Below are 144179 nucleotides of genomic sequence, written 5' to 3'. Positions count from 1 at the left end.
AAAGGAGTCCTGGGATCAAAAAGCTTATGAACACTGTCCTAGTCCCCTACTTCTGCTACCGCTGCATGTGCTCTGATCCCCAGAGAAGAGCCAGAGATGTCCCTGCAGATTCTGGAAGTAATCCCTATTTGTCGCAAACTTTTTTTTTTTTTTTTAATTTTTTTTTAACATTTATTCATTTTTGAAAGGCACAGAGAGACAGAGCGTGGATGGGGGAGGGGCAGAGAGAGAGAGAGACACAGAAACAGAAGCAGGCTGCAGGCTCTGAGCTGTCAGCATAGAGCCCGACACGGGTCTCGAACTCACGGACCGTGAGATCGTGACCTGAGCTGAAGTCGGATGCTTAACCAACTGAGCCACCTAGGTGCCCCTATTTGTCGCAGACTTTGACTGTTAACTATTAGGGTGAGTTCCACGTCAAAATATGCATGTTCCCAGGGTAATCTTGCCCCTGCAAAGTTACCCAGAAACATGGGCACGTGGGATTATTTTCCATTTTGCCCTGTGGATTCTGAACAAGCTTTGGTACAATTTTGCTGACTTGCCTTGAGCTGACAGTCTGCAATTGTTAATTTATCCTGTAACTAAACTGATTTTGCTTCACTGTTACCCTGTCATGTCCTTAGATTTCCAGTGCAACTGCTGATGAAGTCAAGCAGGTCAAATTTTGTGGGACAATCAGATAGGGGACTGGCACTCTGTTGTGCCTGTTAAAATTAAACTTGGAAACACTTTAAAAAGAAACCCACAAAAGTGTTCTCAAAACAGCCATTCTGGTTGTCAAATGAAATAGGGGAGCAATTAGGCCTCTGTCCTATGATAGATTCAAAATTTTCTGCTGACTGGCAGTGTCCTGTTTCTACCTCCGAACTATTCCGCAGGTACTTGGCTGTACTCCGACGGGATAAGAAGATTCTGCGGTTGAAAAATTTTAACTACAGTCCTTGCTGACAAAAGACTAAAACCTTTTTAGCCATTAGAAAAATTACTCTGGCTACAGTTTCATATATGCCCGGAATTATTGAAATAAACTCTTTTTTTTTTTTTTTTGGAAAACTGACAATAACTTTAACCATTATAATGAACCACAATGACATCAAAATATTTCTGCAAAATAATTGATACAAATGCTTTTAAAGGTTTTAGCGCTGGGATTTATATAAGCCAAAGCGTAAAATTACATGAAGAACCTTCGTCAGATACCAGTTTCATGTTGCTAATTTGCACTCAGCTTTCATATTGTATAGATGCAATCCCAGTGCCATCTATTCAAACTACTTTTTAGATATCTGTGGTGCTTCAAGCTAGGTTTCGGTGGTCTTTGAAAGCTGGTTTATGTGCGTGAAATTGGACAAGATTGAATTGAAATCATTTGCTAGAATTCTACTTAATTTTAGTTGATCTGAGAGAAGATACTTGAAACTGGGGAGAGGTAGTGGTCTGGTGACTTTCACACGGTGAATTTCAGAAAACTGTAAGCTTCGTAAAGGTAAGGACTTTGTCACTCTAGGCCTATCACTTTGTATCCAGTGCTTAGCATACCGTATATAGTAAAGGCTCAAAAATATTTGGAAACCGAGATGGAAAATACGGAAGAAAAGGGAGCAGCAAGCTGACCCCACTGAATCAGTGTCAATAGGGGTAATTTTAATAACATGAACGGAGTTTGAAGAAAATGATCACTCACAGTAGCAGCATCTTTTGTAACAGGACGATTTGATATTTAGGATCCATTTGAGATTGACAATTAATCCAACTTAGTCTGCTGCCCAGCTGACGGGTTTCCTCAAGCAGTGCTCAGGGCATTCGTTCATTCAGTCATTCATGGAGCATACATTCATTGGGCACCTACTACATGGCAGAATGCTAGAGATACAGGGGAATAAAACAGACAAAAATCCCTATCCTCTCGAAGTTTACATTCTAGTGGTGGAAAGACAGTAAATAGTACACTATTTACACTATCGTGTTACAATGTGTATATTCTGACAGATGGAGACAAGTGCCATAGAGAAAAAAAAATCAAGCAGGAAAGAGGAAATGAGATATCACAGTTTCAAATAGAGTGATCAGGGGGGCGCCAGGGTGGCTCAGTCGGTTAAGCTTCTGACTTCGGCTCAGGTCATGATCTCGCACTCCGTGGGTCCGAGCCCCACATCGGGCTCTGTGCTGACAGCTCAGAGCCTGGAGCCTGCTGCAGATTCTGTGTCTCCCTCTCTCTCTGCCTCTCCCCCACTCACGTTCTGTCTGACTCTGTTTCTCAAAAATGAGTAAATGTTAAAAATAAAATAGAGTGATCAGGGACACCTGGGTGGCTCAGTAGGTTGAGCATCTGACTCTTGATTTCAGCTCAGATCATGATCCCAGGGTGAGTGTGGAGCCTGCTGAAGATTCTCTCTCCCTTCTTCTGGCCCACTTGCTCCCTCTCTGAAAGAAAGAAAGAAAGAAAGAAAGAAAGAAAGAAAGAAAGAAAGAAAGAAAGAAGAAAGGAAGGAAGAAAGAAGGAAAGAAAGAAGGAAGAAAGGAAAGAAAGAAAGAAATGTTATGTTATTGACATAAATTGACTTAGAATATTATATAGTTTCAGGTGGACAACGTAATGATTCGGTATTTGTACATGTTGTGAAACGAGCACCCCAATAAGTCTAGTTAGCATCCATCACCATGTGGTTAAAAAGATTTTGAAACACAGGACACCGAGCTGAGAAACTCCTACGATTGTATGTAGTACAAAGCACACCTTGCTGCACTTGACAGTTGACGGGACGCTGGGAGGGAAACAAGCCCGCAAATGCCAGAGCCTGACATTCGCTCACCCTCAGTAGTACGCGCTCCTTTCTCCGTTCTCATTCTCTGCACAAGCCAGAAATAAGACAACCGACAGAAATCATGGAGTCCTTCCTTTATAAAATTCTCTGTGGTGTGACCTATTTATTCATTAATCTTTTTTTTAATTTAAAAAATTTTTATTTTAAGAGGAAGAGAGCGAGCGAGCGAGAGAGAACATGAGCAGGGGAGGGGCAGAGAGAGAGGGAGACACAGAATCGGAAGCAGGCTGCAGGCTCCGAGCTGTCGGCACAGAGCCCGACGCCGGGCTCGAACCCACGAACCGTGAGATCATAATCTGAGCCCAAGTCAGATGCTCAACCGACGGAGCCACCCAGGCGCCCCTATTCATTAATCTTTACTAAGCATTTCATTATGTGCCTGCTTGATACCGGGGCCCATTCCTGAAGAGGGGAACAAAGCCCGTGTCTTTTGGGAAATTATGAATTTTCCAGGGAGACAATACTGAACTAGTCGTTGGGAGGTAATTTAAGAGTTATTTTTATATGTGCCACGAAGGACCAGCTGAGACTGTGAGAACATCAAGGGTACGATCCTCATCCGGGAGATCAGGAAAGACTTGCTGGGGTAGGTGACAGTATCGGCACATGTACTCAACACGTTTTGATTTGTGTTGATCTATATGATTATATCTGTACCCTTGAGACGTATACGTTTCACCATAGGATACAAAAGTGAGTAATCATTTTGGCTCAGTAGGGTATGGTCTAGGAAAAAGACTCACAAATCTCTGTGGCTACATAGATTTTTGAGAAGAATTATTAACTGAATTTTTCAGTTTAATAATGTTGTTCTAGCTTGTCAGTTGTTTTTTATTGTTTGTTGGTATGTTTAACAAGTCATAAAATGTATACACATTCCTGTCTCTTGTGTGTGTGTGTGGAGGTGTATTTGATCATGTTTAGAATAAAATACAGAACCACAAACTAGATTTTCCGGTTCAACAGCAAACACATTATACTTTCTGAGGCGCTTTCTACAAAAAGTAGGTACAAAATAAAATTTTGTTCGATTTTTAAATGAACGTGTAATGTACAAAAGTAACGATCTGAAATTCTACGTCCTACATACATTGGTGAGCTCCTTGCCTTTTCTTTTCTTTTTTTTTTAAGTTTTATAGATTTATGTATTAATATTTGACCTTGAAAACATACACAGAACTATAGCTTCTCAAGTCTTTTGAATTTGAGGTTGGATGGATTGGTTAGAGTGGTCTTTATAACTTTTATTTGGGGGTAGACTAAAGGTTTTACCTAATTCTCCCTATTGATATCCCCTAGGCCAGACCACACTTACTTACATGCTCTTTTGGCTGCAGGCGCTAGAATCCTTATTTATTTATTTATTTATTTATTTATTTACTTACTTACTTACTTATTTAAAAGGTTTATTTATTTTGAGAGAGGGAGAGGGAGAGAGAGTGCACTCACAAGTGGGGGAAAGGCAGAGAGAGAGAGAGAGAGAGCGCAAGAATCCCAAGCAGGCTCCACACTGTCAATGCAGAGCCTGATGTGGGGCTCAAACTCATGACCCATGAGATCATGACCTGAGCCAAAACCAAGAGCCAGATGCTTAACCCACTGAGACCCCCAGGTGCCCACAGAATCCCAATTCAAGTGAGGTTAGAAAAAAAAGTCAGGGTCCCAACAGTAAAGGATTGCTTGCTCTCCTTTTTCTGAGTATCAACCTCATTCTTCTCTCTCGTTGCAAGCATTCTTTCAACACATGAGAGAAACTTGACCTCTGATAGCTCCTGAGCTTTGCAGCTGACCAAGTTGGCCACCTGCAGAGAAACCACCTCAACTCTCTGGGCCCTAGGTCCAAGACCAGTGGGAAAACCCTCACTGGGCCACAAGATCTAGACACAGCAACTGTAACAGGCGGAGAGATGTGTGTGTGACGTTGTGTCATAACTGGAGATCCTGAGAGAACAATTTGGATAGGATGACGGGAAATTGTTCTCAGAAGAAGGAGGCAATTCTGAGAAAAGAATTACATGTGAGCCTACCATGGTATTATTGGAAAGAAGTATGAGAGAATGGGACTAAACGATGAATAAGGAACTAATGTTGGACATCTTATGTGAGGGAAAGGGAGAAAAGAAGGTCAGGAGATTTCCCTGAGAACGTAAGGAAACATGAGAAACTTTAGCCAAGACAAAGTGGGACATAACCAAAACGTTGACAAATGTTACACCCCGTTTACTTTCAAACACTTCAGTAAAAAACAAATAGATGAAACAGAAATGGCAAGATGTTAATATTAAAACTGGGCAATGAGTATATAGATGTTTTCTAAGAAGTGGCTCTCGGGGTGCCTGGGAGGCTCAGTCTAAGCATCCGACTTTGGCTCAGGTCATGATCTCACAGGTTCATGAGTTCGAGCCCCACATTGGGTTCTGTGCTGATGGCTCAGAGCCTGGAGCCTGCTTCCAAATCTGTGTCTCCCTCTCTCTCTGCCCCTCCCCCACTCTCATTCTGTCTCTCTCAAAAAACAAATATTAAAAAAAATAAAGTTTTGTCTGTTAAGTCTGATATTTGGGCTTCCTCAAGAACTATTAATTTTTTTCTTCCTATGAATGGTTCTTTCTTTCACATGTGACTTTGTAATCTTTCATTGAAAACTTAATATTTTGAATATTATCGTGTGTCAAACTTTGGAAATCACTTTTTCCCTCTCTCTCCATGACGTGTTGTTGCTGTTTGTTGTAGTTGTTGTTGCTTGTTTTTTAAATGGCTTTCCTGAACTAATTTTCAAAGTATATTCTTTGTCATGTGTGGTCACTTAGTTTCTGTTCCATTAGTTTACTATTCAGCTAGTGGTCAGGCAGAGAGTTCTTTTAATCCCTGGAGTTAAAAAAAAAAAAAAAAAAAAAAAAAAGGAAAAAAAAAAGCCCACTAAAAACTCTCTCCAGTCTTTTCAGATGGGCTCTGTGTCGTGGCACTCCTCGATACTTGGCCGGGCCATTTACTTCCTGCTTGCATGGAGCTTGAAGGTCAGCCAATGAGAAGATCTTTGAATCTTCTCAGGTCTTTTCTGAGCATGTATCCAGCCCAGGCATGCATGGAGTCTTCTAGTTCTCTGGATTAAATGGGAGCTGCTCAAAGCCCTTATTCCCTGAAATATGCCCTTCTCCAGCCTCTTTCTTCCCAGTGTTTTGGCTTTTCTATCGCTTGCCCTAATTGTTATCCTTTGCCACAGATGGCAGCCGCTTATACATTTGCAAATGTCACCCAGGAAACTGCCTTGGAGCTGAGGCGTGTGAAACAAAGGCAAGTCCTTGAGCAGATCCTCCGGGGAGCTTCCGGGAGCTACTAAGGTCAAAACGTGGATCCACAGTTCTTTGAGGTAAGATAAGATTGGTTCTGGTCCCTCCGGTACCGGTAACCTGCACCAGGAAAATGGACTTCTGTCTTCAAGTCTGTAGCTGCGTTGGGGATGGTAACAAGGTAAGTCAAAATGCTCTCTTACCAAAATTCAGCCGGCTTTTTTTTTTTTTTTTTCCAGTGAGCTTTATTCTGGTTGCTGAAAGTTTCTTTTATTAGATTCTAGGGTTCTGAAAAACTTCATCGTGACAATTCTTGCCAGCTTGTCCACTGCTTTTATGAAGGGATGAAGGTTTGGAGTTGTCTATTCTGCTGTTTTCAGAGACGTCTGTCCTGTGGAGAGAATGGGTGACACGGGTGTGGTATTCCTGATTCCAACAAAAGGACAGCATCCGGTCCAGATCCCTTCCGACTTATCTGGGAGTCTTGAGAGTTGGATGCCTGAGGAGATTCGTGGCCGAGCCCTGAAATCATCGACCTGCCCCTTCTGTGGGGTCTACTCTGAGGAACCCTATTCCATAACGTACGCACCTTCTGTCCAAGGTGCCTGGGCCCCTCGGTGATGCAGACTGACGAGGCTTTTCATCCACTCCGGGTGCTTTCAGTTCTCCCAGAATAAGTAAGGCCAGGAAAACCCGGTAGCAGGACGTTTGGCGGACCTTTTCAGAGAGTTGGACTCTGGAGTCGAGCCCTGAGCATGGGCCTTAGGTCGGCGGGTTTCTGTGTGACCGTGACAGAAGACCGGAAAAGACTCATCTCTTCCTTTTACCTGCACTGTTTTGAAGACCTCTGCTTGACATCTTGCCAACAACGTATGCTTCCCCTGCCTTAAGCATTTGGCGAGAAAGCACCAGACGGGCTATTCATTTCTCGCCAGCATCTGGACGTTCCTCAGATACGCAAGATCCGGATCAACACGGCCCTTGGGAGGGTGGCTGAGACGAAGATGCTCACGCCTGCGCTAAGCCCGTGCTGCCGTAGGCTCGGATTTTATGTGAATGTGAACTTGGGTTCACTAACCACCACCGACTGTCTCACATCCTCCGAGACATGTGAGGTGTCAGAAGGGTATGTCTGCTCGAGTCTGGTAGAGACTCCTGAGACATTCCTCTCCGCCGCTGGCGTCCTGGCTTCTCCACTTCACTTCTGGCCGCAACGATTAGAAGATGGAAATGGGAGGGAGGTAGAAATGGGATATAGGTGTTTGCTTGGCATCTGCCCATTGTCAAGGAACATTCCCTGTGTCTTCAGAGCTCAGATTTAGTGTTGGGAGCCTCACAGGAGGATGTGAAGTTGTGTTATCCGAACCCAGGACTGTTCTCCACATGCAAAGTTACAGAAGGTGAGCATCTTCCTGGCTTGACCTAAAAGTCAACTCATTTTTTGATGCCTCTGATAGTTTGCATCTCTTCACATTTAAAAAAATGTGTCTACCTCAGGGCCTTTGCATCAACCCTCTATTCTAGGATTCTAGGGGTAAGAATGTGAAGATCTGTCCCAAGGGAGCCACAGATATTCCACTTTGGCCACAGTCACCCCAAGAAGACATGTAAACTCTGTCCAAAGTAAAGAGCAAATGGAAGAAAACTGTTGACTCCTATAGGCCCAAGATCTTTTGTCATTACAGGTGTTTATAAAGTTGAGAATACTGGGGTTTTTTTTCTCCTGGTAAGGAAGGCTTGTGATAAAAATTGCTAAAAGAAGTCATTAACTTAATTTTTTAATGTTTATTTTTTTATAGAGAGAGAGAGCAGGGGAGGGGCAGAGAGAGAGACGGAGACAGAGAATCCGAAGCAGGCTCCAGGCTCTGAGCTGTCAGCACAGAGCCTGATGCGGGGCTTGAACCCACAAACTGTGAGATCATGACCTGAGGTGAAGTCGGATGCCCAACCGATTGAGCCACCCAGGCGCCCCAAGAAGTCACTAATTTAATGACTGGCTTACCTCCAACTGCTAGGTTTTGCTTAGGTTGAGCCACAACAAACCAAAGAGGTAGCATTACAAGTGTCCTTTTGCTTCCTCTTACATGTTTCTGAGAGGACGGAGCCGTGAATTGCTGCTTTAGAAGGAAACCAAGAGCTAGCCTGTGGACAGTATCCAGGAGGAATCTGTGTAAAATGCCAACGAAAATACTCCCAGTCAAAACATGAGGTGTGTGGGTGAGCTGCGAACAAAGAAGACGTCATCACATTGAAGGCTTAACGTGCCAAGCGAGAAAGATGACCGATAGGCAGATGAAGCACCCAACTGCACAAGCTAAAGGCGGACTCCGAAACAGAAGGCTTTCAAAGGGAAAGTATTTGCAAAGACAAGAAGGAAGTCAGATTTCAGAAAGATCTGCTCCCCCAGTGGAGAACCTGGTAAGCATTTGGTTCAAGAAACCATAAAGTCATCAAGGTTCCCAAGTTTATATCCGTGTGTTAATGCTGGCAACAGACAACTTCCTTACGTGACGTTATAGTCACAAAGACCAAGTCATAGTCTCAGATGCCAACATAACAAGATCAGGAGCGGAATTGCTTTTGTTTGGAAACCAGGTTTATGGGATGTTCAATATTTTAAGAGCTTGGAGACCCAAGCCAGTTAGGGTGGTCCTGTTATTTTTAATTTCGCTCAGAATGCAAAGTGCTTTACTTTTTTCCTTGTTGCTGTCTCTGAAGTGCTCAGTCGTGTTGGGAGTAGAGTCATGTATCAGTGTTGGCTTCCTGCTTCCCTGTTTTGGTCAAGTTCCTGCCATTAAGATGTGGATTTGATAGCAGGGTAGGCTTGTGGTGGTGGTGGTGATTGTTGTTTTTAAATTCAGCATCATTAATTGTTTTTGTGTGTGTTCTTTGACTTATTTATACGGGAGTAACTAGAGTTGTTTTCATAGAAGATCCTTTTAACGGTTATCAAAAATGCAGTCACATCCTATGGAGGTCTAAAACTATGCTTTTTGGGGGGATTTTGTTCAGCCCATAGCCTTATAATTGCCTTTTACGTTCAGAAGTATTTTACTTCCTTTATCAGATCTGTTGGGATCGAGAACTGAGAAATTAATCTACTCTACCAGGTCACCCTGAAGTAACTATGACTGTAAGGGTCCCCATGTTAGACTGTTCCTGGCCTGCAAGTGACAACCTCAAAATATGTATAAGGGGAGGATCTCATAAGCCATAGAGCAGACACCAGGCAACTTTTCCTTGGAGGAATTTACGGATACCTTTTCCACATGTGAATCAGCCCTGAAGAGTGGGTTTTTGATGGGATGTCTAGGTGGCTCAGTTGGTTAAGTGTCTGACTTTGGCTCAGGTCATGAACTAATGGTTTGTGAGTTTGAGCCCCACGTCAGGCTCTGTGCTGACAGCTCAGAGCCCGGAGCCTGCTTCGGATTCTGTGTCTCCCTCTCTCTCTCTCTGCTTCTCCTCCACTCATACTCTGTCTCTCTCTCTCTCAAAAATAAATAAACATTTTTAAAAAAAGGTGGCCTTTTGATACTTAATTCCAGAATAATTAAACATGTAAATGTGTAAAGGTAAGACCTTTACACATTTAGAAATAGAAGACTATCTTATCTTTGTGTAAGGAAAAAGTGCTTAAGACACAAAAAGCTCAAATCAGAAAGATTGATGTATCTGCCTATGTTATAAATTTTTAACGTTTGTTTATTTTTTCGGGAAAGAGAGACAGAATGTGAGCAGAGGAGAGGCAGACAGAGAGGGAGACACAGAATCTGAAGCAGTCTCCAGGCTCTGTGCTGCCAGCACAGAGCCTGATGCAGGGCTCAAACCCACAAAGGATGGGATCATGACCTGGGCTGAAGTTGGAGGCTTAACCGACTGAGCCACCCAGGTGCCCCTACATCTGCCTATATTATAGTTAAGAACTTCTGGTCATCAAGCGATGCCAACAAGGAAGGGCAAAAACAGCCTACAAACTGGGAGAAGATATCTGCAACACCTGTAGCTGGCAAAGAAGATAGTATTCAGATTAATACTCTGAAACAAACAGAAAAAGACAAACAACCAATGGAAAAACCATCCAAACATGTTTCACAGGAAGACGAAACACAAAAGGAGAATAAACATGAAAAATTGCTCAACTTCTTTAAGAGAGACAGGGAGGGGCAGAGAGAAAGGGAGAGAGAGAATCTCAAGCAGGTTCTACACTGGCAGCTCAGAGCCTGATGTGGGGCTTGATCCCTTGAACCGAGAGATCATGACCTGAGCCGAAATCAAGAGTGGGACGGTTAACTGACTGAGCCACCCAGGCGCCCTAGGTGTCTGACTATTGATTATGACTCAAGTCATGATCTCACAGGGTTTGGGGCTCCTGAGTTTGAGCCCCGCATTGGGCTCTGTGCTGACAGCATGGAGCCTGCTTGGGATTCTCTCTCTGCTCCTCCCTCACTCGTGCACACACACTCTCTCTCTCAAAATAAACAAACTTAAAAAAACACTATAACAAGATAACACAAAACCTACTAAAGTGGCTAAAATTAAGAAGTCATAATCACAAGTCTCAGAGATGAATAGAAGCTCTACCATACTGCTGGTGGGATGATAAATATACACGAGCACTTCCATAAATACTACACAATTTGGTAATATCTTGGTAGTTGAACATTCACATACCCTGAAACCCAGCAGTTTCGCCTGTGTGTATACCATCATGACTTTTGCACGTGTGCCTAGGGAGACATCCATAAGGACATTCCACAGCAAGAGTAAAACTTCACATTTCTACCTTGCTTTCTGAAAGCATTCGATAAATGCCGAGGTCTGCATCTCTGCCCCAGAGCTGAAGTCACCTAGAAAGCTCATTCTGCATAATTCCTTGAGGAAGTGCTTAAGATTGAACAAAGGAAATGTTCATAAAACTACTCATTCTTTTTTTATTCCAGATAATTTTAAATACCATCTGACTAGCATGTCACCTCCAATGAAATATCAACTGAAAATAGGTGTTTCTTCTTCCTTTCTAGACTATTTAATATTGTTCTCCTGTGCCATTGTCTAGTTCCAAAAGCAGCAGCTTAGTGTGAAATTTGTGGGAAGGATGCTATTCAGAGTTTAATTTCATTATGCAGTAACCCAGTGAAAATCCAGTAGAAAGAATGTAGATATTTCTAGAAGATGCTAAAAACTATTCGAAAAATGAGGAATGCATAGACGTAATTTCTCTAAAATAGAGCATTCAATCATTAGAGTTGGAAATTGAATAAATGAAAGGATGATTGAATGAATGGTTGATTCAAAATGCATCATTAGTAAATGGGAAGAATAGATTATGTCGCTTGGTCCTAAAAATATTCCTCTAAGGAATCATTAGGATTATATGGGAGACTTTAAAAAAATAATACCCAAGCCCCAGTTAAATTGAATCACAATCTCTAAAGTTCTTAGCCATTGGTATTTCTTAAAAGGACTTAGCCATTAGTATTTTGTAGAAGTTCCCAGGTAATTCTAAACGATAACAGCTTTGTGAACCACAGAGCCATCGCCTGTACTCCAAGTGGGGTCCAAAGACAACATCATTGGGATGTTGTTAGAATTTGGAATCTTGGCCCTGGCCCAGACATACTGAATCAGAGTCTACAGTTTGACCAAGTCCCCAGGTGATGGCTAACATAAAGTTTGAGAAGCTCTGGGTCATCAGAATTGCTTTCCTTTCTGCATGCCATTTTGCTACATCTTCGATCAAGAGGTTGGGGAAAGACTGGGGAAAGGTCTTTCTTTTTAAGATTCTTGTTCCCACTTTAATCTGGAGGCAACTCACATCATCATTTTGATAAATCTGATCATAAAGAAATAATCAGATAAACAAGTACATGAAAAGTGCTCAGCATCACTCGTCATCAGATAAATGCAATCAAACCCAAAATGAAATATCACCTTACACCAGTCGGAATAGCGAGTATCTAAAAGACAAGAAATAACAAGTATTGGCAAGAATGTGGAGAAAAGGTAACCCTCGTGCACTGTTGGTGGGAGTATAAATTGGTGCAGCCACTGTGGAAAACGGTATGGAGGTTCCTCAAAAAAAAAAAAAAAGAAAAGAAAAGAAAAAAGAAATACCATATGATGCATCAATTTCACTTCTGAGTATTTATTTGAAGGAAATGAAACCCTAACTCGAAAAATATGTGCACCCCATGTTCAATGTGTCATTATTTATAACAACCAAGACATAAAACAGCCTAAGTGTCCATCAATGGATGAATGGATAAAGAAAACATATTATATAGAATTCAGCAAAACACAGAAGAAAATCTGTCATCTGTGACAACATGGATGGATCTTGAGGGCATTATGCTAAGTGAAATAAGCCAGACATAGAAAGACAAATGGTATATGACCTCACTTACATGTAGAATCTAAAAAAACAAAAACAAACTCACAGTTAACAAAGAACGGATTGGTGGTTGCCAGAGGTAGGGGGTAGGGGGTGGGAGAAACGGGGGTAGGAGGTCAAAAGATACACACTTCCAATTATAAAGTAGATAAGTCCTGGGGATGTAATGCACAGTATGGTGACGACAGTCAACAATACTGTATTTGAAAGTTCCCAAGAGAGTAAATCTTAAATCATGTATTTGAAAGTTCTTAAGAGAGTAAATCTTAAAAGTTCCCATCACAAGAAAAAAAAATTGTAACTATGTGTGGTGATAGACATTAACTAGATTTCTTACGGCAAATCTCTATATTGTAAACCCGAGGCTAATGTAATGTCAACTATATCTCACTTTTAAAAAATAAACAAATAATCGACATTCCACCTCCCAGTGGGAAAAGTCAGAATCTCCAATCTTACCTTGAGCAAAAGTGTGAGGTAGCAATCATCCTGTCCATCTGTTCCAACATCCTCACCCCCATCCCAGGATGATTTTCCTTTGAACCCCACCTCAAGCCTCAATGCTTCATATTTTTACACTGACTCTTAAAGATAAAAAAATTTTATTATAGAAAACTTCAAACATACATAAAATAGTCCAGTATAGTGAACCATCATATACTATTGACCCAGCATCAATAATTACCAACTCATGGCTAATCTTGTTTCATCAATGTCAGCACCCACTTCCTACTCTTCTAGACTGTTGTGAAGAAAATCCAATCATTAGCTCATTTCATCTATAAATATTTCAATGTGCGTCTCTAAAGGACGTAACCCAAATACCATTAGGACACTTAAAAAAATTAACAACAATCCCTTAATACCGTCAGTATTCAGTTACTGATCACATTTCTCCAATTGTCTTATAGTTTTTTTTATATGTTGAAACCCTAGCCCTCAGTGTTTCTGTATTTAGAGAGATAGCCATAAGGAGGAAATAAGGTTACGTGAGGCCATAAGAGTGGGGCTCTAAACCAGCAGGGCTGTTCTCCTTATAAAAAGAGGAAGATTCTATGTCAATTATATCATAATAAAGCTGGGGAAAGGTTATACAGAAATACAGAAATAAACGAAGAAACAAATAAATGGAATGATGGAAAAACCAGAAGAGGAAGAGACATCAGAGAGCTCTTTCTACTTGCACGCGCTGAAGAAAAAACCATGTGAGGACATGAAAAAAGGCAGCCTTCTACAGGAAGAGAAGTCTCACCAGAAACCAACCCTGATGGCAACTTGATCTTGGACTTTTCAGCTTTCACAACTGTGAAAAAGTAAAATGTCTATTGTTTAAGCCCCCCAGTCTGGAATTTTATTACGGCAGCCTGAGATGACTAATACAATTATTGACAGACTCTTTTCACAGCAGATGCTGCGGTGGGCATTTACATGCGATATACCTATCTCTATGCTCCACGCACATTCCGAAAATCCATCCACAAACCTCTGCCCCAGCCATCTCACCAAACAGGCAATTTATTTTTTCCAACTCCCTGAACAATCTGGCCAACCTGTTAACCACGGCCCGGGAATCAGATGGGTCATTCCTCAGACTACCTTTCCTTCCGTACAGAGTAAACCAGGTGTAATACCTGAAGCTCTGCCCACTGGGAAGGTTGCTTTTCACTCTTTTCTATCAGGCCATCCCTGAATGGGACTAGAGTTGGGCAACTTATCACTTCTGTGTGGTTGCATCATACCATGTACATCCATTAATACATGTGGCCCCCACTTCTTCATCCTCTATAAGTGGCTACAGGGAACTCCCCATAAGGCCATTGATGTGTGTTGAGAGAGGGGCAGCGCAGCAGTAGGAAGAGGCACCACGGGAGCCTAAACCACCTGGTCCGGAAGTCTGTGGTTTCCAGATCTGCTTGGAGACTGGTCTCACATATATCATTTATACTTTACGATGAATCCTGCTGAGTGTGCCCGGGGCACGGTGGGCAGTTTAACTCACATAGTCATTTGTGACCCAGGGTCAGATATTCAGTCTCTATTGGGAACCTCAGGCAGTCCAGGACCGGCTTTTCAAGTGAAAATAGTTGTCAGCAGTTGACTTCACTTGGGTCTCAGTGGGTCTTGACAGGGGCTCCCTACAGCATCCCTGCTCACCACAGATTCTTCCATGCTATTGGATGTGCGGGTCAGACTGCTTGTAAGGAAGCCTGGACTTGTTGCAGAACCTCTTCATACCCTGTGCCCACTCACAACTGGTGGCGTTGTAAGCTACCCAATAATTAGGTCAGAGCAGCACATGAAACTCTGGTTTAAGTTGCCTCTAAAATCCAAAGAAAGCCAAGAAGCATTGTATCTCCTGTGTAGTATTTGGAACACGGTGCAACAATTGTGCCTCACTTGCGGAACAACGTGGTACCCCAGTGCTCCCCTACGAACCTCACTGATTCAGCAGCCCCTGGACTTCTGGGGGTTTATCTCCCAACTCCCTGGCATGCATGTGTTTTATCAATGTGCCTAAGGTGCTTATCGCCTCCCACTTCTTGGATCCAGTTAGTATAATGCCATCAGTGTAATGGACCAGTGTGATGTTTTGTAGAATATCAAGACAAACACATCCCTCTAGATTAAATTATGACAGCAGGATTTGATTTAGGCCCTGAAGCAAGACAGTTAAGATATAGTGCTGTCCCTGACATAGGAAGGCACACCACTTTTAATTATTTTTGCCGATAGAGAAGGGGAGTAGTGAAAGCATTTTCTAGGTCATTAGCTGCATACCAGGTGCCAGAAAGTGTTGCCTTTGGAGCAGCCAACTCACAGCAACGCTGCTGAGAGAGAGCCAGGATAATAAATATGCCAGCCACTCCCCAGTCTCCTGCTAGTGCCTCCGATTAGCCAAATCCAACTGAAATCCATCCCTATGGGTCAGCCTGGAGGACCCAAGGCAGAATGGAAAAGGTGGAGATGGGGTCTGGAATTGCACATGGCGACCATTCACCATACTGGTACATGATGTAGGGCACATTTGTATACGAAAGAATAAATGGACCCTGATCCAATGTTAAAGGAGGGTCCCTTGCTCAGACATAGAATTTAGGAGTCATGTCATTGGACAGGAAGCTCTCTGGATCACATTGATTGAAGTTACACTGCCAGGACACGATGTACTTTCTGACTATTTAATGTACAATGGAGACAGATCGTATGCACTCCTTAGTGCAGGATTTGAGGTTTTGAAAATTCTAGGGTCCTCTGCTGATCCATCATAGTTTCAACTGTATTGCTAATAATAATCGAGTTTTATCACAACCTAATCCTCCCCTTTTCAGCTCAGGCTGGGACACATTCTTCCTTTTAGAGCTTATCAGGAGGTACAGGGTATTAAAAAGATACTGGCATCTATGGATGAACCTTGAGAGTATTATGCTGAGTGAAATAAGCCAGTCACAAAAAGACAAATACTGCACAATTCCGGTGATATGAGGTACCTAGGGTCGTCAAACTCCTAGAGACGGAAGTTAGAACGGTGGGTGCCAGGGCTAGAAGGAGGGAGAGTGGGGAGTTGTTTACTGGATAGAGTTTCAGTTCTGCAAGACGAAGAGTACTGCACATGAATGGTGGTAGTAGCCGCACCAGAGTGTGAACGTCCTTACTGCCACTGAACTGTAAGATTAAAAATGGTGAAGATGGTGAATTTCACATTATGTGTCTTTTACAATTTTTAAAAGCTAGAAAAGAAATTGGCACCTAATGTAGAAAAGCATGTAGCTCTTAGAGATATCCCAACTGATTAAAATTCCAGCATCACCACTTACTGGCTGTGCGATTTGGGCAAGTTACTTAACCGCATCGTCAATTTCCTTACTTCTCAACTGGTATCGATAATGCCTCTCTCACTGGATTACTGAGAGAATTCGGGAGATAATGTGCAGAAGCATCTCCAGCAGAAGCCATGTATAGGTGCTGGTTCCCTTTGCCATAATACCTGCCCATTCTTCAGATCTCAGCCGGGACATCCTTTCCTTTCCAGGCCTTTTCTTACCCGTAAATCTGGTTAGGGAATCCCTCCTGCAAGACTTACTGTGTTAATGCCAGATTGGTCCGTTTGACTGTACTTGCTTGCTTACTACTACTCACTGCTCAAGAACATAAACTCCATGTGAGAAGGGACTGTGTCTGCCTTCTTCCCAGTTGTAATCCCAGAGCTGAGCAGATCCCACTGAAATGGGAAAGGAGACAGAAAACCAGTGGAATGACAGTGGGAGGCTTGCAAACAAGAAAGCCCCATCCACAGACAAGACATTTTGAACTTTAGAGACGATAGAAAGTAGATGGGGGGTGTCTGGGTGGCTCAGTTGGTTATGCATCCAACCTTGGCTCAGGTCGTGATCTCGTGCAGTTGGTGAGTTCCCGCCCCACATTGGGCTCTCTACTGTGAGTGCAGAGCGTACTTCCGGTCCTCTGTCCGCCCCCTCTCTCTGCCCCTCCCCTAGCTAGTTTAGGGGTGCGCATGTGCTCTCTTTCTCAAAAATAAAACGTTAAAAAAAAAAAAAAAAGGAAAGTAGATAGGATTATAGCAGAATAAAATGGTAACCCTAAGCCACCATGGAAGTGGTGGCTGTTTTGCCTGGCAGAACTCTGCAGAAATTCCAAGATACAGAGTCAGCAGGTTGGGAGAGGAGGGGTTATGGATTGAAGGACCATCTACAGGATGGCTCAATCAGCCCCTCCCCTCCATTAAATATCTGGAGTAGCACCATTTGCCCCAGGTGCACCCCTGTGCACCCCTCCGCCAACAGAGTAAAAGCTACCAGGGTGAGGGAAAATGGGGGGGGGGGTTGCTGTGGACTGAGGCAGACCAGGTGCTGAGAGACTCAGGGCCCCCACAGAAAGCCACAGGCAGGAGACTCCACTCTCGGGGGGAGATTCTTCCTTATTCTGGCAATTCTGAGAATCCTGTCTGTGGGGAGGACACACCCATTTACCCAGAGTCTTCCTGCTCTCCTCCTGGGCTGTTGGGGGTGGAGGGTGGCAGTGGGGTGAAGGAGAGGCCTTTGGGGTAAACAGGCCTTCCCATCTGCAAAGCAAACTCAGGTGTGTTGACCAGAGAAGCCAATATATCCCATCGTCTATCAGCCATGTCAATCAAAATCATGAGGCATTTGGAAGAAATTCATGCTGTGAAAGACCGATTTGCACAAACAGAACACGTCGTTTTAGAGAGTGGGAGACAGATAATGGCAAGAAATAGGACTTGAGAACACTTTCTAATCTAAGCTCCAAAAAGACATACTATCTATTGAGGAAAAAAATAGAAACAGATGGCCATGAAAAAAGAACACTCAGAAAGTGAAAAACTCTCGGAAATTAAAAGCAGGATCACTAAAATGAAAACTGAGAATAAAAGAACTGAATGAAGCAAACGATCGAACGTGGATCTGGAAGAGATGGGCAGAAAGGTGCTCCAAATTATGGAGTCCTAACAAGGGAAGGTCAAACGTGGAGCCGACATCTATCCGTGAGGAGCTCCGGGAAGAGATGGTGGATGAGGAACAAGCTTTTAAAGACAGAGCAGTTGGGGCACCCGAGCGGCTCAGTCAGCTGAGCGTCTGATTTCAGCTCAGGTCATGATCTCACGGCTCATGAGTTCGAGCCCCGCTCATGAGCCCCGCGTCTGGCTCTGTGCCGACAACCCAGAGCCTGGAGCCTGCTTCGGATTCTGTGTCTCCCTCTCTCTCTCTGCCCCTCCCCCACTCGCTCTGTCGCTCTTTCAAAAATAAATAACGTTAAAAAAAAAAGACATAGCAGATAATTCCCCTGAGGTGGTAGAAAAACTGCAGTGTTGGGATTGAGAGAAACTTCTTGCCCACCTCCCATTCTGGGGAGGGCAGAGGGCGGTCTGAGTCAACATTTAGATGTATTCAGGGGAACATTCAGAATGCCAGCTTTATTTTTTTCACTGTTTATTTTATTTTGAAAGAGACAGAGACAGAGACAGAGAGAATGAATCCCAAGCAGGCACCAGCACTGTCAGCCCGGAGCCTGACCCAGGGCTTGATCTCCTGAAACATGAGATCATGACCTGAGCCAAAATCAAGACTCTGAAGGTTAACAGACTGAAACTGCCCCCCCCGCCCCCCGCAGGCGCCCCTAGAATGCCAACTTAAAGAAAAATACTAAGATTCTGCAGAAAGGAAAGAAAATAAGTTTCGCAGGTGGAAATGAGTCCCACGCTGGCCCCAGACATATCTGAAGCAGTGTTGTCTGCTAGAAGGCAGTGAAGCAAAGACTCTGAATTGATAAGGAAAAATTATTTCAACCGAGAATTCCATATCCGGTCAAACAAGTAAGGCGAGGATAAAATAAAAACGGTAAACACCCACAAAGGTTATGTCTACACATACCCTTTCTGGAAAAAAAAAAAACAAAACTAATTAATTGAGGATGTATTCCTCCCAAGCTGAGAAGGAATCCAAGAAGAGGGAGACACAAATCCAGCTCAGGAAATCATTGAAAAGAAACCGCAGGGGGTCATTTGTGCCACTGGGCCTGCAAAGCTGTCATTTCAAATTAAAGGAGGGAGTAAACAGGCTCCGCAAAGAATAACTGTAAAAAACAAAATAGATGTCATTACACACACCGAGTATTGAGGAACCTGGAAGTTGTCAACAGTAAAATGAAGACATTTCGATAACTACTTACAAACACACACACACACACACACACACACACACACACACACACACGGAGATTTGTTTCCTTGAGGGAAACAAATGCTCTATAAGAAAATCGTGATCCGGGGGCACCTGCGTGGCTCAATCAGTTAAGTGCCAGACTTCGGCTCAGGTCATGATCTCGCAGTTCATGAGTTCGAGCCCCGCGTCAGGCTCTGTGCTGACAGCTCAGAGCCTGGAGCCTGCTTGGGATTCTGTGTCTCCCTCTCTCTCTGCCCCTCCCCTACTTGTGCTCTGTCTCTGTCTCTCTCAAAAAAAAAATAAACATTGCCTCCCCAAAAAAGAAAGCCATGATCCAAATAGGAAGCCAACTAAAACAGGACATGATTCTGACCCATATGTAGAATTTAGAAAACTTTCTATTCAATCATGACACGGGTGTAATGACATAGGCTACTTTTCATTTTCTGTGGGTCCAGTCCCATTACTTGCCTTCACAGCGAACTTGAATCAAGAGTGCAGAAGACTTGGTTAGGGTTCCAGCACAGAGTGAAAGTGTTAGAACAATGGCACACTCTGACAGAACAAGGGGGAGGGGACAGAGGTAGGAAGGCCCCCCCCCCATGCTGAGGGGCCTCATCTCCTGAGCAGCCACCAGGAGAGCTCAAAAGGGAAAGTAGTGACCCCTGGGGAGTGGGGGTTGGAGGGGGGAGAGGAGGAGGAAGGAGGTTTTGTGCCCCAGCCAGATTCTCAGCTCCCACTGCCTGTTTTGAGACCCAGGGCCCGGGTTCTGCCTCCCTCTGCTCTTCCTGTTCTTTTCTGTTTGTGCCCCCACCCCACCCCCTCCCCCCCTGCCGGAAGTGATCACCTTGTTTTTCAACCATGCGCCCCCTCCCCTTTCTTCTCTCCTTGTGTATTTTGTTTAGCATCGCTTAATGTTTGCCGTGGGTGAAATGCATCTTCTGGTACCGTCTTGACTGGACTGCCATCACATTCCTGGTATAACTAAAAAAAAAGGTATCTGAAAACAGAAAAGCCATTCCTTTCTCCTCCTAGGATTATTCTGCAGCACACTGACATCTGCACAGTTGTTACTCTTTTGCACCCATGCGAAACCAGAGCTTAACTTTCAAGTCAACGTAGCGTTTGTTTTCTGAACTCGAAACCGTAGTATGCCATGAGGGAAACTGAGGCACAGGAAACGAAGCCAACTGTAGCTGTTCAAGTCGCCCACCTGCCCCCTGCCTGTGCCCTGCCCCTCCAATCCCCAGTCCCTGCCCTCAAGAGGAGCACATCTCAGCCTTCAGAGAGTTCACTGTATAATCCCTGTCACCTGAAATCACTTCGGCCTCCCTTTTCCTTCCTCAGTCCTTGGTGGAGGTGAACAGCTGGCCTTCCTCCTTGTCCTCCCCCCCGCCCCTTCTCCTTTGCGTCAGAACCCTTTCTGTAGCAGAACATCATTATGTAGTCACCTTCTAGCCATTTCTTTCTCTGTCTGACTCATTGCTGTTCCTGAAAGTCCGTTCTAGGTCTTATTGTTTGGAGCTGTGAGTCATTCTGGTGGCTTTTCTTTGAAATCCTCCCAAGAGCTTTCCTTCTCTTTTAAGCCAAGGAGAGCAGAATGGGAAGGATACTCTTGTGAGCATTTCTAGGAGGGCTGAGAACATAATCCTTTTTTATGAGTTTTAGGACCGAAGCATAAAATGCAGTAAGACAAACCGTTGACAATTGTGCCCTAGCAGATAAGCGAGCAAATACATAAATCTTAGGGTTGCCTTTATTCTCTTGAATATCATCATTCTGTTTCTCTCTCAGAGTCGGTTTGTTACCTACCAGGCTGTGGTAAGGAACGCTGTTTTCCTCCCTAATGTCCATTCTTTCCTTTGTTGTACTAGAACCCCTAATTATTGGCTGGGCACAAGGCCACTCAGAGTAAAGACTACTTCCTAGCCTCCCTTTTTATTATTATTATTTTAACACGTGTTCAATTTTGAGAGTCAGAGACAGAGGGTGAGTAGGGGAGGGCAGAGAGAGAGAGGGAGACAGAATCCAAAGCAGGCTCCAGGCTCTGAGCTGTCAGCACAGAGCCCGGCCGACGCGACACTCGAGCCCACGAACTGCGAGATCATGACCTGAGCTGACGTTGGACGCTTAACCAACTGAGCCACCCAGGTGCCCTGTTCCTAGCCTTCCTTATAGCTGGATGTGATTCTGAGACCAAGTTCTGGCCAGTGGAGTGTTCGTGGAAGTGTTGGATGCAGCTGCTGGCAAATATTTCTAAAGGGTTAGGGCAGAACGGCCCCCCACCCCCCTTCTCCTTTCCACTGCTTGGACAAGGAGATTACGGCAGTCAAGCTACCTTCCAGAACCAAGAGGCGGCTCACTAAGGAGGTAGAAGCAGTGCAAGAAAAGGAACTTGGATCCAGCTAATGGTGAATCCATTAGACCAGCCCTGGGCTTTTCAGTAGAAAGTCCTACTTTCTGGCTTATTTTCTGCATGAGGGAAATTAATTTCTATTTTTCTAAACTGCTGGTTTGAATATCTATGCAGCAAATCCTAATCCTGACAGACTCAATAGCCCTGAGAATGCGTTTGTATATACTTTGTTTTGCTTTGTTTTACTCGCATAGGCTGATACAGATAGGAAATATCTAGTGGGTTATGCTTTTCCTTCCTCTGTGTGTGAATAGCTCAAGTATACCAAATGCTCCCTGTACACCAGTTATTTCTTATGCTTTGTCTCATTTAATCTTGACACAAAGCATATGATTCTTTTCATTTCCAATGAGAGTAAACTGCCACTCAGAAGTTAGGCAACCGTGTTCAAGGTCACACGGTGGGTAAATTACAGATCTGGAATCTGCATCTGGACAGTCTGGCCCCAGAGCCTACCCCCTCGGTACACCTTTTTAAGGTGGATTCTGTTCCCCAAGGACCTACCAAAAGGTGTTCATCATAGCGATCATCCACTTAGTGCCTGCTACGAGCAGGCACTGTGCTGGTGCAGAAAGCACATTCTAGAAAGGCTGAACTGTACCGAACACGGGGGAAGCAGAGTCAGCGAAGCAGCCAGGGTCCTTTGCGGGTCCAGAACACCTTGCAGCTGTGCTGTTTGGTGCCATTTTCTTCTCTTTCCTCTGATGTGTTTTGAAATGGTGATTGATGAATTCCTTTTGAAGTTCAGTAATCCAGGACTCCTTTTTGTACTTTTCTCTAAATTCTTCTTCTAAATTGCTTCATCTGAATTTTCCCTTTGTTTTATGCTGAGAATTTTGGTATCATAAACATCTTATTCATCACATGCTTATAATAATTCTGGAAGATAGTTACTCCGAGGTACATCTTGTCTTAGTGACTGACATCCAACTCATTATCAAACAAGAGAATACGAGGTAGGGTAAAAATACGGTAATTTGGCAGGTATTAACCTGGAGGGACTCTATATGAGTTAAGCCACAAATAAAGTAAAATAAAAGATTCTTCAGTGTCACTTTTACAAGCAGACTAACATTTAAATAATTACCCCTTTGTAGAGTAGCAACCTTTGGAAAATTCAATACTCCGTACGCTCAGAAGACTCTATTGATTGGTGGTACACGAAAATAACTTATTTGTTCTCCTTACTCTGTAGCTATTCTCGAATAGGAGGAAACACTTCCCCACTTCCATTTTGAATAGTTAGGTGAATTTCGATTCACATTAAAGTATTTTTCCCTGTGAAGTTCTATCATAAAACTTTATGCACCTATATAATTGTTTAAAGATTTTGGCTCTATTGCGTTGGTTCAGACAAGATAAAATGATACTCTTTAGCTACTATATGATTTTTGATATGAACCTCGCTATCCTTTTAATTGAGTCTTATAGATGAAAACATGACCCAGAACTGAGTATAAACCCTGCACATTATAACTTTGAGCCAATATTGCAAATTGGATTCTCTGAGCCATTTTTTCCCCTGTTGATGCACCCTAATGAAACAAATAACACCAATCGCAAGATACAAGAACTACTTTTCATAGCAAAATTGGTTGTTGAAATCACAGGGCTGTGTACTAGCCCACTAATTCTTTTTTTTTTTTTTAATTTTTTTAAATGTTTATTTATTATTGAGAGACAGAGAGAGACAGAACACGAGCATGGGAGGGGCAGAGAGAGGGGGAGACACAGAATCCGAAGCGGGCTCCAGGCTCCGAGCCGTCAGCACAGAGCCCGACGCGGGGCTTGAAACCATAAGCCGGGAGATCGTGACCTGAGCAGAAGTCGGACGGTTAACCGACTGAGCCACCCAGGCGCCCCACTAACCTACTAGTTCTTGAACATAGAAGCAAGGTAATTACTGTAGTACCATGCAGTACTATTTAAAAAAAAAAAAAAAAAAAAAAAGGTTACTCTCTGGGCTGGGACCTGGTTTGCAGCAACTTGGTAAAACACGCCAAGATGTTAGGAATCATCGGTAAATAGAAGATCCCCCTCACCCTGTTATGGTGCCTCCCTCGGGAAAATGGTGAAGAAAAGTGAAAGAAGCCAGCGTGCCAAATACACTTGCTCCTTCTGTGGCAAAACCAAGTTGAAGGGATGAGCTGTGGGGTTGTGGTTCCCTCATGAAAACAGCAGCCGGTGGTGCCTGGACCCTCAACACCACTTCTGCCGCCACTGTAAAGGCAGCCATCAAAAGACTGAAGGAATTGAGGGGCGCCTGGTTGGCTCAGTCAGTAGAGCATGCGACTCTTAATCTCAGGGTCATGAGTTCAAGCTCCATGTTGGACAACGGGGCCTACTGAAAATTTAAAAAAGTCGAAGACTGGGGCACCTGGGTGGCTCAGTCGGTTGAGTGTCTGACTCTTGATTTTGGCTCAAGTTATGACCTCAGGGTCACGGGATCGAGCTCCGTATCGGGCTCATGCTGAGCATGGAGACTGCTTACGCTTCTCTCCCTCTGCCCCTCTCGCACGCTATCTCTAAAATAAAACAATTTTCCAAAAGCAAAAGACTAAAGGAATTTCCAGACCAGTAGAATCTCCACCATTTGACACCCGGTTGGCCTATAGTAAATGTGTTCATTTATGTAACAACAACAACAAAAAGAAGAAATGGTTAAGTATAAATGCAATTTAAAATGAGATAGACTCAGTAGTTCTGCTCACAGAAAATAAAATAAAATGACATAAACTTCTCTAAAGCAAAAAATATGGCATTCAAACCAAAGCCAACAACAAGATGTGTAGAAATAAATATTCAAGACAAAAATACAGGCAGCCTACAGAAATAACTTAAAAAGCCCTAGGATACCAATGGGCAGAGACTACAGATACATAATTCACAAAAGAGAAAATGCAAATTGCTAATAAACAAGTTACTCTCACAAAGAAATGCAAATGTGAAAGTACAGTGGTTTTAAATATCTCCTATTAGTAAATATTAAAAATAATACACTGTTGAATAAAAGTGGTGGGAGTGGACATCCTTGCTTTGTTCCTGATCTTGGGGGAAAAGCATGTGGCCTGTCGTTGTTAAGTATGATGCTAGCTGTACATTTTTCATAGATGCTCTTGACTACACCGAGAGCTTTTTTCTATTCCCAAATTCCTTTTTGTTCTCTGTGTTAACAATAACACCCCGTGTTGGCAATAGTCAACAAGATAGACCCAGTACGCTCTGCTGTGGGAGGGTAAGTTTGCACGCTCTCTAGAAATCAAGTTAGCAGTATGTATCAGGTGTTTTTAGGCCATATTTTATGTCAATACATTTATTTCTATGTGTCTGACTTAAGGAAGTAATCTGATTGGGGAGGGCATTCGGTTAAGCAGGCGACTCTTGATCTCAGCTCAGGTCATGATCTCACAGTTTCTGAGTCTGAGACCTGGTTAACACATTGGGCCCTGCATCGATGGCGTGGAGCCTGCTTGGGATTCTTTCTCTCCCTCTCTCTGCCCTTCACCCACTTGTGTTCTCTCTCTCTCTCTCTCTCTCTCAAAATAAATAAACAAACTTAAAAAAATTAACAAAAAGAAAGTAATCTGATATATGGGTAAAGATTGTTTGCAAACATTCATTACGGAGTTATTCATAATTCATAATCGAAACTAACATCAGGTCAATATGAGGAGAATGTTTAAGATGAGAATAATATGCAACTATTCAACTTTAATTCACAAAGTCTCTTTAATGTCGTGGGGGAAATGCTGATAAATGAAAACAAGTTATAGTGAAGATCAGATGTGGCCCAGGAACTTGGTTTTGAGTCAAGGCAGTGAGGTGAATGGATACAAAGGGGGATAGGACTCTGAGATCCTGATCTGGGACATGATGTTGGGACCAGAGATGGGAGTAAAGACTCCAATTAGGGTCACAGATCAGAACTGTGGGTTTGGTGGGCAAAGGGGAGAACAAAAGGTGGGGAAAAAAGAGAGTCATCTGTGAGGAAAGGCAGAACAAAGGCCACCCTGCTTAATATGGAAAACAAAACGTTTTCCTTGGGTAAGCCCACCCATCCTCAGCACCAGTGTGAAATCTAGTACTCCGAAGCAACCTTTTTCTTTTTTTTTTTTAATTTTTAAAAAAATGTTTATGTATTTTTGAAGGAGAGAGACACAGAGCATGAGTGGAGAAGGGGCAGAGAGAGAGGGAGACACAGAATCCGAAACAGGCTCCAGGCTCCGAGCTGTCAGCACAGAGCCCCACGCGGGGCTCCACCCCACAAACCGTGAGATCATGACCTTAGCTGAAGTCGGACGCTTAACCGGCTGAGCCACCCAGGCGCCCCAAAAGCAACCTTTTTCTACTCGCAGCAAAAAAATGACTGGAAAGAAACACAGCAAAATGTTAAGAACGATTTTTTTTAATGTTTATTTATTTTTGAGAGAGAGAGAAACAGAGCACAAGTGGGGAGGGCCAGAGAGAGAGGGAGACACAGAATCCAAAGCAGGCTCCAGACCCCGAGCTGTCAGCACAGAGCCTGACGCAGGGCTCAAACTCACGGACTGTGAGACCATGACCTGAGCCAAAGTTGGGTGCTTAACCGATTGAGCCACCCAAGCTCCCCAAGAACGATTTTTGTCTGACTGGTGGATTATGGGGGATTCTAATTTTCTTCTTTATGTCTTTTTACATTTTCAAAAATTTAGAGAAGAATTTTTCAGGATTTCTGACTGCGGAAAATCAGCTTTTTAATTCTGTGCACCACGTTCAGAAACGTACCCTAATGGAATGAGATAACTAAAAGATGGAAAAGACTTTGAGGTGTATCCACTTCATCTCCAGGCCAATTCTCATATGCTTTTATACGTGGACTTTCCCCCGGAAGTGTCCTTTTTTTGTTTTTTTAAAAAAAATTTTTTTTTTATTTTAAGTTTATTTATTTTTGAGACAGAGACAGAGCATGAACGGGGGAGGGGCAGAGAGAGAGGGAGACACAGAATCGGAAGCAGGCTCCAGGCTCTGAGCCATCAGCCCAGAGCCCGACGCGGGGCTCGAACTCACGGACCGCGAGATCGTGACCTGAGCTGAAGTCGGACGCTTAACCGACTGAGCCACCCAGGTGCCCCTTTTTAAAATTTTTTTAATGTTTATTTATTATTGAGACACACACACACACACACACACACACACACACACACACACACAGAGCATGAGCAGGGGAGGGGCAGGGAGAGAGGGAGACACAGAATCCGAAGCAGGCTCCAGGCTCTGAGCCATCAGCACAGAGCCCGACGCAGGGCTCCAACTCACAAGCTGTGAGACCTGAGCCGAAGTCGGTAGGTAGCTCAACAAGCTGGGCCACCCAGGGGTCCCTGGAAGTGTCCTTAAAGCAGTGTAATCCCTTGTACCGAGTGAAGAATGTCTCAATAATACCTTTTCTTAAAACAGTTGGTTCAGGTTCAGCAGTCAGTGGGTGATTTTTTTTTTTTTTTTTTGTGCATGTGTTTCTTTGTTTTTTTCTTAGTGCCCCTGATATACCCTTTCTTTTCGCCAACATAATGTTAGGCCAGACCAATTGCTAAAGAAGGAAGGAGAGAGCTGTTCTCCCTGAGGACTGAACTCAGGGCCTTCACATGGTGAGTTTGACACACTGTCAGCTGAGCTGAGTGTGTGTGTGTGTGTGTGTGTGTGTGTGTGTGTGTGTGTGTTGTAACTGTTCTTAACATATTCATTTACTCATTCATTATGTTCCCATTAGATGTTGAAGGTCTTACAAAAATGAAGGACTTCTCTCTACATGTCTTTGGTTCAGATTCCTTATGTGGTATATACTCTAGGGGCAGCTTAAATGAAGTAAAGCAAGAGTTTAAGAGGAGCAAGAGTATTTCTGCCTGAAGTGATCAGGGCCGACTTCGCACAGAACGTGACATTTGGACCTCACCTTTAAGTAAATGCGATTTCAGTAAGTAGAGAGAGGAGATGCCATAATCCTCTGTGGGGGCGGGATTTGTACTTATCTTGTTGACTGCTGGCTTCTCTAGCTACTAACTGGTCCCTGATGCCTGGTAGGTGTTGAACAGAGATTTATTTAATGACCATTTGCGTGCAGGGTGAAGAGAAGAGACACATAATCAAATTCTAGAGTCGTGGAAGCCAGGGTTTTGTTTTTTTCATACAAAAATTAGCCTACTTTTGCTGAAGGCTAAGCTGCATGAAGAGGAAAATTGGAAACTGAAATTGGAAAGTTCTGTATTGAATCCAGGTTCTAGTAGCCTAAGGAGTACTCAGTAGATAATCGTGACAACAGCTTGGAAATACTCATCTGGGGTGTTTTTTTAAAATCAGTGGGATAGATCAAAGTAAAGAAACCAATTATAAATCTATTAAAAGAGAATTGAGGAGACGTGGACACAGGCTGGATATTTGATAATGTTAAGAAATTCTTGTTCATTTAAGTGTGATAGTAATATTTTGGTTATCTCTTAGAGAAACATAAGGAAATATTTACAGGTAAAATAATACGATGTCTGGGTTTGCTTCAAAATCATCCTGGGAGTTGTGGGGGGAGGGATACGGATAAACCAAGCATGTCATGTATTAATACCTGGTAAAATTGGGGGATGGCTAAGGAGCTTTCTGGGGTGATGGAAATGTTTTATATATTGATTGGGAGTGGCAGTGAAACAGGCACATACATTTGTCAAAACACATTGTGCACTTAAAGTTTATGCATTTTACTATATGTACATTTTATGTAGAAAAACTAGGTAATGGTTTAGGTGGGTTCATCTTACTATTCTGTCTACTTTCTAAAGTATGTTTGAACATTTCCTAATACAAAGTAGAAAGAAAGAAAGAAAGAAAGAAAGAAAGAAAGAAAGAAAGAAAAGAAAAGAAAAGAAAAAAGGAAAAAGAAAAGAAAAGAAAGAAAGGGGGGAAGAGAGGAAGAAACCTACTGCAATATTGGGAGCAGGAAAATTATTTAAATTGAAGTTGTGGTATGGCATAAAAGGGGATCAAGTGAGAGTGACACCTTTCAGGTTACAACAGATAACAGATCACTCGGATTGAGCGGGTTTTGCCTCATTGGAACACTGGTGCAGTATTGCAGAAAACGGCATGGGTGGCTTTGACCTAGGCGTTCAAAGGAAAAAGCACAGAAGGATTTTCATTCAGTATTTTCTGATTTAGTTTGCATGTTCTCCAACCGATTTCATTATCAGCGTCATCAACGCGTCTACTTGATAGTCTCATCCGTAAACTTGTTACTCCATCATCTCATAAGGAAAAAAACAATTTGAAGAAATTTTCTTTGATGTGCCTTTGGTAGGATTGAGACTTTCTCAGACCATAATTATGGACCTAGGAGGGAAGGTACTTAGGGCTCTCCAGGCTGGGGCCTAATCCTAAAGAGATCTCTCTTGGAGCTAGTGTCCCTGGGTGCCTTGCTTCTATCAGAACTATGTCCATGGAATAGATAATATTGTCATTTTCATGCCTGTAGATCTATTTTTACTTTAATATTTGCATGGTAACAGTTTCCGTGGGTATGTTTTTTTTCTACAGATTTGATATTATGATGACTAGAAACACCATTGATGCAAAAGTTGGAGCAGCAGTGGTCAAGGGAAGTTTTCATGACAAGGTTGACCGATCTTGACCGTGGACACAGATGAACAACAGGCTTTAAATGTCGTGTGTGCCAGGGGAGCCTTTCATCCAAGACTTCACAATAACATTCTGGATTATATTCAAATGGGATTAAACATACCGTCCCAGAGACACCCTGACAGGATTGAAGGGAGACATTACCGGAGGCAGCTGTGGCGTGGAAGTGAATCACTCTGCCAGTCCCGCCCCGCACGGACACTGTTTACCTGAATCTGTTCTTTGCTTCTTCCCTTCTGACTGAATCCTTGTATCGGCCAGGGGGGCCCCCATCCCTCAGACAGCCCGGTGCGTCGAGGGAAGCTGACTCCCGCCCCCAGCTCCAGGGGTGAGCCTGCCTAGTTACAGCCAACCCCGTACTTACGCTCTCACCAGTAGATTGTTCAGAAACCCACTTGGTCTGTTTCCTCCGACTAAGTGTAAACTCTGCGAGAATGTGGATGTTCATCTGTCTTGCCAAAGAACCTAGAACGGTGCCTGGCACGTAGTTCTTAATAAACATTTCACGAATTCCTTTTCGCATTCCTCTTCAGCAAACTGTAAATGAACACCTACTACCTGTCCGGGACTCTTCTGGATGCAAAAGTACACAAGACTCAAGAAGTCTAGCAAGGAAGACAGACATATAAACAAGTCTCTAGTACTATACCATGGCTAACGCTGTCATGAATTACACATACAAGGCTGGAGGGGCACGGAAGGAGCAGCCGACTTCCTCCGGGGAACTCACACGAGGCTTCCCAGCGCTTCTTCCGGCACTTGGAGCAGATCTTCGAAGATGAGCAGAGATTTTCCAGGTGAAGAATCAGACCGACTGCAGTGGGGCCGCGTCATCTGTTGACCAAACCGGGGCATTTGGAGAGTGAAAGGGAGGCTCCTAATAATTACACGGAATGACAGGTGTAAGCAGAGACCGTTCTGGGCAAACCAAGCCACGTGGTCAGTCCTGGAAGAAGGAGGAACGCGGGAGAAGGCGAGGATGGTGGAAACAGCCCGGGAAAGGCCAGCCCTCTGGCGCGTCGGAGTAAGGAGTGTGGTGCAGTCGGAGGACGGGCTGTGGCTGGAGCGAAGGGCGAGGGATACGGCGTGAGGGACCTGTTCTGGTGAGCCAAGAACTCCGACTGCATCCGGGACCTGGGGAGCTTTCTCAGCAGGAGAGCACCATGATCAGATGTGCATCTGGGGACGAGAGTTCTGCCGGGCATGTAGAGAGAGAACCGGAGGGACACAGACTAAAGAGCAGCCAGACGGGAGGCTGGTGCCGTGGCTCACCAAGGGAGGATGGGCCCCTGATCTCAGGCAGCATGGAAGGGTGGGTTCAGAAGGAAGGACATACTTGAGGGAACGCTGCCGTGGAAAGAACTTGCATGGAGGGCCAGGGGTGAGGAGCAGAAGAAACGGATGATGCTGAAGTTTCCAGACTGGGTGATGGCGGCTTTTGCTGTCCATTCCCATACAGGGTGACAAGCGGAAAATGACCTCAGCTGCTTGGCAGACGGAGAGTGGCCAGGGAGCAGATACAGGAAGCTGAATCGTGTAGGGGCCAAGTGCCAAGGCAAGAGGCCAATCCAAAAGCTGAGTCACTGTATCCAAGGGGTCAGCACCGGTGGAAAAGAAGGAGTCAACGTGCCTCCTGGGACCAGGGAGGTCCGTGAAGGAGAAGTATTGAAGCAGATGGGCAGGGAAGCAGGTACCCGAGGGCAGATCCGTGGAAGGACAGAGAAGACATGCCCCCCTACGGTTGGAGGAGTAGACCGGGCGGCAGAAGAGGTGAACCTGTAGGCAAGTCAACATGATAGGAGCGATCTGTGTGTTCGGTGCCCAGGGGAGGAAGGAACTCAGCATAGGTGAACAAATTGGCATGGTTTTGTCTACAAGCCCTGGGTGATTTAAAAAAATTTTTTATTAATGTTTTATTTATTTTTGACAGAGAAAGAGAGACAGAGCATGAGCGGGGGAGGGCAGAGAGAGAGGGAGACACAGAAGGCGAAGCAGCTCCAGGCTCTGAGCCGTCCGCACAGAGCCCGACGCGGGGCTGGAACCCACAAACCACAAGCTCCTGACCTGAGCTGAAGTCGGATGCTCAACCGACTGAGCCACCCGGGCGCCCGGAGAAGAAAACAATTTTAGGCTGTGCCTAGGAATTAAAAAAATATTGTCACATCAGGGCACCTGGGTGGCTCGGTCGGTTAAGTGTTCGACTTCGGTTCAGGTCATGATCTCCTGGTTCCTGAGTTCAAACCCCCCCCCCCCCCTTCGGGGGTCCTGCTGTCAGCACAGAGCCTTCTAGACCCTCTGGCTCCCTCTCTCTCTCCTTCTCGCTCTCGAGAGTAAATAAACATTTACATGTAAAAACATATATGTTGTCGCATCAATATATTGCTGAAGCTCTAAAAATCTTCAATCTATTTAATTTTTGGAATAGTTATACACTCGGTGATTCAATCCCCCAAAAGTATCCAAAAAATATATGCACAGGAAAAACTCCCGCTTCCATCTCGTCCCCCGACGCTCCTGCGTCCTCGACCCCGGGCCCGCGAACCGTCTCAGGTGCACCCGGCAGGAGTTCCTTTCTGCTAAATAGATTTCGGGAGCCTGGCGTCGGGGCCACGGGGCTCCGCTCGGCGAGCGTGGCAGGGTGGTCTTCAGAAAGAGGGAGCGGCGGTCGCGCCGCTCGCGCCCGGTTCTGTCAACCGACGGCGACGGCGGGCGGGAGCATCTCGGGAACCCCCCAGGCGGGGCGCCACGCGTCGCCAGGCGCCCCGGCCGACCGAGGCCGCGTGGCCAGGAGGCCCGGTGGGTGCTGAGGGGCAACGGCGACGGTCGAATCCCGGGGCGGGGCGGGGGGGGCGGGGCAAGCGGCCCCTGACGAGCTCCAGACGCGCGGGCGAACTCTGGCGAAGCGCGCGGAAAACGCCGCCCTGCAGAGTCGAGGGGGCGGACGCCTGACGCCCGGAGAAGCCGTCTCCGGGGGGGAGGGGGGGGAGGGGAGACCGGAAGCCACGAGAAAGGCCAGAGCGGCGACCGCGGCCGTGCGAGCCACTCTGCAGTCCCGCGGACGTGCCGTCTTCTTTCCGTCTTTCTTTCCGGCGGCTCTTCTCGCGGGAACTGGGGGGGGGGGGGGGGGGGGGGAGGGAGGCTGAGGTGCAAACGGGACGTGCCGGCCCGGAGCGGGTCGGCGAGGCGCCCGCAGAGCCCTCGAATCCGTCGCGTCGGCCGGGGAGGACGGAACCCCTCCGCGGGTCGCAATCCCTGTGTCTTCAGGGGCCCCGGGGCCGGAGGCGCCTCGGGCGTGGCGGGCGTCGGCTTCGGTTCCGAGGCCGCCGCGCGTCCGGTCGGCCTTCCCGCCTGCCCTGCGGCCTTGGGGGGCGGAGCTCGCCTCGCCGACGAGGCCCCGGTCGGTCGTCACGCGGCTCCCGCCGACGGGGGGGGGGGGGGGGGGGGGGGGCGGGGTCCGGGAAGGGCCGGGAGGCGACCGGCAGGGACGGAGGATGTTCCAGGGACGAGGGCCGTCCGCAGGCGCAGGCGGCACGGAGCTCGTCGCGGTGTGAGGCGCGACGGGGAGGCGTGTGTGAGAGGAGCACGGTGGCCGAGGGGGGAGGACCGGAGACGAAGCCGGGAAGGGGGAGGGAGGGGAGGGGGCGGAGGAGGAGGGGGGAATAAGGGAAAGATCGGCCCCTGAAGTGCCAGGCGTTGTTTTAAGTACCCTACAGGCGTTCACCGAGGTCGCAAAATGCCTCAGGAGGTAGGTCAGAGTGGATTCTATACGGCGTAATGTATGTAATACGCATATTAGTATCAGTGCCTCTCGGCCTCATTGTGCTAGAATTCGAAAGGAGGCTCTTTTCCATGAGCTGGGAGAGCGGAGCGGATACAAATGTGGCCTTCGCAGCCGGGTTCAAATCCTGGTTCCGTTGCTTACTAACTGTGCCATCTAGGGAAAGTTACCTCTGTGCCTCAGGTTCCCTGCCTCGAAAATGGGGATAATAAATAGCACTTACCTCACCGGGTTGTTAGGAGGATCTGGTAAGTTGGTGTATCGAAAAGTCCTCAGTAAGCATTACCTGTCACTATGGATGTCTTATGCCCCACCCTTCCCCCCTCCCCCCACTTCCTTCCCCCGTCCCCTCCACTTCTTTCCCCTCCCCCCACTTCCTTCCCCCTCCCCCCACTTCTTTCCCCTCCCCCCACTTCCTTCCCCCTCCCCCCACTTCCTTCCTCCCCTCCCCCCACTTCCTCCCCCTCCCCCATTCCTTCCCCCCCACTTCCCCCTCCCCCCACTTCCTTCCCCCTCCCCCCACTTCTTTCCCCTCCCCCCACTTCCTTCCTCCCCTCCCCCCACTTCCTCCCCCCCACTTCCTTCCGCCCACTTCCCCCTCCCCCCACTTCCTTCCCCCTCCCCCCACTTCCTTCCCCCCACTTCCTTCCCCTCCCCCCACTTCCTTCCCCACTCCCCCCCACTTCCTTCCCCCTCCCTCCCCACTTCCTCCCCCTCCCCCCACTTCCTTCCCCACTCCCCCCCACTTCCTTCCCCCTCCCCCCACTTCCTTCCTCCCCTCCCCCCACTTCCTCCCCCTCCCCCACTTCCTTCCGCCCACTTCCCCCTCCCCCCACTTCCTTCCCCCTCCCCCCACTTCCTTCCCCCCCACTTCCTTCCCCTCCCCCACTTCCTTCCCCCCTCCCCCACTTCCTTCCCCACTCCCCCCCACTTCCTTCCCCCTCCCCCCCACTTCCTTCCCCTCCCCCCCACTTCCTTCCCCACTCCCCCCCACTTCCTTCCCCCTCCCCCCCACTTCCTTCCCCTCCCCCCAAGCAAACTTCCATTTATTTATGTGAGCTGGTACAAATCCAGATGCCTTTAGGGAGAAGACAAACGGCCGGAAATACACAAGCACAACTCGTGTTGTTGCTCTTCACATTCGTTGTGCGTTTTACTGTGAAGGTTTGTGGCAGTCGTGGGTGGGGCCATTCATCCCACATCATTGGCTCACTTCATGGTCTCTGTGTCACATTTTGCTGGTTCTTGCGATTCATCAACGTTTTGCATTATTGTATCTGTTGTGGTGATCAGTGATCCCGCAATCACTTTGAAATTGTTTCCAGGTGCCACAAACGGCGCCCATATAAGACGATGAACTCAGTCAATAAATGTGTGTGTTCTGACTGCTCAGGTTGTTCCTCCTCTCTCTCTCTCTCTCTCTCTCTCTCTCTCTCTCTCTCTCTCTCTCTCTCTCTTTGGGTCTCCCTATTCCCTGGGACATGGCAATATTGAAATTAGGCCAATTAGTAACCCTGTAATGGCCTCTAAGTGCTCAAATGAAAGCACTTAAAACCAGGAGTGACGAGGGGCGCCTGGGTGGCTCTGTCGGCTGAGCGTCAGACCCTGGCTCAGGTCACGATCTCGCGGTTGGTGGGTTCGAGCCCCTGTCAGGCTCTGTGCTGACAGCCTGGCGCCTGTTTCCGCTTCTGTGTCTCCCTCTCTGTCTGCCCCTTCCCTGCTTCTGCTCTGTCTCTCGAACATGAATAAACGTTAAAAAAAAAAGTTTGCTTTAAAAAAAACTAGACGTGATTAAGCTTAGTGCGGAAGGCATGGTGAAAGCCAACATAGGCCGAAAGCTGGGCCTCTGCAGCAAAAACACTAGCCAAGCTGGGAAGGAAGAGGAAACAATCTTGAAGGAAGTTTAAAGTGCTGTGTTGCAAATGATACGCAAGTGAAACAGTGTTATCCCCGATATGGAGGCATCCTGAGCGTTCTGGAGAGACGATCACAACAGCCACAACATTCCCTTGAGCCAAAGCCTGATCCACAGCGAGGACCCAACTGTAATCCTTTCTGTGAAGGCCGAGAGAGGTGAGGAAGCGCCAGAAGAAACGTTCGAAGGCTCATGACCTTTAAGGAAAGAAGCCGTCCCTGTGCCATAAAATCGCAAATGCCGGTATGGAGCTGCGGCAACGTATCCGGGTCTAGGTACGATGGTAACGAGGGTGGTAGTACTGAACAACAGGTTTTCAGTGTAGACGAAATGGCCTCCTAGTGGAAGAAGATGCCACTGAGGACTTGCAGTGCCCGGCTTCAAAGCTTCTGTCTTGTCAGGGGCTGGTGCAGCTGGTGATGTGAAGTCAGTGCTCACTGACCGTTCCAAAAACCCCCGGGCCCTTCAGAATTATGCTGAATCGACTCTGCCTGTGCTTTATAGATGATACCCCGAAGCCCGAATGACAGCACGTCTGTTTACAGCACGGTTTACTGAATATTTGAAGCCCACTGTTGAGAACTGCCGCTAAGAAAAATGATTCCTTTCAAAATATTCCTCCTCACGGACCAATACACCTGGTCACCCGAGAGCCCTGCTGTGTACAAAACCCCTCAGGTCTTATATTTTAATAGGTAGATTTTGTAAGGTCATAGCTGCCATACATAGTGATTCCTCTGATAGATCTGGGCTAAGCAAATAAAACCTTCTGGAACGGATTCTAGATGCCATTAAGAACATTCTAGATTCTAGATGCCATTAAGAACATTCTAGATTCTAGATGCCATTAAGAACATTCAATATGCACGGGCAGAGGGCAAAATATCAACATCTGCTGGCGTTTGGCAGAAGTGGATTCCCACCCTTGGGGATGACTCTGGGGGCTCGGGGCGTCGGTGGAGGCAGTCACGGCGGACGTGGTGGAAACAGCGAGAGAACCGGGACTGGAAGCGGGGCCTGAAGGTGGACGGCGTTGCCGCGATCTCGTGACAGGACGCGATGGGGTGAGGACTGCTTCTCACCGCTGAGCAGAGAACGTGGTTTCTCCAGATGGACTCTGCTCCTGCTGAAGATGCTGTGAAGCTGGTTGACGTGACAACACGGGATTTAGAAGTTAAAGCAGGGCAGGGTTTAAGAGGATGGACTCCAGTTTTGACAGAGGTTCTACCGTGGGGGAAATTCGATCAAACAGCAAGAGACACTACAGGGAAATTGTTTGTGAAAGGAAGAGTCCATCAATGTGGCAAACTATTGTTGTTTTCTTTTACAAAATTGCCATATGCATATATATGTATATAATATATAACAATAGTAATAGACATATCTTTTAAGTTAAGGTACATTGTTTTTTAGACACAATGCTATCGCACACTTAAAAGACTGTAGTCGAGTGTAACCGGAACTTTTTATATGTCCCGGGAGACTCCCGAATTAATTTGACTTGCTTTATTGCAGTATTTGCTTTTTTGCGGTGGTCTGGAACCAAGCCCACGATATCTCCGTGCTATGCCTGTGTGAGGTGACGCGTGGTTAACTAGACACGAGATGAGTAACAGAAAATATGAAGTAGCTTGCGAGGTTCTGGTCTTTGCAGGATTGTGTAAAACTATTCAAATGAAAAACAAATTAAAAATTTAAAACCGAGTAGATTAAGTTGGCCCTGGGCTGTTTACTTGCTCGGTCCTTGAAGTTACCTGGGTAAATTTTGCAGTTTCCGCACTCAGGAAGGCCCCAAACAAGTCAGTTATACACATACTCATGCTTCTCTAGGTACAACGGTCTTTGTAAAAACTGTTCCAAACCCAGACGACTCCTTCTAAGCTCTGGGTACAATAGTGTGGTGTTTCAGTCAAATCTTATCTTAACTGTACCGCATGTGGTAAGAAATACCCCAGGGCAGTGCCTAGCACATAGAAGAATCTCTTTTTATATCCGTGCCTCTCCAGTCGACCTGAGGCTAAGGCATCGTGAAGTTCTGCTATTAGGATCTATGACATCCCTCATGAATTTAGACTTCTATCACATCACCTAGACCCAACTCTTGACAATTCTATCAGGAATCCATCTTTAAAAAGGCCAGTTCTCACGTAACATGATGTGTAAAGCTGGTGGCCTTTGTTCCTGTGACGTTTTAGGATTCATGGACGAAGAAGCATATTGGTGGGCTCAAATTCTGCCACATGAAACCTGTTTCCTGGAACAGAACAGGAATTGAGGAGGACAGGAGTTATATACAGGCATTTCTCCACAGAGACAAGGCGGGGTCTGGGAGCCTGGTGACACCGGTAGGCCCTGGGGGTCTAAGCAGAACAGAACACAAAGAATTCGGGTGGGTGATTCTTCCGAGTCTAGGCAGGGAGGCAGGGAGACAAGCACCGCAAACCTGAGTGTGCGGTGGGGTAAAGTAAGGTCCTCGCCACTGGCTTGGGTTTCAGGGCCAAGAGGGAGGGCCCCAGCTTCCGTGGAAGTAGGTGCCTGGAGAAGCAGGCCAGCTACTATGGGGACTTCGCTATATTCTATGCGCAATTTTTTCTCCCCAGGCAAGCTTATAAAGGAAATCACTATGGAAACAGCATTCATGTACCAGAAATCTGTTTTGCACCCAGATTTTGTTTGCTGTGTTTTGAATGCTTTGAACCATTAGATAAGGCATATCTGATTTTTGAGCTTCATCTGAATTCAGGCCCTCGGCCACACTGAAATGGGGGAACCCCGAAAAGCACCCCATCACGGCAGCTCACCCATCGGGAAATGTTGCAAGCTTTCTAACATAATAAAGTCACTCTACTAGCTTGAACTACTTTCTTAAGTAGGAGGAAATAAAGCTGAGCTGCCTGACACGAGGAACAGGATGCGCGGAGTATTTTCTCAAAGTACAAAACAGGAGCTGTACCCTTAGCTGCCACGGCTCAAGTAGCTCTCACACGACATTTTTCTCACTTGCGAGACTTGTCTATGGTAACGTCATCATCACGGCTGGGTTGAGATCTTCTCTGCTTTGGAACTCAACTTTCAGAACAAATATATTTAGGTACTGTATTTATAAACATACTCTAAATTTATGGCCAGCAGGGGAGGCGGGAAGGCAGCTTGGCTCCCTTTCCTCATTATTTATTTCTTAATTCACGGAGCGAAATATACAGTTTCATTTTTATCTTACTAATTTGTCTTTCGCGAAGTCACGGTGTTCTGACCCAACATATGTCAAAGAAACAGACCACCTTACATTTTGTTAAGTGCCTGGGACGTAGGGATGCTTATCGGGTTATTTTAAGCGTACAGAAGCAGGTTTCCTCCCACGCCACCCAGAATTATCCAGATCATCAGCTCCGTTTTCTGTTTGGGCAGTGGGGGCCGGCTGTCCCCTCGCTCTCGGCAGAGGCGGCGGGTCAGTCCCTTCCGGGACTTACTCAGGCCGCCGCCGCCCAAGCAGCGGCGGGCGGGCGCTCCCCGCGCGCCGCTCTCGCCGCCCGAGCTCCGCTGGCGCGCGGGCTCTAGGACCGCGCGGGACGCGGGCGGGAGGCGGGGTCCGGCCGTGCGCGGGGTGGGGCCGCGCCGGAGTTCCCCGGCTCGCGCGCTCCGGAGCCGAAGAGGCGTGCGCGGCGGGGTGGGCGGGGCCGCGCGGGGCGGTCGGAGCGCGCGGCGGGGTGGGCGGGGCCGCGCGGGGCGGTCGGAGCGCGCGGCGGGAGGGCGGGGCCGCGCGCGGCGGTCGGAGCGCGCGGCGGGAGGGCGGGGCCGCGCGCGGCGGTCGGAGCGCGCGGCGGGAGGGCGGGGCGCAGCGGGAGGGCGGGGCGCGCCGCTGGGCCGCGCAGCTGCCGGGCTGGCCGGGCATTAGGGCCGCGGCGGAGCAGGCTCCCCAGCGCGCAGGGCGGGGTGTACGGCGGGCGGCTTCGCGGGCAGGCGCGGGCCCCGAGGCAGCGGCTGCGCCCTGCGCCGGGGAGGAGCCGGGGGCGGGCGGGCGGGGACTGGGGCCCGAGGCGGGGAGTGTCGGAGCGCCGGCGGCGACGACGGCAGCGGCGGCAGAGCAGGCTCGGTGCGTGGGTCCTCGGCGGCTGGGGGTCCGCCCGCGGGCTGCGGTGGGAGCGGGCGGCCCGGCTCCTCTCCTCCCCCGCCCGCCGCCGCCGCTGTGATTGGGTGGAAGATGGCGTTGGGCGGATGGAAATCCTAATGACAGTCTCCAAATTCGCCTCCATCTGTACCATGGTAGGTGCGGCGGGAGGGCGGCGGGGGCGGCCCGGGACCCCGGCGGGCGGGCGGGCGGGCGGCCGCGGCCCTTGTCTCCCGCCGCTCGCCCGGGCGGCCCGCGGGGCCTAGCGCGGGGGCCGGGGGCCCGCGGCCCGGGCGGGGGCGGTTGGACGGCGGCGGGCGGGGAGCGCGGGGGCTCAGCTGCCCCCCGGGAAGCGGGGAGGCGCCCGGCGAGCCGGGGCGGCGCGAGGGTGGCCGGCGCGAGGGCGACCGTGCCGGACGTGGCGGGGCGCGGGCACCGGTCGTCAGCGCCCCCGGGCTCAACTGCTCAAGTCTTCCCGCGGCGCCGGGGCGGAGCGGCGAGGCGCACCCCGGGCTGTGGGCGCGCGGCCCCGGCCGGGGTCGGAGGTGGAAGGACGCCTCTCCGTTTCCGTCGGGCGGCGCGCGGAGCGGGGAGGTGGCCCCGGGCGGGGGTGGGGGGGGTCCGCGGGGCAGGAAGGCAGGGTCTCATTCCTGCCGGGAGAGGACGGAAGTCAAGTGCAGATTTCCTCCCCGCGCCTCTGGCGAGGCCGAGGCCCCCACCCGGTGCTTCAGGGGAAGGGGGTGTGTGTGAAGGTGGAAACTTTAAATAAGCGCTGTTGAAAATTTTCCTATTTTCTGCCCTTGCTGAGCAACGAGCTCTCCGTTTGCCAGCCATGTGTCCAGGTGGCAGTCTCGTCTTTGCGAATCCACGTTAATCTAGAAAACAGCTTAAGCTCTCCCGTCGATTGTTTACTTTAATAACACCAGACACATCTGTGTGTGGCTGGAAGCATTTCTGTACGGGCTCGTTGTTGGGGTTTCGTTGGGGGCTTTGAAATAGACTTTAAGGGACAAGTGCTAATGCCTGTTGCAAAGTCCCGAATGCATTAAAGCAAAACGTGGGGGCGTTTGAATCTTGTTTTTGTGATTGGCCAGAAGGGCCACAGTTTTCCACGCGATGGGGCAAATTCGTTCCATTAGCTGCACATGAGCCACCATCTAGGGATCATAATTGGGAGCCCTCACGGAAAGAAAGTTAACTCTTTGCAACGTGGGCCTAGTGATTGTGTTATTAAAGACTCCTGAAATCTTTCCTTCTGTTTTGTGTCTTGCGGGCCCTTTTTGTGCACCTGATCGCATACAGGAGCTCCCCAAGCAAGCTTCGGCTTAAGAGTAGTACATTGTATATGCCTTTCTTTAAGGAGCGGCGAATCAGATTGGAAAGAGGCTTCAGAAGCAGAATCTATACTGCGCGCTGGGAAACAGCACAAAAAATGGCTGAAGTCAGGTGGGATTAAAATCGCACAGCATTAAATCATTGAAGAGTGAACCGTTGAAGAATCCACTTCCCCGAATGGATGTTTGTTCTTTCTCATAAATACACAGTTTAGGAAAGCAGTGATGTTAAAGGGACTAGATTAAAACGATTCCCCAGGATCTTTTGGATTCATTATTGTTAGGTGTGCCAATTATCTTGTTTCAGAAGGAATGTGATAATTAAGTCTTTGAAAGTGATAATCTTGCCAGATTGCTGAGCTATACAGATTGTCTGGTCATAGTTCACTGTCAGAGGCTCTTGCTTCAGGAGCGATGTGTTTCCTTTTTACTGACCATTTGTTCACTCAAGTATATCAGATACATGCCTAGCGCCTGCTAAGTGCCAAGACTGGCTGAGTGCTGGGGGGGAACAGTCGTGATCAGGGCGGTCCCTGCTTTTCATAGTGTATATATTCTAGTTGAGGGACACAAACAATATTCAGGTTAACATAACAATAAATATATATGCTTTAATTAGATTAGGAGAATGAGGAAGAGGTTTGCCAAGTCAAACACTAAGTCATGCCATCTGACCCGAAGAATGTTAGACTCTTAAGCTCTTTCTAGGGCTTTCACTCAAGTGCATTTAAACATGTATTTGTGCGTCTTACTGGTGAGTAGGGAAATATCAGTGCCTGGTCAAATAAGATTGTTCCAAAAACTAGTGTTAGAATTGGATGTGTCTGTCTTCATATTTGAATAAATGCTGATGCACTCCCAAAATAACTCTAAATATCTCAAAGTAATCTGTAATCTTTAAAAAAATTTTTTTTTCTTAATGTTTATTTGTTTTTGAGAGAGAGAGAGAGAGAGAGAGAGAGAGAGACAGAGCATGAGCAGGGGAGGGGCAGACCGAGAGGGAGACACAGAATCCGAAGCAGGCTCCAGACTCCATGCTGTCAGCAGAGAGCCCGACGTGGGGCTTGAACTCATGAACTGTGAAACCGTGACCCGAGCCAAAGTCGGACGCTCAGATGACTGAGCCGCTCAAGCACCCCACAGTAATCTGTAATCTCTTGAGGGAAGACTGCAACCCATCTTCTGAGAGTTACAAAATTGACAGTCAAGAAAAGCAAAGATATTTACCTTTATGCCTTTATAGGTGCTGTTTTGCTAAGCTTCGAACACTCTCCTTTCACCTCTCGTCTGGTGAGGGCATACCTGTCTCTCAAGCTGGTAGCCTTATCCTAATCTAATCCTGCCCCTGTCCCTCCTCACCCTCTCTCCCCCTCGTATAATTTCACAGAATTTTTGTAATCTCAGTGGCATTAATCCTACTGTACTGAAAATTTTTCTGTTGTCTCTTTATTAGACTGTGAAGGCCTTGCGGGGAAGGACTCTCATTTATTTCTGCAGTTTGGTGTAGGGCTAACTTTTGCATACAATAGAACAGCTTCCCCGAGCCCTGCATTTCTCCTACCCATGTCTGGCGGAAGTGTGTTTGGTTGGCATGGATGCGGTTGGGGGTGTGTATGGAGTGTTAGACGGAAGACGAGTTGGACCGAAGGAGAATATGCTTACTACTCAGAGAATCAGCATCTTTGGCGATATTTATGATGAGTTGGAATTTTGTTCTAGAAAATAAAGTTTACCTAATTTTTTCATTTGTCGACGTAAGGTCTCTGGGCAAATTGGCAATACCTTCCTTGGATTAAGTAGCTGTTAAATCTTTTCGATATGTCTTACCCTGGATCACCATCGTTCTGCTAACATGTGAAAATCAGTATTTCTTAAGTTAGTGTTATAGCCTGGCTTAAATGAGTGATTACGTTTAGATTGCAGTGAATAATAAATTTGCAAACATATCTCTAGAAATACCTCATGCTATTATTTGTCCATGAAATAATATATTTTCAGGAGTGCCTGGCTGGCTCAGTTGGTGAAGCCTTTGGCTCTTGATTTCGGCTCAAGTCGTGATCTCACGGTGCATGGGTTCAAATCCCACTCTAGGTTCTGTGCCGACAGTGGGGAGCCTGCTTGGGTGGGATTCTCTCTCTCCCTCTCTCTTGCCTCTTCCCCCTTCCCCGTTTGCATGTGTGTGCTCTCTCTCTCTCTCTCTGTCTTTTTCTCAGACTTCAAAAAAAAATTAGTATACGTTTATTTTTTCGGCTTCAGATTTCACAGAGTAGCTACCTAATAGCATGTATGTGATAATTGTGAAATGATGGGAAAAGTGACTGGATACATGTAAAGGGTTGAAAATTGAGGTGGAAGTTGGTAGAGCAGTTTTGGGTGGCCTAGGACAGGACTAGGAAGTTACAGTATGGGTCCTGGCCGTTACACGGAGGCAGGTGCTCTTAGCACAGTAGTGGGGACTCTCTCATACATATTAGCGTCAGCTGACCATTATTGTTTCCTGTTTGGGTTGTAGAAGTCAAGGCTGGGAAGCGATTGTTGGGGAGGGGCACTGGATAAAGGAGAAGTTGTTGCCGGTAGATGGGGGTGGGGGGTGGGGGGGTGACGCCGGCCTGGCTGCTTGCTCACTCCCAGTCACGGGGCAGGGAGTAGGGAGAGCCCTTACAGTGTGGTGTCCATGAGGCCAAGGCCACAGGTTAGCTCTTGTTGGCTCTGACAGGTTTACTTCTTAAAAGCCAGTCCCTAGGACGGCACCCGACGCATGGTAACCTTTAAACTACTTCTTGAAAGAAAGTCACGGGCGAGGCTGGCTATTTGTCTTTTCTTATGGTTTGGAGTCTCATCGAGGTCACTCAGTAAGACTTAAGATGTAGGGACGGTCAGTGCAGTTTATCATCACTCCAGAAGGAAAGGAAAGGAAGGAAAACTTCTCACACCCTGTGACATGTTGATTGCCGCCCCTCGGGCCCCCCCCCCCCCCTTGTGTGTGTGTGTGTGTGTGTGTGTGTGTGTGTGTGTGTGTCAGAGAGAGAGAGAGAGTGTCTTCATGTACTCACAGTATTGTATTAAATAATAAAATTCTTTGTTTTTTCTCAGGAAATAGGGTGGATGTAAATCTTTTATTAAGATAATTTTTACTAATATTTTATTAGTATACAATAGTGTTTCTATGGAACACTCAAAGTGGGTTGCCGTTGTTTTACTAATTTTTGCTGTTTTTATTGTAACTTAATTTTGGAGAGAAAAATTTCAAAAATAAGGAGGTTTTTTTTTTTTTTATCACATAAATGGTTAAATACTGGTAAGGAATGCTTGAGCATGTGTTTGAGGAGGCTTAGTGGACAAAACGTTTAGAATAAGTATTATAAAAGTTTTATTTAAGCCTGCTAGTCTTCTGATTTTGGCTAAGATATATTTTTGTTATTAAAAATTATTCATTCTCCTTACAGAAGATTTGGAAAATATTCTGTAAAAAAGAGTTTGAAAACTCTTAAGCAAAAAGAAAATAACTTCCTTTACCTGCCAGAGCACATTTTGTCATTTTTAAAAGAACTTAATTGAGCTCACACCCTAGATAAAATTTTACATTTCAGTTTTCCCCATGACTGATTGTCTTGCCAGGTTTTACGTTTGTACAGTGGCAGGGGAAGCACGGAGAGTTTAATATTTAAAATGATAATATGGCGAGATTGTTAGTAAGGTATGGTGATAGGCCACTAGGTTGTTGACCGGTTATTTATTGATCATTAGAGGATAAAGTTATATAGTCAGTAGAAATAGAATTTTATAAGCGATGGTGGGTTTATTCTAATCTTGGGTACTTATTATCACAAGCAGAGGTAAGACCATTGGGATTTGGAACTTCTAAAATGCTTTAAAAGTATAGTTTTAAATACCGCATTCGAGTGTGTGGAATGTGTATAAAGACTGTCTTTTGTATCATGTAGTTTTGCTTACCTTCGTCCTCTGGCAAATCTTTTTATACTGGATCTCAGAGCAGGTTAATGATTTACCCTACCGTGACCCATGTGGTCAGTTTCAGCCAGACTGGATCACAGCATGGCTTCTTGTCTTACTCGCTTCCAGGCCTTTGACGGGGCGCCCAGAGATGAAGTGCACCTCCGTTGTGTTACGTGCACGTGTCTTTCTTCCTGGCTTTGAAGTCCTGTTTCTTCTAGCTCTCCTGAAACTTTTAGTCTCAGGAAAGATTATTTAAGATTATTATTTGTTTACTTAGTAGCATTAATTCCTTTCCAGAAACCTTCATTTTTCAGCTTTAGGTAGTCTAATCTACAGGCTAAATCAGATTTTCTTTTAGTAGCTTGATTCCAGAAATTTAATCTAGTATTTTGTTGTGTATCCTAAAGTATGGTGTATTAAAACAGTTGGACCAGAAGGTAAATTCTAGTCCACATTTTTTTTTTTTTTTTGAGAGAGACAGAACGTGAGCGGGGGAGGGGCAGAGAGAGAGGGAGACCCAGGATCCGAGGCAGGTTCCAGGCTCCGAGCTGTCCCAGCGGGGCTCAAACTCAGGAACTGTGAGATCACAACCTGAGCCAAAGTCGGGCGCTTAACTGACTGAGCCACCCAGGCGCCCCTCTCGTCCACATTTTGACATTTAGATCTGTATATATGGGAAAGTCTCTCTTAAAAGTTCCAGTTGAATTTTCTCATTTGTAAAATAAGGGGATTAGACTAGACACTTTAATAAATATTTCTCATGTTTCCTTTTTGATCTAAAACTCAATACTCTGATCTTTGAGAGTTTATAAATTATTGATGCTATCGTTTTGGAAGCTTTAATCGTATTTTATGTACTAATTTTTTCTTTTTACTTTTTGACTACCTTCCTCCCCCCACACCTTCCACTGCAACCTACCAGTCTGTTCTCTTTATGTCTGTGAGGTGTATGAGGTGGGGTTTTTTTTGTTTTTGTTTTTTTGTTTGTTTTTAAGATTCCACATATGAGAGTTCATACGGTATTTGTCTTTCTTTGTCTGACTTAACATAATGCCCTCGGATCGATCCATGGTGTAACATGTGGCAAGATTTCATTCTTTTTTATGGCCGAGTAATATTCCACCATATGCATATACCATAATTTCTTTTATTCATGCATCCGTCAGTGGATACTTAGGTTCCTTCTATGTCTTGGCCCTTGTAAATAGGGCTGCCTGTATCTTTTTGAGTCAGTGCTTTCCTTTTCTTCAGATAAATACCCAGAAGTGGAATTGCAGGGTCATGGGGTAGTTCTGTTTTTAATTTTTTTTGAGGAACTTCCATTCTGCTTGCCATAGCGGTCGTACCATTTTATGTTCCACATCGGCAGTGCACAGAGGTTTCCTTTTCTTCATGTTCTCACCAACACTTACTTCTTGTGTTTTCGATACATTCTAACAGGTATGAGGTTTTGTATCTCGTCATGGTTTTGATTTGCATTTCTTTGAGGATTAACGATGAGCATCTTCTCATAGACCTGTTGGCCATCTATATGTCTTTTGAAGAAAGTCTGTTCAGATCTTCTGCCCATTTTAAAAATCAGATTTTCTTTTTTTTTTTTTTTTTTTTGCTATTGACTCTATGAATGAGTTCTTTCTATATATATCTTGGATATTAGTCCCTTATCAGATACATGATTTGCAAATACTTCTCCCATTTAGTAGGTTGCTTCTAATCCTGTTTTAGATAATATAAGGAGCGTGGAATTAGATACAGTTAAATATGAGTTATGCCTAGGTTCCCAGTTTTGTTCGTGGAAAGTGACAGTCCAAAGTAAATGCATGTTTCTTCCTTGAAAAGCATGTAGTAGAAGTTAGTGATATTGCCATTTTATTCATTAGCAGGCTATTCTATGTAACTGTTTACTCAGGTTTGAAGTTTTCTTCTTTTCTGATATCATTCAAAAGAATTTTGAATTATTGCCCTTGATGGAGGTTCCACATTTGTTTACTTCGTTGTGTGACCTTGGACAAGTTACTTCTGCATGCGATGGTTTCCTTATCTGTATAATAGGGATAAAATGAGCCTGGGTGGCTCAGTAGTTTGAGCGTCCGACTCTTGACCTGGTCCGGCTCTTGATCTTGGCCCACGTCCTGATCCCAGGGTCATGGGATGGAGCCCCGCCCTGGGCTCCATGCTGACTGTGAAACCTGATTGGGACTCTCTCTTCCTCTGTTCCTCTCCTGCTCTCCCTTGCTCGCTCGCTCGCTCTCAAATTTAAAAAAAAAAAAAAAAAGAAAAAATTCTATCTGGCTCATGGTAATCACTTATGTAATGGCGGTGGAGGTTCTTGTTATTCTACCCTTCTAAAGTGATTTGCTCCCCTGGGCATGGAAAGGATCCTGGGGCACTACTGATTAATGTTCGTGGCCTCAACAAATGTTAGTAAGCAGAATTGAAATTTCTTTTATGCAGTGCGGTTCCTGAAGTTCATTTTCATCACAAGAAATAGCTTAGTGGTAGTATATTACACTGTGAAAGCACAGATTTATGTTGAGGTGGATCAGAGTCTGATATTACAAACCAAGAATGTAGATTGTCGTTCTCTGTTTTGAATAGTTCGTAGAAAGATTTTATTCCTTTTGTCTGGGAATAAAAACGGTCTAATTTGTGACATTCTCAACCATGTTTTAGAAGTTTAGGGAAGTTGGGAATACCACCTTTCGATGAGAAATCTTACCTTATTCTTTATACTAGAGAGAAAAAGCACACCAACTCTTTGCCACTGTGAGAACGTGCTGTGTGCATTAAAGTCAGCTTCAGGCCTTATTTCCTTTCATACCTTCCTATTGTTCATGCCTCTGTCGGCTCCTGGAACCACGTCTCTTGCTGGCCTGCAGTGTAGTTACCCAGCCTACTTTCGTATCTTATCTAAAACTTCTCTCCCCGCCTCACGGCTGGAACAGGATTATTTAATATGTGTAAAGTACTTTAAGGATTGTAAGAGAAAGGTAAATGCTAGACCTTGTGAAGAGTTACGTATGGGTTGCTGGACTGAAAACTTGAAACCGGACACACGGTGTTGTTGAAAATCCCTAAAACTAAAGTTTGATCGTTTAAAGCCCCACGCTTAGGCTTTGTGTTAAAGAGGGAGGTGAGGGGAGACCATTTAAGTATACTTTGCTTTGGAAAAAGCAAAGTTATTAAGTCTTTGCTTTCGCAGACGCGCTCCATCCAGAAGAACGTTGTGATGACGTCAAGTACAAGATATTTAACAGAGGACCTGATTGCAGCTCTTCATGATTTCATGATCCTAGATGTTCTCTGGCTTAGGCTTTTCTGTCGCTTCTCTGTGAGAAAGACCATTAGCTGTTTTTTAAAAAATGGTGTAGTGGCTACAGAGTGTAGACGTTTGCCGGTAATCCCGTTTGTAGTAATCCACATGTCTAAGGCTGCGTGCCAGTAAAAATTTATGTCCAACTTAAACCGAGAAGTGATGTTTATTTCAGTGATGGCTCACAGATGTTCTTCTCGAAATGCTTTAGGTGCGGGAACCATCCATGCATTTCAGGCTTGTGAATGCTGGTTTAAATCACAGCATCTTTTAGCCGAGTTAGAGTACTGTTGCCTTTGATTTTCTTTTGGTGTTTTAGTGACCCAATAAGTCTTCTGCCTGATAGTAAGTGTTCTCCATGGGAGGATGGGGACTATTCGGGGGAATAACGGGCACTGTTATTAAGCTGATAGTGACGTGCTTTTTTTGTTTGTTCTTTGGGTTTTTTGGGGGTGTGTGTAGAGAGTGCCTTTTCTTCAGTAAGTACTTTCAGGAAGTCTGAATGGAGAACTACACGATTATCAGGGTGTGTGTGGGTACTGAGAATACAGAGATGACCATGATAAGCCCTGGCCTCACAGAGCTTCCCCTGGAGTGTGTCCTGACTGGTTTATAGATGTGCTGAGAAAGTAATCCTCGTGGCCACTGGGCAGCCAGGAGCCATCCGGATTGACCAGAGATCCTTGACCAGTCACATCCCGGTGAGAACAGCCTTCTCTGTATATTTTTGTGGGCTCTACGGTTACTGTTGTCTGTGTATACCACGATGAGAAAAAGGTTGGGAAGGAGGGGAGACACAAAAGACGAGTGTAAGGAGATGGTTTTTGCATAAGTAATGATACACACACGTGAAAGAGAAAGTGGTCCACTCTGGGAGAGAGAAGAGGAATTCAGGGGAAAAGCTTCACAGAAGAGATTTGAATTTTGTGAAATGAAGTCATGTATTGCATGGGCAAGAAAGGGGGGATTCCAGATGCAAGCGAAGGTATGCAGTCATGGGACAGATGATGTGCTGCTTTTAGAATCTGTAGCTGGTTTGCACGGAAGGAGTCCTTGGAGGCTGGAGAGGAGGAAGGGGCAGACCACGAAATACCAAGAGAGTTTACCAACAACTATTGCCTCTCTTTAGGTATCATTAAAATGTGTATTTAGCCCGAGAAAATGTAAGTTCAGAGGAAAGTTGTAGGGATCATGAAACAATGGAATTGATAAAAATGTGTCAGTATATTTAATTACATTGATTATTAAAAGTTCCTTTTTTGGGGCGCCCGTGTGGCTCAGTCGGTTGAGTGTCTGACTTCGGCTCAGGTCACGATCTCACGGTCTGTGAGTTCGAGCCCCGCGTCGGGCTCTGGGCTGATGGCCCAGAGCCTGGAGCCTGCTTCCGATTCTGTGTCTCCCTCTCTCTCTGCCCCTCCCCCGTTCATGCTCTCTCTCTGTCTCAAAAATAAATAAACGTTAAAAAAAAATTAAAAAAAAAAATAAAAGTTCCTTTTTTTTTTTTTTTTTAAAGATGACAGTAACAAGATGGGGTAGAAAAGTATTCAGTGGGTAGTTAACCCCCCCCCCCCCCCCCAGGGCCCACAAGCCCCAGTATTAGAAAATTTAAAGTTACATATGCATATTAAAACTCAAGGATAGATAAATACGAGTCCACACAAGAAACAAATTTTCTTGCTTCCAAACCAGCAGAAATGTAAACCAACACTCAAACTCTGAGGGCCGGAAGATAGGAAAAACAAGAAGGGAAAAAAGTGATAAACAGAAGACAAAAATGAAGTGGAATAAGCCCTACTGCATTCATTACATTAAATCTAAATAGATTACATTTTTCTGTATTATGGTGAAGGGACTATGAAATTGGATAAAAGCCAAAATATTGCTAAACAAGAAACCTGCCTAAAACAAAAGGACGACATATCTAACAATGCAACACTGCTGCCATACCTAAGAAAACCAAACCTATGTATAGACTGGTCTTTGAGATATTTCAGGATCATTTCAAAGTTATTTAGGGCTTTTTTGTTGTTGTTAGCTTCATACTTTCTCTGGCTGTCGTCTTGAAGATCCACTTGGGGTTAGGAAGGCTCAGGTAATAGTAACCCCGTTTTCACAGGTTGGAGACCTAGGCTTCAGGTCGCCACCACAGCAACTAGGGATGGGGTCCAGAGTTCTTGACTTCCAAGCCTGTGATGATGTCCACAAGCCAGTATGTTGAAGCTTTCATGGTTGGGACAAAATTGTTTCTCCTTCTTTTTTAAACAAGAATTTGGGAATTTTTGTCTCTAACTTCTAAGCTGTGTGTGTGTGTGTGTGTGTGTGTGTGTGTGTGTAGGTTTGAGTCCCGCTTCATTAATTATTGGTACTTGGATTTCAGCTACGAAATGGAATAGTAATTCCCATTAGACCCCATGAGTGGATGCATGTGAAATGAGATGATTCATGTGGAAGGCCTTTGTGCTGTGAAGCTAAAATCATTACATGACCATTATTGATAGGACTTCTTGTCCTCATAAGGAGAGGACGCGAGTGCCATGAACTGTGCGAGTTAAGACGGGGCTCACAAGTTCGCTTTGACAGAGTGTAGTCACGTCAAAGTTTGAAAGTGAGTATTTTACGGATCCTGGTCTTAGGATGCGCAAGTGATTGATGAAGCAAAGTTTTAGGTTATTTATTTATTTGTTTTTTAGTCTAATGGCTCGTAAATTTATGGTTAAGAGAGGGTTTTGTTTTTTGTTTGATAAGGTATTTGTGGGTTTGGCTCTCTTACTAACATATAATTGTTTACTGAATTGTGCTGTGAGGGAGCAGTTAACTTCTTTTTTTTTTTTTTTTTTTTTTTTTTTTTTACTTTGATTTATTTTTGAGAGGGAGAGCAAGTGGGGGTGGGGCAGAGCGAAAGGGGATCCGAAGCGGGCTCCACCCTGACAGTAGCGAACCTGATGCCGGGCTTGAACTCCGGAACTGTGAGATCATGACCTTAGCTGAAGTCGGACGCTCAACCTACTGAGCCACCCAGGCATCCTGAGAGCAATTAACTTCTGATGTCAGCAAATTTCCTGTAATTCCCATCTAGTAGCATTTTTTTAAAGGTCTAAAATTATGGAAAGTAAATTTTGTTAATTTCTACAGTATTGGTCTGTGTGGGTCTTTCAGGGATCCTTGACGAGAGAACTTTGTAATTGTTTCAAATTACGATCATACCAGGAGCCCATCTGGGCACATATAAAGTAAACAGTGCAGGAGGTTCTAGGGGCAAGGAGGGAATAAAATAAAAGCCTTCTGTTCTTTGGAATGGAAAATATGTTTGTGATACGAGATTCTGTAGACAAAAACAATTATTCTGATTTGTATGTGATTATCTCAGTTCAAAAAATTAGGCATAACTTTGAAGAAGCTACTGTCTTTTTTTCTAGAATATTGTTCCACAACAATGTTTGTTTTTGTTTTGTTTTTTGCCGATGTTGGAAAGATTCCCTGGTATTTAATTTGCTTTATGAAGATACATGCAGGATGATTACGGTGGTACCTTGGGGATAGCAATTGGCAATTTGAAATTTGCATGAGGAAAATGTTTTGAAATAGTAGGGGAAGAAGGGTGTTCTTGTTTCTGGAAAACAAGATACTGTGTGTATATATATATATATATTTTTTTTTAAGTTTATTTATTTTGAGAGAGAGAGTGGGGGAGGGACAGAGGGAGTGAGAGAGAGAGAAAGAAAGAAAGAGAGAGAGAATCGCAAGCAGGCTCCGCACTGTAAACGCAGGACCCGATGTGAGGCTTGAACTCATGAATTGTGGATCGAGACCTGGGCCGAAATCAATAACCGATGCTTAACTGACTGAGCCACCCAGGTTCTCCAAGGTATAATATTTAGAGTGTTTGCACCTTACAGCCTTGAATGATGGTTCGTCTAGGAACTGGTGAGGAATAGAAATGGAGTGTTTGTCATTCATTATGTGATGGACTTAAGGGTGTAACCCTGATGATGTTCTCAGACTGATAGTAGTCAGGGTTATTTATTTAAAGGTGAACAAAAGTTGGAACAATTTTGAAATGTCAAAGGCTCAAACTAAATAGATATAATTGATCAAAACCCAGAAATACTGGGCCTTGATTCTGCTAGGTAAATTTATTATTCTTATTGTCATTATTTGCATATACTTCCTGAAAAGACACCTTTTTTTTTTTTTTTAACCAGTTTCTTTCATTTATTAGTTTCATTTGACTCGCTACATTGTTTAAATTTGAGGAGGTTTACTGTCTCCCAGACTGGGAACCCAGTTCAACAAAGACCTGACATGTTCCCATGCTTGGTGAAGTCTATGCCTTGACTTTGTCAACTTGACAAAGAGAAAGTTGGAGGAAGAAGCAGTCTTGACTTCTGATGTGGTTTTTTCCCCCCCCTATGAAAATCAAGCCTTAACCCTGTAACCACACTTGGATACTGGCAACCTTCTTGTGTGACAACACACTAGATGGCCTTTTTTTTTTTAAGTTTTTTTTAATGTTTATTTATTTTTGACACAGTGATACAGAGCATGAACGGGGGAGGGTCAGAGAGAGGGAGACACAGGATCGGAAGCGGGCTCCAGGCTCTGAGCTGTCGGCACAGAGCCCGATGCGGGGCTCGGACCCACGGAGTGCGAGATCGTGACCTGAGCCGAAGTCGGACGCTTAACCGACCGAGCCACCCAAGCGCCCCTAGATGGCCCTTTTTAAACTAACAAGTGAAATCTGCCACCTGTTTTGTGCTCTCTGTACTTTTGTTGTTTTTGTCCCTAAAAGACTGAGTGGCCGCCTGTCACTGGCCCTCTCAGCACTCTGCAGTCCTGCTGTGCCTGCCGCCTGCCTGGTTGCTGTAATTCTCTCCTTGTCTTTCACCTTTCACTTCTGGAGCGGGGTCGGGGTCGCAGTAACTAGACCATTTCAGCCCTGACAGCCTGGCTTTGTTGTGATGTTCTTGCCATTTTCTGTTAATGGTGATGAATTAGATCATCTTAGCCGACTTTGGACAGTTGAATGTGACTTCAGTAATTTTCAGCTTTCCTGAGGAGCTTCGATAGAGATTTCTAACATTTATCGAGTGGCTGGCTCCTTTGTGATATTTTGCTGGGTTGGGTATCTCACAACTGGAGATCTTACAAATAAAGGTGGAAAAAGTTAGGATTTAGGTAAATTTATACATGATAAATCTAGAATGGATTATTCGAGAAAGGGTATTTATTTGGGTGATGTTTTTGGTTGACATCAGAGTTCACAAGGCTCTCTTTAAGTGTTACTTTGTACTGTAACAGGGAGACGGCTGGTTTGGATAGGTGTGGCCCAGTTGAGAAGTGAAATTTAATGATGGAACATTTGTAAAAACACCAGAATTATATGCCTGGTAGGAGCGGTTGGTAAATGTTGCCTTATTTTCCTTCTGTCATTTCTGCAAACAATCTATATTTATTACTGACTCTGAAACACGATGATGTGGTCACTTAAAAAAATTTTTTTTAACATTTATTTATTTTTGAGAGACAGAGGCAGAGCATGAGCAGGGGAGGGGGAGAGAGACACACACACACACAGAATCTGAAGCAGGCTCTGGGCTCGCTCCAAGCTCGCTCTGTTTGTTAGCACAGAGCCCGACTCGGGGCTCGAACCCACGAACTGCAAGGCCATGACCGGAGCTGAAGTCAGACGCTCAACCGACTGAGCCATCCAGGCACCCCGCCCCTTACCCATTTAGCCCATCCCCCTTCCCACAATCCCTCCAGTAACCCACGTTTTCATTTTCTTAAACCCCATTTGTATTAGGTCTTTTTTTTTTTTTTTTTTTGTTTAATGTTTATTTATTTTGAGAGAGAGCAGGGGAGGGGCAGAGAGGGGGAGAGAGAATCCCAAGCAGGCTCTGTGCCATCAGCACTGAGCCCAGTGTGGGACTTGATCTCGGGAGTGTGGACATCATGACCTGAGTCTATATGAAGAGTCGGTGGCTAACTGACTGAGCCACCCAGGCACCCCCCCCCCCCCCCCCCCCGTTTGTATTAGTTTCTTAAAACCGCCCTGAGTGGCTTCAAAGAACAAAAGGGTATTGTCTCCAGGTTGTAGAGGCCAGAGGTCCAGAATGCCGGAGTGAGCCGTGAGTTGGGTCTTTGCAGGGCTGCGGGAGAGCCCTCTCCGCCCTTCCCAAAGCTGTTGGCGCTTGTTGGCGGTCTTTGGCGTATAGATGCATCCCCCAGGCCTCTGCCTCATCTTTGCTTGGCGTTTTCCCCCCTGCGCCCCTGTCTCACATGGCCATCCCTCTTGTCTGTCTCTGTCACGTTTCCCCTTTCGCAGAGACACCAGTCGTACTGGGTTAGGGCCCACTCTAATGACCAGTCTAATGACCTCTCACTGGATTATCCACATAGGGTCACATTGTGAGGTCCTGAGGGTCAGGACTACAGATACCTTTATGGGGGGGGGAGGGGGGTCCCGTTCACCCCCTAACAGCAGTGGGGCCGTCGGAATCCGTGAGTGTTCACCAAGTCGGGGGATGTGGAATGTAGGGCTCTTTCCCTTTCAGCCCTTGTCCTCAAAGGACTTGCAGTCTGGTTGGGAGACCAGACTGCCACGTGGCAAGGTGAAGGTGCCGCAGACTGGACGCTTACCCGGAAGGCAGGCTGGCCGCTCGAGCCGGAGGAGGCTCTTGGGAGGGGCGGACAAGGAGCTTGGGGGGATTTGAGAGGTAGCTCCAAGGAAAATGAGGGCGGGGAGAGGGCTTGGGGGAGGGAGCGAGAACGGATGAATGAGTGAAGACAGCTGGCACATAAGAGTAGTGATCAGAATTACGTGAGAGGTTGAATGTTTCAGCAGTTTTGTCCTCAGATTAGTTAAATTGAGTCCGTTGTGTTGGTTTAGGCAAAAAACCTCGTGAAGGTTGTCTGGTACTTTTAAAAAAGACACTCGTATGTGGTTAATAATCACATTTGTAGCGTACAGTCCTCTGGGCTACAGTGAGTTAGTGAAAAGAAGGACGTTCGACCCAGCGGGTAAAGGAAGGTGGGAGACCTCATACAAAGGACACCCACCCCTTGTCTCCCCAGTAGCGAGTGACAGAGAAAGACAGTCTGAGAACCTTCCGTCCTTTTCAGCTGTGGCACTCTTACTGTTCTTTAGCCTAGTGTATGTAAGACGAGCAAAAAAAGGATCAGAGGGACTCGTTCCGCAGAAAATGTATTTTAAAAAAGTCAGCAGAACCTGGTTACGGTGGGTCAGTCATTAGTAAAAATAGTTTATGCGGAATATATTTTTATGGCAAATACCTGCTGTGAAGAAGCCTCACCAAGATCATTATTTACATTTTAGACCACTTTATTATTACTTTATCTTTTCAGCAACTGTAAAATCTGTGAAATGGGCCAATAGATAGTGGTATCCTGTTTCACAAATGAGAAAATGGACAGATAGCTTACTTCAGACTACAGTTGTGTAGTCTGTGATTTAAGGTTAGAATTCTGCCTGAGGTCTCTCTAAATTCCATCTGGTGCTTTTGCCACTGGACTACTGGTAATATAAATGTAGAGCACCCCCCCCCCCCAATACTACCACAGTAGCATTTACTGCCCACTCCGCCCCTCATCCCCCAGTTTCTTAATACCCTCAATCCAGTCATTGTTGAAATTGCCTGATTATCTCAAATGGTTTTATATAGCTCGGTCCATTCGTTGCATTTGGATGTTCTGTCTCTTTTTTGGGGGGGCGGGGGAGAGGGATGGAGGGAACAGAAGGGGGAGTGGAGGGGGAAGGGAGATAGGGAGGGGGAGAGAATCTTAAGCAGGCTTCATGCTCAGTCTGAGTCCTATGCGAGTCTCAGTGTTCTCGATATTGAGAACTGTGAGATCGGGACCTGTGTCGAAATCGCGATAGATGCTTAACGGACTGAGCCACCCAGGCGCCCCTGGATGTTTTATCTCTTAAATACGGATCCCTCAGCCTTTTTGCAAATAACAGTGTACCAGCTGAAGAAATTCAAGTGTCCCGTAGCTTCTCTCGTATTCTGCATTTTGTTGATTGCATCCTTTTGGTGGTGGTTAGGATTTCCTCCATCCCGTGTATTTCTGTACACTGGTACATCTGGAGGCTTGATCCGGAGTCGTCGTCGTCGTTTTGTTTGTTTTGGCAGGGCTGGAACAAGTGAGTAGGTGGGTGGTGGTGAGAGAACATGTCAGAGGTGATGTGTACTTGCGTTTCCGTCACATTGGGAGGTCCGTGTGTCTTCTCGTGCAAGGGAGGTTGACGTGCGTTCAGGTGTTGTCAGCGGGACTCCTATTATGCAGCTCCCCAGCCGCTTTTCACCTAATGATTTTAGCAACTGTTGCAATAATTGCCTGGATCCAGCATTTCATCAGGGGTTAAGAATAGAGTTTTAATTGCCTTTGTAAGTTTTTTTATTTGAAAGAAATACAGAAAATGCTTAGAGAGGACGTAGACCTATTTTCTGTATCATGTTTAAGGCTGTGTAGATGTGAATTTCTTGCATATGCAGCATATTTTCATAATTGCACTCCAAAGCAATTATTTAGTCAGGGTAAGCTTTAAAACAAAGTTTAAATTTTTTCATACGTAAACATAATTTTGTGATATTACAAATGGATAAATACATGGGATCCTAATACAATTCTTGCATCTGAATGAAGACTCAATTGTGATTGTACAGTAATGCTAGACAAAGTAGTTTCTCTTCTTTTCCCCTTTTTAATATGTTCTGTTTTGAAGTCGTGCACTTACTTTTGTTGTTATTAAAGCAACTTCAAATTTTAAGCATATGATTAAGAAAAGTAGATGAAATAGGACGCCTGGGTGGCTCAGTCAGTTAAGCGTCCGACTTGGGCTCAGGTCATGATCTCGAGGTTCGCGAGTTCGAGGCCCGCATCGGGCTCTGTGCTGACAGCTCGGAGCCTTCGGATTCTGTGCCTCCCTCTCTCTCTGCCCCTTCCCTGCTCTTGCTCTGTCTCTCGATCTCCTTCAAAAATACATAGACATTAAAAATTGAAAAAAAAAGAAAACTAGATGAACTAACCAGGGTCAGTCACTTTAATTTTCAAATTTAGGCTATTAGAGTGCATTGATTTCTGTTTGTAATGTTTAAAATGAACCAGAAATTTGTGTCTCCGTAACATACTACCACCAATTTAGTGGCCAAAAGCAACGTAAACTTTTATTATTCTGCAGTTCTTGAGACCGGAAGTTTGAAATGGGTCTCCCTGGGCTAACAAGGTGTCAGTAGAGCTGTGTTCCCTTCCGGAAGCTCCAGGGGTGAGACTCTTCCCTTGCCTTTTCCTGTTTCTGGAGGCTGCTGTCATTCCTGGGCTGGTGGCCCCTCCGTTTTACAGAGCCAGTGAAGGCTGGTCAGTCTTTGTCCCACCACACCACTGTCAGCCTGCCTCACATTTACAAGGACCCTTGTGATTGCATGGGACTCATGTGATAATCTCCTATCCCAAGGTCAGTTGATTAGCAACCTGAAGGCGCCCCCCCCATGTTGAAAATGGTAGAGGTGATGGAGGCGGGGCCTTTGGGAGGTGACTAGGCCGCAGGGGTGGAACCCTCATGAATGGAAGGACTGTCCTTAGAGGAGACCCCGAGAGCCGTCTGTCCGCGTCTCTGTCGGGTGAGGATCCACCAGAGGTTAGCGGTGCGCAGTTTGGGAGGGGGCTGTGGGCGGGACCAGCTGTGTTGGCCTCCCGATCCGGGGACTTCGGCCTCAGAAGCGTGAGAAATAGACGTGTGTTGTTTCAGCCTCCTGGTCCGGGGGGTCTCTTAACAGCAGCCTGGGCTGACGAGGACACCTACCTGAAGATGCCTGCTTTAATCTGCTTGAATCCAGTTACCAAGGTCTTACAAATTTTTTCCCGGCTCATGTCTTTTTTCCCCTGTATTCCCTTTTACTTTTTCTGTTGCATAATGTGAATGTTTTCTAATGTAGCCTTTTAGTTTCATTATTGATTTTTTTTTTTTTTTTTGTGGGTGCGTGTACTTTTAGTGGTTGCTTTAGGTTTTGCCATACACATCGTAAATTTTCGGAATCGGCTTCACCTTTATTCTAGCTTAATTCCAGTGGAATAGAGGAATTACTCCCTCGTGGGCCCATTTCCTTTCTCCCCTTTCCTGGCATGATTTGTGTGCATAGTACATCTGTTAATGTCATAAACTCATCAAGCACACGGTTATAATTAGTACTTTACAATTTCTGATCCCTAGCCCTGTCGTCCCTTACAGCTTTGCTCCTACTCCCCTCTTATGTGCTGTTATTGGTACATATATCACATGTGTATTTATATGCAGTATATTCTAGTCCCAGCAATATTTTATATACATTTTTTATATAATTGCTTTTAAAATCAGTTGAGAGATGAAAGGAAGAAAAAAATGTGTTGATTTTGCCTTTCGTAGTGAAATAATTACCATTACGGGTCCTCCTTTTCCTTTTCTTTTTTTTCCTTTTTGGTTCGTGTGGGCTTGAATTACCATCTGAGTTCACTCGCTTTCAGCCTGAACAATCTCCTTTAGTACTTCTCGTAAGATGTGGCCACTAGCAAAACATTGTCAATTTTTTTTTCCCTTTTCTGTCTGAGAAGGTATTTCACAGTTAGTTTGAGAGCTTTGCCGGATTTAGTGTTCTTGGTTGATGGTTTTTTCCTTTGAGCACTTGAATGCGTTACCCCACTGCCTTCTTGTTGCCATTGTGTCTGCTGAGAAGTCAGCTGTTAATCTTACTGACATTCCATGGTAAGTGATGACGTCTCTTTCTCTCGCGCTTTCCAGATCTTCTCCTTGACTTTGACTTTGAGTGCCTGTGGTCTCTTGCTGTTTATGACTTGCATCTTCTTACATTCTGGTTTATGTAAAACGCCTCTGCCTTCCAGTTGGAAGTATTGCTGCTTTATATTTGCGTTTCCGTTATAGTATATCCGTGTTGTCAGTCAGAATGATTAGATTAATTCAGAATGGTTTTGCCTCAGTTGAGACTATATTATCATCCTCATTTACAAACATTGTCACAGAAGGCATTTATAAGGACATTCAGTGCCAACTGAAACGAAGTAAAACTATGAATATTGTTGTGCTTGTTTCACTGCATATCTACGCGACACATTTCCATACGAGCCCTTTAAAAAGGCAGTGGATGTGAGGGTGACTGGCCACATGGAATTTATTAGAGGGGGTGTATTAGTTTCGTGGGGCTTTGTAACAAGTACCACAGACAGTGCTTGGAACAAGAAAAATGTATTGTCTGATAGCTTTGGAGGCCAGAAGTTAGATTGGGTGTCAGCAGGGCTGTGGCCCCTCGGAAGGTGCTAGAGAAGCATCTGTTACAGACCTCTCCGGGCTTCTGCCAGCTTCTGGTGCAACTTAGCTTACGCATGGCTGTCTTCCTTGTGGCTCTTCAGATTGTTTTCCTTCTGTGTGTGTCTGTGTCTAAATGCCCCCTTTTTTAGGACACCAGTCCTATCGGATTAGAGATTACCTCGGTGACCTCATTTCAACTTGATTATCTCTGTAAAGACCCTATTTCTAAATTAAGTCACCCTGAGCTCCTGGGAGGTCAGACTTTTTCACACATTTTTGGGGAACGCGTTCCACCCCTAACAGATGAGTTAAAAGGAGTGTTGCCATCTAAAGTCCTTTCAGAAACAAGGTGGGAACTTAAGGAACTGTACTTTTTTAAGGGGAATAGCAATTGGTTAGTTTAAGTATGTTTTAAACTAACTAGTTTAAGTACCTCTAACTTCACTTACAAGCCAGCACTGGAGCTTTACCTCGGTGGGGCTTATACTTAAACTTTGCATTAACCTGATAATGGCTGACATCAGGAAGTGGTTAACCAGTTGCTTGATTTTCTTTTTTTTCCCCTCTTTGTAATTGCTCGATCCTGACCCTGCCGCCCCCTTTAACAGCTGTGCAATATTTTCATTAATTACATGGATACTTAATAAGAACTTTTGTTGTTTTGGGGCACCTGGGCGACTCAATTCGTCTAGCATCTGACTATTGATTTCAGCTCGGGTCATGATCCAGGGTCATGGGATCGAGCCCCACGTTGGGCTCTGCGCCGAGTGTGGAGTCTGTTAAGATTCTCATTCTCCCTTTCTCCCTCCCCTGCCCGTCACCCTACCCCCCCCCCCCACACACACTCTCTCTCTCTCTGAAAAAATTTTATTGTTTTGCTGATTATGAAAAGAATATATGTGAACAGGAATGTGTAAAGAAGAAACTAAAAGTCACCTATGACCCATTAATTAATTAGTAGTAATTGATAGCGTGTTTTTGTCTGTTCTCTAGGTCTTTTTCATGCCTAGCAAATATAATTTTTAAAACAATTTGTTTTTAATTTTTTTTTTTAATGTTTATTTATGTTTGAGAGAGACAGAGAATGTGAGCAGGTTAGGGGCAGTGAGAGAGGGAGGCACAGAATCTGAAGCAGGCTCCAGGGCTCCGAGCTGTCAGCACAGAGTCCGACGCGGGGCTCGAACTCACGAGCTGTGAGATCATGACCTGAGCTGAAGTCGGACACTCAACCGACTGAGCCACCCAGGCGCCCCTAAAACAGAATTTGTATGGTTACATATCCTTTTAACGGCCCGTGGGTAATTGGATTAATTATTAATGCTAGTGCTCTCAAATTAGACACTTCTAAATTTATGGCTTCTATCTTTTCCTCTTCTGTAACCTCTTGGAGCCCAAGACATATTTATTTTCATTGTTTCTTATTTTCTTTTCTGACAACAAGAATTTGGTGCCAGGTAGGCTTGGGAGTTAACAGGGGATCTTGGGACAGCTAGCCCTTCATGGTAACAGGTACTTCGGGGGGGGGGGGGACTAAATCTGGGATCACGATATTCACAGCGATGAGCAGATTCGAAATGACCTCCTGCAACATAGTAATTTAGATTGTAGCGAAGGTGGGAGCTAGTTTACATTGTTATTAATTTGCCCTTCATTCTGAAAAGCTACCAAACTGGCATAACAAGGGTTGGGAAAAAATGGTTATGCGGGAAGCCTTCAACTAACAGATTGGTGTCCGAAGATTCTCTTTAAACGTCAGGTGGTCGGAGCTCGTTCATTTCCCTGTGGAAGCAGTAGGTGCAGTTCCTCAGCCAAGTGGACAAGGAGTGTTCGACACTGACCGTTACTGCCGTTTACAACATTATGGTGCAGGCTTCTTGCACGGGGGCTGCTGTTGCCACGGGGAGAGGAGCACAGCTTAGAATTTCACGTCTTTTGCTGCCTGTCCTTTTTCAAGAAGGAACCTCGTAGGGAAATATCTTCCACTTTCATAGTGATTGGAGGAGAGCCCGACACTTGGGGAGGAAGGGAAGTAGGTGTAATGAGTGGGGGGCGGGGGGGGTGTCGACGTTTGACACCCCTGTTTTCAGGCTTTCCCTCTACTGCTTTTAGTTACAGCCAGGGGCAGATGACCTTAAACTCTTGAGTTCATCTGTAAAATGGGCCAAAAATAATAGGTGTGACAGTTCGTTACCTTACCTTCAGCTTGACGTTTTTCTAAGCCCCCTGCCCATACTAACACAGTTCCCACAACAGCTCTGAGGTTGCTACTGTCGCTGCCTTTTATGGATGAGAAAACTGAGGCGCAGAATAGCTTATGGAATTTCCCCAGTGTCTTACGGTAATGAAGCTGTGGAGCTGGGAATCCTGTCCCTGGAGTCTGGATCCAGAGTCTCTGTAGTGAGTAGTGATCATACTCAACTTCCTGTCCCAAAGTACGGCTTCCCGGGTTATTGGGAGGAGTAAGTAAATAGCGTGTATCACGTGTCCCATTCAGTGAATGTTCGTTCCCTTCTTCGACTCTTTCGGTGTCCGCCGGGAACCCTGTATCTTCCTGACGGGCTCTACTTGTGATCGCAAATTACGAATTGCCTATAGTAGCCAAAGCAGGGTTTCATAACGTAGTACCTCTCTTGACTTGTCTACGCGTTACCTTCTCTTTGCAGGTGAAAATCCATCCCCGCTCACAGTTTCGGGCAGTTCCCGGGTGAGTGGAAACGGGAAAGGAAGACACGGGGAAAAGTCTGAATCAGCCCAGTGGCATTGTGACTTGATGTCAGGGATAATCAGTGATTGGGGACCCTGACGCAGCCGGGCCCGCCTCCCGCCTCCCGCCTTTTCTTTGTAGTCTTGAATTAAACTTAGCGCTTCCTTATATAGACTCTAATGAAAAAACTTAACCTTTAGATGAAAAATTATAGACCTCTTCTTTTAAGTTTATTTTTTTGAGAGAGACAGAGCAGGAGCAGGGGAGGGGCAGAGAGAGAGGAGAGGGATGGAGGGGCAGAGAGAGAGGCGAGGGGTAATCCCAACCAGGCTGCACGAATGCTGAGCCCAGCACAGGGCTTGAACCCACAAAACCGTGAGATCATAACCTGAGCTGAAATCAAGAGTCAGTAGCTTAAGCTGACTGAACCACCCAGGCAGCCCAAAAACTGCAGACCTTTCTGATGAAGGAATCGATGAAGGAATAATTAAGTAGGCAGACCCCGATGGATCGTCTAAAAATAATGGCACACTTCTCTTCCTGACAACTCCATTTTCTCACCCGAGACAAGTAATGGCAGTTTTCTAATATTGTCTAGTATTTAGACCATGTCCTAATCGCCCCAGTTATTTTCAAAATGTCTTCCGTGGGGGCACCTGGGTGACTCTGTCAGTTAAGTCTCTGACTTTGGCTCAGGTCATGATCTCGTGGTTCGTGGGTTTGAGCCCCGCGTCATGCTCTGTGCTGCCAGCTCAGAGCCTGGAGCCTGTTTCAGATTCTGTGTCTCCCTCTCTCTCTGAACCTCCCCCACTCATGCTCTTTTTCTGTCTCGAAAATAAACGTTAAAAAAAAAAAAAGTGTCGTCTATGGTACATATATATTTTTTGAACAACAGTCCAATCAAGGTTCATGCTCTGCCTTTGTCTCTTCAGTCTTTTCAAATCTAGAACAGCCCCTCAAGTTCTTTTTTTCCTTAATGACACAGACTTTTTAAACAGACAGGTTGTCTCCTGTAATGACCCTTTCTGGATTTGTCTGGACATTTCTTTGCGGTATTTCTTTTGTTCATAAAGTAGAAATGCAGTCGCAAGGCTTGATTAGACTGAGGTTAAACATTCTTTGACAGGAACATGTCATGAGTGATGTTGTGTACTTGATAACGTAACGTGGAACCTGATGGTAGTTGTATCTATTAGCGATGCTGTCTGATACTCTGATGGAAGTAGAAACCACCGTATCTCTTATCAGAAGTGGTATATTTCGCTTTGCAATTACCGTGTAAGCTGGAGTGTTTGACATTTGACTGATACCCTGTTCCCCTGTGTACCCACTGACGATTAGGGCAGTTTCAATGATCTCTTTGGGCTTTACAAAATGATATTTTTCTAACTCTGTCCCTTCCATGCTTATTAGCAGCTATTCCTCTGCAAAGAATTTTCTCTCGTTAGCTGGCGTTGAAGTAGACTTCTTGTAAAGGCAGAATAAATGTCGAATTCCTCAATGATGAGGTTTTAGAATGAGGAATCATCAGTGTGACCTTCCCCACCAGTGCTGGGACTGAGTCTTCCTCTATTTTTCACTCTTTTACTCTCCTTTGAGCATCATGATGGATTTCTGAATGTTTAGAATATGTTACAGTTGTTTTAATATTTACAGTTACCCTCTCTGATGCTCAAACTCTGGTGGATTCTGCGGGGCGCCCCTCAGTGGCTGCCGCCGTGACTTGCTGATGTCTAGCCGAGTTGCAAGAGTCGTGCAAGGAATTCCCAAAGAGCCCTCACTGCCGTTCGCTGATTGTTTACATGTTGCTAAATCTGCTTGGCGGACGGACACACACACGCGAGTTTACCCGGAGCATTTGAGGATGAGTTGGAGACTTGGGCCGCTTTACTCTTCAGCTCTTCAGCAGGCATTGCCCAAGAACGAGCGTGTTCTTTTTCCTAACCAGCATAACTTAGAAAATCAATACTGTTACCTAATCCGTAGTTCATTTTAAAATTTAGCCAGTTATCCCAGTAATGCCCAGTATCAGATTAAAGATGATCTTACAGTGTAGTTGTTTCGCTACTTGTAATCTGTCCTTTAATAACCGTCCCTCGGCCTTATTTGGTGTGTGTGTCTTTATTGGCCGTGACACTTTTGAGGAGTACACGCCATATGTTTTTGCATCGTATTCCTCACTTGGGGTTTGGCAGATGTTTCTTTATGATTGGAGTCAGGCTCTGCATCTTGAACAGGAATACCCCGGAAGTGATGTGTCCTATTCGGGAAGCATATGATGTTAGTGATTGGTTCCGGTATTGGCGATGTTCGTTTCGATTGGTTGGTTGGTTGGTTGTGCTTTTCCAGCAGGTTTCTTCATTGTCCAGTTACTGTATTTACTTTGTACTTAATTTGGGGGAAGACACATTTAACACTGAGCAAATATACTGCTCCCCATCCCATCCCATCTCACTAGCTGCTTTTAGGACTGCCGTTTTTGTCTCTAGCCGCTGTTACAAATTTTGATGCTTAAATTGCCCCTGGCCTGGCTGGTGGATGTCAGGCCGACTCCTCTTTCCCTTGGTCATATCTTTGTCACTCTTTGAACCCTTCTTAATTTCCTGACATAAGATATTCTAGGTGCTTCTCACACTCCTTTCCCTTTTCTCTAAAGTATCTTGGTTCCTTTTAGCGGAGAATGGTGTTTAGAAACCAAGATACGGGTTCTAGGTGTGCTCACTGGTATGGGGTGTCACGGATTTGAGGCTTTTTGGGGGGACGTACAGCAGGGGAATTGCTAAAAATTAGTTCACGGTGACATTTTCAAATCAGATTTAACGTTAGAGCGGATTTTTTTCTCTGAACCTTAATTTTGTCAGGTTTAACTGGAATTGCTACGGGAGGCTCTAGAGAAATTCCTGTGTGGCGTTTCTGAAGCTCACTGGTTTTAGTGCCTTGTTTCAGCTGTGTGGTTACTGGCTGTCAGCTGACTGGGAAATAATTGTGAAACCTGCTGATCTCTTGTTAGAGCAAATGAATGTTTTGCAATTAAAATTTGTTTAGATTTCAAGTTACGAACTTTTACAATGAAACTTGTATCTAGATACTGCGTTATTTACACATAAAGAAAAAAACAGCATTAATCAAATTTCCAGTCTCGTAAGGATTCACAGCGCTACGCTTGGTTTTGTTATCTATAAAATGAGGATACTATTTAAAAGGGTTGTTCTGAAGATAAAATAGATCCTGTATATAAAGTACCTGGCATAGTCTTTGGCCTTCATACTACTTAATAAGTAGGACCTGTTATTACTAATATGAACATACTATTAATACTATTATAATAAACACTAAAAAATACTCTAAAAATTACTCATTTGAAAAATTTTTAAGTTTCCTCACTTATTTTGAGAGACAAAGTGCAGTCAGGGTAGGGGCAGAGAGAGGGGAGAGAGAGAATCCCAAGCAGGCTCCGCACTGTCAGCACGGAACCTGATGCGGGGCTCGAGCTCATGAACTGGGAGATCATGACCTGAGCTGAAATCAAGAGTTGGACGCTTAATCTACTGAGCCACCCGGGTGCCCCTAAAAATGACTCGTTTGATTAATATTCCTTGGTGTAGAAACAAGATTTCACAGTCTAGAACTTTTGATTTTCTGTGTGTTTAAACTGATCGGTTTGACATACAAATGTAATGAGTTTTCAGACTAAACACACCTGTGTAGCCAGTGCCAATGTTAAGAAAGAACATCACGAGCACTTCTGAAGCTGCCGCCCTTACGTTCTCTCGCAGCGACTATGGCCATCTTCTTTCTCTGGGGACAGTCCACTACTTTCTCTCCTTTTTCTCTATGATGCCGTACCCCAAACATAACGCACATAGTCAAGGAACCACCTTATTTTTGAAATTAGAATTGTATTAGATGGGAACCTTTAAATGAGTTTTGTAAATAGCTTTTGATGTAAGTTGCATATCGTAATCTAAACAAAAACAGATTTCTTAATGTGTATTTGTTTTTGAGAGAGAGAGCCTGCAAGCCGGGGAGGGGCAGAGAGAGAGGGAGAAGGAGAATCCCAGGCAGGCTCCGCACCGTCAGCACAGAGCCTGATGGGGGGCTCGAGCTCGCCAACTGTGAGATCACGACCTGAGCCGAAACCAAGAGTCAGACGCTTGACTGAGTGAGCCACCCAGGAGCCCCCGATGTAACATTTTGTGTGTTTTATCGAGGTTCTCCTTTTTTACACCGTATGTTTCCTGAGGTTCGGGGCCAAATATATTCCATATATGGCTTTACTCTAGTGGTGCCTTGTGTATGCTTAGAAGTCAGGAAGTTCTGTATTCTCTGGTTTGAGTTTGGTCTACTAATTGACCTAGGTTATGTTAGTTATCCATTTTATTCGACTTTCACTTTATTAAACTACCTGCAGGGTCTTCATCAAGGTCTGTTTTGTTCTAGTTGTTCGTACGACTTGGACTTGGGTTATTATAGTCACCCCACCTCTGCCACCCTCAGCAGTGTGACAGGAAATGAGGGTTCTGCTTAGAGTAACCTTTTTCAAGAAGTTTGTTTGTTTGTTTATTTAGAGAGCGAGAGAAAGAGCATGAGCCGGGGAGGGGCAGGAAGAGAGGGGGAGAGAGAATCCCAAGCAGGCTCCAGACTCTGAGCTGTCAGCATAGATCCGGATGTGGGGCTCAGACCCACGAACCGTGAGATCCTGACCTGAGCCAAAGTCACGAGTCAGATGCTCAATCGACTGAGCCCCCCTCCCCCCCAGGCACCCCTTAGAGTAATCTTTTTATCTCCGAGCAGGAATCGTCTGAGAGTCCTGCAGCACTGGGGAACCTGTCCAGTCTTCCTTCCTGCTTTCTCGCAGTTGACCTGTGCTGGGGAAACAGCCCTGGCTCAGCGACAGCTGAGGCCTCCAGTGGGAGAGGATAGTGGTCGAGGGGACTGTTGGTTCCTGAATTCTGGACAGAATGGACCCTACGGAAACAGAGTTCGTACGTTTGGGGCAGGCTCCTCTTACACACTGTGGCACGTGGAGAGAAGCGTGTTGGCCTTTGCACTCCCTCCCCACCTTCCCCCGCTGGCTTCTGGCGGTACGTGTGTATTTGGCTCTATGCCTGCATATAAAATAGCAGGTGTCTCATGACTCGTAGGCTTTGTGGACCTTAACATTTAAGTGTTTGGACAGAATATAAATGTTTAGGGATTCAGATGGTACAGGGAAGGGTCACTTGTATTTGATAAATTTTGTCACACGTAGAGATTTGAGATAAAAAGTAAATTGTAAATGTTTTCATCCATTTTTTGATACATTTTTATTCACGTTCAGATTGCTCCTAGGTATCTTTAACATTAGTGATTAGTGTTTGAGTCACCTCTGGTTATTTTTTGGGACCTGGAGCGTGGCATGTCGTCTTGGCTTTCATTTAGGTGGACCCCCGCGTACAGCACGTTTACGTTCATTTTCCATGGCGTCAGTGGATACTGTGGCGTGGGATAATAGCATTTCTATTTTTATAATATTGACAATTGATTTTTTTTGGGTTGTCTGCTAAAATCCCCACATAATGTATCATTGACTGCTGACCTATTCTTTCCTTTATAAAAGTGATTTTACAAGTCTTATTCATTATAACATCCATCTTATACAATGATGAGATCATATCTCCAGGCATAATTAACAAATGTGTTTAAGCTCTTTACTTCTCTAAAGGCATCTGGAACTCTCGTTTAGTGAGATTGTCTCAGCTCCAGGAGACTTCCTCGGATAACCCTTTGTTGTTCAAAAGGAAGTAATTGTGAGAGTATTTTTTTTGTAACGTGACAGACTTTAGGGGACCTGGATGAAGGTAACTCCCTCTATTCCGAGAGATTTGGAGGAAAGTTCCCTGTATATTTGGGCATATGATACGTGCGTTCTCACCTTGGACTCCTTGACCTCTCATCTCCCCACCCCCATTGAGTATGGGACACCAACCCTCCCCTTCTGTGTCACTTTTCAGCATATAACAGAAGGTGAGCCTAGGTGGCAAGCCAAGAGTGATAGAAATTTTAGAAATTGAATTGCTTTTGGTCCGAACACTTCACTGCATGTTGCCTCTCCAAGTTCTGTCTCACAGATCTTTAGTGACCTTGTAAAGAGAGCTTGAGTCCTTTTCGTTTATAGTGTGACACGCATCATCACGATGTATGGCAAACAATCGTTTTTAGATAAATCAGAGATTAAAATTTTCTGAAATTGATCCGTAATTGTGCAACGTTTAGGAAGACATTGGAGATTTTTGCTTGGAATAGTGGCATGAATGAAAGGGCTTTAATATGGGCTGAGAGTTTCTGATGAGGTTGATTTAGCATCAGAGATATTCCTCCTATGATTGTACTGTTAATTGCCAAAGCTTTTGATATGGTTTATACGATGTTTATATTCTGGGGAGAGTTGACTGACCACTTTGAAGTAATATACTTGTGAAACGAAAAACTCACGTTAGAGGGAACCGGAGGCCAGGCCGAGCTCATACACATCCACCACTTCTTCAACATTGATTTATTTTTGAGAGACAGAGAGACACAGAGCGGGAGCAGGGGAGGGGCAGAGAGAGAGGGAGACGCAGAATCGGAAGCAGGCTCCAGGCTCCGAGCTGTCGGCACCGAGCCTGACGTGGGGCTCGAACCCGCGGACCGGGAGATCGTGACCTGAGCCGAAGCCGGTCGCTTAACCGACTGAGCCACCCAGGCGTCCCTCACGTTCCAGTTCTAAAAGTTCAGTGGAAACGGCAGAAAGATGGGAGTGTGGGGAGTGTGTTGTGTTCAGTTCATTCAACTCTTAACAGAGCTCGAGGATAAGTGGCGCTCCAAGGGACCAGATTGAAAAGCAGCAGGGCGAAGACAGAGACCGTCGCGGGTGGGAAGGGTTCGGGGCAGGGGAGAGAAGAACCAGTAGAGAACGACCGGCAGGAGCCTTCTCGGGGGAGCCCGTGTGGAAGGGGGAACTTGGAATCTGTAGCTCTTGTTGGGGTGTGGCTGTGATGCAGTCACCATAGCGACCCGTTAAAGAAGCTGGTTTGCGGTAGCTGGCTCTGGAGCCTTCTGTCTTTTTCCGTTCAGGGTAGCTGGCCTGCCAGGATTTTACCTGTAGGATGAAGCAGAGACCTGGTCTTTGCAGGAAGCGGGTGATGGCCTAGGCCCCTAGGCCTCGAGTGGAGAGAGCCCAGAGGGCTTACGGTGGCTCGCTTTTACCAGAGGAGCGGGGGACACGGCTCAGCCCGTCCCTCCCAGTGCCACTTCCTTTGTGAGCCTGCCGGCCTGCTCCTCGCACTCTGGAACTTGTCGCGGGCGCTCCCCGGACGAGTGTGGGAGCGGGGTGGGGGGGGGGCCCCGTGCCGGGTACTTCTGCTGATCATCTTGCACTCACAAATCCGAACAACTGACCGAGGATTTCCAGACACTGGAGGAAAACCAAGAGCTTGAGAGAGAACAAGAAACTTCCGGAGTCCCCCTTGAGTGTCAGTAGTGTAATGACTAGGGCCACGTTTCTGTTCCTTCTCTTTTTCCCTCTCTTCCCTTCCTCTCCCCCCTTTCTCCCTCCCCCCCCCTTTTTTTCGATGCTGCTTTTTGTTGGAGTGATCGTATTTTTTTCTTTATTTTTTTGCTAGTTATCTGTACAATTAAAAAAATTTTTTTTATGTTTGTCTCTTTTTGAGAGAGAGGAAGAGACAGAGCATGAGCAAGGGAGGGAGGGGGAGGGCAGAGAGAGAGAGGGAGACGCAGACTCCGAAGCAGGCTCCAGGCTCCGAGCTGTCAGCACAGAGCCCGACGCGGAACTCGAACTCATGAACTGCGAGATCATGACCTGAGCCGAAGTCGGACGCTCAGCCAACTGAGCCACCTAGGTGCCCCTACAATTTTTAGCATATAATTAAATTTTCTTATGTCTTAAGTTACTCAGTATCTCTTGTCTTCCCCTGTTTTACAAGTGAAGCTCCTTGGCATGCATTAGCTACTCTTTGAGTAATCTCTCTCTCTAGTTACTCTGTTTTTGACTAAGTCATGGCATATTTAGTTATAATTATAGAAACAGATGTGTCACAGTCTCCGCATACATAAGGAACTAACAACTGGGAGGTGGGAGAAATGAGAGGTAGCAGGAAAGGTAAATGTGCTAATTTTGTTTCATAGCAGGAATTTCTCAAGTTACTATATGAAGTTGGTAAATCTAGCTAGGGATTTAAATGTAGAATTACTAGAAACCCGAGAGCAATATTGTAGCCATTAATACACAATAAAAATGAAGAAGTGACCTGGGGAAGGGGAGTTTGGAGTAGGGTGTGTGTGTGCGTGTGTGTGTAGGTACACGTGTACGTGCACACACCACTTTCTCTTGCGTGGCACAGGTGTAAAGTCTGTTGGCTGAGGCATGTATCCTTGAAAGCGATCGTCGTCACCATAAAAACTAAAACCGAACTGTTACCAGTGTTATCCCTGGAGAAGGAACGTAAAGGGAGCGAGTGGTAAATAATGCTTTTATGTTCTTCGTTTCTGCCCCCTTGACGATTTGCATTGCCTTCGTGTTGTGAGCCTGCAGTGCTGAAGTCATCCAGAAGGCAAGGCATACGGAAGGGATTTGATACTCGTTCTAGTACTCATAACAACTGTCCGTCGGGAGCTCATTTCAGATTTTTGAGTGGATTGAAGATTGGCATATTTGTCTTCTGCCTACACAATAGCTATCAAAATAAAGTGCACTTAAAGAGAGTACTGTCTTCTACCGGAATTTTCCACTGTGTTGCTCAGTTTGGTAACGACCACTTAGAAAAACTTGAGTGACTAATGCTTTAATCACACCTTTACACAGCGCTTTAACGGTAGAGAGACGTTTCACATTCAGGATTTGATTTCCATGACAATTTCCACGACAAGGTGGGCACAGGAGATGTTTTCCTGTATCGTAAGGGGGAGGAAACTAAGACTGATGAAGCCACTCGCCAAGGTCACAAGGGCTTGTAAAGTGGTGACCGCACCTGCTCCCCAACTCTTCGGATGCACTGCCCGCCCCACTTCTCTAGCGCTTCTGCCGCTCAGCTCCTCCCGTCCCGTGACGTCGGGCCGTCCCTCTTCCCGCTTCCTACCTTTCTGCTTTGTCACGTGACCCAAACTCAAGTGCCGACATCGGTGGCCTTGATTTCTTCCCGCATTCTGAAATTTGTGTTCTAGTCGTGTTTCCGGTACATCAACCTGTGTTTATTTTACAAGACGAACTTCACCGCGGTTTCTAAGAAGCGCCGCCCACGAGCGCCGGGTGTGTTTCCACCGCCTGTTCTTTGAGCAGCTGGACGGCCCTCATCCCTTCCCCTGCTGCACTGACTGCTGCTCAGAGTCGGAGACGCCTTCCAGATACTCCTCCTACCCCTGTTGGCCACTGTTGTGCTTTACCGATTCAAAGCAGTGGAATTATTATTTTCTTCTTCTTCTTCTTCTTCTTCGTCTTCTTCTCCTTCTTCTTCTTCTTAGTAATATAATTAATTACCAAATTGGCTAACATACAGTGTATACAGTGTGCTCTTGGTTTGGGGGTAGATTCCCATGATTCGTCGCTGACATCCCCAGTGCTCATCCCAAGTGCCCTCCTCGATGCCCATCACCCATTTTCCCCTCTTCCCCACCCCTCCGCCCCCATCAACCCTCAGTTCTCAGTATTTAAGAGTCTCTCGTGGTTTGCCTCCCTCCCTTCTCGGTTTGTAACTATTTTTTTTTCCCCTTCCCTTCCCCCACGGTCTTCTGTTAAGTTTCTCAAGATCCACATATGAGTGAAAACATAAGGTATCTGTCTTTCTCTGACTGACTTATTTCACTTAACGTAGTACCCTCCAGTTCCATCCACGTTGCTGCAAAAGGCCGGATTTCATTCCTTCTCATTGCCAAGTATTATTCCATTGTGTATATAAACCACAATTTCTTTATCCATTCAGCAGTTGATGGACATTTAGGCCCTTTCCATAATTTGGCTATTGTTGAAAGTGCTGCTATAAACATTGGGGTACAGGGGCTCCTGGGTGGCTCAGTCGGTTGAGCGTCCGACTTTGGCTCAGGTCGTGATCTCACGGTCTGTGAGTTCGAGCCCCGCATCGGGCTCTGTGCTGACAGCTCAGAGCCTGGAGCCTGTTTCAGATTCTGTGTCTCCCTCTCTCTGACCCTCCCCTGTTCATGCTCTGTCTCTCCCTGTCTCAAAAATAAATAAAACGTTAAAAAAAAAAACATTGGGGTACAAGTGCCCCTGTGCATCAGCACTCCTGTATCCCTTTGGTAAATTCCTAGCAGTGCTATTGTTGGGTCATAAGGTAGATCTATTTTTAATTTTTTGAGGAACCTCCACACTGTTTTCCAGAGTGGCTGCACCAGTTTGCATTCCCACCAACAGTTCAAGAGGGTTCCCGTTTCTCCACATCCTCGCCAGCATCTGTTGTTTCCTGAGTTGTTAATTTTAGCCACTCTGATCAGCGTGAGGTGGTATCTCATTGTGGTTTTAATTTGTATTTCTCTGATGAGTGACGTTGAGCATCTTTTCATGTGCCTGTTGGCCATCTGGATGTCTTCTTTGGAGAAGGGTCTATTCATGTCTTCTGCCCATTTCTTCACTGGATTATTTGTTTTTCGGGTGTTGAGTGTGTTAAGTTCTTTATAGATTGTGGATACTAACCCTTTATCTGGCATGTCATTTGCAAATATCTTTTCCCATTCTGTCTGTTGCCTTTTAGTTTTGTTGATTGTTTCCTTTGCGGTGCAGAAGATTTTTATCTTGATGAGGTCCCAATAGTTCATTTTTGCTTTTAATTCCCTTGCCTTCGGAGATGTGTCGAGCAAGAAATTGCTGTGGCTGAGGTCAAAGAGGTTGTTGCCTGTTTTCTTCTCTAGGGTTTTGATGGTTTCCTGTCTCACATTTAGGTCTTTCATCCATTTTGAGTTTATTTTTGTGAATGGTGGAAGAAAATGTTCTAGTTTCATTCTTCTTCATGTTGCTCTCCAGTTCTCCCAGCACCATTTGCTTGAGACTGTCTTTTTTCCATTGGATACTCTTTCCTGCTTTGTCAAAGATTAGTTGGCCATACATTTGTGGATCCAATTCTGGGTTCTCTATTCCATTGGCCTGCGTGTCTGTTTTTGTGCCAACACCATGGTGTCTTGATGATTACAGCTTTGTAGTAGGGGCTAAAGTCTGGGATTGTGATACTTCTCGCTTTGGATTTCTTCCTTCCTTCCTTCCTTCCTTCCTTCCTTCCTTTCTTTCTTTCTTCTTCTTTTTTTTTTTTTTTAACTTTTACTTATTTTTGAGAGACAGGGAGAGACAGAGCATGAATGAGGGAGGAGCAGAGAGAGGGCGAGACACAGAATCCAAAGCAGGTTCCAGGGTCTGAGCTGTTGGCAGGGAGCGTAATGCGGGGCTCGAATCCAGGAACTGTTGAGATCATGACCTGAGCTGAAGTCGGATGCTTAACCGACTGAGCCAGCCAGGTGCCCCTCACTTTGATTTTCTTTTTCAACGTTACTTTGGCTATTCAGGGTCTTTTGTGGTTCCATACAAATTTTAGGATTGTTTGTTCTAGCTTCGAGAAGAATGCTGGTGCAATTTTGATTGGGATTGCATTGAATGTGTAGATTACTTTGGGTAGTATTGACATTTTAACAGTATTTATTCTTCCAGTGCATGAGCATGGAGTGTTTTTCCATTTCTTTGTGTCTTCTTCAGTTTCCTTCGTAAGCTTTCTGTAGTTTCCAGCATACAAATCTTTTACATCTTTGGTTAGGTAGGTATTTTATGGTTCTTGGTGCAATTGTAAATGGGATCGATTTCTTGACTTCTCTTTGCGTTGCTTCATTATTGGCGTATAGGAATGTAACCAATTTCTGTACATTGATTTTGTATCCTGAGACTTTGCTGAATTCATGGATCAGTTCCAGCAGCTTTTTGGTGATCTTTCAGGTTTTCCACGTAGAGTATCACGTCGCCTGTGAAAAGTGAGTTTGATTTCTTCTTTGCCAATTTGTATGCCTTTTATTTCGTTTTGTTGTTCGATTGATGAGGCTAGGTCTTCCAACACTGTGCGGTGAGAGTGGACATCCCTCTCGTGTTCCTGATCTCAGGGGGAAAGCTCAGTTTTTCCCCATTGAGGATGATATTAGCTGTGGGCTTTTCATATGTGGCTTTTATGATGTTTAGGTATGTTCTTTCTATCCCGACTTCCTTGACGGTTTTTATTAAGAAAGGATGCTGTATTCTGTCATGCTTTTTCTGCATCTATTGACAGAATCATATGGTTTTTACCCTTTCTTTTATTAGTGTGATGATGTATCACATTGATTGATTTGCGAATGTTGAACCAGCCCTGCAGCCCAGGAGTGAATCCCACTTGATCAGGGTGAATATTCTTTTTATATGCTGTTGGATTTGATCTGCTAGTATTTTGTTGAGAATTTTTGCATCCGTGTTCATCAGGGATATTGGCCTGTAATACTCCTTTTTTGTGGGGCCTCTGTCTGGTTTGGGAATCAAGGTAATGCTGGCTTCATAGAATGAGTCCAGGAGCTTTCCTTCCGGTTCTGTTTTTGGAACAGCTTGAGAAGGATAGGTATTATTTCTGCTTTAAATGTCTGGTAGAATTCCCCAGGGAGCCATCTGGTCCTGGACTCTTATTTGTTGGGAGATTTTTGATAACTGATTCAATCTCTTCGCTGGTTATGGTTCTGTTCAAATTTTCTATTTCTTCCCGTTTGAATTTTGGTAGTGTGTGGGTCTCTAGGAATTTGTCCATTTCTTCCAGGTCGTCCAGTTTGTTGGCATATAATTTTTCATAGTATTCTCTGATAATTGTTTGTATTTCTTAGGGTTGGTTGTGATAAGTTCGTTTTCATTCACAATTTTATCTATTTGGGTCCTCTCTGGTTTTGAGAAGTCTGGCTAGGGGTTTATCAATTTTGTTTATTTTTTTTTTTAGAAAAACAGCTCTTAGTGTCATTGATCTACTGTTTGTGGGTTGTTTTTTTTTTGATTCTGTATTGTTTATTTTTGCTCTAATCTTTATTATTTATCTCCTTCTGCTGGCCTTGGGGTTTCTTTGCTGTTCTGCTTCTAATTCCTTTAGGTGTGCTGTTAGATTTTGTATTTGGGATTTTTCTTGTTTCTTGAGCTAGGTCTGGATTGCAATGTATTTTCCTCTTAGTGCCTTTGCTGCATCCCAAAGGGTTTGGACTGTTGTGTTTTCATTTTCATTTGTTTCCATATGTTTTTTAAATTTTGTCTTTAGTTGCCTGCCGGACCCATTCATTCTTTAGTAGGATGTTCTTTAACCTCCATGCATTTGGAGGTTTTCCAAACTTCCCTGTGGTTGATTTCAAAAAGCAGTGGAATTTAAATGGTGTTTACTTCAAAAATTAACTTATCTTTTTGGGTTTGCAATACTGAATAAGCAACATCTGGCCTTATCTGAACCCTGTAGTTACATTTTCACCCAAGAAATTTTGGATTTCAACAAATGACTTGCTGTCCAGGAGAACAACAGTGGGGACATAAGTGTATTTGGCTCTTGTCTTGGGAGGCCAGAGTGTGTAATACCCTTGATCCTTGATCGTGTGTGTGTGTGTGTGTGTGTGTGTGTGTGTGTGTGTGTGTGTGTAATTGTGGTAAAGTATATATAATGTAAAATGTGTCATTTTAACTAATTTTAAGGGTACCTTTCAGTGTCATTAGTTACATTCACCATGCCATGTGACCGTTACCACTATCTGAAGACTTTTTCATTATCCCAAACAGAAACTCAAAGCCATTTGGTGATAACTCCCATTCCTCCCTCTGTCCAGACTATCCTGGACTCTATTTTCTCTCTTATGAATTTGCCTGTTGTAGGTATTTCATGTGAGCGGAAGCCTTTTGTGTCTGGCTTCTTTCACTTAGCATAATGCTTTCAACGTTCATCCATTAGTAGCATGAATCAGGACTTCATTTTTTTTTTTTTTTTTAAGTTTATTTATTTTGAGAGAGAGTGGGAGCACGAGCTGGGGAGAGGCAGAGAGAGAGGGAGACAGACAATCCCACGCAGGTTCCACATTGTCAGTGCAGAGCTGGATGAGGGCCTCGAACTCCCCAACCGTGAGATCACGACCTGAGCTGAAATCAGGATTGGACGCTTAACCTACTGAGCTGTCCAGGTGCCCAGGACTTCATGTTTTTAAATGGCTGAATAATATCTCATAATAGTCTATTGAATTACTTCACATCTTGTTTGTCCATTCATCTCTTGATGGGCATTTGGAATTGTTTCCATCTTCTGGCTGTTATGAATAATGCTGCTGTGAACATTGACATACATGCATCTGTTTGACTTCCTGTTTTCACATCTTTTGGATATGTACCTAGGAGTGAAATTGTTGAGCCAAACGGTTATCCTGTATTTAACTTTTTGAGGAGCCACCAAGTCTGTCTACATCCTATAAAAATAAATTTTTATCTATTATTTTTATTCTAGCCATCCTGATGAGTATGGAAGTGGTACCTTGTGATTTTGATTTGCATTTGCCTGAAGAGTAACGATATTAAGCATCTCTTCATGTACCTACCGGCCAGTTGGTTTGTCTTTTCGTTCTTGAGTTCTAGAAGTTCTTTATGTATTCTGGATATTAATAGTCATGGCCAAAAAAGCTTTTAATACGTTGCTGAATTTGGTTTGCTTGTATCTTGTGGAGTATTTTTGCATCTGTATTCATAAGGAATATTGGTCTGTAGTTTCCTTACAGTATCTTAGTGTGGTTTCATTGTCAGGGTAATTAATGCTGGCCTCATAAAATGAATTAGGAAGTATTCCCTCCTCTTCAGCTTTTTGGAAGAGTTGGAGAAAGATTGGTGCTAATTCTTTTTTAAATATTTGGTAGAATTTGTCAGTGGTGACATCTAGTCCTGGACTTTCCCTTTTTCTTTTTCTTTTTTTTTTTTTTTTTTTAAATTTTAGTCCTGGACTTTCCTTTGTTGGGAGGTTTTCAGTTACTGACTCAATCTCCTTACTTGTTTTAAATCTTCAAAATTTTAATTTTTTTCTTGAGTCACTTGGTAGTTTGTATTTTTAGGAATTTGTCCATTTCTTCTGGACTTTGCAATTTGTTGGCATACAGTTTATAATATTTTCTTCTTCTTTTTATTTCTGTCAAGTTGGTAGTAATAGTCTCTCTTTTCTTATTTTATGAATTTGAGTCTTCTTTTTTCTTCGTTAATCTAGCTAAAGGTCAAATGTGTTGATCTTTCCAATGAATCAGTTTTCTTTAGGTGTACAATGGGATCTTCATTTTTAATGTAGGTTTTTCCAGCTTGTAAATTTCTCTCTGAGCGTTGCTTTTGCTGTATCCCATTTGTTTTCAAATGTTGTATTTTTGTTTTCATTCATCTTAAGGTATTTTCTAATTCCCTTTGGTTTCTTCTTTACCTGTTGGTTGTTGAAAGGGTATGTTGTTCAATTTCCACATATTTGTGAGGTTTTCAGTTTTCCTTCCTTCTTTTACCAGTTTGAAGTTTTATTACAGTGTGATCAGAAAAGATGCTTTGTATGGTTTTAGTCGTTTTAAATTTATTAAGACTTGTTTTATGGTCTAGCGTGCGATGTATTCTGGGGAATGTTCCAACTGCACTGGAGAAGAATGTATATTTATTGTTGGCGGGAGCCTTCCATTTATGTCTGTTAGGTTTATTTGGTTTCTAGTGATGTTCAAGTTCTCTGTTTCCTTATTGAGCTTCTGTCTGGGTGTTTCATCCATTATTGAAAAAGGGTATCATCTAACTATTGTACAGCTGTCCCTTTATCCCTTCAGTTTTATCAGTTTTTAAAATTCGTTTATTTTTGTAATTAAGGTATGATTGACCTGTAACGTTAATTTCAAGTGTACAACATGATAGTCGTTGTGAAGCAGCCATCACCATAAGTCTAGTTACTATCCATCCTCCTAAAGAATTACATAAATTTTTGTTTTTTTGTGGTAAGAACTTTCAAGATCTGCCCTCAGCAACTTTCAAATATATAATAACAATATTGTTGACTATAGTCAACATGGTAGTTCTATTTTTAATTTTTTGAGGAATCTCCATACTGTATATGATTATGTTGAATGAAGTACATTCCATCCAGACCCATTTTGTTAAGAGTTTTTTTAAATCGTGTGTTGATGTTGCATATTGTCAATTGCCTTTTCTGTGGTTACGGAGATGATACAATTCTTATCCTTCATTTTGTTAATGTGGAGATTCATGTCGATTGATTTGTGGATGTGAAACCATTCTTGATCTTGGTGCATGATCATTTCAGGGTGTTGTTGCATTCAGTTTGCTACCATTTTGTTGAGGAGTTTTGCATCTGTGTTCATCAAGGATACTGACCTGAAATTTTCTTTTTTTTGTGTGTGTTCTTATATGGTTTGAAATCAGGATAATAGTTGGCTTTGTAAAACGGGTTTGGGAGTATTCCCTCCTTTTCAGTGTTTTGGGATGAGTTTGAGAATAGGTATTCAATCTTTTTTGAATGTTTGATAGGATTATTCACCAGTGAAGTCCCTCTGGTCCCAGACTTTTGTTTCTTGGGAGGATTTTGATTACTGATTCAGTCTTCTTACTAGTAATCAGTCTTTTCAAACTTTCTGTTTCTTCAGGATTCTGTCTTGGATGATTGTATGTTTCCAGGAATTTATCCCTTTTCCTAGGATGTCCAGTTTGTTGGCATATAATTGTTCATAATAGTCTCTTAGATCCTTTATATTTCTTTGGTATCAGTCGTAACTTTTTTTTCATTTCTAGTTTTATTTATTTGAGCCCTGTCTCTCTTGTTCTTAGTGAGTCTAGCTAAAGCTTTGTCAATTTTTCTATCTTTTCAAGGAAAAGAAACTCTTGGTTTCATTGATCTTTTCTGAATAGTGTCTCTATTTTATTTTTGCTGTGATCTGTATTTTCTTCTTTATCCTAACTTTGGTCTTAGTTTTTCCTTTTCTAGTTTCTTTAGGTTTTATACCTAAGGTTATTCTAACTTTAGGTATAAGTCACCTAAAGTTAGAATAACCTTAGGTATAAATCACCTAAAGTTAGAATAACCGTAGATATAAAACCTAAAGTAACTAGAAAATCTATTATTAGAGTTATACCTAAAGTTAGATTGCTTATTTGAGATTTTTCTTGTTTCTTGAGGTAGACCTGTATTGCTGTAGTCTTCCCTCTTAGAACTGCTTTTGCTGCATCCCGGAGATACTGGTGTGTTGTGTTTCCATTTTAATTTGTTGAACTATATTTTTTGATTTCCCCTTTTGAACACCCACTGGGTGTTCAGTAACATGCTGTTTGATTTCCACATATTTGTGATTTTTGGTTCTGTTTTTTTCTTGTAAGTGATTTCTAGTCATATTGTAGTCAGGAAAGATACTTGATATGGTTTCAGTTTTCTTACATTATTATTAAGACTTGTTTTGTGGCCTAACATAGGATCTGTTTTGGAGAATGTTCCATGTGCACTTGAAAAATATCTATTTTGCTTTGGATGGAATGTTCTGCATATGTTTATTAAGTTCATCTAGTTTAATGTGTTGTTTAAGGCTGTTGTTTCTTTTCTGATTTTTTGGTCTGGGTTATCAATTGATTTAAGTGGGATATTGAAGGCCTTCACTATTGCTGTCAGTTTCTCCCATTAGGTCTGTTGATATTTGCTTTGTATATTTATGTGCTCCTATGTTGGGTGCATAAATATTTATTTACAAATGTTGTACCTTCTTGTTGGATTGACTTCTTTATTATTATGTAATATCCATCTTCATCTTTTATTACGACCTTTGTGTTAAAGTCTATTTTGTCTGACATAACTACCCTACCTGTCTTCTGGATTCTATTTGCGTGGTATTTTACATGGTATATACATTCATCCTTTCACTTTGACTGTATGTGTCTTACATCCGACGTGAGTTTCTTGTAGGCAGCACATAGATGGCTCTTGTGTTTTTATTCTTCCAGTCACTGTCTTTTGGTTGGAGATTTGAGGCCATTTACATTTAAAGTAATTACTGACAGGTGTGTACTTCTTGCCATTTTGGTAAATTGTTTTTGTGTGTGTGTGTGTGTGTGTGTGTGTGTGTGTGTGTGTGTGTGTGTTTTGTACTTCCTCTGTTCCTTTCTACTTCTCTTGCTTTCTTCCCTTGATTTGATGACCTTCTATAGTGTTATACTTATTTTCCCATTATCTTTTGTGTATCTGCTGTAGGTTTTTACTTTAGTTTTACATGAGGCTCACTTTTAAGAGCCTATATATAGAAGTCTATTATAAAGGTAATGGAAGTTAAGTTTGGATGCATTCTAAAGCTCTGCATTTTTACTCCTCCTCCCCCCTATGTTTTATATTTTTAATGTCACGTTTTGCATCTTTTTATTTTGTGTATCATTTAACTAATTATGGAAGTTTTATGTTTACTACTTCTGTCATTTAACCTTCATACTAGCTTTATAAAGTGATTATTTCACTACTTTTACTATGTATGTATGTGCTTTTACTACTTTACCAGTAAGATTTTTACTTTCCTATGCGTTCTTGTTCCTATGAAGTTAACATTTCTTGTCAGGGTCATTTAGTAGTGACAGATTCCTTTAGCTATTGCGTGTCTGGAAAACTCTTACCTCTCCTGGAGTTCTGAATGATAACCTTGCTGGATAGAGTTCATGGTTGGAAGTTTTTTCCTTTCAGCACTTGGAATATACACGCCGCTCCTTTCTGGCCTGCAAATGAATCATCACATGGGCTAGGTGTGTTTCAGTCTGCTGCTTTTGCCCTGGGTCCTGGATGAATGAGTCTGCACACGAGCCCCCCAAGAGCAGAATCTTTGTTTCCTACAGCCCTGTTTGTCCTCGATGTGTAAGTCCCATTGGTTTTCGAAGCCAGATGTGTTGAGGGTTTGTCTCTCTGGTGCAGGTCCCAAGGGTTCAGGTGCTTGAAGGGATGCTCCTTATTAGTGAGGTTCCTCTTGACTCCTGATTGTGGGTCATCGCACCAGGGGTGGGGTTTTTGGCAAGATAGTGTCTCTTCCTCTCTTTCCCTTGTTGACGTGACTTTGTTGTGGAGGATATGTTTAACTGATTTTCAGCACATCGCCCCCTCCCCGTTGTTGCGTAGGTAGCTGTAGATTTGTTGCGTCTGTGGGAGGAGGCGAGGTCAGGATTCTCCTATGCAACCATCTTTTTTCAATTTTTTATTGATAGAGTTTGAGGTTTTGTAGGTTGGTGTGTATTATGTTTATAATTGTTATATTGTCTTGATGGATTAAACCTTTTAATAATATATAATGTCTCATATCTACCACCCCCCCAGTTGTACTGAGGTATTATTGACATATAACATATGCAAGTTTAAGGTGGTGATTTGATACATGTGTGTTGCAAAATAATTACCCACTTTAAGGCTGATTAACATCTCCATTTCCTCCATTGCTGTGTGTGTGTATGTGTGTGTGTGTCGCACGATAACATTTAAGGTCTGCTTTTTTAGATCTTTCAAGTGTATAATACAGTATTTTTATAAGATTTGGGGGGTATATTTTACATACAATGTTACATTGGTTTCAGTTATACATAGAACTTTTATCGACTTAAAACTCTATCTTGTCTGAAATTAATAGCCTCTCCTCCAGCCCTCTCTTAGTTACGGTTTCCTCAGGATATCTTTTTACATTCCTTAACTTTCAATTGCTTGTTGTTTTGTTGTTGTTGTTGTTGTTGTTGTTGTTTAATCTAAAATGAGTCTTGTAGACATCCTATACTTGGATCATGTTTTTTAAGTCTGTTCAGCAAATCTCTACCAGTTAGAGAGTTGAAGGCATTTACATTGAAAGTAATTATTAATAAGGAAGGACTTCTGCCTTGGTAGAAGGTAGTAAAACCTCGGTTTGCAAGCATCACTCGTGCCTGACACATGCTTGTAATCCAAACACTTGTCTGTCAAAGTGAATTTCCCCATAAATAATGGAAACTCAGCTAATTCGTTCCACAACCTAAAAACATTCATATAAAAATGATTACAATACTGTAATAGAATACAAAATAATAAAAAAAATACAAAATATAAACAAAAATAAATTAACTTGAACTTACCTTTGAAAACCTTCATGGCTGGTATGAGGGACACAAGAGAGAGGAGGGTTATTGTGTAGGACGACTTTGACTATCACTACCGGAATCACCGCTATCTGTTGGCTCAGTGGCATCTTTTTCTGCACGGGGCCGTTGTATATGCTCGCATGGATGTTGAGTACAGTACAGTATTAATACACTCTTGTCATACACTGTATATAATGTAATTGGCAATAAGGCACAGAGGAAAGGGTCTACGTCTGCAGGCAGCCTCACCTAGAAATGGAGCTAAGCATCCCTAAGCCTTCTCTTGCCTGGAAAAGCAGAGGGCCGTCCATAGGTACTTTGAAGGGACAAAAAATACTCTAGTGCCAGTTGTGGGCACCTTCCGATGTTCTGAAAAATTAATGATTTCTGCCAAGCGCCATGGCCTGAGACTGAGCCTCCAAGCACGGGAGGTGATCCCCCACAGTCCCGCAGCAAGAAAGAGAAGAACCATTGGTGCAGTTGTGATCACGTGACATTTGGCGTCATGTACTACTCGTATTGCAAGACGTCGCTCGTTTATCAAGTTAAAATTGATTAGAAATGTTTGCTCCTCTTGTGGAACACTCGCAGAACAAGTTGCTCGCAATCCAAGGTTTTACTCTATTTGTGTATTTTAGTTTTGTCCTTGTTTAATCCCTCCGTTAGTGCCTTTTTGTTATTTACTTGATTCCTGTGATGTACCATTTTGATTCCCTTTTCTGTATATTTTTCAAGTTATTTTCTTAGCAGTTTTCTTGAGTGTTACAATTAGCATCTCAAATTTATAACAACTTAGTTCGAATAGTACCACCTCCGTTTCGTTAGTATACAAACATTCTGCATCTGTACATCCCTGGTCTCCGCCTTTATACTGTTGTCACAGACGACATCCATACATTGTGCACCTATTAACACAGATTCATACTTGTTGTTTGATGTGTCTTTTAAATCCTGTATGAAAAAGAGGGGAGTTAAAAGCCAAAAGTACAGTAATACTGGCAGTTGTATTTACCTGTCTTCTTTGTTTCTTTACATGGCTTTGAGTGGTTGCCTAGTGTCTTTTCATCTTAGTCTGAAGGATTCCTTTTAGCATTTTCTTGGAGGGCGGGCCTGCTAGTAATGAATCCCCTTATTAGGCCTGTCTTGTGGGGCGGGACGCCTGGGTGGCCCCGTGGGTTAAGCATCTGAGTCTTGATCTTGGTTCGGGTCACCACCTTACGGTTTGAGTTCAAGCCCCGCTTCGGAGCCTGCTGGGGATTCTGCCCTTCCCCTTCTCTGCCCCTGCCCTGCTCCTGCTGGGGATTCTGCCCTTCCCCTTCTCTGCCCCTGCCCTGCTCCTGCTGGGGATTCTGCCCTTCCCCTTCTCTGTCCCTGCCCTGCTCACGAGCTCTTGCGCTCTCCAAATAAAAAACAATGAATCCCCCTAGGCCTGTCTTGGAATGTCTTGACTCTTTGTTCATTCCTGAAAGATAGTTCTGCAGTTACAGAATTGTTTGACACTTTTTTAAAAAAAATTTAACGTTTGTTTACTTAGAGAGTGTGCAAGCGAGCAGGGGAGGGACAGAGAGAGAGGGAGACACAGACTCCGAAGCAGGCTCCAGGCTCTGAGCTGTCAGCACAGAGCCCGACGCAGGGCTCTGAACTCACAAACCATGAGATCATGACCTGACGCAGGGCTCGAACTCACAAACCACGAGATCATGACTTGAGCCGAAGTTGGACGCTCAGCCGACTGAGCCACCCGGGTGCCCCGACGCTTTTTATCCCTGTGCCTGCTCACATCTACAGATTTCTGATGAAAAATCAGCTCTTAATCTTACTGTGGATCTTTTGTATGTGATGAGTTGTTTTTGTCTTGCCAATTTCAAGATTCTGTCTTTGTCTTTTGACAGTTTGACTATAATGTGTCAGAACCTCTGAGGTTTTCCTGCTTGGGATTCGTTGAAATCCTTGGATATGTAGATTCGAGTATTTCATCAAATTGGGGCCATTATTTCTTCACATTTTTTCCTGCTTGCTTCTTTTTGTTCCCTCTTCATTGGGGATTCTACTGATGCAGATGTTGGTATTTTGATGGTGTCCCATAGGTCCCTCAGCTTATTTTTCTACATTGTTTTTCCATTGTGCTGTTTGGCGTGGATAATTTTAATTTCCTCATTTTCAAGTTTGCTGATACTTTCTCCTTTCTGCTCAAACCTGCCATTGTTCCCCTGTACTGAATTTCTTTAAAAAAAATAATAAAATTTTTTTTAATGTTTATTTTTGAGAAAGACAGAGACAGAATGCGAGTGGGTTGGGGCAGAGAGAGAGGGAGGCACAGAATCCGAAGCAGGCTCCAGGCGCCGAGCTGTCAGCCCAGAGCCCATCACAGGGCTCGAACTCACAGGTTGTGCGATCATGACCTGAGCCGAAGTCGGACGCTCAACCGACTGAGCCACCCAGGCGCCCCTCTCTACTGAATTTCTTACGTCAGCTGTTGTACTTAATAATTCCTGGTGTTCTGTTCAGTTTCCTTTTTATTACAGTCTCTTTGTTGATATTCCCTATTTATTCATACAGATGCTCTTGCTTTCTTCTAGTTCTTTGAGCATATTTAAGACCGTTGATTTAACACCTTAGTAATTTTAACATCTAGCATTCCTCAGGGTAGTTTTTGTCAAATTCTTTTTTTTTCCTCCCACAGTGCTGTGGTTTTCTGTTTCTTTGTATGTTCTGAAATGAGAACTGGACCATTTGAATATTACATTGTGGTGACTCTAGAAATCAGATTCTCCTCTTTCTCAGTGTTGCTGTTGAGGGCTGTAGTCATCTGTTTGTGCAGTGACTTTCCCAAAACAACTTTGCAAAATCTGTATTCTTTGCAAAATCTGACCTTGTGTGTCACCTTGTGACCTGACAGAAATTTACCCACAGGTCTAGGTCACCCCTCCCACCACCCAAAACGTCCAGAAAGGGAAGTTCGCGCGGTGCAAGAGGGTGGAAACAGATGCACGTATGTGTGCTGTTGCCCCAGGCTGCCTCCAGTATGACGGGGTGCACGGCCCCAGTGTTGGGAGGGCAGGGTCCCCAACCGCCCCCCAGTACCAGCCCACGCGCCACACGTGGGCCCTGCGCCCGCCAGTGCCGCAGGGCCGGGGGACGGGCTGGTGGCCGAGGCACGCGCCGTGCTCTCTCTGCCTTCGTCAGCTGCCCCCCCCTGCTCGGTGTCCGTGTTCTGAGATGGTTGCTTCTGACAGGTTTTCCAGCTCGGTGGGCTCGTGGTGGCACTGACCCAGGAGCTTCAACGTTCCACGGCGTCACCCCGCCTGTCCTTACGCGTTGGACGTGACCGCACGTAGTCCAGCTGCGGTTCCTTTCTGTTTGACAAAACGAAGTGTGGTGGTAACTTTACTTTGCGTTAGGGTGAGCAGGTACAGTGCGCCTCTGGAATCTGGAGTATGAACTCTGTCGTAGTGACAGAGCAACTCAGGAACTGTGATTTCATTTCAGCTTAGTGACACCTTGTATCTGTGTAGTGGTTTTCTTCACAAGGATGTGAAGGACTTTACAAATAGGCCGTTATCCTATAACCCAGACTTGAGAAGATGAAGTGTGCGTATTTTTACAGGTGGAAGAAAGTGGAGCACGTTTTTATCATACAGAAACCGAGCATCATCTTACAAATCAGTTACTCGCGTCGGGTGTATGAAGTTGGCCAGTACCAGTCCAGGGCTCCTTGTTTTTATAGTGCCAAAAACCCTACCGCCTGATAAAATAGGTTGTAAAAACCATAACGAATGTGGCAGAAAGAGCTTAAAACAATGATACATTTCTGGTTATTTGTTCACCAAAGTAGGTGAATCTGTGCGTTGCCTTCACCACAAGCTGCTGTAAAAACCAAATCTTACCCTTTTTTGTTGTAGGTAAGGTGCCAGTGAGGGAGTTCAGATATGGTTATGCTGTAAATGTGTAACTGTCGCGGTGCCTGGGTGGCTCAGTCAGTTGAGCATCCGACTCCTGATTTGCGCTCAGTCATGATCTCATGGTTTGTGGGTTCAAGCCCCCACGTTGGGCTCTGTGCTGACATTGTGGAGCCTGCTTGGGTGTGTTCGTTCTGTCTCTCTCTCTCTCTCTCTCTCTCTCTCTCTCAAAATAAATAAGTAAACTTAAAAAAAAAAGTATAACTATCCATGAGAGTATCTGATAAATTTCTCATAAAGTTTTTTGGTATTGAGATGAGTAGGATTTATAGAATTCATTGTGCTCGATCACATTAAGTACCGTATCCCATTATGCTGAGTTCGGTCCTATTTTGAGAATTTTCTTTTCGGTATTGTTAAGCTAAATGTGAAGGCTTGGCAGAGCAATTCTTGCTAAGCCCGGCGATGGTGGTGATACACCATTACTTCCTGACAGAGATGAATTAATGAGAGATTTTTCAGTAACTCGTCTCATGAATATTTACGGATCAAAAACATGGTTGTTGTTGTTGTTGGCACTGAGTCATGTTCGTACTTTTTTCGTTCCTTGACTGAGTTAAGAGATTTAAGTGACTCTGAATCTTCTTTTCTTTTCTACATATCAATATTCTCTACAAATGACACATTTACCCATGAATATATAAGTCTTCACTGAAGGTGTTAGAGCAAATAATATGAAGATTGTAGCTTTTAACATGTCTGATAGGAACATTGAGGTTCTAATGGATATGGAGATTCACATCACAGCCTGATGTTTTTGGTCTGGTCATTCATCATTGAATTATAACGATTCACGTATGTAATAGCTTTTGTTTCTTACATGCTGTGTTTGTGTATATATCACCGTTAGATGAAAAGGATTATGGGAGTGCTGTCCTGAGTAATTTTAAATGTGCCGTGATCTGGCCAGCGATTAATTGCAGAATTGAATTTTCCTTAATTGCTGGATGGGGAATTTTAGGTGGGTAACATACCACACGTGTGTTCCTGTGGCGGCAGCTGAAGCAGGAAGTAAGCTGCTTTAATTTCTCCTGAAAAGAGGTGTGTTGTTGAGAACCTGCCAGAAGTCTTCCTGATCGGGTTGAAGGTTTGGAGTAGCATGGAAGACGGGAGGAGGATGGGATGTTCACATACGCCGTTGGAAATAAAGTTTGATGGTTTCTCCTTCGCCACGGAACTTACACAGATGGCTCTCAGAAGGCCCGTGATGGGAACGGAGGCCGGGGCCCTTCAGGAACGTGATTTCCAGAGCTTGATAACTGGTTGTGTTGTAGTTCAGGGATGCAGCAGGGCGTTCGGACTTCCCCCTTCGTGTCGGAGACCGTACCTCCCTCCTCTGTGGGTGCCATTTGCACCATATGCTGTCTTCCCACGGGGGGCTTTGCTCGGTGCCGGTCCCGGATTCCCAGACGGCACCTGCAGCCCTGCGATAACCCTGCGAGGACGCGGTGCCGCTGTGAAGTCTGGCTCGGGGTTGAGAACCCTTTTCTGCGGGCTACGTTTTCACTTTGATGGCAGAGGTCTCACCAGAGGAGGCCGCTGCAGAGGTTCTTGGGATGGCTGCACATCAGCGTGGAACGTCCAACGCCCTTGTCGGTTACTTTGGGAATTTCAGTCTTTTGGGCGGTTGATCTGAAGGCCGGGGGGAGGGTGGTAAGAAGGGGTAAAGGAACTGTGTTTAGTGCCTTCTGTTGCAGACATTGTTCCAAATCGATAACATTTTTAAAAAACAGGCCATAATAAGGGTGTTTGCCCTGTTTTGCAGATTAGGAAATTGGAGCACGAATTCAAAATACTGGGAATATTTTGCCCAAAGTTCACACTTTGATTGTGATTCTGTGTTGCTGCTAACTATCTTCGAATGAGAGCATTTTAGATTTGCAGTCGATGCCGTGAGTCTGGTCTCTCTCACCTTGCTGATGAGAAAAGCGAGGCGGAGCGATTTGAGGCAGTGACGCAGTGGTTGAACTCCTACTAGAACCAGGCCAGGTCACTCGGCCCCCCGCACTGCCTGGGGCTGGAATGTCGAAGTGTCAGCTCGTGTTCCGGGCTCTCGTTTCACCAGCGTGTACAGCTGTATGGAAATACCTGCGGAGAAAAGCTCAAGGCTCGGGCTCTTTTAGTTCCGTCTGCTCACGATGGAACACCGTGATGGGAATGTCCCCCATTCTCCGCTCTCGGGGTCATTCCTGTCCTGATATCCTGGAGTATGAACTGCATACTGGCATAGTTTGATATTGTTTTCTTCTCTGTAACTTTACATTTATTTTTAATAGTTTTCTGCCTGTAGGTCGTCATGAAAAGCTAATTGTTCACTGTACACGCCCCACTTGGATTATGACTTTGCGGTTTTTTCTTACCGTTTTTAAATCTTTTGTAACCCTCTATATCAAAACTCTCTTGATTTAAACCCACAATGAGAAATAAGTTTCCCAGTTAGACCTAATAGACGCATACTTAATTCCTGGAAAAAGTCTCACAGACCATTATTTACCCTTAGGGAGATACACGCCATCATGTCTTCTGTTTTACTGAAAAAGCAAATGGTAGAGCCACCAAATTCGTCTCACTTCTCACTAAATGACACTTTGACGGTCACGTTCTACAACTTTCCGCTCAGGGCTGGGTAGAAAGCAGTTACTATACTTGGTGAATTTCACCTCTTGTGAAGGTCTACTGCTTTCAGAAGATATTTATGATGCGTGACACTTAGGGTGTGAAATGGCTTGTTTTTTTTTGTTTTGTTTTGTTTTTATACAAATGTTTGTCGTCTCTGATACAGTTTCAGGGACCCAGTGTCATCCAGAAGTGCAAATGTGGGCTTCCAGCCTTCCTGTTCTCCGTTCTCCCCTTTAAGATACTTGCTTCGTGTATCTTCTGTACTTTGGGTTCATCCTTTGACGGCTCAGATTCACTTTGTCTCTGTTGTGTTCGTACCCTCACGTGGGTTCTTCCTGTGCCTCCAGAACTTTTCTTAGTTTACCAAGGTCACTCGATTGTCTCCTTTTCGGGAAGCCTTTCCTGCCTGTTTTGGCAGTTCTCCTTTGGGGACTGACCTGGTGTGACCCTTCGGTGTTACACTTGGAATGACAAACACTGGATTCTAAGATAGGATTTGAAACATGAGAATGGGGAAATGTCATTGTATTTTATTGTACTTGTTTTAAACAAATTTGTCTGGGAACTAATAGTTCACTGCAACTATCTAGTAAGAAAAAAAAGCTAGCGTACTTGATAAGTATGTTTCTAGGTAGTAGATGTCCGTCCTTTTACTGTGCTACCGTTTTTTATTTCTTCCTCACGGATGGCGTCCTCTTGCGTCTTTCTCGTAATGGCAGAATGGAGGGCAGTCAGAGAGGCGCGTGCTCCATGTAAAAATGACCGTGTGAAAAAGACTTCATCAGAAGCAGCCTTCCCCTGGCTGGCTTGTTTTCTTTTTTCCTGTTTGCAGATGGTGTGTTCAAAATGATAGATCAAAGGTGTGTATATTGCTTCAACTTTTCTTTCACTTGGATGGTTTTTTTTTTTTTTGGCATGAAAAAGAAGCATTGCTCACCTTTCTAGGAATCCACAGTAGGCAGGTTTATGGGGGTGCTTACTCCATGGCCTGCACATTCTCGGATCGGATGGCTTTCTGAGGATGTGAAAATACATCCTGACTTTTTTTTCAGAACTTAATGTTTGACCTTCCGTAGACTATCCAACATTGTATCCTTAACGTCTTAATGAGATTGGACGATCCAGCAGATTCCCACACGTTGCTAGAGGGTGGGGATGAGAGGTGCTGTAGGGATCAAGGTCTTACACGGGAGACGACCGGGGTCCAGACAGGGAAGCATTTTGCCTCAAGTTGTTACGGCTAGCTGCTGGCATGGCCAGGACCAGACCCAGGACTCTGGCTTTGCCAGGTCCGGGTCAGTGTCATTAATAGTATGCCGTGGTCTCTACAGCAGCTCGACAAGGGACCCATTCTTCCATGAGATAGTTTTCCATAAAACATTCCCTGTTTTTAATAAAAAGTGTGGATTACTGGCATTATATTGACAGGAATCTTACTAAAAAAATATCCAGTATTAACTTTGTTTGTCTGGCACAGCCGTTGAGTTTTTCTTTTTTTCTGATTTAATTATTAAGTCTTTCTGTCTTTTTGTTTGTTTTTAAGAGCAGTTTTAGTTCACAGCAAAATTGATTTTGGATTTCCCATATGATATATGGATTTCTCATATAGACCTGCCCCAGTGTGAGCATAGCCTCCCTCATTACCATCATCCCCCCCCCCCCCACCAGAGTAGTACATTTGTCATAATTAATGAACTACGTTGAAACATCATAATCAGGTAAAGTCCATAGTTTGTGTTGCTGTTTACTTTTGGGGTACATTCTGTGGGTCTGAACAAATGTATGATGACATATTCATCATGGTAGTATTACATGGAATGTTGTCACTGCCCTAAAAATCTGTGCTCTGCCTCTTCATCCCTTTCTCCCCAACTTCTGATTTTTTTACTGTCCCTCTAGTTACCATTTTTAATTAAAAAAAAATTTTTTTAATGTTTATTTATATTTGAGAGAGAAAAAGAGAGAGCGCACACAAGCGGGGGAGGGGCAGAGAGACTGAGGCAGAATCTGAAGCGGACTTCAGGCTCTGAGCTGTCAGCACAGAGCCCGACGTGGGGCTTGAACCCTGGAGCAGTGAGATCATGACCTGAGCTGAAAGTCAGACACTTAACCGACTAAGCCACCCAGGCTCCCCACCATTAAGTTTTTACTTTCAGTTATTATAATTTTTATATTTAAAAGTTTTATTTGGTTCTTTAAAAAAAAATCTGCTTTGGCTTTAGAATCTCATCTTTGTTCTTAAAATCAAGCCAGTGTTACTTTTTGACACACGTTATGCATTTGTTCTGTATCATGTCGGAAATAGTTCTGATATTAAATGTCTTGAGAGTCTCATTCTGCCGTCTGTGCTTCTGCTGACTTTTATTCATAGAGTACTCTATTTTCCTGTGGCTTTGGGTATGTGTATGAGTTTTGATTGCGAACTCAGGTCTCTTGGAGTGTTATCTGTGGGAACTTTTTGTGGGGTGGATTGGCTTTATCTTCCAGGGTGAACTTGGTCGTTCTGCTGGTTGTAGGGTGAAGAGGGCACTGTCAACTCAGGGTCTCTCTGAATTACATTTTCTGCTCAAGTGGTTTTGCTGTAAGATCATACAGCTGGCATGAATTTGGGTTACAATCTTTCATAAGTCAGCTTGGGGTTGTGAGTTTTCGGAAGATGCCCTCCACTCTCAGTGCCAAGGACATGCCGGGCGCATTTCCTTGCTGCCTCCTCCTGCGGTACAGGATTATTTCTTGCTCCCCTGACATGACGATCCGGCGGCCCTTTTGGGATCTCAGTGCCCATGCTCAGGTCTTCTCTTGGCCTTTCTATCTCCCGAAGTTTTCAGTTTCCCTGCACTCCGTTTCATTCAGCTGTCAGAAGAGCGTGTAAAGGTCACTAGTGTTGACAGTTACCCTCAGTGTGAAATCTCTCTTTGGCATTGGCTTAGCCTCCAGGGTTCCCCCATCATTTTGTTTTTTGTTCTCTGCAGCTTCCTTATTTTCTCACCAGCTCAGTAAATTCTTATTTTGTAATATTAAAATTCATCCACCTTTTGGTTGTTTTCATCAGAGTCACGGATATCTAATTCCATCCTTATGATGAATTTTGTACTAATAGGTACTGAGTCTAAAATAACCTTTTGTGTAAGTTACAAAAACGGAGCTAGAAACTCCGGAAAGAACGTCTTCTTCCTGTGTGTGTGTGTGTGTGTGTGTGTGTGTGTGTGTCATGTACTCCTACAAAACAGATGAATCCTGATACCTATACGTATGAAAGCGTTAGAGCAAAAATTCTTACCTGAGCATGCCACCATTTCTTTCTTTTGTCCTGGTAAAGCCTCACTGATTTAGTAAACCACTGTTAATTGTAGTAGGATCATATTTCTCAAGCGTAGGGATAGAGAATTGTTCAGAGCCGTTGCTTTTGGATATTGACTTATTCTAGGTTCAGTTTAAACCTTGGGGTGCTTGTTGACCATTATTTGACACAAAAGGGTTTGCCAACTTCCAACAAAATCTTCAAGGGGTGACGACACAGAGAACTCTTCTAAAGATACTAAAAATTACGCAGCAAACTTTTGGCTTGGCGGCTGTTTTTCCCCAGCTGTGTCTAACTCTAGTGTTGAAAACCAGTCAACAGAAACTGAATTGCTTCGTCTACTCTTTGCCTTTGTAGTTGGCATGGAGCTAGAGTAGAGTTGTACTCTGATTATTTCCGCAGAGAAAATCTTGAATTCATGCCATAAGAGTATCTCCTGCACATTCACAGAATCTGCTATACAGCGTCCTTATCATGGTAAGGTGTATGTTACTAGGCTGTGCTTGAATTTAGAACTGTCATAAAGTAAATCCCGTTCTCTCTTTGTACTTTCCTTTTGGATCCGCTACCCTGACTCCATCTGTCACTGTAATCTCTCCCTGTTGAATTGTGTTGCTTGGCATTTATTGGTTGGCTTGGGCTTCCTAGAGTTTTGTGTTCATCTAGTACATGTCCTCAGGAGGGTTGATAAACGTGATCGGTAGTGTTACAGTGTTGAGTTAGAAGAGACTGTAGAAATTACCTTGTCTTTTAATTTTCTAAACATGTGTAGCTGTGAAAACCTTGATTTGGGTAATGGATTACTTGGAAACGCAACAGATCAACGTAGAGGAGTTGGAGGTTTTGAAAATCAGTGAAGAGACCAACTCCTTTATCTTGCAAATGAAGCGTCTTAAACCCAGAAAGGTTAAATGACTATGGTTTATGGCTGTTTCCACCTTCCCACACTTAGCATCTTTCTCCCAGACCTCCGATTGGATTGTGGTTTTGCTTTGTTGTTAGACTTTTGGACAGTATAGTGACTATACCTCTGCGCTGCTTTGTGGGGTTGGCCAAAGTTGTTTTTTTAATAGCTATCTCATTTTTTCTCGTGCCTTTTGTTTCCTTCTCTTGTTATTTCTTAGCTATTGCTTGGAGCAGATATTTGTGATCATTACTGGCTAATGAGAGTAGCTTTTCTTCCCCCCTTGAATTTGAAGGGAAGGGGGAGAAGGCAGCCAGCATTTATGGGACACCTGCTTCTGTGCCAGGCACTGCGGATGCTTTCACCAAGGTTTCAATTCATTTAATTTGTAGCCGCCCTATAGAGTAGTTGGTGACATTTTCCTTTTACAGTTAGGAAACTGAGGCACAGAGAAGCTAGTAAGTTGATCCGTAGCCAAACTACGTTGAGGATGCGGATGGGGAGAGGGATTTCTAAGCAGTGCATGCATGATACGTCACGGGTAGGGGGATGAATGGGTCATCTGGAGTGGTGAGAATACGTGCTCTGTGGCATGTGATTGCTATTACATTGGAGAGAGAATGTTCACGTGTTATCCTGTTCTTCCCACGGGCCAGAAACGCTTTCCGGAGTTAGGTGCACTGACATTTTACTGTCCACATAAATAGATGTGATGAGGTTGTACTTTGGATCATAGAGCCTTTCTTCTTTTTTTTGTGGGGGAGGGGTTATACTTACTTAAACGAATATTGTTTTGAATTCGTATGGTAAGTGGTAAACATCCGGGTTACTGATAGTTTTCGACCTACGTGAGGAAGCTTTGACGTGATGCTGGAGCTGGCAGCGGTGGAGGGTGGGGCTTGCAGCATTCCCACCGAGACCGATTTGTTCAGTGGGTCTCGAAGTTGCTGTGATCATTGAATTTGATGTCAAAACACAGGGCATAGCCAAATTGGAAGTAAAGGGTGTTTGTAAACTAGCGATTCCGTCAAGGTTTTGTGTAAAGCCTAAAACGAGTTCCAAATTAAAAAAAAAATAACGAAGGCAGCGTCATGTTTATGTACCAGCGCTGGATGGCTGGAGGACATTAGAGGAAATGTCTTGTTTTGGTAGAATCTGACCACCAATCCACCCAGTCCCTCTAATCAGTGCTGACAATCAGGAAGTTGAGGATGTGTTGTCTAACAAAGGTTGGCCTTCCCAAGTCCAGGGATGGAGCTCAGTCAGGAAATGGCAAGGTCTTCAGAGCACGAGGTGATGTTAATTTCGTGTCTGTGCCCCGGAGGAGGCAGTGTGTGCGTGTGGTTTTACTGCAGCTTTGCAGAGTGGCGTGCCGGCATTTTGTGAGTGATGTCGCATGGGTTTTGTCTGGGGGGATGTTTTCTTGGGAGTTTTCAAGTACACATACCTAGAGGTATCATGCTTTCAGCGTTGCTGTCATTTTTCCCTCTCCGGCTACGTTGGGAGTCCATTTAGGGGCGTGTGCCAGTACACAGGGCCCTAGTGGCACCCCACCTCCCCTCTTTTTCAGGGACGGAGTTGAGTCGGTCGTATTCCTGAGACCACGACACGTGATTGTGGTCTGTGCCGGGCCCTTCTTCTGTTGGGTTTCGTTTTGGTTTTTCCCTTTTTTATCCTTCACCCCCAGTTGCAATGCCCCAGTGCTCTTCAGCACCCACTCAAGGACGTTTAACATCCATTCTTAAGCCCGCTGGGCGGGCGCTAGTCTTTATGTATGCATTAAGCACAGTTTTTCTTTTTTTCATATTTAACATTATGTTTTTGAGAACTAGGCGTGCTTTTGTATGTAAACCTAGCTCCGATCATTCCGACTCTGCTCCAGAGCGGGCTGTCACATTTCATAGACTGGCTGCTTGTTGGCTGTGCGGTCGTCCGTGCCGCCCCGCGCGGCGTTCTTGTCACTGTGGGTCCTGGGTGGGGATCCGTCAGGTCAAACTTGGAGGAACTGTTAGGTCACCTACTACATGCGTGTTTGGTTTCGGCTCCCTGAGATGGCTGTCGAATTATACCCCGTTAGGGCACGGGTACAGCCGGGGCTTTAATCCGCTAGCTAGAAAAAAGTCACAAGTTGTAAGTACAGCTTCTTGATCCGCGCTTTGCTTTCCTGAGAAAGTTCTTGCAAACTAGTCTTACTATTAAAATCCTTCACTCTTCACTATCATCCTTTATTTTCTTTCAGTAATGTTACGTGGTGAAAGGGAACACAGTTTTTTAAGGGATGTCTCTGTGATGCACGTATAACCGAAACGTTATGAAAATACTACGAATACTAAGAGTGCTGTTTCGTTTGTTTTAATTTTTATTTTACAGGGCGCCAATGCCTCGGCATTAGAGAAAGAGATTGGCCCAGAACAGTTTCCAGTCAATGAGCACTATTTTGGATTAGTCAATGTAAGTATCCGTTGGTCCTCCGCCTTCACAACTATGGTTGCAAATCGTTTTCAAAGTGTTGAATGTGTTTCATAATTTATTAAAGGAAAATTGTTCATTTGCATCAGTAGGCTTAAAGCCAAGAAACTTGATTTGGAATTTTAAAATGCTCTTTTTTTTTTTTTTTAAACGTTTATTTATTTTTGAGAGAGCGAGCGAGTGAGCACGAGCAGGGGAGGGGCAGAGAGAGAGGGAGACACAGAATCGGAAGCCGGCTCCAGGCTCCGAGCTGTCAGCACAGAGCCCGACGCGGGGCTTCAACCCACGAACCGTGAGATCACGACCTGAGCTGAAGTCGGACGCTTAACCGACTGAGCCACCCGGTGCCCCTAAAATACTCTTTTTAATGGAAGGGAAACAAGACTGCTCGAAGTCTTAAGGGTCTTAGATTGGAGTTAGCCAGATTTTTCCTATTTTGTATCAAATTTTTTCATAACGGAAATTTCATATGGCCTATGCTACATGATCTCTTGTTTCTTTGAGAATTATTTAAATGTCCAAATAGAAGCGGTCCAAATGTACAGGTGTAATAAGTAAAGTTTTGCAAGTGCCTCCATGTGTCTGTGGACTCTTTGTCAGCCGACTTCTGGCAGTGTTCCACTAGCATAGATATAAAAATGCAAAATATAGGAGAAAGATACATCCCCAGTCCTTGTGAAGATAATTCTAGTTATTATACATCATTGAAATTTTGGGAGAACTTTCTTTGGAAGTTTTAACTCTTTTTCTGACTCATCAACAAATGCCACAAATCTGTGTTCTACAATTGTGGTAGTTTATGCCGTCCTGTTACGTAGATCCGTGGTGAATGTTTTAAACTCTATGTAAGAGACGATAATACAGGGGACAAAGTAAGCTCCATTGAACACACGTGTGTCACTCACTGAGTGCAATCCGTGACGTTCAAGGTAGATTTCTTGTGTAGATAAAGTGATGTGGGCATTTCCTCTCCTGCTGGGAGTCCCCTTGAGAGCGTAAAGCTTGTAACAAAAGGAGTCTCCACCCCACTGTGCCCACCTCCCCAGAGGAGCCTGCTCATTCATCTACTGGCTCTTTTTTCCGGAATCTACCCCCACATTCTAAATAAAGTGCCTGTATGCTGTTAAAAACAGTCTATCGACTTCTTTTCCCTCACCCTAGACATTCCTTCATGGCTCTCCTTTTCTAGAACTGGTCTTCTTCCTTGGATTTTTCCCTGCTTTGTGGAACATGTTCTATGGTAGCTTCTTTAGGGAGCGTGCATGGGAGGTGAACTTTGAGCTCTCGTGTATTTAAAAACGTTTTGGTTCTTGCTAAAGCTAGATACACAGCCTTCCTTCAGAATTTGTAAGGGATTACTCTTTGGCTTTCTGGCGTCTGTTGATGTCAAGAGGGCTGATGCTGTTCTGATTTGTCACCTCTTCTGAGTGTGGCCCCCTCCCCCCAACCCCCCAACAGTGTTTTAGGAGGCTTTCAGAATGTGGATGATTATCCACAATGTTCTGAAATTTCATGATGTGTCTTCGTGTTCCTCCCCCTCCCCCCCCTTTGTTGCATTGACTATGTACCAACTCATTCAGACATTTTTCGTTTTCCTCAAGTCTCGAACATTTCTAATACTAGCATTTGGATAATTTCCTTCCTATCAGTGTAATCTCTTTGTTCTGTGTTTTTTGATATACCCTTCGTTGCATATCGAAATGCAGACTGATTTCTCTGTTTTTTCTGCGTTTTCTCCCATTTTTGATCATCTGCTTTGTATTCTACATTTTGGATTATTACTCACCCTTTTTTATCTTGTTCATTGCACCTTTTATTTCTTAGAGTGTTACTTTTGTTCTTTGATTTTGTTTCCCTGTGGTTTTTCTCAGGATATTATTTATAGTTTTTATTGTTGAGGTTTTCTTATCCTTACTGGATTGTTTCTGAGACACCCCCCCCCCCCCCGCCGCCATTTTAAACTCTGTTTCCTAATGGAAGCTCTCCTTAAATTTCATTCCTGCATAAAGATGAAATTCTGAGAAGCTGATTGGGGCTCTGTGTATTAGGGTGGAGCTGGTCTACCAAGGGCTTCTCTCCGAGGTGACTGCCCCCCACCCCCATTTCAGTGGCTAGAGCCTTTTCTCTGGGGCTGTTTACCTGGTGCTGAGGGACTTCTTCAGTCTGTGTCTAGGGCTGGCTTCGTTCAGGGTCTTATTGAATCCTGTCCTCTGTTTGGTGCCTCATGCGGTCCTCTGCTGTCCTTAAGGGCTCTTGAACCAGACTCTCCTGTTCAGCTTCTGTGGGGACTAAAACCTACACTTGAAAGAAAGGCGAAGTGCCTAGGGGTCTGAACGGCCCTTTTAAAAAAAGACTTACAACCGGGGGCGCCAGGGTGGATAAGCATCTGACTCTTGGTTTTAGCTCAGGCCATGATCTCAGTTTGTGGGATCGAGCCCCCATGTCAGGCTCTGAGCAGGGAGCCTGCTCCGGATTCTGTCTCCCTCTCCCTGCCCCTCCCCTGATCGCTTGTGCACGCTCGCTCGCTGTCTCCCAAAGCAAACAAGAAATAAGCATTAAAATAATAATAATAATAAAAGGCTTATAACCGGACCTGTGTTTTCCCACCCTCACCCTCCTTCCCCCCCCCCCCTTTATTTTTTCCTAATTTATTCTTTTACTGTCATTTCGTTGGAGTTTTGTCAGGGGTGGGGGGAAGTTAATTGAATATATTTGAATGTATGTAATGTCCCTTGTTTAACAAGAAAGTCTGGCCTTTACTTCCAATATCTAAGGTGTTTGTGCTTGCATACAGCGTTGTCTAGTGATCAAAAACCTCATTTAACTTCTGGGAATGGGCAAACCCCAGTTTCTTCTCTCTCATTATTACTTCCCTGTGGCTACCCACCCTTATTTGGTTCACACTCAAGCTAATATGTGTCTCGAATTGTAGTAAAGGTGTGTTCATCGATAGTGTCTCAGAAGAACCCATTTTCTTTAGCACAGGAGTATTTTATATATTGAAGGCTGTCTCACTTTTAACCTTCTCCAGTATAAACATTTCAGTCTCTCCATTTTGTGTCTGACTGTAACCTTTTTTGCAGATAGCCTCACAACAAGGAAAACGGTATCCTAGATAAAATCTTACTATAAAATGAGTTCTACAGGCCTGTTTTCCCCTTGCTGTTAATGTTGTTTTTGCTTGAACATACCTCTCAGAATACCAGGGTCAATTGTGTTAAAGGAAAAAAAAAAAGATTTCTTAGAAGGTTTTATTTTTATTACTCCCCGTGGGTCAAGATTAAATTAATCTAAATTAAGAGGGTAGTATTGGTGCTTTTCCCTGAAGCTGACTAACCGAGATTCAGTAAAACCCAAGAGAAGCAGGAGGGAGTAAAGTTAGTACGAGAATTTTAGGGGAATCTTTGTCTTTATCCCCTCCAGAGACTCTTTTGATGGGTGGAAATATAGTTTCTGATCTCTGTGCCTAGTTAGTACACCAAAGAATTGAGCTCCCCTAAGGTAGCCAGGGCTCCAACCTTGAAAGATTGATGAACACCTTGAATTATATTGAGAAAGTAATTGATGGTCAGAGTACATGCAGCAGAACCAGTATAGTGATTAACTTTTTCCATGGTTTAAACTTTCAGGTTCCCTTGCAACTGTGTTGTGTATAGTCTTAACCTTTTTCTAGAAGTCCTATTTTTAAAAAAATAATGTTTATCTTTGGGGGGGGCATGAGCAGATGAGCAGGGGGCAGAGAGAGAGAGAGAGAGGGAGGGAGGGAGGGAGGGAGGGAGAGAGAGAGAGAGAGAGAGAGAGAGAGAGAGACACAGACAAGAATCCAAAGCAGGCTCCACAGACTGGATGTGGGGTCGGATGCTTAACCAACTGAGCCACCCAGGCACCCCTGTATTTTTAAGCTCTTAAAATATCACTCTTGTTTCTTTCCCCCTTCCCCCCTCCTCCTTTTTTTCTTTTTTCTTTTTTCTTTTTTAATTTATGGAGTTATCACACTATTTATGGGAGTTCCTAAAAAATAAGGGTGGAGCTTTGGGGGATAAGGGAGGGTAGCTTAGTTAATTCAGAGATCAGCATTTTAACCCCTCCGCCCCCCATCTCTGTCTGCCAGGTAGTTCCTATTGAAAACAACACTGGAATGTAGCTGCTTTAAGAAATTCTGTGGTTTAGGAAATTCTGTGGGGCGCCTGGGTGGCTCATTCGGTTAAGTGTCCAACTTCGGCTCAGGTCATGATCTCACAGCTTGTGAGTCGGAGTCCCGCGTCGGGCTCTGTGCTGACAGCTCAGAGCCTGGAGCCTGCTTTGGATTCTGTGTCTCCCTCTCCCCTGCTCGTGCTCACTCACTCTCTCAAAAATAAACGTTTAAAAAAAAAAAAAAAAGAAATTCTGTGGTTTATCTTTTCTAACAATTGGATTTTGTTAAAATGAGACACACATGTATTTTCTTTTTATTAATCTGTTCTTAGCTAAGTGTGAGTTTCTGAGGTTCATTTTTAAAAAAATGTTTCTTTTGTGAGAGAGAGAGAGAGACACACACACACACACACACACACACACACACACACACACACACGGGGAGGGGAGGGGCAGGGCAGAGAGAGGGGGAGAGAAAGAATCCCAATTTCTGATAGTGCAGAGCCCGGTGTGGGGCTCAGTCTCACTAACCATGAGATCATGCATGACCTGATCCAAAACCGTGAGTTGGATGCTTAACGGATTGAGCCACCCAGGTGCCCCTCCGTGGTTCATTTTAATAGCTTTGAAGGAAAAGCTTACACTGAGAAGAGTTCCTGTTAGACTTGCCTGATTGGATCCTTTTTGTGATTGGCAAGCGGCATACTTACTAGCACTTGCCTTTGGGAAACAGTACGTGTATTTGGACAGGTAGAAAATCAGGCTTTTTTCGGAAACGTAGTCCCCAGGCCCAGTGTGGCGCCCAGCACGGGGCCTGAGCTCTAAGATGGTCAAAACCTGGGCTGAGATCCAAAGTCAGACGCTTAACCAACAAAGCCACCCAGGCTCCCCCAGACTTTTTTTTTTTTTTTTTTTTTTTAATGGAGAAGAAAAATAACCACAGTTGGATTAACAGAAAATTCAGCGTGGTGGTTGATCCCAACGTTGTCAATGACAACGTATTTTCCGTTATTTGCGGTTGCAGATCTTTTTGTCTTGGAAGACTGTTTTCACAAATGATGACTTTGATGGCAGTTTACTCTTCATAATTCTGATGTCTGCCACTATAATTTGCATAATACATAGCGTGGGGATTTCCTGTTGGTTTAACTCTTGTGAATGCGTTCGTATTTCTGATGTTATTGGAAGTCTGAGAGGAGAAATACTAGTGTGGTGTGAGGGCTGAGAGATGGTCTTGTGTAGACAAGGGAGCCTTTTGGAAGCTTTCTCTTGTTGTAAAATATCCTGCTTAAATGTCAGCTGTTTATAGGGCCAGCTAAATTCTCTGAAAACAAATTGTTTTAATCTCATGAACCGGATTGCCTTTTTCCCTTGTATCTTGTCGCTGATGAGTACTTATTTTAGTAAATGGAGTGATTTCAGTTAGTATCTCTTTCCTACTTGTGCAGCCTACATTTTTAAGAGTCTTTTTTCATTATTTTATTGTATGGTTCTATATTAATTTCTAATAACTGCCAAGAGACAGGTGGCCTCATTAAATCGATTTGTGAGGCTGCAGTGGGATGTGCTTTTCCCTAAAATCTTTGTTATAAAATAACAACTGTGTTCCTAGACCATTTTACAAGAGGCTTTTAAGCCTGAATTGCCAGTAGTCATTGGCCGGAATTCTGGATTCGGGCCGTTGTGAAGGACGCAAATAAAAATGAAACTTTCTTTCCATTTGTAAGTCATAAAATTGATTAGGCAAATGTCTCTTGGTTCTATTTGCTTTTGCATTGATTTATTCTCCTTTAGTTTCTCTCCACCTGCTGGCCATAGGCTGCTTGAGGGTTGCATTATCAGAGATCCCAGAGAATGTTCATATTAGACCTGACAAAAGAACTCTGGCCCAAGTATTCTGCTGAGATTGGGTCAAGTGGACGGCCCTGTTGGCAGGGTCTATAAGAAGGTTTGTGGTGGACAACCCTATGGCACTTATGTAGAGACGTCAGTTCCTATAAGGAAGGGTGGGACAGTAGAGTGAGGTAGTGTAGGGCAAGGAATGGATGTCCACTAGCATATGGAAGGACATTTTTAGATTAGGTTTACTTGACTGTAGTGAGAGTGGTGGATAGGGAAATGTGGGGTATAGTGTTAAAAAACAGGGCCACCTAGGGCACCTGGCTCCGTTGGTTAAGCGTCCAACTCTTGGTTTCAGCTCAGGTCGTGATCTCGCTGTCGGTGGGTTTCAGCCCCCCGTCAGGCTCCGTGCTAACAGTGCGGAGCCTGCTTGGGATTCTCTCTCTCTCTCTGCCCCTCCCCGCTCACGCTGTCTCAAATAAGTAAATAAATTAAAGCCAACAAATGAACAGAACAGGGCCACCTAAACTGTGCTGGGGAAGAGGACCTTCCTTTAGAAGGGGACATGCACAGGATAGGCATCATCATCACCAGCCTCCAGCGTGGGACAATGGAGCATTTAATAAACATCTTGAAACGTTAAAAAAAAAATTTTTTTTAACGTTTATTCTTTTTTGAGAGGCAGAGACAGAATGTGAGCAGGAGAGGGGCAGAGAGAGAGTGAGAGAGAGGGAGACACAGGATCTGAAGCAGGCTCCAGGCTCTATCCGTGTGTGCAGTGGTCCTGTGACACTCAAGTTCGACACCAGCGAGTCGATGGTATCATTGTCTCTTATTCGTTTGTGCGGTTGCAATCTATTATAATTTGAACAGAGATTAAGAGATTACGTGATTTCATTTCATTCGGTTAACCTAGGTTTTCAAAATGGCCACATGACTTAAAAAGATTGTTTCAGAAATAACAGTGTGGTGACGGAGTGCTGGGGAAGTGCTCCATGCAGGTTGCTAATTTACTTCTTTACAAGGTTTTACGAGGTGTGGGCTGTATTGTCAACCACACTCACAGATGAGGAAACGGATGAACGGCGTGGCTCAGTGATTTCCCGCGGTCAGGTAGCGGAACCCAGCTTGAGCCCAAGGCGGTTCAGTTTCAGGGCTTGTGACTTCCTCGCCATGCCATGCTGCTGGCAAGGCAGTTGATCGCTCAGGTGAGTTCCAACAGACGTGGTAGGATTGAAAAGTTAATATCAGGGGTGCCTGGGTGGCTCAGTCGGTTAGGCGGCTGACTTTGGCTCAGGTCAGGATCTCGCGGTCCGTGAGTTCAAGCCCCGCGTCGGGCTCTGTGCTGACAGCTCACAGCCTGGAGCCTGTTTCCGATTCTGTCTCTCCTTCTCTCTGACCCTCCCCCGTTCATGCTCTGTCTCTCTCTGTCTCAAAAATAAATAAACGTTAAAAAAAAAAAAAAAGTTAATATCCTATTTTAGAAAGTAAGGTAAGGCCATAAAAGAACTTCCCATTTGCACCTCTCTGTGTGTGTCTGAGTCTTTGATAGCTCATAGGATATACTGAGCATAAACCCAGTCTGTCAATCACTGTATAAGCCACAGCTTACCAGAAGGCGTACTCAATTTTATTGCTCTCGCTGAAGCATTGATAATCTTTAGTGAAAACAAAATTAATGTAAGTCAGACAAAAATTTAAAATATCTACTTGGCCTTAGTCACATTTGTTATACAGTCGACCTTTGAACAACATGGGTTTGAGCTGCCCCGGTCCCTCTATACATGGATTTTTTTTTTTTTTTTTTAACACAGTACTGTAAATGTCTCTTCTCTACCTTATGATCTTAATAACATTTTTTTTTCTCTAGCTTTGTTGTAAAAGAATACAGTACATAGTACATATGACATATAAAATATGTGTCAGTTGATTGTTACTGGTAAGGCTTCCAGTCAACAGTAGTCTAAGTTTTTGCAGAGTCAAAAGTTGCCCTCAGATATTTTTGTAAAAAAAATTTTTTTTAATGTTTATTTTTGAGAGAGGGAGTATGCGTGGGGGAGGAGCAGAGAGAGAGGGAGACACAGAATCCGAAGCAGGCTCCAGGCTCTGAGCCGTCAGCACAGAGCCCAATGTGGGGCTTGAACTCACGAACTGCGAGATCATGACCTGAGCCAAGGTCGGACGCTTAGCTGACTGAGCCACCCAGGTGCCCTGTAAATTTTTAATGTTGTTTTTTTTTTTTTTTTTTTGGAGAGAGAGCACGAGCGGGGGAGGAGCAGAGAGAAGGAGACACAGAATCTGAAGCAGACTCCAGGCTCCGAGCTGTCAGCACATAGCCTGATGCGGGGCTCAAACCACGAACCATGAGATCATGACCTGAGCTGAAGTTGGACACTTAACCCACTGAGCCACCCAGGCACACCAACTCAGATTTTTTTTTAATGTTTATTTTTTTATTTTGAGGGTGCATATAAGCAGGGGAGGGGCAGAGAGAAAGGGAGGGGGGCGGGGAGAGAGAGAGAGAGAGAGAATGAGAGAGAATGAATATGAATGAATGAATGAATGAATGAATTCCAAGCAGGTCCTGTGCTGTCAGTGCAGAGCTCGACGTGGGGCTTGATCTCATGAACTGTGAGATTATGACCTGAGCTGAAGTCAAGAGTCAGACACTTAACCTACTGAGCCACTCAGGTGCCCCTACACACAGATTTTGACCATGTGAGGGATCAGTGCCCCTAACTTCCTCATTGTTCAGGGGCCAACTGTATATAATGTATGTTTTTATGTATATAAATTTTATATTTTATAAAAGTAATTTTAATGTGTAGAATGTAACACATATATAATTTTTATTTGTGTTTATTAGGGATGTGTGCTCAAAATGATCTTAATGATGGAGATATGATAAATATTTGTGGAGGGGGCATTGATTTTAAAACTAGGAGAAAAAGGCATTAGGGAAAGCAAGCATAGGTCATTGTGTTCAATGAGCAATTGAAAAATCAGTGATCAGACCTTGAGGAGGTGGCAGCTTTTAAAATTTGTTTCCCTGATTTTAAGCCGGATTATACCTTTAATCTTCAAAATAAGCTGAGAAGATAGGGTAGGTGTCAACCCTATAGCAATATCTTATTTAGAAATTGAGCATTCGGGGGCACCTGGGTGGCTCAGTTGGTTAAGTGTCCAACTTTGGCTCAGCTCATGATCTCACGGTTCATGGTTCGAGCCCCGCGTCAGGCTCTGTGCTGACAGCTCGGAGTCTGGAGCCTGCTTCAGATTGCGTGTTTCCTTCTCTTCTCTTCTCTTCTCTTCTCTTCTCTTCTCTTCTCTTCTCTTCTCTTCTCTTCTCTTCTCTTCTCTTCTCTTCTCTTCTCTTCTCTCTCTGCCCTTCCCCCGCTCATGCTCTGTCTCTTTCTCTCTCTCAAAAATAAATAAACTTAAAAAAATGTTTTTTAAAATTTTTAAAAAGAAATTGAACATTCAGAAACAGGAGTGTGGAGGAAATCATCCCAGACCATCTTTTGCATGAAAGCTATGCACTTGAAAGATACATTTTTAGGTCTTAGGAACTTGAATGAAAGCTGCTATCAAGGAAATTGAAAGAAAAGTTTCCGAGTTACGAATAAGATTGAAAGTGATTGTTTATTCTAGAGAAATAGTAGTAGTTTCACACTTTCATTTTTCCTTACTGGAATTGATGAAGATAAGTGCAAGACCATAAGAGAAGACATCAAATAACTGACTATAAAGTTACTTATTGCTTTACATTCAGAAGATGAGCAAGGAAGGGGCTGCCTTCCAGCATTCTCTACAGAATACAGACTCCCTCGGGTTCTTTACTAAGCTTGGAAGCCATTTGCTTCTTTTTTATGTCAGTCAAGTTTTACTGTCGTACGTTTTTCTAATACACTGTGAGATGCTGTCTTTTGTTTTTAATCTACCTACTCTGTGGAAGTCATTGGAGTCTCTGTTGCTTATTCTTGAATAAAAATGACCAAATTATGGAGATGGAATCTTCTCTTCAGTTGACAGAGGTATAGTTTGTTGGTCATTAGCGTCATTAGACCATGGTATGAATCCTAGTATTGCTTTAGACTGGCGAATACTGAGTAATTGGTACGTTAATCTTAATATTGTAGGTTCTGCAGCGGGTGTACTTAGCCCCTGGATAGGCTTTATGAAAGTTTCCATGGTTACATTTATCAATAGTATCAGTGCATCGCCCAGTTATCTATCTCTTTTAGTATTTCTTTGGAAAGCCTCTTAAGCATCTGTTTTTATGAAACTACTTGGCTCTGACCAACACTATGAATGTAAAATCCTCATTGGGCCACACGTTCTGTTCCTTTTTTGTGGTATTGTTTAACTTGTTTCTCTGTTTGAATATCTGTAAATTGATAGTTAGGTCTAGATGCTAGATATAAATTTAGTGTTGTTTTTTTTTTTTTATTTTTTTTTAATGTTTATTTATTTTTTTTGAGAGAGAAACAGCATGAGTGGGGGAGGGGCAGAGAGAGAGGGAGACCCAGAATCCGAAGCAGGCTCCAGGGCTCCGAGCTGTCGGCACAGAGCCCGACGCGGGGCTCAAACTCACAAGCTGTGAGATCATGACCTGAGCCAAAGTCAGACGCCCAACCGACTGAGCCACCCAGGTGCCCCTAGTGGTTTTGTTTAAAAAACAAAAGAACACTTCATAAGAGCTGCTATGTATTTCTCCAGGAGACAGAGAAATTTTGTGGTTCTTTTTTAATGATGCTGGAATGCACTGAGGGTTCAGATCATTTTAAAGTTCTCCATCAGTCTTTAATGCTTTTAGTATCCCCTGATAATCACTGCCCAGTCCATTATTTACAATCATTTCTTTGGAATTTATTAGCTGGGATTGTTCTGTAAGCTAGAATTTCTTTCAGCAGCTATTTAGAGCCTTCTGGAATGTTGTTCTTACAAGAAAGACAAGAGAAAACTTTGATGTTTTCCTTTGATGTATTAGTTTGCAACTTCCCATGGAGAGGTCTCTTTTTTTTAAATGTCATTTTTCATAAATTTCTATGTAGTCAATTGCAGTATTTCTTTTTGACGAAAGTTGGCTCTTGAATCCACACAAAAAGATATTCCAGGCTAATCTATATTTGTGTATTTCCTGTCCCAGACCTTGTATAGATAGCCATATCTGCAAGGCATCCTAGTTTCTTTTTGCGGGTAAAAGGTTTTTAAAGACTATAATCTGTGTGCCAGGGAAACTTGCTGCTGCTGCTAGGCCTTGAAGTGGACAGAAGTTGAACACACGCACACACACAGAAAGACATGAGTTTATAATTGATAACTTCACATTCCAATTTAAGTTTACAAGGCTTTTACTCTTTATTACTGTAGCTTTTTTCCTTTGCATTAATAATTTTGGTTCCTAAGGATATTAATGTAAGTCTTTGCTTGCTTTGTCCTTCAGAAATCTGTAGGGGTTTCAGAATAACAATGTCAATAGACTAATTCTAACAATGCGACTACTGGATGCCGTTTAGGATTCCTTTTTTTCTTTTTATTCTTAGACTATTTCCGTAGGCATGTATGATAAAAATTCTGTGTTTTAAAATTGCTTGAAGTAATTTTTTGTGTGGTTCTCCCCCAACTTAATGAACATTTAGTTTTCACTGATCTCTATTTCCTTTCAGTTTTAGGAATTTCTTTTTTTTTTTTTTCCTCTGGGTACTTCTTAATTTATTTTTTTAAAAAATGGGTGCAAAGCAGACGTTTTTAAAAATGTGCTTTGAATTCTCTCCACTCTTCCTTCTTTCCTTATAAATAACCATTTTTATTAGCTTTTAATTTATCCTTCCTGGTTTTAAGCATAAGCAAAGGACATGAGTTTGACCTTGCTCATTATTAAAAGTCTCTGCCTAGCCTTTTAGGTTAGTATGCGTGACTTCACTGCATGATGGTGCTGTGAGAATTGCCCTCTTTCCTTTTTTATACTCTCAAGGTACCCCCCCCCCCCCAGGTCCTCCTGGCTTTTGGGTGTTTTGTCAGCTGACCTTGGGAGCCAGTGTCTATTAATGGGAAGGGAAAAGGGAGACAACAAATGTTTGTCAAACTATGTGTCAGTTTCTCTTAAGGTAGGAGTGTTTTCCCCATTATTAAAGAGTAGGAAGTTGAAGTTCAGTGAGCTGTGGTTACACATTCCAGATCACATGGCCGGTAAGAAGTTGAGGATTTAACTCTGCACCTGACGCTCATTTGTAATATATACAGAATGATGTGACCCGGCATCTCAGCATTTCAGTGGTGGTTGTGCTGGCACGCTGATTTTTTTTTTTTTTTTTAAGTGTATTTATTTTGAGAGAGAGGGAGCGTGACCTGGGAAGGGGCAGAGAGAAAGGGAGAAAGAGAGAATCCTAAGCAGGCTCCGTGCTGTCAGCGCAGAGCCCGACGCGGAGCTCAGTCCCACCAACCCGTGAGATCACGACCCAGGCCGCGATCGAGAGTCAGATGTTAACTGACTGAGCCACCCACGTGCCCTGCTGATGGTTTTTAATGTAATATTTCACAGGATCTCATTTGACTTTGCTTTTTGTTTTTATTTCTTGAACGGCACTTAAGAATCAGATAGAAAACTTTACTTTTGTGTTTTTTTAAAGAATTTTTGAGAGCTATGTTTTAAAATGTATCATATACAAATGGTTGGTTAGTATCCAACCAACATATAATAATAGTGGGAATTGAAAAAGAAAAAATTACACAGGATTCTAAACCTTAACTACTTTGTTTAAACTATATAATTTTTTGAATTTGTTTTCATAAAGGCCAAATTTATCGCATCTGTATTCCTTCCATTTTAACCTGCAACCAATGCCTGGAGCATCCATTTAATGTTAAAAAGGCAAATTTGCAATCAGAATAATTATTTCTACTCTCAGATACCTTTTAGTTTATGAGGGTCATAAATTCCCTGAATTCCCTGTCTTGTCTCTGTTTTCTTAATTGTACACATGGAAATTCTTTCTCTTGAAACTATGTTGCCCCAAATTTAACAAGATTTTTTTTTTTTTTTCTATTCTAGTTTGGGAATACCTGCTACTGTAATTCAGTTCTTCAAGCACTTTATTTTTGTCGTCCATTTCGGGAAAAAGTTCTAGCTTACAAGAGCCAACCTAGGAAGAAGGAGAACCTTCTTACCTGCCTAGCAGACCTCTTCCATAGCATAGCCACTCAGAAGAAGAAGGTTGGGGTGATTCCTCCTAAGAAGTTCATAACAAGATTACGGAAGGAAAATGGTAATTCTTCTACTTCTGAATATATTCTTACGTAACAGGAAGGGTAAATACGGCACACTGTAAGTCAGTAAGCACTGACCAAGCATCTGTTTTATGCCTGACAATATGTTAGCCATTGAAGAGACCAAAGCTGATGTTCCTGTCTTTAAGGACATGCCAGTTTAGTGAGGAGGCAGCCACACGGTAATTAAAATGAGGTGTGATTCATTTTGGAAGTATGTTAGACAAAGACCAAATTTCTTTATGCCAGGAGATAGAAATGATTTTTTTTTTTTTTTTTTTTTTTTGCCTGCCTGCCTGCCTTTTCTATCAAGAGTGAAGTATTATGGTTTTTTTCCCCCCCCACGTTATTGTTTTGGTAATGCTTTCCATACGTTAACCCTTAACCCATTCTATCCTTACAATGACCTGATGCAGAGAGCCTGTTATTTCGCCCATTTTAGCCATGAAAAGGACAAAAGCGAACCTTTCCAGGAGTCCTACCCCAGGGAAAGGAAAGAGCCAGAACAATAAAACTTTTTGGCTTAGGGTAGGTGGTTTTAACTCCACCCACCCCTTTAACAAAAATAGTTACTGATTAAGCCCCGCTTTCCTTTTCTCTCTTAAAATGTTTTTCACTTAATTTTCACAGCAAGCCCCTATGTTAGACATTATTCTCTCTCTTGACACGAGATGGTTGACGCTCAGAGAAGTAAAAGTGGCTTGTCGGGGTCCCATATGTCTTCCTGACGTCTAAATCCCTTATTCTTTCTAGCAGGGTCTGTTAAAGAATTCAAATGGGACTTAAATAACATGTGGAATTCTGTTTTGTTTGATAAAGGCATTTAAATCATTGTAGAAATAAAATCGAGTGGTATTTTAGTTTGATTTCTTATCGAAAGATAAGAGATAAGATTTGAGAAATCTTTAAGATTGGTTATTAAACATACTACTGAATAATCCTGTCCTTAACTGAGCCGACGCCATTCATTATCCCATGAATTGAGATAGGCCTTGTGGGTCAAATCTAGTTTCCCAAAACATAACAAGACGCTGAAATAATGTGACAATAGGCTATTTATTGTTCTTGAGTCTGATTCAGGTGTTAAAAGATTTTATCTCCTCCAAATACAGATACAGAGCAGTGGAACCGTCGCTCACAAAAATAAATCTTTTTAAGTGTTTCCCCTATGAAAGCCAAACATCTTTACTTTCTCAAATTACAGAATTGTAGAGTGTCTTCTGTTTTTAAGGACACCACAAACAACTCCATTAGAGAATGGCTGAGTGATTCACGTCCTCTTTTTTTTGTCTGTACTGGTATGAAACTTCAGAAATTTTGTCCCGGTAGAAAATTCACGTGCATGGTAATTGAACATGCCATCCTTTCAGTGATTTTGTTAGCATTTTAGAAACGTACAACATCAGAAAGCTGAAACTCACACAGAATACACATCCTTTTTCTTTTTCACTGAATAGTATACTTTTCTTGACATTATCGTTCAGTGTATTGTCTGTGCTCTTAGTTGGGGCTGCCGTAACAAAAATACCGTGGATTGGGTGGCTTCAACAATAGATACCTATTTCTCACCGTTCTGGAGGCTGCGAAGTTCAAGGGTAACATGCTGGCAGCTTCCCCGTGTGATGTCGGCCCTTTTCCTGGTTTGTAGGCGGCTGCCTTTTTGCTGTGTCCCCCACACGGTGGAGAGAGAGAAGCAAGCTCACTCGTCTCTCTTCTTACGAGGGTGCCGGTCCCAGCCCTCAAGACCTGAAAGTCCTTCCAAAGGCCCCATTTCCAAATAGCATCGCTTTGGGGGTTAGGGTCTCAACATACGAACTCTGGTGGGGGCACACGCATGCAGTCCTTAACGTGATTGTTAAGTGTGCAGTGACTTGTTAAGTTTAGATTCACTCCTAAACACGGAGCTCAAGTTACTGTGTTTGGAAAGGTGTGTGTGGATTTATGTATTTATTTGTCAAAGCTGGGATGTTTTTAGAGTGTTTATTGTTTTTTAATAATTCGGTGTTTTCTGAAAGTTTTTATATGTTGAGGCAGAGTAAATTGGCGCACCGTAGACTTATTTTGTTGAATGAAACTGATCGCAGAATGAGTATTCCAAACTTATCTTTTCGTAGTTTTGTTTCATTTTTCTGTACCTCAGGAACAATATGGAATGGAAAAGCATGTTTATTATTCGATGTTGCTGGCTTTTGTATGTTTTGAAATCCAGTTTTGCCTTTCGATTCTTTTCCTGATAATCGTGTAAAGGAGAAGAGGAACATACAAATTAAAGAGGATTCAGGCGCACCTGGGTGGTTCAGTCGGTTAAGCGTCCGACTTCGGTTCAGGGCGTGATCTCACGGTTCGTGGGTTCGAGCCTGCATCGGGCTCTGTGCTGACAGTCAGCTTGGAGCCTGGAACCAGCTTCGGATTCTGTCTCCCTCTCTCTCTGGCCTTTCCCAACTCCCACTCTGTCTCTCTCTCAAAAATAAACATTAAAAAATAAATTAAAAAAAAATACAGAGGATTTAATTGTATACACCCTCCTGAGATTGTCTGCTAGTTGTTTTTAATCTCTGGAACATTGGATGCTGCCTGTTTCAGAATTACCACTAACTTTCACTGTTGGATTCTTGTTCCTTTTTTTAAATTTTATTTTATTTTAGCACATGTGGGTGAGAGAGGCGGAAGGAGGGAGGGAGGGGGGAGAGAGAGGGAGGGAGGGAGGGAGGGAGGGAGAGGGAGAGGGAGAGAATGAATATCTTAAGCAGGCTCCACACGCAGCGCGGGAGCCTGACGTGGGGCTTGATCCCACAGCATTCAAGACCTGAACTGAAATCGAGAGTTGGATGCTCACCCAACTGAGCCACCCAGGCACTCCTGGACTGTTGTTCTTAAATCCCTTTTCTTCCATGTTACGCTGTAAACTTAAGGTTTTGCATTTTCAGTAGATACTAGCTCAATATTGTGCTAATCGCTGTTGCTTTATATTATTAATCATTCTGATATCCCTTGGAAAGAATCTGTATTAACTTCAGTAATGGATTTGTGTTTTCAGAATTTTAATTCGTGTTGCCTAATCACAGCATATGACAACTGTGGCATAGTGCTTTTATAGTGTGATAGATACAGTGGTGACACTTAGTGCTTTTACGGTATGATACAGGGCTGACACTCGCTCCATAACCGTGTTACCTTTGATGATGGGAGACTAGCTGAATGTTTGTATTGGTTAACTATTATGTATTTAGCTCCTGCAGAGCACCAGAAACGAGGAGCTGACATTCTCACGGGGAAGGCACTCAATCGTGTAATATAATGTATTGGCGCTGTGAAAACGAAACAAAACAAAAACAGGGAAAGGGGATAGAGAATGAGGGAGTTGATAAGTTTTGTTAGATGAGAGAGTTAAAATGAGAAGCCTTTGGAAGGTCTGGGGCAAAATTGTTCCAACTGGATAGAATAGAAATTGCAGTTGCCCTGAGGGCTCGACGGACAGCGAGGAAATTAATGTGGCTGGAGTGGAGTAAGATAAAGATAGAAAAGGGAGGGGCCTGGGGCTTGGGTTTTATTTCGAAAGTCGTGGCAAGCCGTTGGGGGGTGCTGAGCAGGGGGTGATAGGTTTTGATCTGCATTAGAAGGAGATCCCTGTGGCTGCTGGGGGGGGGGGGCAGCTTGAGTGGGAGCAGGGAGACCATCCCAGAGGCTACTGCAGTCATCTGGGGTAAGAAATGAAGCCCTCTCTTTCACATCGCTAACTCCCTATAGGCCCTCTATTATTTTCGAAGAATTAAAACATAGACTGGTGATCGAACTGTGTGCTAGCCGGCATTGACTCAGCTGAAGAGTTGGGGATCGGTTAGGTTGGGCTTGAGAGTCAGACCCGCTGGTGCCTGTAGCTGTGCACTCAGACTCGCTGGATCGTCACACTGTTGTTTTGGGCCACAGTTGTTCCTCTCCTGTCATCTTAGCTGTTTCAGCCCCCAGTTTTGTTCGTTCGTTCGTTCGTTCGTTCACTCATTCGTTCGCTCGTTCATAAAATGTCAAGCACATCTAATACGTGGCAGGCACTGTTCTAAGTGCTGGGGAGACAGCAGTGAATGGGTAGAAGTGGTCTTTATTCTCGAGAGACCTGTAAGAACGTAGCAGTGGCTCAGGCGATGTGGAGAGATACTAATGCAAATATACATGCATATTTATATGTATATGTTTTAAAGCTTATTCATTTTGAGAGAGTGAGAGACAGAGCGTGCAAGGGAGGGAGGGGCAGAGAGAGAGAATCCCAAGCAAGTTGTGCACTCTGAGCGCGGAGCCCAGCGCGGGTCTCGAACTCACAAACTGCAATATCGTGACCTGAGCCAAAGCCAGGAGTCGGACGCTTAACCGACTGAGCCACCCAGGCGCCCCTGTATATATTTAAGTGTTGGTCTTCCTTAAGTGAGGAAATAATTAGAAGTCACACCTATTGGGGCGCCTGGGTGGCTCGGTCGGTTAAGTGGCCGGCTTTGGCTCAGGTCATGATCTCACGGTCCGTGGGTTCGAGCCCCGCGTCGGGCTCTGTGCTGACAGCTCAGAGCCTGGAACCTGCATCAGATTCTGTGTCTCCCTCTCTCTCTGCCCCTCCCCTGTTCATGCTCTGTCTCAAAAATAAATAAACGTTAAAAAAAATTAAAAAAAAAAAAAAAGTCACACCTATTAAGTAGGTTTGAGTAAATAATTTCCCACATTCATTTTAATCCTTTTTCTTCAGAAGGAGCACAAAAGATTTTCTGTGTAATAAAAGCTACTAGCTATTTCTGAATTAGGAACAACACATAACATTTTTAAGTGTTGATTTAGTTTTCTTTTTTTTTTTTTTTTGCATTAATGTTGCAGCTATATTAGAACTTTAGTCGTCTGTACTTTCCATATACATTTATTTAATAATGAAATTGTCTCTCCCACTAGACTGTCGGTTCCATGATGGAGGGAACCCATTTGTTTTTGCTCTCCATTGTATTCCCAGCACATAATCCAGTTCCTGGCACATAGTAGGTTCTTACTGAATATTTGTTGACTGAATGAGTGAATTTGTTTTTAATTTGCCGGAACAAGCTGGAAGTCCACCCTTCCCATTACGCTACTTAGCAGAGAAGAAAGCAAACCATAAGGAAACCAAGATTTTAGGAATTTAATATAATACAATTTCCAGGGATTATCCTGTGGCCATTTAGTTGATTTTTCTTTTTTTTGGGGGGGGTGGGTCCTGGTTAATGTTTTTAAAGTTGTATTGGGTGCTCTTAGGCATGGCAGGATTCTGGCATATACAGCATACTGTATTTATAGAAAATGGACTATAAATTATTTTAAACATTTCAGCAAAATGCTGAAAGACTATTTTCTGGTTTACTTTACATCTCAGTTCCAGAGCATTCGAGTCAGTGGAAGTATGTCTGTGAGTGTGAAGTCATTGTTCTGTGTTTTAAAAAAAAAAAAAAAAAAAAAAAAAAAAAAAAAAAAACACCCAAAAAAAGATGTTTTAAGTGTTTAAAAAGCAAAAAGATTTGCACATTTTGCTTTACAAAAATAATTATGATTCTGAAAAACATGCATAGATGCTAAAATAATTTTTAACAGGAAAAAATAAGACTTCATTATTATTTTTCTTAGCCAGAAAATTTTTCATTTAGATCTTTGTAGGTATTCTTTAATTTCGTAGTTTAAGAATTATTTTTAATTTGAGAGAGAGCGTGCGTGCGAGTGGGGCAGGGGGGCAGAGGGGAAGGGAGAGGGAGAGAGAGAGAGAGAGAGAGAGAGAGAATATCTGAAGCAGGCTCCATGGCCTTAGCGTGAAGCTCAGTGCGGGGCTCGATCCCACAATCCTGAGATCATGACCTGAGCTGAAATCAAGAGGGGGTCACTCAACCGACTGAGCCACCCAGGTGCCCCTGTAGTTTATTTTAAATATTTATGGCAAAAAATGTACTCTTTAAAACTTCGGTTGTAAAAAATGCTTGATTTAGTGGAAAAGAGACTAGATGACAGCATAGAGCCTAGCGTGTAGAGACCCACCATAGTGATTGTTCCTGCCTCACTCTGCTAGGTCCTTACAGTGTCTATAAAATATCTGTACTTACTTCCTCTTAGTGACTCTAGCATAATTTACTTCTGTGTCTTATCTTAGTGGACCTGGGCGGCTCTCGATTTGTGGCCTGGGGATGGATGAGTAAGTGAGGGATGAAAAGGGAACTTCAAGGGGTCAAGTGCACTTGAGGAAGCGGCCCGGACACTGAAAGTGTCAGGGTCAGTGCAGGAGTCGGGATGAACAAAAGACACCATGAATCAGGCCATCCGTCGGTGAGGGAGGGGGAGGCGGCCGACGGCCACAGAAGGATGGGGCTTAAGGCCAGATCTTAATAGCTTTTTTGACTGAGGGAGAGGGTTTTTAATATGCAGATGACATGGGACGAGTTAGAAGTGGCCGCAGGGAGCTCAAAAATGCCAAAGGTTGGAGACGTGGGGAGTTTAGAACAGAAACTGGCTCCTGGAGGGAACAGCAGAAAGGGTCGAGAGAGTAGCAAATCCCAAGGTCGAGGAAGGACGTAAGGGACAGTAAATGAACGACAGTAATAGAGGATGGGAGCCTAGGGTTGGGGGACGGAGTAGTATTTTCAGGGATGAAGGATTATTGCATCGAGAGGCAAGGTGAAAGGTGATTGACTTGACTTTTCCCAACTTTGGCCCAGACCAGTCCAAAGGCGGAACCATCCAAGGTTTCTGAGCGCGACTTGGCTTGGTCTGAGGGATGGAGTAGATGGCCAGGGGGGGTCTGCACTGGAGGGGGCTCTGTCACGATGGGTGTGGTGCCGAACTTCTGCTGGGAGCGGGGGAGGGGAATGGTGTCACGGCGCTTGGCTGCCTCGCGGGCAGAGACCGTTGCACACTCGGAACACCAAATTACGCATCAGTAGATGTTAAGTCCACATAGGCCGATGCACTGTATCTTAGGGCTCAGGGCTGTTACTGTTCTGAGAAAGAACATAAGGGGTTTGTTTAAGGCTAATCGGGTCCCTCAGGGCAAAGCTTACAGCAGAGAGATGAAGCGTGAACAGATGGATGCTTCCTGTGTGGCTCTTAGTACATTTTTTTTTTTTAATTTTGTTTTTGCATTTATTTGTTTTTGAGAGATCGAGCACAAGCCGAGGGAGGGGCCGAGAGAGAGAGAGAGAGAGAGAGAGAGGGAGACACAGAACCCGAAGCGGGCTCCAGGCTCCGAGCGGTCGGCCCAGAGCCCGACGCGGGGGCCCGAACCCACAAACCGCGAGATCGTGACCCGAGCCGAAGTCGGACGCTCAAGCGACTGAGCCACCCAGGCGCCCCTCACTCCATTCTTCACATTGTTGTGTTTGACTTGAAATCCAAGAGAGGTTGAGTCAGTTGCCTGTGACATGCATGTAATTAGTGGTAGGACCGTCATAGGAATCCCAACAGTCTTGCTGTAGCAACTGTAGCAACTTCAATCTGATACTTTTTAAAGGTCTTTCTGACGCCAGGATTGAAATCATTCTTTTATTTTCTTTGAGTATACCTCCCCAGTGAACATTCTCACCTGTTCCCATTCTGTTTGTACAGTGACTTTGCAAAGGAACATGGTATTCCGTTTTACGGACCAGAAAATTAAGACGGTTTTGATTACCATGAGGTTGAACGTCTTTGCGTCTTTCTTAACCTTTCGAATTTAGCTTCTATAAATTGTTGATTCCAAGTCCTTTCCACACTTTGTATTTCCTCCGGCTCAAGCTCTTTCTGTGTTGAAGAAGTTAATAACTTTTAGGTTTTATGGTTTTTTGTAAACCTTTTCAATGATTTCTAATCCAGAGAATTTAACTTTACGCAGTCATAACTGTAGCTCTTCTAAAATGGAATATTTTATTTTATCTTAGACTCTCCCAAAGTTTTCTTCCTAATTTATACTCTTTTATTTAAAATACGTTAACTGTAATCTTCCTGGAATTCGTTAAATGGTCCTCGAGGATCTATCAAGGTAAAATTTTCCTGACCCGGTACCTGCTGCACGTGTTTGACTAAGCCGCAGGCGTCCGTCTGTCCGTGCGCGGCTCAGTCACCCCGCCTGCCGGAGTCGGGACTGCCAGGTTTGCATCTTGGGCCTGCATTTCCCAGCAGCGTGACTTTTCCTCTCTGATCCCCTTCCCTCATTTGAAGGATAACCATAACGATGTCGCAGCGGTGTTCAAAAGATCCAGTGGGACCCCGCCTGTAAAGTCCGTACCTTTCAGTGTCAGGTTGTGTCGGGTCAAGCGCAGGGTAAAGCAGTATTTCCATCACATTTACCCATTTGTGTAGCTGCGGGGCACCTGTCACCTTTGGAAGGGCCTTAGGGACCATCTGGCTCGAATAGGTCATTGGTGACACCACTGTTTCCTGGACCTGACTGCAGCTCAGACTCGCCTGGAGGACCTTTGAAAAGTCCCGGGTCCCAGCCCCCGGCCCCCCCCCCCCCCCCCCGACTGAATCCCGAGGATGCACAGCCCAGTGATTCAGAATTGCAGCAAACTTTCTGTGTGGTTCTTAAGCATTTGGCTTCCCGTTGGCAAGAGGTTGTCCAGTGTCAGTTTTACAACTTGCCACGTCGTAATATTTACGGAATAATACAGCGGTTTCTGGTCCGTTCCATATGTTACGTAAACGTACAAGGCGGGTTTTGCCCTTTTCTCATGGATCGGTTAGTATCGTTTCTCTAAAAGGAAAGTTCTCATCTCAACTGTCTTTTCTCCAAATTTAGTCCTATTTCCGTATGTGAAAGATTGTCTGTTTCTTGTATGTGACCGACAATGCCAGACGTTTGTACTTGGTTCTGATAGACTACGAGATTCTCGTTTTAAATCTAGTTTTAATGAAGTTACTAATTCTGAAATAATGCCCTCATGTATTTTTGGTTTTAGAACTTTTTGACAACTACATGCAACAAGATGCCCATGAATTCTTAAATTACCTACTAAATACAATTGCTGATATTTTACAAGAAGAGAGAAAGCAGGAAAAGCAAAATGGCCGTTTACCTAATGGTAATATCGACAGCGAAAATAACAGCAGCCCACCAGACCCGACGTGGGTTCATGAGATTTTTCAGGGAACATTAACAAATGAAACCAGATGTCTTACTTGTGAAACCGTAAGTATATGATAAAATTTTAGAGGGAGCAAATTTACTTCCTTTTTACCGAAAGTTCTTTGGAGGATGAGTGAGAGAGTGGAACGCGAGGCTGGAATTTCTTAGGTGTAGGATAAACGAAGATTAAAGATGTACCTGTCACTTGAAAGGGATCTGTCTACACTTTTTCCATAATGTTGCTTATTAACAGTGAATACCTGCGACGACAGAAAAAGTAACTTCCTGCAGTTTCGGACCACAGTTGACCCTTGGACAATAGGGGGTCGAACTTCCTGGGTCCACCTGTTTGTGGATTTTTTTTTTTTTTTTTTTTTTTGGATACAGTACTGTAAATGTATTTTCTTCGTAATGTTTTCTTTTCTCCAGCTTACTTTACTGATATCACGATACAAAGTGTGTGTTCATCAAGTGTTTACGTTATCGGTAAGGCTTTTCTGGTCAACAGCCGGCTGTTAGTAGTTAGCTTTTTGAGGAGTCGAAAGTTACGCCCAGATTTTCAACCGCAGCGGGGGTGTGGGTTGGGGAGTTCAGTGCCCCTGACCCCCCTCTGCATTGTTCAAGGATCAACCGTGTTTGATTCTGTTTCAGTAGAAGAGGCCAGAGAGCCGGGTTCTGGAAATTCTGTGTCCGTGTGTCAGGCAAGCCCATAAGAAACTTACAGGTCAGGGAGGCACATGCGTTTGTTTTTCCTTTCCCTACAGTTATGTGTCTTGTTGGAATAAAAACTAAAGCGTATTTGTTATACTCCGCGGGGAAGGCACCCGCTTGCTGGATACTTTGTAAAGACGAGCAGTAGGGAGGAAGCCCAAAAATGGATTCCACTGGATTCCACATGGGATCGGATAACTCAGTCCTTTTGTTATATCGTTACCTCGTTACCTCATTTCTCACTTGAGGAATGAAAGATCAGACTCTTGTTTAATCAGGCATCCACTACTCAGTTTTGCCAGTTGAGCCAACAGTGTCCTTCACGGCATTTCTTCCCCTGCAAGCGCATCTGGTTAAGAGTTTGCTCGAGCGGTGTGCGTTTCATATAGTTGTCATGTTTTCTCTAGCCGCCTTTAATCTGGAACATTCCTGTAGTGTTTTTGGTCTTTTATGACATTCGTTTTACATTTTAAAAGAAGATGTGCCTCCTTTTTAAAAACAGTTGAACATTGCTCTTACCGAGTTTGCCTGATGCTTCCTTCTAATTAGATGCGGGTGCGTTCTTGGCTGGAGTGGTCAGTTAGTGTTGTGTCCTTCTCAGGGCATCCTGTCTGGGCACACAGTACCCACCTGCCTCTTGATGGGGAAATTAACTTTGATCTCCCATTCAAATTGTTGTTCAGTTTCTCCGCTTGGTGATGACCGGCCTTTATGCCCTTGTAACTAGTGGGCAGTCTGTGGGGAGACACAAATACCTTGTTCTTCATCAACATCTCCCCTAGGATCCAGCATCCGCTGAGGATTTTTGCCTGACTCAGCCGTCAGCATGATGGTCGTACTACTAGTTTTAAGAGGAGAGGAGCATCGTCCAGGGGAAAAGAGAGTCCACGGCGAGAAAAGATCAGATGTTTTATGGATGTTTGGAAAAATAACGTAGTTCCTTGGTTGACTAGATCAGATAAACTTGCACTGGCGGAGGCTAATAAGGAGCCGTATTCTTCTTTTTTAATTAATAGACTTCAGAAGAATTGAGTGGAAAGTACAGAAAGTTCCCGAATACCTCCTCTCCTCCACTTCCCCCTGTTCTTAACATCTTGCACTACTGAGGTGCATTGGTTGCAGTTGATGGGCCACTAATTGATGGCTGCATTATCAACTAACTCTGTAGTCCATATTTGAGTTCTCTCTTGGTATCACCTGTTCTGTGGTTCTGTGTATTTTGACAAACGTATAATGACCCGTGTCTTTCACTACAGTATGATACAGAGTAGTTTCAGTGCGCTAAAAATCCTCTGTGCTTCACAGATTCACCCCTCCTTCCTCCCCAAATCCCTGGCAGCCATCGTTCGTTTTACTGCCTCCATAGTTTTGACTTTTGCAGGGTGACACGTACAGTTGGAATCGTAGATAGGAGCAAGGCCTTTTCAGATTTCTCCTTTCTCTTAGCAATAGGTACCTGAGGTGTCTCCATGTCTTTTTGTAGCCTGGCAGCCCGTTTCTTTTCACCACGGAATTCTGTTTCATCGTGTGGACATATCACAGTTTATCCATTCACATACTGAAGGGTGTCTAGGTTGCCTCCCACTTGTGATGATTATTGCTTTGTCTTCTCTGGGCCTCTTGCCTCTCCATGTAAACTGGAGAATCATAAAAGATTTAGAAACTGGTTTATTATCCATAAAATCATGTGCTGTGATTTTGAATGGATTGTGTTGACTCTGTTGATCAAGTCGGGCAGAACTGACTTCTTGACAACATTGAGTCTTTACTGTCCATTTACATGGACTATACATTTATTTACATCTTTCTTTCTTATGGAAGAAGTCATCTTGTCGTTGTCCTCGTGTTGATCTTGTACATACTTTGTTAGCTTTACATACCTAAGTGTGGGGGTTTTTTGTTGGTGTTCTTTTGTCTTTTGTTTTGTTTTTGGTGCTAATGTAAACAGTAGTGCGGTTTCTTTCTCTTACAGCAAATAGTGATCCTTTTGATTCAACCATGAATAAAAAGATAGGCTCTTTCAGTGGAACCCTAACCAATAAAGCTGAGTGACTGTTGACTGTGGATTATGCGTTCATCTTTTTAACTATAACCAGAGCTCTGCAGGATGATCATTGTCAACAGTGTAATTTTAGTTAATGAAAGGACACAGTTGTAATAAATAAAATTCTCTTTTGTGAATCCATTTTTACTGGTGAACCTCTTTCACATCAAGCGAAAGAGGTTTAACTGAATGCTTGAATGCATTAACATCCTGTGGGGGTGTTTTTGGGTTAGAGTAAGGATTACTGTTCGTTGTTGTGGCCATTGCAGTAAGAGCTTGACTGGGCAGTGTTTGATGGCAGGAATTGGTCTCAGGACTCACCTTTATTCGATCTGAGCAACTCCACTGGTTTGAACATGAGTTTTATAGAGACCTCTTACAAAGACAAATTCTGTTGTAGCTGAATTCCAAGCTTTAGGAAATACACTGAGCGGTGTTTCAATCGGAAGAGTGGGTAGAATCAGAATTTGGCAGTTGGTTGGTGTTTGGTGTGATGAAATTTGGTCTGTGTTCGAAGACGTGTATAATTCATCCTCTTCAAGAAGACAGGAGATAGTTAAATTTGCTTAGCATGTTGGGAAATGTAGTTTTGGTGAAGCGGGCAGAGTAGATTTGGGAGCCTGTGGAGGTCTTTGGGATGCTGTGGTGCCAGGCCTTGGAAGCTTATTTTGTAGACTGGGGACGGACGATGGGGGATGAGGATTAGATGTTTTTGAAGGACAAAGTGATGTCACCCATCCTTGTTTGCTCAAATATTTATTTTATTCGCAACGGATGGCTAGTGATCCTTCCCCCCATTCTCTGCTAGGTCCTCCTGTGGCCTGCAGTCTATATTTGCAGATAGTTTCCCAAGAATTAAAGGTATGAATTGAGAATATTTCCTCAGAATCCCGGTCATTATCTTGCAGATTCAGTAAATGGTCATCAGTACCCCATGGCCTTTATCAAACTCAGCTAGAGGGATGAAATTGAGAATTTCTGAAGGGTGAATATGTATCCTTTCTTTAGTTTTGCATAAATATTTAAGTGCCAGCTGGGCCAGGTAGAAGATGGGTAGAGGTTGGCAGAAGGTGAGTAAGACATAGAGGTCCTGATCTGCAGCTGCTCGTAGAGGAGTACAGACCGGTAACAGGTGGACAATTCCAGTCCAGTACGTTAACGGTTCAGGTAAGCACGAGAGCCCGCGCGAGTCAGAGAACAAGGAGACCTGACCTCTCCACGTAGGAGTGGGCTTCTTGGAGGAGGCAGTGTTTGTGTGGCAGGTGTTGGTAACGCGGTTGTTAATACCCCAGTTGGTTAGGAGGCTGGGTCCCTTGACAACTCTGTCTTCTGATGGTTTCTTCTTGGCCTCTTTCCTTTTCTTCTGTTTAGTCTTTAAATGTGGGTGTCCTCCAGGCTTTCACTTTGGGCGGCTTCTCACTCTGCATCGGGAGGGTCACAGTCCGTTTTCGTTACCGCCTGTGCTGATGACTCCCCACCCACGTCTCCAGCTTAGACTGCTTCTCTGAGTCTCCCACATCCTGGGTGTGACCTGACGTTAGATCACGGGAGTCCGACAACAAGCAGACGTGTTTACAAACACTTTTGAAAGTTAAATAGTGCCCCACTCGGCGATTGCCTGGTACCAGCACGCTTGTGAGGCCAAACATAGTAACTCAGATATATCCAGATGATCCAGAGCCTCCTTCTATATCATAAAGATGGAAATGTAAAATGAAGACCGCCGAGGCAGCGCCTGAGAACCCGCAGACCTCATTTTGACAAACACCGGGCTCTTAAATCTTCACTCCTTTTTGGCCTGCACGTAAAGCCGCGTGTTAGCCTGTCTCTGCCACGCCACCCTTCCTCCAAAACGGAGCTGATTCTTTTTCCTTAAGCACCTCACGTCCCCTTTCCTCTCTCTCTGCCATCTTCCTTACACTGTACCTTCCTTACACGTGTACACTGTACCGTGTGTACACGGTAAAAACGTACTCCTGTTGGCATAAGGACATAGTAGATGCGGCTCTAAATCCGTACAGCTACACGAAGTATCACAAGTTACTGATGCCGAGCTCCTGAAACAGGTGCGCCGTTGAAGCAGGAGAGCGCTTACCCCCCGGGGGGTACGGCCGTGGTGGGTGCGAGGCTTCGCCAGAGCCCTGTTGTACGCTCACCCCGGGCAGAGAGTCGTCGAAGGAAAGAGCTAGGAAAAGTGACATCCGCAGTTCTACCCTAATCCTGTTCACACGAATAAGCGCTAATTTTTTTTATCAGATGATTTACCCATAATTCAAACAGAACCTTACGTTAGGTTTTTTTAGGGAAGGTTTAGAAAAGGTCATCGGTGAAGATTGTAATTTGGCATTTTAGGCTATAATTATTTCCTGAATGATAAAACAACACGGGCGTCAGGCCCTTGCCAAGCATCCTCATTCCGTCTTGGCCTGTGTGTGCGTGTGTGTGTGTGGGTTTTAAGTATCAGTGCATATGGGCAGTTTGTTTCGTGCTTGACGATAATACCGAGATTCAGGAAAGTGATGGGATTTGACATCCTAGCCTCTGCCAGTAAGGGAATCGGTCCCAGATGTACTTTGCTGTTTAACCTGTCCACATGATGAGAGTCGTTTACTCAGTGTCCCGTTGGATAATCCAGATCAAGGAGATTTCTTGTGAATTTGGGGGGAAAAAGAATTCTTCATATACCTACTACTAATAGAATGAATTTAATTCTATCCTTTCAGAGCAGTGATTTACTGATATTTTAAAAAATCAAAGGTAATTCCCTGTTTTTCCAGATAAGCAGCAAAGATGAAGATTTTTTAGACCTTTCTGTTGACGTGGAACAAAACACATCGATCACTCACTGCTTAAGGTAATTGTGGATGTATTTATGTTGAAATTTAATGAATGTCTTTGGTTTAGAATATTTTGAAACAAACACAGTTTTCCGGTATAGACAAAATAAATTTATTTTGAATTTTACGCAGGGGTTTTAGCAACACAGAAACTCTGTGCAGTGAATACAAATATTACTGTGAAGAATGTCGCAGCAAACAGGAGGCACACAAACGGTAATTTAGAGTTTTTAAACTGTTTTAGTGATTGCTCTGGCAATGGATGTTATCGATGGGCTTTTCTAGCTGAAAGGGATGTGTGAAAATTTACACTGAGTAAAACTTTTGAATGTTATCGTTGAGTAATGAAGACGCATTAAGTTCTTACCAGATCAACAGTATCCCACTCCCCACCCTCAGGCCACTTTCTACACTTGTTTAACAATCCTAAACCAGTACGGTTAAAATATTTGACTTTGAGGCTTTGCTGCCTGTGTAGCTTTTTCCTTGGTGGGGAGAGGTAGGGGGAGCTGTACCCGAGTTTCCGCTCTTCCCACATAGGATGTCGTACCTTCTCTTCTTTGGGATTCGGTATCAGGGAATGGAGTCGTCGTCATCATTCTCGTTACCTTACTTCTTACTTTGAAACAATCTCAGAGTCAAAGAAAAGCTGTATGAACCGTACCAAGAATGCCATTTTACCCGAAATCGTATGAAAATAAGGTCCTGGTGTGATGTCCCACGATCCTGGACACTTGAGTAGCCGTTTCCTGCCAACAAGGAAGTTTTCCCATGGCCGTATTCACCCACACGGGGAAAGTCACGCTGACACGCCACTGTTCTCGTAGACCTTATTTTATTAGCGCAGATGTCCCGGTAATGTCCTCTATGGAAAAAAGGATCCAGCCCAGAAACATACATTACATTTAGTATTTGTGTCTCTTTAGTCTCTACATTTGGAACAGTTCTTTAGTCTCTTGTTGACTTTAAAAATCTTGAGAGTTTTGAAGATTGCCGATTCGTTATGTTATAGACCGCCCTCTTTGGGGTCATCTCGTGTTTTCTTAGGGTTAGGTTCAGGTTATGTATTCTGGGTGGGCGTCTCCCAGAAGTGAAGCGCTCTTCTTCCCATTGTATCCTCTTAAGTGACACATGGTGTGTGGGGGTCCCTAAGACCACTCCGGACACTCACTAGAAGGACTCACAGGACTCCGTGTATGTAGTCATGCTCACAGCTGAGACTTATTACAGGGGAAGGTGACAAAGCACGTCAGCAAAGCAGAAAACCAGGTGAGCTTCCGGGAGTCCAGTCCCATGGAGTCACGTGGGCGTACTTCACTCCTGTAGTGTTGAATGTGATGTGGGAGAAGTGTTTTCTGCTAGGGAGGCTCATTATAGATTCAGTGTCCAGTGTTTTAAACCGAAGGCTAGGCGCCGTCTGCCCAGCATGTACCAAAATTCCAGACTCTCAGAAGGAGAACAGGTGTTGAGCATAAGCCATATTGTTTGTTCAAACAATTTAGGCGTGTTGAGACACGCTTATCATTTAGGGACACTCCTCAAATTCAAATTCTCCTATATTAACCAAGGATCACCCTTATAAGCAGACCTTTCTAATAGAAGTGGTTTTTTTAAGCGTTTATTTATTATTGAGAGACAGGAGGGTGACAGAGTGTGAGCAGGGGAGGGGCAGAGAGAGAGGGAGACACAGAATCCGAAGCAGGCTCCAGGCTCTGAGCTGTCAGCACAGAGCCCGACGCGGGGCTCGAACCCACGAACCGCGAGATCATGACCTGAGCCGGAGTGGGACACTTAACCAGCTGAGCCACCCAGGGGCCCCACAAGCAGACCTTTGTAAAGACAGTCTGAGGCCTGCTAGGTTAACCCTTTGCTGCACATCCCATTACTGGTGCTGTTACTTTTGAGCACTTGATTAAGGGGATGTCTCCCAGAGTTCTTCACTCTTAACTATGTTTTTGCTCATGTATAATTCATAAGTATTTTGTGTGGAGGTTATTTTTAGATTGTAAATACACCCATTCCTCATCAGACTTCTAGTATTTTTCATTTTCTAAATCTCAGTTTGGACTCCAGGTTTTTTTTTTGTTTGTTTGTTTTCAGCGGGTTATGATCCATTGCCATTCTTACTTTTTTTATGTGCAAACGATCCCCAATTTGGCCAGCGGGAACCCCTTCAAGCTGGTGCCTGTGTCTTTATGACATGTCCCCTCATCCTTGAGTGTTTCTTTACTTTCTGGCACCACAAGATACTCCTGGCTCATTTTCTCATTTTGTACTTGCCTTGCCCCCACTCTGGTCCAGCCATGTCTCCAGAGAGACCTGGTTCCTTTGAGGAGGAGAATGATGTTTAGAAAGCAAGACTTTGATAGAGGTGTGCTCCCTGCTATCGGGATGTTTCTGTTCTCGAGCCCCCTGGGTGAGCAGAGCTGGAGGGTGGGGGTATATGCTCACATCTATACCTGTTTATCTTGCCTGTTGATCTTTCCGTATTAAAAAACCATAAGTTCCCAATTAAATTCCCAATTTCACATCTCTACCTGTGTATCTTGCCTGTTGATCTTTCCATATTGAAAAGCCATGAATTCACAATTAAATCCCCAATTTCAGCCAACACCATAGGGTCCATTCTAGTTTTCTCCTTTTTCATATTTGTGGTTTCCTTCTCTGAAAGTAAAAATTGGCTCCCGTTATCTTTCTGTATTTAATTGTTCAGTGACGCTGTAGGTAACCGGTCTTCTCCCTCCACCCCCACCATGCACAGATGTCATACAGACATGCTCTTTGCTCTGCTTGGGTTTCCCCTCTCCCCTGACGGCACAGCCGTCTACCTAGTATGGCCCCACCTGACGGTTGAACTGAAATGTTCATGAAAAGAAGAACTTAGGTTTTTTAAATGATTATGTTTCTGTTTTTATTTTGGACACAGATACGTTTATTAGGAAGGGAGGGGTTTTAGGTAGTGGACACAGGTAATCAAAGCAGATGACTCATTGTTCTCTTCTGTTAGTGAAGATGATTGGGGTGGGTACCTCACATAAGTTTGGGAGAGGACGTATCAGATTAATCCTGAAAGTGTAGAAGGTGTCTAAGACTGTTGGTTAAGGAAGACAGAGTCAAGGACTAAACGTAACTAAGAGGAATCCGACTCGCGAACTTCTTTGGCCACATGGAGGAAGGCGTATCTGTGAGCCTGGCTGGTCTTTGTACAGAATGACAAATAGCCGTATACGTGAGTAATTAAAGATGGTTTACAAACTCAAGCTGTTTGTTTTGCAGACATCCAGGAGATTTTAATATATCATTTAATATGAGGTTTTTTGTTAATATACATGGGGAATATATATAATATATATATATATATATATATATATATTATATATATGCTCTGTAAAGAAATTAGAAAATATAGATAAGTATACGTCAATTAAGAATCATTATGAAAGCGCTGTTAACATTTTTGTGTATCCTGGATTTTTGAAGGGTGTCTGTATGCACACATGTAATTCTGGCAATGGAATCAAATTTTTATATGCAGTTTTGTAGCTTTTTTCACTTAATAAATGACAAGCATGTCACTGAAAGTATATTTTTACATCATTCTGAAGAGGTGCTCCATAGACTTTTTGTATGGGCGTACCATAATATACCATAATCTGTGAACTGTGTTCACAGCTAAATCGAATAGCTTAGATTGTTCCCATTTTTTTTTTTTTTTTTTTTTTTTACTGTTACATTGCTTTGGTGAACATGCATATTTTGTATGTATATGCCCACCAACAGACACATTTTCACACAGTTTTTAGAGTATTTCTGTAGGATAAGTTGCACGTTAGTTTACGGAAAGACAGCAATATAGAAATTATCTATTTTCTACTAGGATCTAGCGTCAGCCCTTCTGATAACTTGCGTTGTAATATTGAGCAAGTCTCATTTAATCTTTTTGGGTCTCACTTGCATTAGTTGATATCTGCCAGCTCTGAAAGTCCACAGTTTGTAGTCTTGGAATAAGAGAGTAAGATTGTGTTGGATATACAGATCATAGTTCTTATTAAAGAAACAAAAACCAGTTTGACTTTAAAAGGTTTCAGTCTGGATGAAGTACAAAAACCACGGGATCATCTCAGTGGACACAGAAGAAGCATTTGAGAAAATTCAACACCCGTCCACGATAAAAAACACTCAGCAAACTAGGGATAGAAGGAACATACCTCAACATAATAAAGACCATCTATAACAAGCCCACAGCTAACATCAGACCCAGTGGTTAAAAAAATAAGAGCTTTTTCTCTAGGATCAGGAACAAGACAAGGATGCCTAGTCTTGCCATTATTCAGCATAGTATTAGAAATCCTAGCCCGGGCAGTTAGGCAAAAAAAAAGAAAAAGAAATAAAAGGCATCCAAAAGGGAAAGGAAGAAGTCAGATTATCTCTGTTCACAGATAACGATCTTATTGACAGAAAACCCTAAAGATGAAACAACAACAAGAAAAAAAACCTTGTTAGAACTAATCAATTCAGCAGACCTGCAGATACAAAATCAACACGCAAAAATCGGTTGCATTTCTGGGCACTAACTGAACAATCTGAAAAGAAAATTAACAAAAGAATCCCATTTACAGTAGCATCAAAGGGAATAAAATACTTAGAAATGGACTTAACGATGGGGGCTAAAGACTTGTACCCTGAAAACTATAAAATGGTACTGAAAAATTAAAGAAGATATGTACAAATAAATGGAAAGATATCTTGCGTTTATGCATTGGAAGACTTAATACTGTTAAAATGGTCATACTACCTAGAAGAGTCTACAGATTCAGTTTAACCTCTATCAAAATCTCCATAGCAGTTTTTGATGAAATAGGGGAAAAAAACACCCAAGATTCATAGGAGAAATCTTGAAGGACTCTTAAAGCCAAAACAGTCTTTAAAGAAAAACAAAGCTGGAGGCCTCACACTTCCTGACTTCAAAACCTATTACAAAGCTACAGGATTAAAACGGCATGGACTGGGATAAAGACAGACCTATAGATCAATGCAAAAGAGTAGAGAGCCCAGAAATAAACCCTCACTCGCATGGTCAGGTGATCTACAAGTGCGCCAAGGCTGCACGATACAAAAATAGGGAAAGTACAGTCTCTTCACCCGATGTTTTGGGACCACTGGATATCCATGTGCAAAACCTTACCTTATACCATGTACAAAACTTAATTCAAAATGGATGAAAGACCTAAACATACGACCTGAGACTGTAAAACTCCTAGAATAACGGAAAGTCTTCATGACCTTGGATACGGCCATGATTTCTCAAATATGACACCAAAAAGCACAAGCAACAAAGGCAAAAGTAGACAGATGGGACTCTGTCAAACTTAAAACGTACGCGTAACATAGGGAGACGATAAATGGAGTGAAAAGGCATGAATGGGAGAAAATATTTGAAAACCAATACGTGACAAGAGGTTAATAACTCAGAATATATCAAGAACTCGTACGGCTCAGCAACAAAAACCAGGCAAAGAACTTGAGTAAACATTTCTCCAAAGAAGATAAACAAATGGCCGCCAAGCATATGAGAAGATACTCGACTAAAGCTAATCGTCGGGAAAAGGCACATCAGAACTACAGCGAGGTATCCTTCCGCACCAGTTAGGGTGGCCGTTATTGGAAAGTGAGAAAATAAGTGTGGCGACGATGTGGAGAAACTGGAGCCTCGTACGCTGTTGGTGAGACTATAAACTGGCATAGCTCCTATGGAAAACAGCGTGGAGGTGCCTCAAAATACTGGAAGTAGAACTACCTGAGGATCTCGCGTTCCTTCTTCTAGGTATATATCCACAAGGATTGAAAACGGTGTCAGAAGACATGTGTGTGCTCCTGTGTTTATTGCTGCATCGTTCACAATAACCAACAGGAGGAAGCAGCTTAGATGTCCATCTGCAGATGAGCGGATAAAGAAAATGTGGGATGAACATAAAATGGGGTATCGTTCAGCCTTAACAAGGAAGGAAATCTTGTCACGTAAAACATAGATGAGTCTTGAGGATATCATGTTAAGTAAGCCGGTCACAAAAAGGCAAATTCTGTAGGATTCGAGTGATCTGAGGAATCTAAAGTAGTGACGTTCTGAGAGACAAAATAAAATGGTGCTTGTCCGGGTCTGCGGGGAGGGAAGAAGAGGAGTTATTCAGCGGGTGTAGACTTTCAGTTTGCAAAATGAAAATCGGGCGATTTTCTCCACAGTTCTGGAGATCTGTGGCACAACTGTGTGCTTATAGGCAACACTGCCATAGTCTCTGTTTAAAAGGGGTGAAGATGGTGAAGTTCACATGTTTTTTACCACAATAGAAAAATGCATGTGATTTGGCTTTCATTCGGAATCTGTTTGTATTAACGTAAAGACAGTGTCGTCTTTGCAACCAGCCGATCTTGGAACAACGTCAAAGAACGATTTCTGGAAATGGTGCCCTAAAATAAGTATTCCGCGATCAAATGAATTTGCTATATAGTAAAATTTCCTCTTCATTGTTTATTCATGCTTCATATTGTGGACTCTGAGAAGACCCACAGAACAGAAGAAATTTATCTTTTTATCTTTCATACGGAATTTGTCCGCACATTGACTCCTTTCACGTAGCACCCCTGTATAGCGCAGTCCAGGGAAAATACGAGGTTGGTAAATGTGGATGAAACAGTCCTGAGCTGTCACCCAGTGGGAGGATAAAAGCATAGGGTAGAAGCAAGGTGATGAAGCCGGGGAACTGGAACGAGAGGATTTGATGGCTTATGGCGTTGTTTTAGGTGCTGTTTTCCTGTCCTCTGGGCTGGGAGTGCCGCTTGGGATTTTAAGGAGCACTCGCCTGTCACTCCCGTCTCCCTGAGAGCGGGATCTGATGACGAGTGACAGTGGAAAGCTGAGCCAGCCTGACCGGCTCTCCACTACACACCCCTCCTCGCTCCCCTCCCTGTACTCTCTCTCCCCTCCCTGTACTCTCTCTCCCCTCCCTGTACTCTCTCTCCCCTCCCTGTACTCTCTCTCCCCTCCCTGTACTCTCTCTCCCCTCCCTGTACTCTCTCTCCCCTCCCTGTACTCTCTCTCCCCTCCCTGTACTCTCTCTCCCCTCCCTGTACTCTCTCTCCCCTCCCTGTACTCTCTCTCCCCTCCCTGTACTCTCTCTCCCCTCCCTGTACTCTCTCTCCCCTCCCTGTACTCTCTCTCCCTTTAGGCCACATTCAGCCGAGCCCGCCTCCAGGCCCACCCCTGTCCGCGGGCGGCGTTGAGGACTCACGCAGTGCCCAGGTGACTCAGCGTCTAGTTGTTGTGGCCGCTGCCTGTCTCTGTCCACCCTGATCTAGTGGTAACTGAGGTTCTTCCTGTTCCTGAGGCCAAGTTCTTCCCTTCTGCTCGGTTTCCCTAGCTAGATGCATATCGTTTTCCTGCGTGTGCAGGTTCTAGTCACGGTTAGTATCACGTCGGGAGTAGTCAGCCCTTTCACACACACCCTGTCTCCGTCTGCTGAGACTGCCGTAACAAAACCCCATAGACTGGGCGGATTATAAATAGCAGAAATCTATCGATCCGTTCGCATTCTGGAAGCTGGCGGTCCAGAACCGAGGCACCAGCATGTTGCGTTCCGGTGAGGGCCCTCTTCGTGGTCCCCAGCAGGTGCCTTCCTGCCTGGTGGAAGGACTCCCGCAAGCCCTCTAGGGTCTTTCATAAAGACACTAATCCCATCTGTGAAGGTTCCACCCTCATGATGTAAGCACCTCCCGGAGGCCCCACCTCCTAGAACCGTCACGTCGGGTATTAGGTTTTGAACATGAGTTTTGGGGGGACACAGGCATTCAGACCGTAGCACCCCCTCCCCCATTGGGATCCTCCTGAATCTGACCCGTGTGTCCGGTTGCCTAGGTCCTTCTGTCTTTTGACGGGTCGATGCTGTCCGGATGCGCGCCTGGTAGCATCCCCAGGTAGCGATCAGGACTCTCCCCCACTCCCCCCCCCCCCCCCCCCCCCGGTCGTGGCACTGGATCTGCCCTGTCCCCAGACCTGCCTTCGTTGATGACACCCACTGGAGTCAGGCTCCGTCGGGTCCAGCTCTCCTCTCAGTGCTTCCCACTCAGTCTGGTGTCTTCCTCACGCGCAGCCATAACTTCCGTTTCCCTGTCACACTCAGCCTGACCTTCCCCAGTTAGGCCTCGTTGACATGACAGTCCACGAGAAGGTGGAATTTTCTGTCTGTACGATGACGAAACTCTTCTGCGTGGTCAAGACTCCTCTGCCAACAGAATTCCATTAAGTTCTTATGTGCTTGTGCTGATGGGATGTTAAAGTTGTCTGGGGTAGAGTTTGCATATTAGTGCCCTCTGGCCCGCAGTGTGTGTGGACCTCTTTGCTCGGCTCCCGCCGTTTACACAAATGGGAAATTTTCCTTTAAAAAATGGTTTCTGGCCATTCTTGGGGAATCTGCAGACAGCAGACAGCTCTAGAATATGGAACTCGCCTTCGTGGTGCACCGCACCCCGCCTTGCCTGCAGCAGAGTGGCCCGTATTCTAGTCCGGGAGTGGCCTCAGGGCCCATTCTCCGCCACCCCCACTCCTTTGGGGCACTTTCACGCCGGCTCTTCTTCAGAGGACTCCTCTGGGGCTGGGGCTACCGCGGAAGGAAGCTTCTGGGAATTTCTTTAACCTGTGACCTATGACCGGCAGGGGGAGAAGAGAGTGTGAAAGCCCAGTCACCTCGCCACGGTCCAGAGAAATCTGCAGGGAGATTCAGAGTCCAGGCAGGGTTTCCCCGAGGGACCAAGCTGGAGCTGCTCTCTGTGGGCTTTTTCCCGAGACTGAACCTCAGCTGGCTTCCTCCTCTTCCCTCTCGGCTTTGCTCACTCGGCCCCCAGAGCAGCGCTCTGATAAATCTCGGGCACACGACTTCTTTCGTCAGGGTCTGCTCGCTGGGTCATGGGGCCCCAGGTTGAGAAGATGTGCCCGCCACCCCTCCTGACGGTGGCTGCCGTAGGCATTGACTTTGTAACCTGGTGTGTGACGAGGGCGGTACACTTTTGCTGAGAAAATAGTATCTGCGGTCCGCTCATTCCCGGTCCAGAATACTCTGATTAGGTTGGAAGGGGACGTGCTTGTTTTTCAAAGTCACATCGCTGGGAAGCATCGTTTTTCTGCGGAGATCTAAAATTTCCGGAAAACTGAAGTTCGGCTGAGGACGCTTTTCTTCCGGAGGAGAAATGGGCTCTATTAATAGTTTAAAATGCTCCTTACGAATTTATGATTACTTTGTTAATTCAGGGACATAAAGGAATCTTGCCATTTTTGCAGTTACTGGTCTTTATTTACAAAGAACCTGAGGCAAAAACGTCAGCGTTTCATTTAGGAGAACTATAATATCATCGCCAAGGGAGGTTTATATGTTGCCGGATTCAGTCTGCTAATGTTCTGTTGATTTTCACATCTTTGAGATACCGTGAGGGATATCATTGGTCTGGGATTTTCTTGTAATACCGTTGTCAGGTTTTGGTACCGGCTTTCAGCTGGCCTCAGAAATGAGTTGGTGATCATTCCCTCTTTTACGAAGAAGTTTCTGTAAGACAGGTACAGGCACACCTCATTTTATTGTGCCCTGCTTTGTTGTACTCCGCTGCGTTGTTTTTTTTTTTAACATATTGAAGGTTTATGGCATCCTTGCGTCGAGCAAGTCTATTGAGGCCCTTTTTCCAAGAGCATTTGCTCACTTTGTGTCTCTGTGTCATATTTGGGCAGTTCCCGCCAAATTTCCCGCTTTCTCGTTACGGTCACATTTCGTATAATGACCCGTGCTCTCCGATGTCACTGGTGTAATGTTTGGGGGTAGCACAGACCACTCCCTTACAAGATGGTGAGCTTCCTCGACGAGAGCCGTATGGCCTCTGAGTGCTCTACCGTCCGTCCCCCCCCCCGCCCCCCGCCCCGGCCCCCTTTCCCTCTCCTCTGGCTGCTCTCGTCTCTGAGACACAACAAGATCGAAACTAGGCCCGTTAGTAACCCTGCAGTGACCCCTCCGTGCGCCAGTGAAAGCAGAAGTCCCGCGTCTCTCGCTCTGAATCGAAAGCTAGAGATGGTGAAGCTTCGTGAGGAAGGGCGCGTCGACGGCTGAGACAGACTGAAAGCTGGGTCCTTTGTGCCAGACTCCAGCCGCGTCGCAAGTGCCGAGGGAACGTTCGTGAAGGACGTGAAGAGTGCTTTTCCAGCGCACGCACGAGTGACAGGAAAGCGAAGCGGCCTTATTTCCGACACGGAGAAAGTGTGAGTGGTCTAGACAGAAGAGCAGACCGGCCACAACATTCCCTTGAGCCAAAGTCTGACCCAGAGCGAGCCCTCAAAACTCTCTTCCACTCTCCGAAGGCGGAGAGAGGCGAGGAAGCTGCAAGAGAAAAACTGGAAGCTGCGGGGGTGGGGGCTGAGGAAAGAAGCCGTCTCCGTGACGTGGAGGTAAAGGCGGAGCAGCCGGTGCTAATGCAGAAGCTACAGCAAGTTCTCCGGAAGGTCTGGCTAAGATCGTTCACGAAGGTGGTTGGTGTAGACAGAACAGCGGTCTGTGGAAGACGACGCGTGCCATCAAGGACTCGCACACCTAGAGGGAAGTCCGTGCCTGCCTTCGGAGCTTCAAAGGACAGGGCTCTCTTGTTAGGGGCTAACGCAGCTGGTGACCTGAAACTGATGCTCACTGGCCATCCTGAAAATGCTGGGGCCCTCCAGAATTACGCTAAATCCGCTCTGCTCTATAAATGGAACAACAAGGCCTGGATGACAGCACATCTGTTTACAGCATGGTTTACTGAATATTTGAGGCCCACCGTTGAGACCTTCTGCCCGGGGAAAAGGCAGAAAAAAAGATTCCTTTCAAGTTTTGCTCTTCATCCATTGATCATGCTGCCTGGTCACCCAAGAGCTCTGATGGAGATCGTGCCCTGAGATGAATGTTTTCGTGCCTTTTGACAAGCGTCCATTCCACAGCCCGTGGATCAAGGAGTCATTCTGACTTTCTTATTTTTTAAGAAATACCATTTCATAAAGTTGCAGGTGCCATAGACAGTGATTCCTCTGATGGATCTGGGCAAAGTAAATTAAATCCCTCCTGAAATGGAAAGCCATTAAGAACAACGGGAAGAGGTCAAAATATCTTTTATAAGAATTTGGCAGAAGTGGATTCCCACCCTCGGGGACGACTTTGGAGGTTGGGGACGGCAGTGGAGGCAGTCACGGCGGATGTGGTGGAAACAGCGTTGCTGGGATCTCGTGACAGGACGCGATGGGGTGAGGACTGCTTCTCACGGCTGAGCAGAGAACGTGGTTTCTCGAGATGGAATCTGCTCCTGCTGACGATGCTGTGAAGCCGGTTGAAGTGTCAACGAAGGATTTGGAATACTACACAAACTTGGTAGTTGAAGCAGGGCACGGTTTGAAAAGACTGGTTCTAATTTTGAGGAAAGTTCTGCGGGTGAAATGCTCTCGGACGGCATCTCGTGCTATAGAGAAATCGTTCACGAGAGGAAGAGTCCGTCAGTGTGGCAGACGTGATTATCTTCTTTTAAGAAGTGCCGCAGCCACCCCAACGACCTTCATCATCGCTACCCCCATCAGTCCGCAGTGAGCCGGGACCCTTCCCCAGCAAAGAGGTCATGACTCGCTGAAGGCTTAGGTGATGGGTTGCAGTTTTTCACGATGAAGTGTTTTTTAGTTAAGGTGTCTGCACTGTTTTTTCTGGACGTAATGATATCGCACATTTAATGGACACGGTATAATGTCAGCCTAACTCTTATGTGCACTGGGAGACCAAAAATTTCATTCCATTGGCTTTATTGCAATGCTGACTTTACTGTGGCGGTCTGGAACTGAACCCATACTATCTCTGTCGCATGCCTGTCTCTAGGATTTTCCCAGTTTTTCACGATCTAAAATAACTCTAGAAGTGAATGTGTTTCAGACGTCTTGTATCTGAGAGGATATATTTAAGTTCTAGAAGTTGGGATTGCTGAGGCAAAGGCCATAAAGACTCTTACACTGTTAGCTTTCTTTCCGGGAATGAATATCAGTTTATGTTTTTTCTCGCTAATGTTTTTCAAAGGCCAGGGTAGAATAGTAAATGTTTCCGGAATAACAAGCTGCCCACCGCATTTAAGATCTGTAGGATGCAGGTTTAGCGAGATGCCACAGGATGATTTTTGTTTTCACTTCATTAGAGGCAATGGCTTAGTAAATTTCGTTTTTTAATTAACGAAGTGTTTTGCTTCATTGAACACTTACGGAATTCAGTGCTGCAACACTTGTCAGGTATCTGTCACGTGCCAGGCATGCTGCTCGATAGAGAAAGAAAATGAAAACAAAATAAGAATGGTTTCTCCCTGGCAAGATTTTAGACCCTAGAAGAAGAGGAAGACCCATAATCATCGTAAACATTTGATGGGGTCATAAACTGTACATGCATAGAGTGAATCTAGAAAGTGCCGATGGGGGATTGAAGAGAGGGGTTACTTGTGGTGGGGGGACAGCGTTTGAGCTGAGCCTGCAGAAGAATAGGCTGTCATTAGGAGGAGCCCGGAGTGCGGAGTCGTGTCGGGGCGAAATGACATTTAAGGGCGTAATAAAGATTATTTAGAGTGTGGAGGATAGCCGGTGTTTTACAGTAAAAAACTTAACCCTAAATTTGCGGGTCATTTTACTCTCTTTTCGAGGATACACGTAGTCCTTATTCCTAATGCGGAGTTACTTCTTATCTCTGGCAAACACCTTTCGCAGAACGGTCTTTCATGCTTTTCTCGTTGTGTCAGTCTGTTACTGAATTATATAGACTGATGGGGCAGATGGATTTCAGTCTCCCCTCACATCCAAAGGAGTTAGCAACTCTAAGGAACTGGTTTTCCTCCACCAATCATAGGCATCATGTGCAGTTTGCCTTATCATTAGGGACCTGTATTTCAGAATAAGGATTTCTTAACAGCGGACTGATGTTGTTCATCTATTTTGAAGCCGTATTGAGTATGAATTAGATTTATGTGGTTTGTCGATGACGGGTGGGGTGGGACAGTCTTCAGATGTTGAGAATGTTGCTTTGCCAATATAAAAGTAATTGGTAGAAAGATGCAAAACTGGGCAGTGCTGGGCTATTAAAACTACTAATGGTTTGTTAACGGAATCCTAAAGTTTGATAGTTCTTTTAAGGGCATGGTGTGAATGTCTTTTATGAAATTCTGTCTCCGTGTTTATTTGAATAGGATGAAAGTTAAAAAACTGCCCATGATTCTAGCTCTGCATCTGAAGAGGTTTAAGTACATGGATCAACTTCATCGATACACAAAACTGTCTTACCGGGTAGTTTTTCCTTTAGAACTTCGTCTGTTTAACACCTCTGGCGACGCAACCAATCCTGACAGAATGTACGACCTCGTCGCCGTGGTGGTTCACTGTGGAAGGTAACTGCATCCGAGGGACGAGCTGGCAAGGTTCTTGGTCTGTGGGGCGGACGTTCAGGATGGTCCCGGCGTGGATCTTTCCGAGGCTCTTGATCCTTCCGGGTCGTCGTGTCAGGATAGGTTGATTGCAAGATGGGTGTTTCAGATACAGTGCGTTTATCATTTCCTCCTTAAACTTTGGTGTACTGAAATATTACTGTATTGAAATATTACTACATTTGGTTCCATGCCTCTGTGTTCACGTAGCTACTAGATGTGTATTGCTAGCCGTAACTTACTGCCCTGTGTTGTATTGTTTATCAGTTTGTATATGTTTCCCTTATGAGAACAGGCACTTCTTAAAACAGGAAATGATTTGTCCGTTAACAAAAGAGTAGCAACATTTAGGACGCCTGGGTGGCTCAGTGGGTTAAGCGTCTTGATTTCAGCTCGTGGGTTCAAGCCGCACATCAGGCTCTGTGCTGACAGCGCAGAGCCTGCTTAGGATCCTCTGTCTCCCTCTCTCTGCCCCTCCCCTGCTCGTTCTCTCTCTCTCTCTCTCTCTCTCAGAATAAATACAGATTAACAGCATTTAAAAATCTTTTTTATTTTTTATCAGATTTATCTGTAGTAAGATTTCACACGAGAGCGTAGATGGTTTACTTTGCCTGCATCCTTCAACTGTCGAGGACGCTCGTCCTCGGCAAGCCCGTGCCAGTCCAGCTATGCGTTCTCTCTCCTCAGTGGCGCGTAGATTTCTAACAGGTGCTTGCGGAATTCTTAAGTGTGACCCTTTTGGCCCGTCTCAGGCCCCCGCCCCCCCGGAACCAACCTTCCTGGAGTCCTCAGCCCTGTCCCTCCCACCTCCTCTCTCCCCGGACGGGGTCTGTCCGTTCCACTGCGCCCGCAGCTCTGCTTTTATGTTCTGTTTTGCCCCGAAATGTGTTTGTGGAGGGTTATCTGCTGCACTGACCGTGTCCTCGGGGCAGGAAGTGTTGGTGTCTTTCTGATCCCCACAGAAAGCAACACCCTTATGTGCACACGATAGGCACTCACGCCCACTGCAGTGAGCGTGTTTTATGTTCAGGATGCAAATGCCTAATAAACGGCCTTCCTGGGCGCCTAGTAAGTTTATGAGCCTCAGCCCTTCCTCCTCCTATTAGTTTCTGTAACCGACTTCTGTCTGTTCTTCAAACCACCTGTTTGCCGAAGGAAAAAGCCGAGCTGCCCGATGCCTAACTTTTGTGTCCCGCACCTGCCTCCTCCCTCTCAGGCTCTGTTCCTCAGCCTTTCTGTGATTCTCTCTGCCTTTCTACCACCTTAAAAAAGTACAAAACAAAACAAAAAATAAAATAAAATTCTTAGCCTCTTATATAAACACATGATTCTTTAGATGAACCCCCGAGAAATGGGGAAAATCCGTTTATTTTGGTTTTTATTTCAGAATTTTAGAATTAAAAGCCTTCTTAAAAAAATAGTTCTGAGGGGTTTTCGTCTGTGGGGAAAGAGCGGTCCTCTTGTTTGTGTCGTTTTGTCACCTCGGGTACTCGTCTCCCCTAACCGGGTCATTGGAGTCGACACCAGGAGGCACAGGGGCTGCTTATTCCTTTCTCTCATGTTGCTACTCTTAAGATAATGTTCACATTAACAATACTTTGTGTGGAAAATTACCTCAAATTCTATACTATAACAGTTACGATGGAATTATAATTTAATGAAGAATTATGTAGAAGCTTTTATAATGAATCATATTTAAACGGGGAGAAGATGAAATCTTCACCACGTCTTTTATAAAGCAAAGGATTTATTGTTTTTGAAGAAACAGTCCCACATGCATTTTGATGAGTTTCTAGATTTCTTTATTCCAGATTTGTTTAAAATGAGACGCAGAGACCATTCTAATGTGCTAAGATCTAGGTACTTAAAAATAGCACTAATAATACTAACAAAATGTCATTTGTTTTTAAAGAAGTTTATGAAGGTCAAGCTTGATTGATTTCAGAACTGTAGATTTGATAGCTTTGCTTGTTTAACTATCACTCGATACCTTTCCTCAAGAGAAAAACTTTTCCGAAGAGAGTAAGACTTAGAAAAAAATGTTTACTTGTGTTGTTCTGTAGTTTAACTCAGACTGTGACACCCCCACCCCCCTCAAAATGCTAGAAAAAAAATGTATTTACATTTTTCATAGAAGCAAATTTGAAAATTATTTTAAAAATAATAAGTTATAAAAGACAAATAATTTTAATAGCGTAACTTCATATAAATAGAATGCTGATTATATCTTTCAAAGTAGAGTGCTAATTATTTGATTTTAAAATAGAATGCCAGTTCACATCAATGTGGCTTGATATTTTGGGGAAGGATAGGTAAGGAGTATTTTTATCGGTTTCAGTTATGCTGCTTTATAGAACGTGAAATTCGGGCATAGAAGAATGATGTTAATAAACATTGTATGAAATTAACTTTTCTTTCTCTTTGTTTTAGTGGTCCCAATCGAGGACATTATATCGCAATAGTTAAGAGTCATGATTTTTGGTTGTTGTTTGATGACGACATTGTAGAAGTAAGTAGTTCCTGAATTTCTTCTTTTTCTTCAAAGTTGGGTGTGTATTTCACTCTTCTCTTTTTTCTCCCAGCCTCTCATTCATAGGACAGGTGACGAATATTAGGCAACTGTTGAGGTCTTCAGATTATCTGATTCCTACTTCTTACTCCCCAACAGGCAATCCCAAATGCTTGAATGGTCAGGTAACCTTTAAAATGCTTAGGATAAAACAAAAGCTTTCGACAACAGAGCCAGCTTTAAAAAAAAAAAAAAAAAAAAAAAAAAAAAAAAGCTTTCATTGTTGAAAAAAAAATTTGAGGTTAAAAAAAATTATTGAGTTATAATATACATAAAGTACACAAATCTTAAGCAACAACTTGAATTTTTATGTGAACGTGCACGCACCCGTATTTGCATGCACACACACACACACACACACACACACACACACACACACACACACACACACACTGTAACCACTATCAAGATCAAGTGCACTCTCAGCACCCCAGTGAGCCTCCTTTATCCTCTTTCTGGTCCGTCCTCACAGCTTTCCTCCCTTCTCCCCACCATCCCCTTCACTGGCTCCTGGCTCTCTTGAGGCTTATCATTCTCATTATTGTTTTGCCTCTGTTTGAATATAAATGGACTCATTCAATATGCCTTCTTTTGTGTCCGCCCTTTTCCGCTCATCATTGTATCTAGCAGTTTATTCGTGTTGCCAATAGTAGGGTTTTCTTTTTTATTGTAATTGCCCGTTGTCAGAACAGAACGAGTTAGAAGCTTGCCTTTTTGCCCCTTACTGAAATAAAACTGCCTCCACGACCCTGGTGTAAGTCTTTTGCTAGACACGCGCACTCATTTTTCCTGGGTGTGTTAGGTGGGACCATCTGAAATTGCCATTTTCGTAGGTCACGAATGGTTGGGAATTCGTGGTTTCTTACAGTCCAGGTAGAAATTCTGTTCCCTAGGAATAGGATTGCTGGATCAAAGGGTAGTTTGTGTGTTCAGCTTTAGAAGACAATGTGACACATTTCCCCAAAGTCTCCGAATCGTTTTACATTCCTACGAGCTGTGTCTGAGAGTCCTGTTTGCTTCACGTTCTTACCAGTACTTGGCATCATCAGCCCTTTTAACTTAAGCTGTTCTTACTGTGCAGAGCTGTTTTATAGCCCCGACGAAAGACACGGTTCTAAGAAATGTGGAAGGTTTTATTGGATTGAAGCAGTTCCCAGAGCTCACTTTCGTACTAATGTTTACATTTTGCCCCGCAGAAAATTGATGCGCAAGCTATTGAAGAATTCTACGGGTTGACATCAGATATCTCAAAGAACTCTGAGTCTGGTTACATCCTTTTCTATCAGTCTCGGGACTGAGGGGGACCGTGATGAAGAGATACTTTCTGCCTCATTTCTTCTCTGGTTACTTTGCAAAGGATCAAGCACTGATGTTTCAAGAAAAGAGAAATGCAGGAAGCTCAGGGGGCAGTAGCACACTTTGCACACAATAAAGCAAAGACTGTGGATTCACACGCTCTTCCTATCCTGGTAGTTGATTTATTTGCTCAGGTATCATGCCGTCCGTGCAGTTCCACACAAGGAAGTGAGATCAGAGATAGCAGCTCCTCTCGGGAAACCGCCTTCCAGTAATTGACATGCATTTTCTCTTTATTCGTCGCACCAGTAATGGTTTGAACTCCTTGGGGGTGCAGGAGAAAGAGTGGGAATCTGTGCTAGGTTGTAGCGATCGTTTCGGGAGGTGATACTGAACGCACCGCGTCAATTTGCCCGTGTCGAATACACACACATAGAAGGAACATCCGGTGGTCTTTTCAGGCGTAAACCAGAACTACATTTGGGCCCAACACTTGCAGTTGCCTTTCTGATGTAAAAACGAACAGATGACTAGAATCCGGTGTCAGGAAGACAAATATGTTTTGCTTCTCTGAAGAAGCTTATAATAATATACAGTATATGTATATGTAGGGAACAACTGGTCAAAAGTGGCTTCTTGTTTCCCCAAGGGGAAAGACTGGCTTTGTAATTATAAGTTTTTTTCTTATTTATTTTACTTAAAACTGGTAGAGTCTAAGTATTGTATGAAGTGCCCATGATTCTGTCAGTAAATTTGAGCTTATTTTTATTAGTTTTTGTCAATTGAACTCGTCCTTTTGTTTGTTTCTATTTTTAAGGTGAATTTTAAACCATTTTAAATCGTAAGATACCTTAAGAAAAATTACACTGAGAGGAGGTAAATACTCTTTTTCAGGAGGAACTGATATCTCTGACTAAATATTTGTCCTTTTGTCATGGTTTATAAGTCACTGATTTTACTCAGCTTTAATTTTGTAAAGTAAAAAAACTTATCAAAAATTCCCTGTCACGGTTGGAACCATCGATGAAATTCTGGTGCAGTGGTGGCTCACCAGTCTTCAGAATCCTTAAATACCCTGACGTTTCAAGTTGCAGCCGTGTTCGGAAAAGTCGTGTCTTGGCAGTTAACGTTCTTTTCGAATGTCATTCTTTACCCTGGGAAGAAGGAACCTGTCGTAACCCCAGCAGCCTGGGTGCCTAGCTGCAAACCGTGCGAGGATGAAATTTTAAGGAAGCAGACCAGAAACACACGAAGCAAGTCCTTTTCTCCCCATCCCTCCCCCCCCCCCCCCCCCCCCCCCCATCTTTGCAGATCTACTGGAAGAGTGTTCAGAAACTAAGCTTTGCATTTGTCAAGACTTCATTCTGTCGGGGGTTTTAAGAAGTAATATATGTAATGTAAAGTGTATGTAAACCATTGAGGTTGACGCTTCCCCGTGCATCAGTGAGTTGACGGTGGCCGAATGTAACGTGCAGAAAATAATTGACTGTATATTCAGAATCATAGCAATCAGGCCTTGGATGTTCTTCAAGTCTTTTCAGGCAGTGATTTTTTTTTTTTTAATTGCTGTAATTTTCTAAACTTATTTTACTAATACTGTTGAATATGAAAAAAAACCACGAAAAAAAATTTTTGTCTGCTGCTATTTATTAACATTTTATTATCTGTATCTTTTAGCTCAGGAAATGACTTCACCTATATTCGTTCCGTGAACTGATCTTTAACAGGGTCGCTTGGCTAATGGGGCTGTTTAGACAGATACGCTGGGAGAAAAATTACGACGTATTTTGACACCTTGCTTTTTCAGATACAGTCGCTAAAGCCTTACGGCCGGCTGGAACGGGCTTATACCGATCGATCGCGATTGCGTAGCCCGCCTGGTTACCACGTTGCACAGAGACTCACGACTGAGAATGCGGGGAAGGGGGAGGGGAAGGTCACAGGACGGGGGAGGTGGATACTTTTTTTTTATTTTGAGGGCTTAAACCAAATTGTCTCGGGATTTACGGCTGTGTTTCCGTAGCTTTCAGCGCAGAGGAAGTAGAGTGAGGCCGAGTCCGTTGTTTACTTGAGTTAGGCCACAGCATGTATAAGAAGGATAGATGAGGTCATTTGCACAGAGGTACAGCACTGGGATACTACGCTGTGTTCGTGTCTCCATTTTGCATTGTAAAAACCACAGTAAAAGGCAAGGCGAAATTTCCTGTCGAAGCAAGTTCTAGCATTTTCGTTGAGCTCCTTGGTAGTCGCACACTGTTCACATCTACACCGTGTTTAATAGTATGATTTGTCAGGGGAGGGACTGTGGGGCGATGGGTCTCAATTTCCTTTTTACTCTTAGTACAGCCGCATCTGCGTAAAATGTTTGGAAGCTCACCCGAGACGCAGCAGACTTTAAAAGCACAGGGTTGGGGTTGGGGGGCAAATGCAGGTATAGCGAGAGAAGGGACCCAGAGAGGAAGCATTGTGAGATTGTTGGTTGACTGTGACTGAAACGAGGGGTGGGTTTACGGTGTAAATGGCGGCCGATTGCTAACTATGTACATGTTTGCTGGGATGGCTGTCCCATATTTTGTATATTGGAATAAAAATTTCCACAGGTCATCGTAACCGAAAGTAAATATGCTAAATTCAGTCTCACTGCTAAGTCGTACGGCTCCTGTCTCAGAAACTTTACCTGTAGACGATTGCTCAAGACGGGGGCCGTGAGACTTCAGGAAAAGGGAAAAAAGGAAATGTGTAATATATGGATCTCGTTGCCTCTACCGATCAGTATCGGGTTTTTCTTTTCCGTGGTGGCAGTAGAAAGACCTCACTTTCGTAACATACTACTCTTGATACTTTCTTTAAGGATACTTTTCATTAAAGATTCTCTCATGAGGTATTAAACTGGGAGCCGGGAGGCTAAGGCGCTCAGGTCCTGGCTCCTCAGTGAATTTAACTGTGTGACCTTGGGCAAGTCACTTAACCTCTCTGTGCTTCAGTCTCCCTGTCTTGTAAAACGGGAGTAATACCTACCTCACAGGGTTGTTGTGGGGATTAATTAGATATAATGTCTGTAAAGCATCTAAGGTTCTTGAAGAAGGCGCTATATAAATACAAAATAATATCTATTAAAGTTGGTTTATTTGTGCCTGCGGGTTTTTAAGTGTGTTTTTTTTCCCCTTTTTTGCCTAAAACGTCTTTGAGAATGGGAAGGGCAGACCCTTGAACAACATGGGTTCGAATTGCGTGGGTCCTACTTGTTAAGCGGATTTTGTTCCTTAGACACGGTATCGTAGTACGGTGAACACATTTTCCCTTAGGACTTTCTGAACACTTGAGCTTTATTCTAAGAGCGCAGGTATGTAATAACGTATCCAAAATGTGTGTTAACCGCCTGTTTATGTTATCGGTAAGGCTTCAGGCCAACGGTAGGCTATTAGGGGGGCGCCCGGGTGGCTCAGTCAGTTAAGCGCCCGACTCTCGATTTCGGCTCCGGTCACGATCTCACGGTTTGGGAGTACGAGCCCCGCATCAGGCTGTTCACTGACCGTGTGGAGCCTGCTTGGGATTCTCCCTCTCCCTCTCCCTCTCCCTCTCCCCCCCTCTCCCCCCCTCTCCCCCCCCCCCCCCCCCCGCACCTCCCCACTTGCGTGGTCTCTCTCGCTCTCTCAAGATTAAAAAAAAAAAAAAGGAGGCTATTAATAGTTAAGTTTGGGGGGAGTTGAAAGTTCAACCTGGATTTTTTTGGCTGCACAAACATGGTGCCCCTGACCCCTGTGGTGTTCCAGCTTCAGCTGTATACACTTGGGGAAGTGCCTTTACTGT

At 44.1% G+C, this 144179-nt stretch overlaps 1 protein-coding gene and 1 long non-coding RNA gene across 6 annotated transcripts; both read left to right on the top strand.

Annotated features, from left to right (window-relative positions):
* Positions 1-27009: 27009 nt before the first annotated feature.
* Positions 27010-30156, top strand: LOC122230786. Its single transcript, XR_006207875.1, has 3 exons — positions 27010-27238; positions 27440-27564; positions 29169-30156. It is a non-coding gene; the product is annotated as an uncharacterized LOC122230786 (long non-coding RNA).
* Positions 30157-38804: 8648 nt separating this feature from the next.
* Positions 38805-140524, top strand: USP12 (ubiquitin specific peptidase 12). 5 transcript variants are annotated; one of them, XM_042987640.1, is made up of 9 exons: positions 38805-39226; positions 94990-95070; positions 108116-108329; positions 117252-117481; positions 122951-123027; positions 123143-123226; positions 136271-136468; positions 138935-139013; positions 140270-140524. In XM_042987640.1, exons 1-9 carry the CDS (start codon positions 39179-39181, stop codon positions 140369-140371), a joined length of 1113 nt encoding a protein of 370 aa, XP_042843574.1. In that variant the 5' UTR covers positions 38805-39178; the 3' UTR covers positions 140372-140524. The 5 variants fall into 5 exon arrangements, with proteins under 5 accessions (XP_042843574.1, XP_042843638.1, XP_042843662.1 ...); XM_042987704.1 differs by lacking the exon at positions 136271-136468; XM_042987669.1 differs by lacking the exons at positions 38805-39226; positions 94990-95070 and adding an exon at positions 101811-101880.
* The last annotated feature ends 3655 nt before the right edge of the window (positions 140525-144179 follow it).

The sequence above is a fragment of the Panthera tigris genome, chromosome A1 (assembly GCF_018350195.1).
Source record: "Panthera tigris isolate Pti1 chromosome A1, P.tigris_Pti1_mat1.1, whole genome shotgun sequence".
Taxonomy (NCBI): Eukaryota; Metazoa; Chordata; class Mammalia; order Carnivora; family Felidae; genus Panthera; species Panthera tigris.
Note: the sequence above shows the minus strand (reverse complement) of the source record. Positions and strands in the feature narration are given on the sequence as shown.

Excerpts from the sequence above, each read along its gene's own strand:
- USP12 (XM_042987640.1), top strand. The coding sequence starts at position 39,179 with ATGGAAATCCTAATGACAGTCTCCAAATTCGCCTCCATCTGTACCATG. Across the intron at positions 123,028-123,142 it reads TCGATCACTCACTGCTTAAG|GGGTTTTAGCAACACAGAAA; the intron begins GTAATTGTGGAT and ends AATTTTACGCAG. Across the intron at positions 139,014-140,269 it reads TTGATGACGACATTGTAGAA|AAAATTGATGCGCAAGCTAT; the intron begins GTAAGTAGTTCC and ends TTTGCCCCGCAG.